Source organism: Leptopilina heterotoma, unplaced genomic scaffold (genome assembly GCF_015476425.1).
Source record: "Leptopilina heterotoma isolate Lh14 unplaced genomic scaffold, ASM1547642v1 Lhet_271, whole genome shotgun sequence".
In the NCBI taxonomy this organism is placed as follows: domain Eukaryota; kingdom Metazoa; phylum Arthropoda; class Insecta; order Hymenoptera; family Figitidae; genus Leptopilina; species Leptopilina heterotoma.
The window spans coordinates 63,411-195,962 of NW_025110980.1; the positions used below are offsets into that span (position 1 = coordinate 63,411).

At 32.6% G+C, this 132,552-nt stretch overlaps 5 protein-coding genes across 6 annotated transcripts in view; 3 read left to right on the top strand and 2 right to left on the bottom strand.

Moving 5' to 3' along the window:
- Window positions 1-36,297: 36,297 nt before the first annotated feature.
- LOC122503877 lies at window positions 36,298-86,245 on the bottom strand. Of its 2 annotated transcripts, XM_043614629.1 has the most exons (9): window positions 85,856-86,245; window positions 81,396-81,609; window positions 42,974-43,102; window positions 39,537-39,659; window positions 38,591-38,719; window positions 37,944-38,033; window positions 37,760-37,842; window positions 37,412-37,676; window positions 36,298-36,485 (listed from the first exon to the last, which is right to left on the bottom strand). In XM_043614629.1, the coding sequence occupies exons 3-7, from the start codon at window positions 43,095-43,097 to the stop codon at window positions 37,799-37,801; spliced, it is 510 nt and encodes a 169-aa protein (XP_043470564.1). In that variant the 5' UTR covers window positions 43,098-43,102; window positions 81,396-81,609; window positions 85,856-86,245; the 3' UTR covers window positions 36,298-36,485; window positions 37,412-37,676; window positions 37,760-37,798. The 2 variants fall into 2 exon arrangements, with proteins under 2 accessions (XP_043470564.1, XP_043470565.1); XM_043614630.1 differs by lacking the exon at window positions 85,856-86,245 and having other exon boundaries at window positions 81,396-81,663.
- Window positions 59,202-64,129, bottom strand: LOC122503869 (protein starmaker-like). Its single transcript, XM_043614617.1, has 6 exons — window positions 64,057-64,129; window positions 62,568-62,620; window positions 62,131-62,430; window positions 60,258-60,506; window positions 60,143-60,194; window positions 59,202-59,215 (listed from the first exon to the last, which is right to left on the bottom strand). Exons 1-6 carry the CDS (start codon window positions 64,127-64,129, stop codon window positions 59,202-59,204), a joined length of 741 nt encoding a protein of 246 aa, XP_043470552.1.
- LOC122503870 lies at window positions 84,645-85,328 on the top strand. The gene has a single exon (XM_043614619.1). It carries the CDS (start codon window positions 84,645-84,647, stop codon window positions 85,326-85,328), a length of 684 nt encoding a protein of 227 aa, XP_043470554.1.
- A 12,559-nt stretch (window positions 86,246-98,804) lies between the features above and the next one.
- Window positions 98,805-120,784, top strand: LOC122503876. Its single transcript, XM_043614628.1, has 2 exons — window positions 98,805-99,997; window positions 119,133-120,784. The coding sequence occupies exons 1-2, from the start codon at window positions 99,856-99,858 to the stop codon at window positions 119,915-119,917; spliced, it is 927 nt and encodes a 308-aa protein (XP_043470563.1). The 5' UTR covers window positions 98,805-99,855; the 3' UTR covers window positions 119,918-120,784.
- Window positions 120,785-131,658: 10,874 nt separating this feature from the next.
- Window positions 131,659-132,552, top strand: part of LOC122503871 (DNA polymerase-like) — a 1,782-nt gene continuing 888 nt past the window's right edge. The window contains exon 1 of the mRNA XM_043614620.1: window positions 131,659-132,552. This exon is cut by the window's right edge and continues 888 nt beyond it. Coding sequence (XP_043470555.1) covers window positions 131,659-132,552 — 894 coding nt within the window.

The following is a 132,552-nucleotide window of genomic DNA, read 5'->3' on the forward strand; positions in this document are numbered from 1 at the left end:
TTGATGAAGACAGTTTTGTATAAAAGGGGATATGATTTCTACTCAAATCAGAGAGTAACTATTTAGAAATCAACCTGAACACATCGTTCAGTACAAGAGATAGAGAGTAATTTTTTGGAAATCAACCAGTTTACATCGTGCGGTCAACGTTAACACATCACATAGTTTACAAGTGAATTCAAAGTACATCTTTGAAAGTGAACAGTATATCTTCAAGTATTCTTTTCAAAGTGCATTGTTCGAAAGTGAACAATATATCCCCAAGTGTTAAAATTCAAGTGAACTGTAAATCAACCTTTTATTATACACCAATTTGCAAAATATAAATTTTAAACAATTTCCAAAATTATTAAATTGAAAATAATCTCAACAATCAAAGATCTAATATTGAAACAACACATTCCAAATTTCGAACCATCGAAATTTGCTCAAGAGGCGACAACCGTCTGGAAGAAAGCAGATATTTTCAAAATACAATACACTATCTCATTAGTGTAAACAAGAGGATTAATACCCAACCATTAAGGACAACAAGCAGAAGGCCCCTTTTCGTCTAGTGCTCAACACCATTGAGATTAAACAGGAGATTATCATCACACCACCAGTAATCGTTATTCTTTAAGTAAGATTCATAATTTTGTACTCATTGTAATTTTGTCAACTCTTTTCTTTCTTGTTGGTTTTTAAATAAATTATTCTCTCACATTTAGTAGGCTCATTGACTTATCCTCATCCCAAATTAGATTCATTTATGAAACTAATTTAAAACGAGGAACGCTAGGTATATTTAAAAAGGTTTCTCGTTTTGACGTAACAAATGCTTATTTTCAATCGAAAGAGCATGAAAAAACCTTTTCAAAATGTACCTTGCCAAATTTTTATGTTTAATAGTTTAAGAGTAAAAAATTATCGAAATAAGCATTACACCGTAAGACACCTGGATCACTTGACATGGAATGCCTCATATATATATATAAAACATACATTTTTAATAATGTTTCTTTAATTAAATATGATACAGTAAATTTATTATGATAGCACTATATATAACGGTCCCATGATTCAAAAGGAAGTTTAAGCGAGATCGCTTCCAAGCTTGCGTGGCTATGCGGTATTTGTATTCGACTTGCGTCCTCGAGGTCTAGGGTTCGATCCCCCGTGCGTGCGATATTTTTCCGTCTTAGTTTTAAGTGTTTTGTGTATAATTCTTAATAATGTTACATAAAGTATAGGTTTAAATAATTATTAACAATAATAATAATAAATTAGGCATTAATTTAAATAAGATAGTCTGCCTAAATTAATGAAAGAAAATAAGAAAAATATTTTTTTAAAAACTTAGTTCAATAAAAGCAATTGTAATAATTATTTACATTTTTAATGACACTCATAAAATTTTATTTACTACAAAAATATTAATAATAATTATTAATATTGAAGTAAATACTCCCCATGCTTTAATAATCAAATAACGAGCTTTAATATAATAAAATGCAGTCAGTATTAGATTTCTACCTAGGTAGCGAAAAGATCGGGGGAAATCCCATGGCCCCGACCGGGTCCCGACATTAATTTTATGTTTAATTTTTTTCCTTTCTCTTTCCTCATTTCCTCTAATTTTCTTAATTTCATTTCTTATCTTATTTTCTTCTTTTTTTTTTATCTTCTTCAATTTTATCAACTTCATTGTTAAATTCGTCTCTGTCACATTTTGGTCCAGTTTTCTTAGTTTCCCTTATTTCATTTTTCTGATCTTTGCGACCCTTTACTTTATTTTTATTAGCTTCAGTATTGTCCTTTCTATGTCCCTTTTTCGTTCATTCTTTTTAGCATCTTTCTTTTCCATTGTTTCTTTTTCTTTGATTGTTTCCATTTCACTATTTCTATACTTTTGATGTTTTTCTTTTCTTCCTTACTTGTTCCTGCTTTACTAGTTTTTTGCAGTAAATCGTTAATTTTCTTAATTCCTTTTTTCTGACTTCCTTCCTCTTCTTTCCCTTTGTTCCTTCTTCTACAAGTCTCACCGGTTCTTTTTTCAATACATTCTTCTTTTTTTTCAATTCTCTTCGTTCCTCTTTTTTCATTATCTGAATCTTCGTTTTCTTTTTTCTGATCTATTCCAGTTTCATTTTCAGTTTCAGTTTCAGTTTCAGATTCAGTTTCAGTTAAAGTTTCCATGACCTCAGTTTTTTTCGTCTGTCTTCTTTCAATCTCTTCCTTATCTGTTTCATTTTTTTTATCAATAGCTCCATCATTCACTTCATTTCTCATATCTTTTTTTTCTACAATTCTCTTCAATTCTATTTCTTCATTATCTTCATTTTTGCTATCTTGCTTTCTTATTAATCCAGTTTCACTTTCTTTATTAACAGTTTCTTTCTTTTTCTTTCCCTGATATTCGTTTTCATTCTTCTTTTTCGTAAATTCTCTATCCTTTTTCTCACTTTTATTTCTATTATCAATTTTCTTATTTATTTTTCTTTTTGTAATTCCTTGATCTTCGTTAACTTCTGGCTTCCTTTTTGTCGTTTTCAAATCTTTGTCCTTATTTTTCTCAATCTCCTTAATTATTAAGTCGGCTTGTTGATCATCTTTTTCTCTATCTAAAAAAAAACGTTTAATAAACTAATGGCTTCTAAACAATTAAAAGAAAACTTTGTCTTTTTTTTTTTAAATTCTAAAAAATTATTAAACAATTTTGAAATAAGGGCTTTGATAAAATTTGCTTTAACATGAGTATGATTTTACATTGCTAGTAAAATATTTTAAAAAATTAACAAATTACGCATTAAAATTATTTTTAATTTTTAATAATTAATTGAATTACTTTAAAGAAGTCCCAGGAAGTGGAAGTTTTGTGGATATATACTTTTCCAAACTTTTGTTAGTTTGTATCCTCATTTTTTTTTATTTTTTCAGCAGCTTTATCGATATTTGATTTTTCTTTAATGATCTTATCTATTTTTCCTTTTTTTGATTTTTGAATTATTTCACCCTTGTTTTTTCTTCTTCTTTCTTTAATAATTTACGTCAATAGTATTTTATAATATTTAAAAATTATAATTATTGGTTTAAAAAAAAAATAAAAACATAAAATTCATAAATAAATAACATAAATAACATAAAATTCTATGTTGAAATTATGAATTTTATTATTATTGTTAATTATAATAATTATAATTTATTAATAATTAATATAAAAGTAAAAAAAGGTTGTTTTGAATATACTATAGCTTTCACTTGCAAGAGGCCTTTGAGGTTATACTTGCCCTGTGACCTGTCCTTGGGGATAAAGAGGGAGGGGCAATTTTGAGGTTATATTTGACGTGTGACATGTGAGTGAGAATAGAGGAGAGGGGAGATTTTGAGGTTATGATTGTCCTGTGACCTGTGAGTGGGAAGAAGGGGTGTAATGTAATAATATAAATGAGGGTTTAAGGTAATGTTTTGAGGGGGTTTGTGGTCATATTTGCCATGTGACCTATGAGTAGGCAGGGAGTTTTGAGGTTATGTTTGACCTGTGAGTGGGAAGGGGGTTTTGAGGTTATGTTTGCCCTTTGACCTTGAGTGGGAAGGGGGTTTTGAGGTTATGTTTGCCCTTTGACCTTGAGTGGGAAGGGGATTTTGAGGTTATGTTTGACCTATGAGTGGGAACGGGGTTTTGAGGTTATGTTTGTCCTTTGACCTTAAGTGGGAAGGGGGTTTTGAGGTTATGTTTGCCCTTTGACCTTGAGTGGGAAGGGGGTTTTGAGGTTATGTTTGCCCTTTGACCTATGAGTGGGAACGGGGTTTTGAGGTTATGTTTGCCCTTTGACCTTGAGTGGGAAGGGGTTTTTGAGGTTATGTTTGCCCTTTGACCTTTGAGGAGGGGGGATGGAATCTTGAAACAGCGGCGACAGCGGCGACAGCGATATATTTTTGTAATATAGGGAGATATATATATATATATATATTATAACCTGTTTCCTTTACTTTTAATTATTTTTGAATTATTATTTAATTATTTTTATAACGATTTGACATTTTAATCTGGTTTACTATTTTAAGTAAACCAAAAATCAAGAATACTTTGACAATGGGTCAGGAAAGAAGGTTATCTCCACTTTGAATTTAATGATTTAAATAAATTTTAAGAAAGAAAAGATTTATTTAAGCGCCAGGATATTTTGCACTAAAATATCCAAAAGATTTATTAACTTAATTTAATTTTGCCAGCTAGTTCAGAAAAATTATTAGGAGATTATAAATTAATTTCCCAATAAAACCGCGGAGAGGGGGGAGTAAGGAGACAACACAATAATTACACTGTCACAGAATTTAATTTTTATCAAAGTTAATTTTATTCAAGAAAATTTTACTTTAAGAGTGATATATTTTACGTTGGACAACTATTATATTCGGCGGAAGGCCGAATTGGTTAATGAATTACCGCATGACAAAGCGTCGACAAGCATCACTCACTATTTCGAAAGTTTTTATTTTTAATATTGCCAATCTGGCGAGAAAATGAAGATTTGACCTTACTGGGACTCACCGTCAATTCGACGCCGACCCCGCATGGCTCCTCGTCCAGACATGGCACTTGAATTTTAATTTTTAATATTTTTAATTTAAATTTTAATCGGCGTGATGCGCCTGATACTACTATCAAAACGAGAATGACGAACAATGGCCGTGTGTCTGGCTACGAGAGCGTCGCTACACATACGCTTCTTTATAGTTTTTGGTGAGTCCCCGGCGTACTATTATTTTACTTTACAATTTATTATTATCTGCCCGAGATAAGATATCCGCCGCCGGTATTGCAGAGCGCCCACTTATTGGTCGCTGTTGTTCACGCGTTGGCCCTTTAAATCAAGATGGCCGCAGTCCGTGTTTTGACAGGTCCAAAACAATTGATCTTCGTCTTCCTGGTGCTCTTGGATATTCGGGAATCACTTCCAAATATATACACCAAGAAGCACTTCCCTTGTTGATTATGACCAATTAATAATTCGCGATGGACCGGCGAATTATCGGTGAAAAATATTCTCGGGAACATGAAAAAAAACAACATACGAACGGCAGAAAATGTTCCAACTTTAAGTTTATTTATTATTTTTGATCTGACGAGTTGGCAAGTTTATTTTACACAAAAATCAATTATTTAAATAATTGATTTTTCGAGGTATAATCTTTTTTTGTTTATTTTTAATTTTTAAATTCAAAATTTTAATACTATTTTTTTTTGTTTTTAGGAAGGAAATAAGAAGATTCTCGTTTTGATAGAATTCCTATCGAAACATTTATTTTGCGAAATTTAAAAACTTAATATTGTACGAGGCAAAATGCCGCGTCACAACTCTCCCCTGCCAAGACTCGGCCCAAGGGGTCGAGTAGGTGAGCCCAGAAACCGAGTTCACCCCTCGCCAGATCAGCTTTCATTTACTATTTTTATTTACTAGGATTGACTTTATATAATTCACGTCAATCAAAGAGAATCAAGTAAAATTTATGATTATTTCAAAATTTTTCATAAGTAATTAATTATTTAATTATTTAATTTAATTGTGAGAAAAGAACTGAAAAATTTTAGTTAATGATTTTTGACTTTCAGAACTCATTAATTTTTAATTTAATTTATGATTTGATTAGATTAGTTTACTCTTGAAAGGTGAAAGGATAAGGTTCAAAGGTCAAGAACTGAAATTTATTCTTAATAGTTGGTTCAATCAATTAATTTACAGATTCTGAATTATTCCAAATCTTTAATTTATTTAAAATAAAATTTGATCTAGTTTTCTTAATTTATTTATTTACATTTGCGTAGAGGTCATGGACCTGATTAATTTAACTGTTTCATACAGCATCTACGCAGCATCCAACAGGATCAAAATCTCAATTTAATCTGGAGCAAAAATATGAACTACTTATCTCAATTCTATTGTATTAAGATAAATAACGGTCAAAACTGGTCTTTTTAAGATAAATAACGGTTTTTCAATTAAAGATTATTTAAAGATTTATTTACAAAATTATTTACAGTATCTTTTTATTAAATTTTAGATGGACCAATTTTTCAAGGTCAGATTTATCTTAATTTTTGTTCTACTTTTACAAAATTATGGAAATTAATTATTATTGAGAACTTTCAGAATCATTTTAACAATTTATTAATTTGGACCATAATTATTTTTTTTTCTCAAGGTCAAAACTTAACGAGAACTTTTTTTTTTTTTTTTTTTTTTTACTCCTTTTATTTTAACCAATTTGGCTAAATTATTATTATTTCTATTTTTAACTTTATAATAATCTCTCTGAACTCATTTTTGAAACTCTGACATCTCGACAATCCTAATCCATCCTAATACGAATAAGAACGATTGCGCAATTTTCTGCGCCGAGATGGTTCATTAATTATATCCGGATTTATTTCGATTTCTAGATTAACTTCGGAATTCGAATTTTCTACTTCAGGTTCAGGATCCGACCAAACTATCTCCGACAATTCTCGATCTAACCTCCGTTCATCTTCCGAATCAGATGATTCCAGATTTTCTTCGATCGCGTAATATGGCTGAAGATGGGAAGCATGATATCTTCCAACTAACCGACCTTCAGTCGAAGACAATTCATAAACATTCGGCGAGACTACTTTTACGACCATGAACGGACCATGAAACGATGGTGCTAATTTGCTAGCGAATCGATCCTGCCTACGAGACAATACATGTAGGGGTTTCTTAACCAAATCACCGATTTCGAAGTGTAAGTCTCTTCGCCCACGATTATAGTATTTTGCCTGCTTGACGAATGCTTGATCCTGATTTTGACAAATTTTCTCTCTTAAATGATTTAATCGAGTTATACGAGTTGTCCATTCAGCAATATCAGCGACTGGCAACTCGTTTTCCCCCTCCACAAGACGACGCCTAGACCTTAAGGGCATTGGCTCTCTGCCAAAATTGAGAAACGCCGGAGTTACACGATTGGTACTGTGCAACGCCGTGTTATAAGCGAAACGAAAATCGCCCACAAAAATATCCCAATTTCGGTGATTCTCGCCAATAAATGACCGAATCATTGTCTTGAGAACCCTATTGGTTCTCTCAACAGGGTTCGCCTGTGGATGGTATAAGGGATTTAATGAATGATGAATATGGTAGGCGGTACATAAGCTTTTTATCGCATTATTATGATATTCGGTACCACTATCCGAATGTAATACATGCGGTGTACCCCATCGATTTATTACCATTTCACGAAATGAATTTATGACTGTTGTGGCATTTGCAGTACGCAATGGTGCCACTTCAATCCACTTCGTGAATAGGTCTTGGAAGACAATCAAATATTCGAATCCTCTAGAACTCCTTGGAAACGGACCCATTATATCCGTGGCTACGACACTCCAAGGCTCTTGTATGATTCTTTGCCCCATTATACCACGAGGCTTTAATTGTTCTGTTTTGTTCATTTGACAGGTAATGCAAGTACGCACGAATTTTTCTACATCTTTAAACATCCCGGGCCAAAAATATCTTATAGAAAGTCGGTCATATGTCTTTTGACCACCTAAATGACCTGATTGAGGATTTTCATGTGCCTCACGCATTATTAGAAGTTGGTCTTCTTTAGGGACTACCAACTTCCACGCGCTGTGGTCATCCATGAGATCCTCAAGCAAGGGATTATTTCGATACCGATATAACCTATTATTTTCTACCTTCCACCCGTGATATTTATGTGGTTCATTTAATACCGATTCGCGACGCCTATTATACCAATCATCATCAATAGCTTCGATAGCCGCGATTTTATTTTCATCCGAATCCTCATACATTCGGGACAGCGCGTCCGGAATGTCATGCATCGATCCCTTTCTGTGTATGATTTCAAAATCATACTCCAACAGTTCAAGTGACCAGCGGGCTAATCGTCCGGTCGGATTTCTAAGATTTTTTAACCATCTTAGACTACTATGGTCGGTTATCACTGTGAAGTGATAACCTTCCAGATAAAACCGAAACTTTTTAATTGCCCAGATGACTGCCAAGCACTCTTTCTCAGTTGTGGAGTAATTGCGCTCCGCATCAGAAAGAATGCGACTGGCATAAGCGATAACACGCTCTTGGCCATCTTGTACTTGAGTAACTACCGCTCCTATTCCGAAGTTACTAGCATCTGTTTGGATGCAAAAGGGGATTTTAAAATCCGGATATCCCATTATAGGGGGAGAGGCTAAGATCTTTTTCAATTCATTAAATGCGCTTTCTTGTTCGTCGGTCCATTTAAAAGGTTGTTTCTTTTTAGTTAAACGCGTTAAAGGCTCACATATTCGCGCGTAATTTTTAATGAACCGCCTATACCAAGAGGTGATTCCTATGAACCGGCGAAGTTGACGCAAGGTTTTTGGCTGAGGAAAATCTAATATGGGGCGAACTTTTTCATCATCGACCGACAAGCCTTTATGATTTACTACAAAACCTAGGTATTTTGCCTCAGGTACACAAAAATTACATTTGTCCGGATTAAGAGTTAAACCTGATTTTGTCAATTTATTAATCACTCGTTCTAACCATACTAAATGTTCCTCATACGATTCTGTCGCGATTATCAGGTCATCCAAATATGCGAATACAAAGGGTTTCATGTCAGGAGTTATTATTTTATCGATAAGTCTTTGGAAGGTGGCTGGTGCTCCACAAAGGCCAAAAGGCATTCTCTTGTATTGCATAAGCCCCAATCCTGGCACAAAGAAAGCAGTTTTAGCCTTACTTTCTTCACTAAGCGGTATTTGATGGTAACCTAGTTTTAAATCTAATTTCGAAATATATTTAGCAGAGCTAAGTTTATCCAAAATCTCTGCCATAAAAGGTAACGCGTATGAATCTTTTACTGTCACATTGTTAACCTTCCTAAAATCAATGCAAAGACGGTAGGTACCATCCGGCTTACGAGCCATTACAACCGCGTTACACCAATCACTACTTGATGTTTCTAAAACGCCTATTTTAATAAGTTCTTTAACTAATTTAATAAACTCTTCGCATACTTTAGGAGACATACGATAATTTTTCTGACGAATTGGGGCACTATCACCGGTATTTATTACATGTTCTACTAACTTAGCAGGTGGAAGCTTATCTGGAACAGCAGGAAGAATTCTTTTTAATAGTGTGTCGAGATGCTTTCTCTCTCCACTGGTTAGTTCGACTAATCCTGCGCACGAATCCTCACTATTCGGTTCACTTTGACCAAAATCCACCCTAACAACCGGCTTTTCCGAAACCCACAATTTTTGATCATTAATGTCGATTATTATTCCGAATGTTCTTAAAAAATCCATACCTAATATACAATTTTCGGTTAATTTTGGAACTATTCGGACATTGATTTTATTGGTTATTCCCGCGAAGCTTATTGGTAATATACTTTCACCAATAATAGGCTCGATAGCACCGTTTGCTAATAAAACGCTACTTTGTTTATCATTATCGATTTTATAATTGTTCGAATTAACTATAGATTCACCTACCGAACCTAAATAAGTTCTAGCTGAACCCGTATCAACTAGTGCTTTAATTTCTGAATTCCCTATTCTAATATCTATGTAAGGTCTTGAATGGGTACTATCACCGCCTAATTTATTCAATTTATTTCCCTCCTGTCCGAACTGACAAGCTAGGTCGGGATTATTTATTTTATGCGGTTCAGTATCAGCCGATTCGAGTTTACAATTAATAGGATTTTCAGAGATTTGTTTCAATTTATTATTTATACTGTTTATTTCACTAGTCGGGTTTAACGATTTATTATCAGAATTGTTAACAGCTAGAGTTTTAAAATTCGGAGAAGGTTCTACTATCTTCTTTTTTCGAGCCTTTTTATTCGCGATTATTTTAGACTTATTCAGTTCATTTATCATTTTATTATTAAGGGCCTTTGAAACTATTTTAGGAGGATCATCGACCCTAATGTTGATCTCCTTCTTTAGTTTTCCTTACAATACGCCGATTCACAGTCATATTTCGTGGTTTCCTTTTCTCCGCATATGTGGCAGAATTTTTTCCACTTGAGTGGACATTTTCTCCACACATGATCGTCCTTGTCACAATTAAAGCAAGGAGGTTGAGACTTAGGCTCACGAAATTTTTTCTTTGTCTGTGAATCATTATTATTTGTCGAATTACTCGACTTCGATTTATTAGATGATGGCTTATCGCCATTTTCTTTTTTAACTCCCGAATTTTTTGAATTATTCGGGTTTTTCGCTTCTTTGATATTCGCGGGCTTTGAATTTATTTTATCGACTAAAGCATCGAAAACTTTAGTCATTTTTTCTACTAGAGCTACCGAATCTTTACTATCAGAAACCGAGGTTGATTTTAATTCAAATTTTCCCGAATAAGCAAATTCAGGGAAAAACGAATTTTCAGGTGATACCGGTGTTCTTTCGACTTTAAGCGAATCTAACATTCGCTCAACTTCGGAAGCTATCGCAGACAATTCCATCAGGGTCTTAAATTCGCGACTACTTATTGAACGCTTCATTTCGGGGCGAAGATTGAAATATATTCTATCTAATACTTCAATCAAGGAAACAGGCCGAGTGAATTTAGAATAGAGTCCTTGCATACAAATAATATAGTTTGTAGTGGACTCATCCGGACCTTGAACACGATTCGAGACTTGTTCTTCAAGTCTCCATTGATAATTTTTATCCCCGAAATTAGTTCTACACGCGTCTTTAAATTGATCCCACGAAGACCAATTATTTTTATTTAATCTAAACCATTGAAGCGCTATTCCGTCCAAGAGTAAAGGTGCAGCGCGAAGAACATCCTCACCAGGAAGTGATGAAATTTCCATAGCATCCTCTACTCGAGATAGGAAGTCCTCAACGCTTGAGGTTTTGTCACCGAAAAATTTTATACCCCATTTACGAACTATTGTATCTAAGGGTTTTCTATAATTTGACGACGGTTGATTCAACATATGTTTTTCCGAAAACATTTCATTATTCGAATAATTTTTCCGAATATTATTACTATTTTGATTAAGGCAACCATTCCTATTTTCGAACGGGTCTAAATTATCGTCAATTTCCAGGGAAGAATGACTCAGCACTGAGCCAGCCTTGGGCCGATCCTCAGCCAGTGCTGGGCCGACCTTATAATTGATTTGAGCGATATTAAACTCGGGAACTGCACTCAGCCGTCGTTTCGATGGTATTGGCCTAAAAAGACTTTCAACTGGTTTCGTATCATTTATTTCCGATAAGAAATCGAACTTATTGATTGTTTGATCGCGAGCTGGTTTAACAATATCCGGACGCCTAGGTGTTAACTCTATCGGGTTCGGGTTTACGAATTTTATTTTCGAAAATTTATCATTAACTTCCGATTCAGTTTAATTAACCTTCTCATTATTCGAGAAAACAGGATCCAAATTAAATTTCGAGCTCTGTACCGAGGTTGTTACTTTATAATCACGCGACAAGTTAATTAATTCAAATTGAGGCAAAAAGTATGGAGTAAATTCGGAAGGTTGTGTACCACAAGAAACTCTAGACCATGAAATTATATTTGGAAGCGAACTACCAACAGTTGTCATTGATAGAATAGTGCTAGAAGTAGTTGCGGTGGGGGTATCCGAATTTTGAGTACTATATACTGTTGTTGTGAACGGTATTTTTATCGCTTGTGAAACCGGAGTTTTTACTAATTCCCTCATTCTATCCAATGTGTCAATGCACGACTCATTATTAGATTCTAAATCAGAATCAATTGGTCCAATTTGAAGTTCATCGGAAGGTGACCATGGAACTGTTCTATCACCCATAGAGAATTGCATGAAACGCGAAGCACGATTTCTCAAAATTTCCAAATTCCCATAAGAATTCGCGTGAACCGAATTTAAATAACTTTTTAATTGGTCTTTAGACCAACTGTCAAAGATTGAGATCATTTTATTATCGAATTCCGCCATTTTTAAAAAAAATTAATTTTTATTCGGAGTTTCTGATAGGAACCGGATTAAGTCCGAAGGAGGAATAATCACAGGAATAATAATGTCAATTATAAAAAAAAATGAAATTATATTCAATTAATTTTATTATTATTTTTATTTTCAATTTATTAATGAGTCGCAAATCAGTTCAATTTCTACGCGATCAGGGAGAATATCCTCTCCTGATTTTATAGCACGCAAAATAATTATTATTTTATTTTATCATTACTCTAATAAAAAAAATTAGAAATAATTTTTATTAATACTTTTTTTTTTTTTATTGTAATCAAGAACTGATTACACAATTCAATTATTTTCACACAATTATTTTCAATTCAATAGAAGGCGGCGATGACTCAGCCAAATCCTTCTTTTATTATTTATTTATCCATAAAACTGACTTTTATTTAATAAAAATCAATTTTATTCTTACCCGAATTTATATTCGTAAATATGATTCTCGATAATTGAACAAACACAAAATAATGCGAGAAGTCGTGTTTCTTTTCAACCATGACCTTGACGCATGGGAATTGCTTTATTTTTACTGCTTTTATTTCAAGATAATTTCAGCATGTTTAAAAACGAATTCTCACTTTACTCTTTAATCAAATTTAAAATTCACTTTATTTTCGAAATTAATGCTTGTTTTATTTTATAATTATTGTGTTTTTCTCGGGCCTAAACGTTCGGGTGCCATTTATAACCTGTTTCCTTTACTTTTAATTATTTTTGAATTATTATTTAATTATTTTTATAACGATTTGACATTTTAATCTGGTTTACTATTTTAAGTAAACCAAAAATCAAGAATACTTTGACAATGGGTCAGGAAAGAAGGTTATCTCCACTTTGAATTTAATGATTTAAATAAATTTTAAGAAAGAAAAGATTTATTTAAGCGCCAGGATATTTTGCACTAAAATATCCAAAAGATTTATTAACTTAATTTAATTTTGCCAGCTAGTTCAGAAAAATTATTAGGAGATTATAAATTAATTTCCCAATAAAACCGCGGAGAGGGGGGAGTAAGGAGACAACACAATAATTACACTGTCACAGAATTTAATTTTTATCAAAGTTAATTTTATTCAAGAAAATTTTACTTTAAGAGTGATATATTTTACGTTGGACAACTATTATATTCGGCGGAAGGCCGAATTGGTTAATGAATTACCGCATGACAAAGCGGCGACAAGCATCACTCACTATTTCGAAAGTTTTTATTTTTAATATTGCCAATCTGGCGAGAAAATGAAGATTTGACCTTACTGGGACTCACCGTCAATTCGACGCCGACCCCGCATGGCTCCTCGTCCAGACATGGCACTTGAATTTTAATTTTTAATATTTTTAATTTAAATTTTAATCGGCGTGATGCGCCTGATACTACTATCAAAACGAGAATGACGAACAATGGCCGTGTGTCTGGCTACGAGAGCGTCGCTACACATACGCTTCTTTGTAGTTTTTGGTGAGTCCCCGGCGTACTATTATTTTACTTTACAATTTATTATTATCTGCCCGAGATAAGAAATCCGCCGCCGGTATTGCAGAGCGCCCACTTATTGGTCGCTGTTGTTCACGCGTTGGCCCTTTAAATCAAGATGGCCGCAGTCCGTGTTTTGACAGGTCCAAAACAATTGATCTTCGTCTTCCTGGTGCTCTTGGATATTCGGGAATCACTTTCAAATATATACACCAAGAAGCACTTCGCTTGTTGATTATGACCAATTAATAATTCGCGATGGACCGGCGAATTATCGGTGAAAAATATTCTCGGGAACATGAAAAAAAACAACATACGAACGGCAGAAAATGTTCCAACTTTAAGTTTATTTATTATTTTTGATCTGACGAGTTGGCAAGTTTATTTTACACAAAAATCAATTATTTAAATAATTGATTTTTCGAGGTATAATCTTTTTTTGTTTATTTTTAATTTTTAAATTCAAAATTTTAATACTATTTTTTTTTTGTTTTTAGGAAGGAAATAAGAAGATTCTCGTTTTGATAGAATTCCTATCGAAACATTTATTTTGCGAAATTTAAAAACTTAATATTGTACGAGGCAAAATGCCGCGTCACAATATATATATATATATATATATATATATATATATGGGACGTTCCACGTCAAACGGACCAAAGCTCTGCCCAAAATGTTTTCCAATGAAAGTCAACTTATTATAGATGAAAATACTCGTAAGCTCATACTGCTTCGAATGAAAAGTGGCAAAATCGAAAATTCAAAATGGCGTCATTACTGTGACTCTTTTTGTAAACTTTATTACAAATTATGGAAACAAATTTACATAGTAGTGTGCAAAAATAGTTATAATTTGGTGAATAATGACTAACTCTTACGTTTTTGGGGTCGCTGATCACGAATCCGATGTCAGATTTTCAAAATTCAAAATGGCGGATCCAATATGGCGGACAAATTTGTAAAATTTGCTTAGATTCACTTGAAACTGACTACTCGGGGGTTTTGAGGGTCGCTGATCATGAATCCGATGTCACATTTTCAAAATTCAAAATGGCGGATCCAATATGGCGGACAAATTTGAAAAAAATGCTCGGATTCGCTCGAAACTGATTACTCAGGGGTTTTAAGGGTCGCTGATCATGAATCCGATGTCACATTTTCAAAATTCAAAATGGCGGATCCAATATGGCGGACAAATTTGAAAAATTTGCTTGGTTTCACTGGAAACTGATTACTCAGGGGATTTAAGGGTCGCTGATCATGAATCCGATGTCAGATTTTCAAAATTCAAAATGGCAGATCCCATATGGTGGACAAATTTGAAAAACGGTTTGCATTTAAACTTAAATGTCGGAAAATCTATGGAAGAAGTGTTAATATTGTAACAAATTATGCTTTAGTAGTGAGAATCAGTTAAAGATTGAACAAAGTTACCTGGTTTTATTTTCAAACCATTTTTAAATCTACCATGTAGATTTCTTTCTGATATCGAAAAATGTGTGAGTATCGCGTTAAACTTAGGTCCAAAAATTGTTGTAGGTTTTCTTATTGACAGGAAAGTCGGAAAATCTATGAAAATTTTGGAAAAGTCGCACTAGGGGGCCCTGAAAAGGGCCGATTGATTTTGTTTATGTTTATTTAGCAAGAGAAGTTAAATGTGTTAATATCGGGTAAAACTTAGGTCCAGAAACTGTTGTAGGTTTTCTTATTGACACGAAAATCAGAAAAACTATTAATATTTTGTAAAAGTCGCAGTAGGGGGCCCTGAAAAGGGCCGATTGGTTTTTTTCAATGTTTATCTAACAAGAAAAGTGACTTATGTAAGGACAAATTTAATAATGCATAACAGCGAGTTTTCCGACATTTAAGTTTAAATGCAAACCGTTTTTCAAATTTGTCCACCATATGGGATCTGCCATTTTGAATTTTGAAAATCTGACATCGGATTCATGATCAGCGACCCTTAAAACCCCCGAGTAATCAGTTTCCAGTGAAACCAAGCAAATTTTTCAAATTTGTCCGCTATATTGGATCCGCCATTTTGAATTTTGAAAATCTGACATCGGATTCGTGATCAGCGACCCCAAAAACGTAAGAGTTAGTCATTATTCACCAAATTATAACTATTTTTGCACACTACTATGTAAATTTGTTTCCATAATTTGTAATAAAGTTTACAAAAAGAGTCACAGTAATGACGCCATTTTGAATTTTCGATTTTGCCACTTTTCATTCGAAGCAGTATGAGCTTACGAGTATTTTCATCTATAATAAGTTGACTTTCATTGGAAAACATTTTGGGCAGAGCTTTGGTCCGTTTGACGTGGAACGTCCCATATATATATATATATATATGGGACATTCCACGTCAAAACGGACAGAGCTCTAAACAAAAATTGCTTTGATGGATTTAAACGTTCTAGGGCTTAAAAGATTTCTACGTTCATGTACTTTAAGATGCCGATGGGCGTTTTTTGCAAAATTCCATTTCCGATGCCAATAGAACTATCAAAAGTCAAAAGGTCCAAAAATCTCAAAATACTTTTATGAATTAAAAGCAAAAAACGAGGTAAATTATTCTGTAACTCATTCTTTATCAGTTTTTAGGGTTCCCGAATATAAATCTAAAGTTTTTTTTTAAAAATCCAAAATGGCGAATTCAATATGGCGGACAAAATTCAAATTTGATCAGGTTCGATTAAAACTTGTTACTCGGGGGTTTTTAGGGTCGCTGATTACGAATCTGAAGTCACTTTTAAAAAATTTAAAATGGCGGATCCAATATGGCGGAAAATTTTTTAAATTTGATCCGATTCCCTTAAAACGTGTTACTCGGGGGCTTTTAGGGTCGCAGATTATGAATATGAAGTTACTTTGTGTTTGAGACTTCAAATTCATAATCAGATACGCTAAAAACCACCGAGTAACACTTTTTAATTAAATCTGATCAAATTAAAAAATTTGATCCGCCATTTTGAATTTCTACAAAGTAACTTCATATTCATAATCTGCGACCCCAAAAGCCCCCGAGTAACACGTTTTAAGGGAATCGGATCAAATTTGAAAATTTTTTCCGCCATATTGGATCCGCCATTTTGAATTTTTAAAAAGTGACTTCAGATTCGTAATCAGCGACCCTAAAAACCCCCGAATAACAAGTTTTAATCGAATCTGATCAAATTTGAATTTTGTCCGCCATATTGATTTCGCCATTTTGGATTTTGAAAAAAAAACTTTAGATTTATATTCGGGAACCCTAAAAACTAATAAAGAATGAGTTACAGAATAATTTACCTCGTTTTTTGCTTTTAATTCATAAAAGTATTTTGAGATTTTTGGACCTTTTGACTTTTGACAGTTCTATTGGCATCGGAAATGGAATTTTGCAAAAAACGCCCATCGGCATCTTAAAGTACATGAACGTAGAAATCTTTTAAGCCCTAGAACGTTTAAATCCATCAAAGCAATTTTTGTTTAGAGCTCTGTCCGTGTTGACGTGGAATGTCCCATATATATATATAGGGGAGAGTCTCCAGTTGAGAGACACCTCCAGTTGTGAGACAGTCAATTTTTTTTAACATGCAATATTAAAAAGCCGATTGGTTTATATAAAAACATTTCTTTTTATATGAGCCAACTTTTTCGTGTACGCCGAAGCGGATATATAAACTGTTTTTGTTAAATACCAACACTGTGTGTGATAATCGACTAAAAAGCGTTTTTTCAATAAATACAAAGTACTTTTTTTCCAAGTTAATTAATTGGAAAAGGTAAATATAATGCATTTTCTTTTAGTGTTTTCCTTATATTTTGTGATGCAATATTGCATTGTTCCAATCTACGGTTGAAAATAATTTAATTTTCCTTTTTCAAAATAGCGCCAATTTCTGGGTGTGAGACACAGCATACCACCAGTTGTGAGACGGTGTCAACACCCATCTGGGCAGCATAAAAAATACGACTTTGCAGGCATACTATTTAAATGTTGTTTTGATTTTTTTTCTAGTATTTTTGGGCATGTCAAGTGGAAAAAAGTCAATTGATTCAGAAGAAATCAATTTTAATGCTCTTGTTCAAGCTATTAAATTGTGTTTATTTGATCGTCATATTTTGGCGAATAAATATTATTATTCAGTATATAATAATATATATTATTAATATATTTAATTATTTCTACTAAACATAACGTTTTATGTCAAACTTATTAAATTTTAGCAATTTTTAATGAGTGTCTCACAACTGGAGACATTTTTTTTTTTTTGAAAAAAGCGATGTGCTCGGAAAATGTATCGTAAAATTTTTTGAGTTCATCGAAACACTATACTTTCTTTTAATAAAAGTTGCGTATTTCTGTTACCTTTCGAACGGTGTATTTTATTAACAATTTCGTTTACCCGTTTACAATTTACGGGTAAAAAATGAAACCCGTCTCACAACTGGAGACTCTCCCCTATATATATATATATCTCCCTATATTACAAAAATATATCGCTGTCGCCGCTGTCACCGCTGTCACCGCTGTTTCAAGATTCTGTAAGGGCGCCCTATCCCAAAGGGGCCGTCAAAACTTATGTCAAAAGTGACCTATTTTTTTACCTATAGGTCAAAAAGAGGATAAATAACGACCTCGCATTACGTCAAAATCTATGTCTAATTTGACCTATTTTTTGACCTGTAAGTCAAAAAGAGGATAAATAACGGCCTCACATTACGTTAATATATGTCAATCTTGAGGGCAGTTTTGACCTAGGCGTCAAAATTTGACAAAGAATTCCCGCTACCCTTAAAATTTAGGTCAATTTTAAGGGCAGTTTTGACCTTTTTAAAACTTGTGTAATAAATTTTTCGCGATAATATGAAAATTTCTTTGTCTAAAGGAATCATAATAGAAGCAAAATCAAGCATTGTTGGTTAGTCAAAGAGTATTATAAACGAAATAAAAATTATTTTCTAAAAAGTGCAAAAATCCCATGTTAATTAAATGGGAAAAGTATTGTTATTTAGGCAGGGTTAAACAGCATCGTAAAATTCTTTTTTAGTTTCTAGAATTGTTTTTAGGTCAAAAAGAAACGATTTTGACGATACCCAAATGAAAATAGCTAACTTGGGAAATAACGGACACCCTAATGTTGATAATAATGATTTCGGTGACGAAGAAAATTATGAAAATGTTGCTTACGATGACCCAATGCAAGGGAATATTAATATGGCCGAGGTTGATACCAACGACGAAAATGCTGCGGAGGAAGGATTATTTGATTTACGACAGTCTGTAGTAAGGATGGTGGGAAGGATGCAGGCAAAACCTTCAATGACAGGTATCATAACTGATATGTTAGATGAATGTGAAGAATTAGTATTGTCTTTGGTAAATCATTTGAAAGGCAAGGTCACCAATTTCTTCAAAGACAGAAACATGATTGATATGCCAGAAGTTGTTGAGTTGATTAAACATTTTAGTTTTGAAAGTCCATTTGAGGGTCTCAGGACGTTGAAAGATCAAATAAAATCACTTGAAGCATATTGTAAATACATCCAGGCAAAAGAAATTGAAAAATTATGACAGGTATCATAACTGATATGTTAGATGAATGTGAAGAATTAGTATTGTCTTTGGTAAATCATTTGAAAGGCAAGGTCACCAATTTCTTCAAAGACAGAAACATGATTGATATGCCAGAAGTTGTTGAGTTGATTAAACATTTTAGTTTTGAAAGTCCATTTGAGGGTCTCAGGACGTTGAAAGATCAAATAAAATCACTTGAAGCATATTGTAAATATATCCAGGCAAAAGAAATTCCTCTGAATAAACGATTCTATAGTCGCCTAGACAGAGAAACTGAAATGTTTTTACCAACATTAGTTGTAAATTCTTATCAGTATGTATCAATAATTGATGTTCTGACTGTAATTCTATCAAATAAAAATGTAAAAGAAGCAATATTAACTGAACAACCATCAGAAGATGGTATTCTTAATTCATCTTTTGACGGAAAATATTATAAATCACATGAGTTTTTCAGCGGTTTCCACGTGCCATTCGAATACAGTTATACAATGACAATATAGAGGTTACAAACCCAATTGGATCAAAGACAGGAGTTCACAAGCTAAGTGTATGGTACTACACGATACAAAATTTACCTACTCACATGTATTCAGCATGTTCAAATATTCATGTATTGTGTATTTGTTTTGCTGAAGACGTAAAAAGGTACGGCGTTCGAGAAGTATTAAAAGCTTTTTTTTATGAACTGGAAAAACTGGAGAGCGATGAAGGCGTAACTATCAAATTAGATAATGAAGATTTTGTTTTGCGAGCATCGATCGCTGCCTTTTGCGGAGACACTTTCGCACTACATGATGTATTCGGTTTACTTGGCCCTTCAGCAAACAAATTCTGGAGAATGTGTTAAATAAGTAGAAGACAGTTGCATGAAGGAAATATGCAAGCAGCGCAGCCAAGAACAAAGGAGGTCTTTGATACTCATCTTGCTGCCCTTACAGCACCTCGAGCTAATGTACAATTTCTCGAGACAGAAAATGGTGTCCGAAATGACTGTGCGCTGCACGTATCAAAATATTTTCACATAAGTGAAAATAAAATATTTGATCCCATGCACGATCTACTGTCAGGAGTAGGACTAATGATATTAAAACTAGTTATACATCAATTCGTATGTGAAGACGAATTTTTCGACTTGGAATATATCAATAGTCGAATATCGGCTTTTAATTATGGTCCTCTAGAGAAAAAAAATACACCCTCTGCAAATCTTACCATATCAGATATTCGAAATATTAATGATCATTCTTTAAAACAGAAAGCCATGCAAATGTGGTGCTTCCTTCAAGTATTTCCCTTTTTAGTAATCGAAAGGGTGCAACGAGGTAACAAATTCATGAATTTAATTTTAATTTTTCTCCGAATTCTTGAAATTGTTATGGCTCCAAAATTGACTGTTAGTATTTTGACATATTTAAGACATCTTATTAGAGAATTTTTCCATGTGTATAAAAAACTTTTTCCAAACATACATCCCATTAACAAATTTCATCACATGGGTCATTATCCAGAATGTATGGAACGGAATGGACCTATTCTTTACTACTGGTGCATGAGATACGAAGGAAAGCATGCAGAATTAAAGGAACGTGCTCATGTAGTTCATAATTTTCAAAACATTCCAAAAACTTTGATTCGCGTATCTCAGTGTGTACAAAGCGCTAAATGGGGCGCCGGCGATGTAGAAATACGCAATATTAGAAGTGAAGGTGGAAAATTAGTTTCTATTGATGAGATTCAAAGTCGATGTAAATTGCAAGAATTAGGTTTTGGAAATGACAAGGTTTTTATGACAAATGCGGTGAAGATCAACGGAATTCTCTTTAAAAAAAATTTTTTCGTTTGCTTGGATGTAAAAGGAGATCCAAATATTAACCTTCCGATATTTGGAAAAATTTCCGAAATAATTTTTGTGGACAAAAATACAGTCTACTTTTTAACATCAATTTATAATACTCTTCACTTCGATACGGATCTAAACGCATATGCAGTCCAAAATGACAAAAATGAAAATTCAACTTGTTTCGTTGAATCTCAAGATCTTGCTCATTATAAGACCATGAATACCTGGTCAGAACCTACTTCTGAATATCAATATATCAGCTTGCGCGATATTTTATTGTAGAAGATTTTATCATTCTATTTAGAAAAAAATTCAACGCCTAAAAGGATCAAATAACTTTAACAAATGCATACTTTTTTAACTAAAAGTTAGGGGAGGATGGGGCAAGGATAGTTAAGGGGCAAGGATAGTTAGTTGCTGTTATGCTTAGACGGCTTGCTCAAAAATCGCGTAATTCATAGTATATTCGCGTTTTAACACCAAAAGATGATTGTAAAAATTGCAAGTCAATCTGTCGCCATTTGCGAAGTTGGGAGATTATTTTTGAAAAAAGTCTGTTTTGCTAAAATGTCAACGTAATGTTTATCATATTGTTTTCTACATTAGAATTTCAGAATATTTTTTACGTAAAATGTTTTCCGGAGTGAAATTTCCTGCTAAACACGAATATCGTATTTATTTTCAAATTAATTCACGTCGTTCCTTAAAATTTAGAAAAAACTGAAATATGGACTCATGGGGCAAGGATAGTTAGAGATAATACGGCACGGTAAAAGCGTGTTAATACCATTGAAAATTTTAAAAAAGTGTTTAATTGTTCTTTTTAGGTTGATATACATAATGGTGCGTAATTATATACGGAAAACGAAGCTTATGACCAAGAAATTGGTGGTCGTCTGAAAAAAATTGTTTAAACTTCTGATTCTAGTTCAGATGAATTTTAATATAATAAAATTGCAATTCAGAAAATGTTCCATACATATTTTTAATACTTGGGATATCAATATTGAATAGTCTAAAACCAGTAAAATAAAAAAAAACAAAAATTTACTGATTTTCTATAACATTTTTGGCATTTGAATTCTTTTAACTATCCTTGCCCCGGTACTGGGGCAAGGATAGTTAAAAATTTTTGTTTACTTTTTCATTCATATCTCGTAGGGATTTGAGTCTACAGTAAAATAATGTACAGCAAAATTATAGCCAAATAACCAGGCTTTCCAAAAATACTTTTCATTTGCAGATACATAATCAAGTTTGGCCGCTAGATCCGAAAAGGTCTTACCTAACTATCCTTGCCCCATCCTCCCCTATAATTTATTTTTTTAAAACCATTTTATAGAACAAAAAATCAATGGAAGTTCTTTTCTGGACCTAACTCGAGATGAGTTAAGGGAAATGAATATAAAGATTGGCCCACAAAAAGTAATATTGAAATTAATAAAGGAAATTGGAACTGAGACTTTGGTAAGTGTATAATAAGTAAAAATAATTTTTGATGACAATTTTAAATGCTAGTAGTTAAAGTATAATAATTTTTTCAGGACTGTGTTGTTGAAAAAGATGGCCAATTAAGAATTGATGAGTCGAATGTAAATCAAACAATAAGATTAAACTGTTTAAGTACAAATCCTATTGTAAACGTCCAAAATATTGTCGATGATGAGCAACCTAGCACTTCAGTGATTGGTTTTTCAGTAAGTTACAAATTTTATAATCCTATACTTTTTTCATTATTTTTTTAAATTGTTATACACAAAAGTTTAATAAAAAGTTGTTTTTTTTACTTCTGAACAGAAACCTTTTATTTGCCTTATTTTTACAGAGATATCTAAGTATACGCGACACACTTTTACATAACAAGCAAGGATTACAAATTCTACAAGCGATAGATGAAAATAAGTTTGGAGAAGATGAGAGACAAGCATTAGTTCGAGTGCTAGTAGCAGAATTAATAACTCATCGTGATGATTTGTACGTACTTCTATAGTTGTATTTTAACATACCAAATTAATTGCAATAATATACAACAAAATATTTCTTTATGTTGTGCCGCAGTTACCCTCCAAATGAAGTGAAGTGGGCATTGGCGAAGGGTATCATTACTGAATTTCCTTCTTTGAAAGATACTAGCAGCAAATACGGATGTGTAAATTTTATTTCTATTATTATTATTATTTAATTTTAGAACTTTGCGAATGAGAAACTTTTCATGATTACAGGAACATTACTATGATATAAAAACAAGAACCGGCTTCATAGAAAATCGTCTACAAAATGCTCGTAGGATTTTAACCTCTTCCAAGAAGAAGTATAAATCCGAAACTTTTCCTAAAATTTTAATTTTATTTTTAAAGAAAAGAATAATTCTCGAAAACGTAAAAAAACGTAAAATTATGAGCAAAAATTTTGAATTAATTAATGACTTCTTCGATTAAGGATGGTATGTTTCTATATACTTAAAAAATCAATTTATTATACTGTTTGATTCTTAATATTAAACATTTCTTTTTCAGATAATCTAAGGGCATTAATAATTTTGCCAGAACTATTACCAGTTACCAATTATGTATTGGGTAAGCGGTCTAAAACAACAGTAGCTGCTGTTCCAGAAAAAAAAGAAATTCTGGAAAGCAATCATCAGAGTCCTTGACATGTGAATCAAGTTTGATTGCTGAAAAAATTATTAGCGATGCAAGTAAAAGTATTCCAAACTCTGATTTACTTCGAAATCTACCGGTATGTTCCTTTAAGTTTCCAAGAGAATATTATGAGAGTATCTATACAATCTGAAGAAGTTAGGGAGTTTTTGTCATAGACAGAAATTAGATAGTTCATTCCATAAAATTAAGAAGGTATATCAAAATAAATTTTAAATAATCTGGTTCCATATAATGGACAGAGGAAACACTAAAAGTATCTTTGTAAAATCCAGAAAATGTAGAACATTATAAATGTAGTGAACTATCTAAAAATAATTAAAATAATACTGATTAAATTTATATTTTAGGAAGGAACAGATGTTTCTTGTGAGATTGGAAAGATTCGAAAACAAACGAAAAGCAGTATTCAACCGTACTTAATTTGCGTTCAAGGACAAGGTCAAAATACATATTTTTCGCAAGGTGATGGCTACCTTGTCGACTTTGAGAAGAAGGTGAATCCAATGATTGCATTTGATCGCTTATTTAAAATACATTATGTATTTAACGTTGAATACGCGAAATCATTATCCTTTTTCTATAACTTCATTGAGTGTTACGTCTACAAAATGAAAAATTCCAAGCCTAAGAGTTCTGTCTCATCATTGAATGTTACTCTCATGCAATTTAATCCCAATGAAAACATTTCTCATAACTCTGATCAAGATGAGGTCGAATTGCAATCTCAGATAAATCAAAATGAATCTACGTAGAATTCTCTATTGTCGTAATATCGATTTAACAACATGTGTTTAGATATCTAAATTTAAAATTTATAATTATTTTTTATAAAACTTTTATATTTAAACTTACTTTAACCCCATCACATCTTTGTATTTAATTGTTAGTACATAGTGCGTATTTATTACAATTAGAGCTGTGATTTTGTGGTAAAAAATAATATAAGTTCAAAGTGTACCAAAGGTATTAATTATTTTAATAGAAATGTCTTGTTTAAATAAAATTACTTAAATTGAATAAAGTGTTTTTCATATAACTTATTTCATTTGTAAAAAACAATTCTATTACTGTTATATATAGATAGAAAGTCACTAATTCATTCAATAAAATGAGTTACTAATTTATTTAGTAGCCTGTTTATTACCAATTCAATTAGTTAACTTTGACTAATTCACAGTAAACGAATCCGTCCTATTTGAATTAGTCAAAATCTACTGTGAATTAGTCAATATCTACTAATTCAAATTTAGAGAGTAGGGGATGATTTTTACGGGTTGTTTTCATTAATATTAGTATTAAGTTAACCGACAGATTGGTTCGGTCGGATAGATGCCTGGCTCGGTGGGCGGACCAAGGGTACTTGGTTCGCGCCTATTAGCCTGGGATTTTTCCGGCACGGGAGATAATCTGAGCGGGAGATTTGACGTCGAAGTATAATGATGTGCACCGTTGATTATTGTCCGGTACGTACCATTAGAATTCGACTGTCAAAAAACCGGTTGTACTCGGAGAGGTTTTCTACAGTTTCCCTCTCCACTGGCGAGAAAACCCATTAGACGGGTGGTCCAGGCAAATGCGAGTACTTCTAATTTTCAAGTCGCTCTGTAGGCGCAAAAATTTAGTATTAAGAAATGTTTGTAAGGAATGTTCTATGGTTGTAAAAACACTTGTATAGCCAAGATTGTAGGCTTAAGACGGGTATATAAACAAATAAATAAATATTAGTATTTAGTTTAAACATAATATATATTGTGAGAAAATTCCATGACTTATAGAATCTGTAAAAAAATGTTATGTTTATGTTCATGAGAATAATTACAAAATTAATCAAATAATGTACAAGAGATGATTTTTGTTCATTGGTCATTATTTTTATGGGGCTGAATTTGATTAAAATATATTCTGATTAAATTACGAGCCTCATAAAAGTTATTTATTATTTTTTAACCAATTTAAAAAAAATTGGTACTCTTTTAAACCTATGTTTAGGGGGTGATTTTCAGGGGAGGTTTTTATTATTTTGAGGGTACAGTGTGAAAACTACATAAATAAAATGTTTTTCTCTTTTACAAGAAAGATTACAACGAATTTCTGAAAGATTACTTTATTTTTCTTTGTTATTCACTCAATTAACTATATTTTTAGGGTAGTTTGGGCGATTTTTTGGACATACTGCCCAACCCCTAAATGGAAATTAAATTCGCCATGCGGCATCAAAAACTTGACTTTCTTACGAAAATTTTGACTATACATACAACATGTTATCTTTAAAAATAAAGTGTGCAGGGGGGTGGCCGGATTCAGTAAGAATGCCCCATATGTATAACAAGTTAAATTACCTAGATTCTTATTTGTTTCGTTTTCTGCATATTTCACAACGTCAGGAATTTGATTTTTTTTAGATTAGACACTGCTGAAAAAATATATTAATTAAAATAAAATTAATACATACAATACGGAAACTACAGTACCGCAATGTTTTATGTTTACCTGATGAATTAACTTTAGTTTTCCTTTTAGTAACTTTTTTCGTATTTTTTGTCCTTATTTTTTTGGTTTTAATCAACGCTTTTATATTTCTACCTTCCCGTGATTCTAACGAGGTGTCTGTATCAGATGAGGTCAGATCGATTTCTGGTACATACGGAAGATATAGCAAATTAGATTGCTTTTGCGAGTCTTTAAACTTTGCAGTCAACAAAGCAGCTTTTTCTGATATTTCCAAGTCTGAGTCTGCGGTATATATGTAACTGTTATCATTTTTAATTGTTAATAATTTTTTCGTGCCTTCGTCGTAACTATCTAAAAACAAATTTTTTATATATACCTAATAATTACTCTTCTGAAATACAATAGAAAATAATACATTTTTACATTTACAAATAAAAGCACAAATACAATTAGTAATTTTTACAGGGCAAGATTATTAAACATATACAAATTAAGCTAATAATACGAATGTACCTAACATTTAATGTAAAAAAAGACAGAAAATCAAGGATGGCTTCGAAAGTTTAGTTTCGAAACGTGCAACAAAACTAAATGATCGGTATATTTGGTTTTGGTGCTGGATACAAAACTAAAAGGTCCGTGTATTTAGTTTCGGTGCCAGATTCGAAACTAAATGGTCGGTGTATTTAGTTTTGGTGCCAGATTCGAAACTAAATGGGCGGTAAATTTAGTTTTGGTGCCAGATTCGAAACTAAAAGGTCCGTGTATTTAGTTTCGGTGCTGGATACAAAACTAAATGGTCCGCGTATTTAGTTTTGGTGCCAGATTCGAAACTAAAAGGTCGGTGTATTTAGTATTGGTGCTTAATACAAAACTAAACAAAATATAAAAAACAATTTAGTTTCGTGTCTATAGAAGAAAATCTGATTTATTCTCAGTTGTGCAGTAATCTACCAATACACTTGGACATGCGCAGTACAGCAATTAAGTAGTTAATGCTACGCAGTAGTCTGCCATTACACTTGGACATGCGCAGTAGTGTAATTTAGTAGTTATTGCTGCGCAGTAGTCTACCATTACACTTGGACATGCGCAGTAGTGCAATTTAGTAGTTATTGTTAAGCAGTAATGTACCACAACTACTAAATTGCACTACTGCGCATGTCCAAGTGTAATGGTAGACTACTGCGCAGCAATAACTACTATATTGCACTACTGCGTAAGTCCGCCATATTCGATTTATTATTAAATTTTTTACAGTAAGTTGCAATCCAATAATAAGTTGTGCATTTATCATTTAATTGAACCAGGTAGTTATGTAAGTCGACACGATAACGAATCGATACTATTACTTCGAGTTGGTTCCGGTTTTTTAGTATAAAGTGTAGTTACACTTTATACTAAAAAACCGGGACCAATTTATTCATTTTCATAGTTTATTTCCATTTTCATAGTGGGGTAAGACTCCATCAGAAAAAAGCGATTTGCAAGTGGTCTTCCGATTTCTTTGAAAGATTAGGAAATAGAAGTCTTATATGAGTTAAATTTAACCCTAAGAGGATTTTGAAAAATTTTCAAAATGGCGGCCGCTACGCCATATTAAAAATGAGTGTTGCGTTTTTTTCAAAAATTAATATCTCTGAAACTGTTTGATCGATTTTAATAAAATTTACAGGAGATATAGTTAAACATACGTAGTTTAATTTTATATTATATTTGTCTTCATTTTTAGCTGCACTATAAGATAGCACTTTGCCAAAAATTCCATTTTTTTAAAATTTTTAAAATGGCGGATGTTTAAAGTGAGTCATAAAAATACACCAAAATATATCAAAGGTTCTAACACATAAATGTTATCAAAAATTCAAAAAAATATTTTACTCGGGGGTATTTTCGATCGTTTATCTTGAATCTGTTATCAGAAATTAATTTGTCGAAATTTTCGATCCAATATGGCGGGTTTAAAATTTTGGTTTTCTACATTTTTGAAGTAAATATTCTAAAACAACGTCAAGGGCGATTTTTGGAAGCGCTATTTACAAATTTAATGTTAAAATTTTTTTTTCAAATTACCTAATCTAATATGGCGGATTCAAAATTATGATTTTCTACATTTTTGAAGTAAATAGTCTAAATATTAATTTATAGATTAATAGTTACAAAAAATAATGATTGGGATATTTTAGAAACTCTTTTTTAGAAATTTAACTTTTTATACCTCTGCTCTTAAAATTGATTATTAAAGGAATATATAAAAAAAATTTGAATCCGCCATGCCATATTAGATCGGGTAATTTGAAAAATAAATTTTTAACATTAGATTCGTAAATAGCGCTTCCAAAAATCGCCCTTGACGTTGTTTTAGAATATTTACTTCAAAATTGTAGAAAATCAAAATTTGAAACCCGCCATATAGGATCGAAAATTTTGAAAAATTAATTTCTGATATCAGATTCATGATAAACGACGCAGTCCTCGAACTGAGTACATAAATTAAGGAAAAGTACGTAATTTTGAATTTGGTACCTAAAAGTACGTAATTTTGACAAAAGGTCCGTAAAGTACGTAATTTTGACCATTTCGACTAAAAATCAAAATATGTATACAGATTGTGAATAAATATTTAGTTATGCCTTCTCTATTTTTATTCACATTCACTTTCCGATCAATCCGCTGACGGTGATCATTTTCAGAAACAGTGATCGGTCGAAAACGAAAGTCATATTTTGTTAATAAAGGGTTCATACCACTATACATGCCTCAAAATTTAACTTTTTTGTAGAATTTTTTTACGATCCATGTAAATTTTATTGATCTAGGTCTTTTATATCTGTGACTGTCCACGAGAAAACAAGGCTTAGCTCCCAAACGTGAATTTCACAGGGCGAGCGATTGAAGTACTACGATTGAAGTTAACTACGCTTGACATAACCATCTTTAAAACGATATATTGTCGAAAGTAATTGATATTTTTAACTTCTGACTTTTGCATTTGAAAAAGCAACATAAAATCTGTCGATTACCATAAAAAACTCAAATTGATTTTTTCGACCTAAGCCGTGTTTTATCGTGGAGAGTCAACGATTGAGGTTAACTACGCTTAACATACCCATCTTTAAAACGATATATTGTCGAAAGTAATTGATATTTTTAACTTTTGACTTTTGCATTTGAAAAAGCAACATAAAATCTGTCGATTACCATAAAAAAATCAAAATTGATTTTTTGGACCTAAGCCTTGTTTTCTCGTGGACAGTCACATCTAGGTATTTTTAAAAAAAATTTTTTTCTTTTAACAAAGACACTCTCTAACTATATAGAAAACGTCGTTTTATTAAAAAAATTTTTGATTAATTATTTAAAATTTAACAATAAAATACACAACATGAAAAAATGTGAATTGAGTTACTGATAATATGAAAAATTTACTGATTCAACTAGTAACTATGTAAGTACATAGCCTTTGTACGCGTTCAAATGTCAATAATATATTTAAAGTGCTGAGATCTTTTTAAAATTTTACACAACATTTTTGAGATATTCTATACTTTCAAAATCCGTAAAAAAATTTAATTTTTTGAAGTTGACAAAATGGTATGAACCCTTAAAGAATTTCGAAAACTTCTTAATTTACAGTTCTTAAGTAAAATTTTATCATAAGAACATATAAAATATTATTTCAATTTTAAGATTTTCTAAACTAATAAAAATATGTTGATTGAAATTCATGTAATTATTTAAACTATATCATTCTATTTTGCGATTTAAAGTCGGCACTTTCAATAAGAAATTACAAATTTTGGTACGTAAATTGGTCACTAATTTTTCCTTTTTTGGTACGTAAAGTACGTAATTTTCAATGCCAAAGGCAGTTCGAGGCCTGTAAACGATCGAAAATACCCACAAATAAGAAATTTTTTTGAATTCTTGACAACATTTATTGTTAACCCTTTGAGGCGCACATTATTCATATGGACGGATTTTCTTTATAACTCATGTCTTAATATTTTTTAGGTCGCTGACTACGAATTTAAAGTTAGTTTTTAGAAATTCAAAATAGCGGATCCAATATGGCGGACATATTTTTTTAATTAATCGGATTTGCTTGAAAATGCTTACTCGGGGGTCTTTGGGGTCGCTGATTGCGAATCTAATGTTATTTTTAAAAAATTCAAAATGACGAATTTAACATGGCGGTCAATTTTGTTTTAAATTAATTGAATTAACTTAAAAATTGTTATTTGGGAATTTTCGATGTCACTGATTTAAAAATTTCTCCGCTAATTATTAACCCACAATCTAAATTTAAAATTAAACTAAACATTGGTAATCAAGGACTACAACAACCTTCGAGTAACAAGCTTCGGGACAATCTAATAAATTTTTACATTTGTCATCTGACATATTGGATCCGCCATTTTGAATATTTAAAAACTAACATCAGATTCGTCACCAGCGATCCCAAAAACTCCCGTGTGACAAGTTTTAGGTAAAACTAGCCAATTTAAAAAAATCTTCCGCTATATTGGATCCGCCATTTTGAATTTTTAAAAACTAACATCAGATTCATAATCAGCGATTCCAAAAACCCCCGAGTAAACATTTTCAAGCAAATCCGATTAATTAAAAAAAAAATTGCCGCCATATTGGATCCGCCATTTTGAATTTTTAAAAACTGATGTCATATTCGTAATCAGCGACCCCAAAAACCCCCGAGTAACAATTTTTAGTCGATTTTAAAATGTTTAAAAAATTCGTGATTTTTAACAATAGTTTATGAATTTTTTTAAACAATAGGAATTTTTTTAACATGATCTAGGTTACATATTTTTTAGCCCTATTCTTGCTGAAGAGAACGCACTAAATTCGACTCCAAAATATTAATTTTCGTCAAAGATATTGAGGTTTTTAAAGGTGGGACGTATACGTCCCACTGCCCCTCAAAGGGGTCAAATTGATTGAAATTTCAGTCATTTTTCACTGGATTGGCCAATTAAAAATAACTGAAATTTGCAATATGCATAACAGAAATTTTCAGTAATTTTTTAATTGCTCAATCAGGGAAAAATGACTGATATTTCAGTAATTTTCATCTGATTTTCATTGAAATTCCACTGATTCAGATTGCGAGAATAGAGTCACTGATTCTAAGTCAAATTTCACTGATTTTCAGTGGAATTTCACTGATTCAGATTTAGATAGAAAATTTTTTTTGTGTAATAATAAATTAATACTACCAAACAACATATATTATTATGAATCCCAAATTCAATGATCCCTCGATTTGAACCGTTTACTACTTACATTTTGTACCTCTGCAGCAATTTTGTTTCTTTCTGCAGCAATTTCTTTTTTTGGACAATTTTCAAGTAAACATTTGCTTTGATCCCCCCTCCTCCTACACGGAGAAAAATGGAAAAATGATTTATGCAGTCAGTGTAGTACCCCGCGTGGAAATGTTATAATGGGTAAAATCTAATGAACATTATATAATGTTCATTAGAAAATGAAAATTCATTAGAAAATGACATAAGGCTGGCGACACCTTAGGAAAAGGTTTCAAGAAGCAAGTGCCAACGTTGGCACAAGACTAGGACAAGAAAAGCGCCACCCTTGCTTATGAAAGTTTCCCAGGCCATGGGAAAGGCTTGTTATTTACCATGGCTGAAGATCTTTGAATTTTTTTTAAGTTTTATAAAATTGCCAACCGCGGGACAACCCTGGGATCAGTTTTTTCCATTTTTTTCAATTTTTTTAAAATTTCAAACTCCAGGACTACCCTGGGACAAGATTTAGCCGTCCTTAAGATGACTAAAACCGTGGCTGAAGAACTTTGCATTTTTTTTACATTTTCCATCCCCGGCACAACCCTGGGACAAGATTTGGCCGTTCTTAAGATGGCTAAAACCGCGGATGAAGAATTTTAAATTATTTTTCAACTTTTTTACATTTTCCAACCCTGGGAAAACCCTGGGACAATATTTTACCGTTCCTAAGGTCGCCAAAAACGGTGGCTGAAGAACTTTGACATATTTTTGCTTTTTTTAAACTTTGCCAACATTGTGACCTGGGACAAGATTTGGCCGTCCTTAAGAAAACTAAAACCGCGGCTGAAGAACTTAAAATTTTTTTTACATTTTCTATCCCCGGCACAACCCTTAGACAAGATTTGGCCGTTCTTAAGATGGCTAAAACCGCGGCTGAAGAGTTTTGAATTATTTTTCAATTTTTTTACATTTTCCAACCCTGGGAAAACCCTGGGACAAGATTTTACCGTTCCTAAGATCGCCAAAAACGGTGGCTGAAGAACTTTGAGATATTTTTGCTTTTTTTAAACTTTGCCAACATTGGGACAACGCTGGGACAAGATTAATCCGTCCTTAAGATGGCTAAAACCGCGGCTGAAGAGTTTTGAATTATTTGTCAATTTTTTTTACATTTTTCAACCCCGGCACAACCCTGGGACAAGATTTTGCTGTTCCTAATGTCGTCTGAAACGGTGGTTGAAGAATTTTGAATTTCTTTTTAATTTTTTACATTTTCCAACTCCGGAAAAATCCAGGGTGAAGCCTGGGATAAGATTTTGCTGTTCAGAAGGTCGCTAAATCCGCGGCTAAAGAACTTTGAATTTAAAATTTTTCTTTTTACTTTTTCCAACCCTGGGACAACCCTGGGACAAGATTTGTTCGTCCTTAAGATGACTAAAACCATGGCTGAAGTACTTTGAATTTTTAAAATTTTTTTTTACATTTTTCAAACCTGGGACAATCCTAAGACGAGATTTGGCCGCCCTTAAGATGGCTAAAACCGCGGATGAAGAATTTTGAATTATTTGTCAATTTTTTTTACATTTTTCAACCCCGGCACAACCCTGGGACAAGATTTTGCTGTTCCTAATGTCGTCTGAAACGGTGGTTGAAGAATTTTGAATTTCATTTCAATTTTTTACATTTTCCAACTCCAGAAAAATCCAGGGTGAAGCCTGGGATAAGATTTTGCTGTTCAGAAGGTCGCTAAATCTGCGGCTGAAGAACTAGGAATTTAAAAAATTTTTTTTTAATTTTCCAAACCCTGAAACAACCCTGGGACAAGATTTGTCCGTCCTTAAGATGACTAAAACCGCGGCTGAAGAACTTTAAATTTTTTTTACATTTTCCATCCCTGGGACGAGATTTGGCCGTCCTTAAGATGACTAAAACCGCGGCTGAAGAGTTTTGAATTATTTTTCAATTTTTTTACATTTTCCAACCCTGGGAAAACCCTGGGACAAGATTTTACCGTTCCTAAGATCGCCAAAAACGGTGGCTGAAGAACTTTGACATATTTTTGCTTTTTTCAAACTTTGCCAACATTGGGACAACGCTGGACAAGATTTGGCCGTCCTTAAGATGACTAAAACTGCGGCTGAAGTACTTTGAATTTTTTTTCATTTTTTTAAACATTTTCCAACCCTGGGACAACCCTGGGACAAGATTTTGCTGTTCCTAATGTCGTCTGAAACGGTGGTTGAAGAATTTTGAATTTCTTTTCAATTTTTTACATTTTCCAACTCCGGAAAAACCCAGGGTGAAGCCTGGGATAAGATTTTGCTGTTCAGAAGGTCGCTAAATCCGCGGCTGAAGAACTTTGAGTTTTTAAAATTTTTTTTCCAACCCTGGGACAACCCTGGGACATGATTTGGCCGTCCTTAAGATGACTAAAACCGCGGCTGAAGAACTTTGAATTTTTTTTACATTTTCCATCCCTGGGACAAGATTTAGCCGTCCTTAAGATGAATAAAACCGTGGCTGAAGAACTTTGCATTTTTTTTACATTTTCCATCCCCGGCACAACCCTGGGACAAGATTTGGCCGTTCTTAAGATGGCTAAAACAGCGGCTGAAGAGTTTTGTATTTTTTTTATTTTTTTAACATTTTCCAACCCTGGGAAAACCCTGGGACAAGATTTTACCGTTCCTAAGGTCGCCAAAACGATGGCTGAAGAACTTTGACATATTTTTGCTTTTTTTAAACTTTGCTAACATTGGGACAACGCTGGGACAATATTTGGCCGTCCTTAAGATGGCTAAAACCGCGGCTGAAGAGTTTTGAATTATTTGTCAATTTTTTTACATTTTTCAATCCCTGGATAACCCCGAAAAAACTCTTGGATAATACTTTGCCGTTCAGAAGGTGGCTAAAACCGCGACTGAAGAGCATTTAATTTTTAACATTTTTTTTACATTTTCCAACCTCGGGACAACCCTTGGATTCCTTGGGACACGATTTTGCCTCCCTTAAGATGGCTAAAACCGCGGCTAAAGAACTTTATTTTTTTTTAATTTTCTTCTCATTTTTCAATTTGCGAGAAAACCCTGGAAGAATATTTTGCAGTTGCTAAGGTCGCTACAAGCGGTTGCTGTAGAACTTTGATTTAAAATTTTTTTTTTTCATTTTCCGACCCCGGGACAACCCTGAGACAAGATTTGGACCTGCTTAAGATGGCTAAAACCGCGGCTGAAGAACTTTGAATTTTTTTACATTTTCCAACTCCGACACAACCCTGGGACAAGATATTGCCATTCCTATAGTCTCTAAAACTCTGGCTGAAGAACTTTCAAATTTAAAAAAAAAATTTAAATTTGGCAACCGCGGGATAACCCTGGGTTTAAATTTGCCGTTCTTAAGGGGGTGTCAAAGTCGATGCGATTTTCCCATTGAAGCTCAATGCAAAAATCCAATCGACTTTGACACCCCCTTAAGGTCACTAAAACTTGGATCTTTGAGTTTTTTAAATTTGTCAACCCGGGCATGACCCTTACAAAAATAACGGCTGCAATTTTTGGCAAAAAAGCAGTTTTGAATATGTAATAAATTAAATGATTTTAATTATTCTTTTTGCTTTTAAATTTCAATAAATAAAAAACGATTCTGTATTCTTTCATTTTATTTGATTATATTTAGATGTCAGTGTTAAGATCATTTTTTTGAAATAGATTATAAATCTTTAAAATATTAGTATTCAATTCATTATTTGGCAAACTTATATTTGAACAACCGATAATTTTATTATAGCATTTCTCTTTAGTTTGTAAGCAGATTTTATTTTTCCATTTAAAATGAAATACGTCTATAATAGATTTTGTGCGTAAGTAATTTTTAAACATTTTTATGTTATAAAGACAAAAATAAATGAAACAATAAATGAAAAAAAAAACTGAAAAAAAACTTTTATAAAAACTTTATAAAAATTAATTATTTAAACAAAATTAAAGCAATAAGAATTAGGATTAAAAACGTCAATTATGGCGCGATTTAGTCAATTTCGGCGCGCCAATTACGGCGGGGAAAATAACGTGTATTTAGAGGTTGTGTTGCGCGCCATAACTGGAGCACGCACATTCAATGAAAATGTGCCAATTATGGCGGGGCACAATTTTTGTACTTAAATAATTAAACCAATAATAGTTCAAATGTGTTTTTTTTTCGTACAATTATATCGAGTAAGGTCGAAAATAACTTTTTCTATCATTTTCAAATAACTATACTATTCTAAAATAGTAAATAATTCTATTTTTTACAAAGTCGCCATAATTGGAGCACCCGCCACAATTGACACACTTACCCTATAATAGAATTAAATTTTTATAATTTTTAAAAAATTGAATATTAAAATTAATTTGTGGTCATTATTACTCTTTTTTCTCCCACAAATTTTATGACTAATAATAATTTTTTTTATCAATTCTGCGTAAATTTGAGCAGTAAAGCATCTTTCATAGTCGTATTCTTCCTTTCATTCTTTGTCGCACTATGAGCTCTTTGTATTGGGGTGAGCAGACAGTTATTAAATGATTCTTGCACGGATATTACTAGTGGAATGAAAAATGACACCGAAAGAATTATTGAAATTTTGACTAAAGTTTAAAAAATAAAAAACAATTTGAGTTGAAAGAATGTTAAAATTTGTTTAAGGCAGCTACGTCCACACTTTGAAAGAAGTTTTCGATTTTTTGAATTTGTGCTGTCAATCAAGCATTGTCATTTTCAACGACACGGGAGCTGTAGCTTGTCTGATGCCTTAGTCCAGAGGCTGCTTAATCTTCTGCTTTTCGTTTTTTACGTTTTGATTCACTGTCACTGTTAGAAAATAAATTTCTTTTTAAGACATACAATCAATTTTATGGGTACTCTACTTTATTTTGTTCAATTTTCTCTCAATAAATTGTAATATTTGCAAAGTAAAAGATTTCTTTATATTTTCATTAAATTTTTTATTTAATAATTAAAAATAATATTTAAAATATTTCTTCTGATTTATTGTCATCCTTATTTGTGACTTCTTTTCCTTGTCCAGTTGTTTCCTTCAATTTGTCGCTGTTCTTAGTATTGGTGTCGGTTTTTTTAGGGTTTCTTAGTGTACAACATTGGTTATTTAAGACATCCACGTACTTTTCCCACGGATATACATAGCCTTTCGCCTTTGTCTTCTTTTGCACATATGCTATATAGAATTTTTTTAAAGTTAGTATGTATTTGAAGGTTCTACTTTTATCGATTCGAGACTTAATTAAAACAATTTTAATTGAATTTCTCTGAAGAATTCAATTATTTTTAAGTATATTCATAAAACCCAATTATTTTCTTAAATTTTAATAAAATATTCGAAACAATTCAACTATTTTTTATAAATACTCAAATTCTTTGCAGAAATTCAATTCTTTTCAAAAAAATCTTAATATAATTCCTCAAAAGAATCTTATTGTTTTTAAAAATTTACATAAAATTAAATTATTTCGTAAAATTGTAATTTGGTATGTTTTTTGGACATTTTATAATTTTTGTTGTAATTATTTGGACCCAAGGCCACAATCAAAAGCAGTAAAATTTTAATAAATTCTTCAAAATAATTAAATTATTTTTATAATTTACTAAATTCTTTGCAGGAATTAAATTATTTTTAATCTAATTTAAATAAAATGAAACGAAAGAATTGAATTATTTTCAAAATTTGCATAAAATTCAATTTCAACAAGAATTTTAACTTCTCTAAAAATAATTCTTTACAAAAATTCAATTATTTTCTAAATTCAAATCTCAAGAAATGTCACACGAGAAGAGACATTGTTACTTCATGGAGATTTTGTCATTGAATTTCTCGAAAGAATTTAATTATTTGAAAATATTTCTATAAAATTCTTTAAAAAAATTCAATTATTTTCTAAATTTTTCATAAATTCTTCAGAACAATTCGATTATTTTTATTAATATAGATTATATATTAATTTAACATTTATTATATCAGTAAACATATTTCTTTATCAAGAAAGCATAAATAAATTTAGTAAAAAGTCAAAGATAAGTCAAGAAAAATTTTTTGGCAACCCTTGTTAAACACCCTGGTTAATCATAACTTATAAATATACGCACCATACACAGCATTTCGAATTTCCGGCGGGATCGGGTTGCCTTCTTTTCCAAGGGCGGTCATGGTCTTTAGTTTTTCGGCTCCCACTAAAGTTAGCATTAAACGCCTAATCATTTCTTCCGGACGTTTTTTGAATCGCGTGAATTCTATTTCATACTTTGGGTCGATGAACAACTCGCTATTCACAACCACCGCTATTGATGATAAGGATGGTGTAGATTATGTTGCTTGTGAAATAGTATTTTCACTCGATGATACGTTAGCAAACTATATTTAAGGAGGGTTAAATGCAGTTTAATACTTAGATTGTTTAAAAACAAATATAAGTTTCTATTATAAAAATGACTAACTGGATTTTTTGTTGCATTTTCATGCAATTTTTGTTGTGCCTAAATTGCTAACTGGCCAAGGAATGCGACTATTTCTGGAGTTACTAAAAAAGAAATAACAATATCAGTTACGAAATATTATTCTACTTTGAAATATGAAATATATTGAAACAGTAGAATATATATATTGACATAATAATATAACCTTGTGGGAAAATCAAATTCATAAATTCTGGCACACTCGGTGAAGTCTTAGAGCTATCAGCATTTTGTTCTTCCAGAGGAAAACTTCCATCTATAAAAATTTATTTCGATTAATTATATAAAAACAGGGTGTCTAACGGTTAGGAAAGTCATAGAAAAATCAGGGAATGTCAGAGAATTTCATTCAAAGTTAGTGAAATTTCTATAAACTTATACAAAAATAAAAAATTTTTAAATCCAACAAATCTTAAAAGATTTATATTACCGTTTGTTTCTATTATTAGATATTAATTTATTCTTAAATATGTCAGTTACCATATTTTTGTCTTAAGAAAGCAGATATAAAATTAGTAACAAGTTAGGGAAAATATGAGAGGAAAAGTCAGGGAATTTTTTTCTCAATCCTTCTTAGATATTTTAAGAAATAAATTATGGAATACTTGTTACAAATAAATTTTTCATTTGTGATATGAAAAAGTTATTTAATAACTATAGAGTGTATGAATGTTCCGTGATAATTATAACATTAACGAAAAATTATGGGTAGGAAAAAATCTAAATTTTGTCCAAAAAAAAATAAATACAAATTATTTTGTGACAATCCTGATTTTAAAACGGGCTTCAATCTTTAAATATTTTACTTATTACCATTCAAAACAGTTCTTTTTGCAGCTCTCGGTACGGTGATGTCTTCAGTCATCTCATCAGCACTCTCACCAGCAGATTCAATTGGTACTGTTTTCCTCGCACTGCGATTTTTTTTCGGAGACATGTCACCTGAAAAATATTTCTTTAAGTACCTTTTAGCTGTGAGGGGATTAAAGAATTAGAGAAATTATTGTCTTTTTTAATAAATCATTGTTAGTAAAAATTGTTATCTATATACAAAATAATGAATTTCTACCTTTAATAATTGAAATAATTTGAATTTAACATCTAATAATATTTAAATTAATTTAAATTCAGGTGGATTAAATTTAATGTTTATTAATAATTTGGCTTACCATAGGTCAATGAATTTTAATCATCACGAGAATTTAATTATTTCCAAAAGTAATACAATTTTTCATATATATTTAAAAATTCTTGTCACATTCCAATTATCTTTATATAAAAAGCAAAATTCTTCTCAAAATTCAATTATTTTAAAAAATTTTAAAGAAATTCGCAGCAAAATTCCAAATATTTAAAAAAATTTTCTTAAAACTTAAATCAATTCAATTATTTTAAAAAAATTTTAAAATTTTACAATAATTTAATTATTTAAAGTAGAATTTGCATAAACTCTTTCGAAAAAATAATTTGTTTAAATTTTTTATAAATTTCTTTATAAAGTTATTCTTAAGAATTTTAACCATTTTAATTTTAACAAATAATAAAATTTGGAACAAAATTACAATTATTTTCAGTACAATTTTAATTGACTTCCTTAAGGGCATTTGAAACATTATGACGTCACAATTTGTGCAAAACATGTATTTTAAAGTTGTGACGTCATAGAGGCTCAAATGCCCTTAAAAGAATTCAATTATTAAAAACTTTTTTTATACAAATTTTTATAAGAATTTTAATAAACATTCAATTTATATTGTACCTTTCGCAACTTTTTTCTTCTTTGTACCAGATGACACCTTTAAATCTCCAATATCATCACTGTCATCAGAATCAATATCCATTTTTTCTTCACTCTGAACAGGAAGATTCTTCTTTCCAGGCACTATAAATTTAAAAATTTTCTTTGGTTTACAATTAAATTTTACAATTAAATTTTAAGAAATGTTGACTATTTGGTAGTTCTTTAATAAAACATGAAATAATTTTAAAAATTTAGATTAATATTTTTCAACAAAATTTCAGAAAATTTCAATTAAAAGTATGAAACATTCACATTTTCAATGCTTTTAAGTTAAAATCTTTACAAAATTCAATTATTAGTAACTCCTTAAAATTTGATTATGATCTAAAATTTTAACTAAAATTCATTTTTGAAAGAAAAAAATTCTACAAAAAAATATTAGAAAATTTTATACGGGAATTCAACTATTTAAATATAAAGATAAATAATTTACTAAATAATTGAATATTTTTTAAAATTGGATTATTATACATAATTTTATCAGAAATTTATGAAATAATCGAATTCTTCTAACGAATTTTAATAAAATTTTTAAGAATAATTACATACTTCGCGGAATTCGAGTAAAATAATAGATATACAAATTATTGAATTAAGAAAAATTTTTAAAAACAATTGAAATTTTGTAATAAATTTTATGAAAATTTTTTAAAACAATTCAATTTTATTAATTTTAAAAATAATTTAGTTCTTGTAATGAATATTGTTAGTCATGAAAATCAATGACTTCCTTTAAATGATTTTATTATTAGATCCCTTAAGGCGGTGTCAAAGTCGATGCAATTTTCCCTTTGAAGCTCAATGCAAATATCCAATCGACTTTGAAATCCCCTTAAAGGAAATTTAAAATTAATGAAAATAATTTAACTATACTACGAAGAATTTAATGCCAAATTAAATAAATTTTATTTAATTTATGCAAATTATATTTTTACTAAATGAATTCCTATAAAATTTTTATTAAATTATTAAATATTCGTGCAGAATTTTACACAGTGCAACACATAAAATGTGCACTAAGTTTTGACTTCAGTTTCTGAAAGTACTTATCGAAACTAGCAAAAACCTATTTTAGTTTTGCTAGATTAGCTCGGATTTGAATTTTATCGACATTTGAATTTTTTTGAATTTTCACATTTTTCAGTTTTCTGATACGGGCGGATGGGAACACTGGCTATTAAAAGTTTATTAAAAAAATTCGCAATGGTCACAATTTGAAAAGCAATAATCCCTCTTTAATTACAGAGAAAGAAAATAAAATTTGGTCAAAAATTGTTGGAGTTATGAATTTTTTTTTGACTTTTTCAAATTTTTCGGTTTTTTGATAAAGCGGGTGGAAACGCTGGCTATTAAAAGTTTATAAAAAAAATTCGCAATGGTCACCATTTGAAGAGCAGTAATTCCTCCCTAATTTCTGACATTGAAAAAAAAATTTGGTCAAAAATTGTTCGAGTTATGATTTTTTTTCGTATATTTTCAAATTTTTCTTGTTTTTGATTCGGGCGGGTGATAATGCTGGTTATTAAATTTTTTAATAATATATAATTGTAAAATTGGTTATTGAGCAATCCGGTCACATTTTGGAGAGCAATACTTTCTCTTTAATTTATGACAAAGAAAAAAAAATTTGGTAAAAAATTGTTCCAGTTATGAATTTTTTTTTGCTTTTTTTAAATTTTCGGTTTTCTCATAATGGAAGTGGGAATACTGACCATTAAATAAAAAAATTCGTAATGGGCACAATTCAAAGAGCAATAATCCCTATTTAACTTAACCCAAGAAAAAATATTTGATTCCAAATATTTAATTTCGAAAAGAGTAAAAAAAAATCAAAACCCGCGGTTCGACAGGACCGCGGGTACACAAATGTACATAAATAAATAAATAATACGAATAATTTTCTACCATTTTTTTCCTTTATCAGAAATTAAAGAAGGATTATTGCATTTTAAAATTTGACCGTTGTGAATTTTTTTAATAAATTTTTAATAGCCAGTATTCCCACTTCCGTTATTAGAAAACCGAGAAATATGAAAAAGTAAAAAAAACCATAATTGGAACAATTTTTGATCAAATTTTTTTTCTTTGACAGAAATTAAAGAATTATTGCTCTGCAAAATGTGACCATTGCGATTAAAAAAAAAATTTTAAACCAGCGTTCTTACCCGCCCGGATCAAAAATAAGAAAAATTTAAAAAAGTACGAAGAAAATTCATAACTCGAACAATTTTTGACTAAATTTTTTTTTCTTTATCACAATTTAAAGAGGGATTATTGCTTTTCAAATTATGATAATTGCGAATTTTGTGTAATAAATTTTTAATAGACAGCGTTCAGACCCGCTCGTATTAGAAAAACCGAAAAATTTTAAAAATTAGAAAAAAAAATTTATAACTTGAACAATTTTCGACCAAATTTCTTTTTCAATGTCAGAAATTAAAGAGGAATTATTGCCCTGCAAATGATGACCACTACGAATTTTTTTTAAAAATCTTTTAATAGCCAGCTTTCTCACCTGCCCGTTTCAGAAAACCGAAAAATGTAAAAAAGTAAAAAAAAAATTCGTAACTGAAACAATTTTTTACCAAATTTTATTTTCTTTCTCTGTAATTAAAGAGGGATTATTGCTTTTCAAATTGTGACCATTGCGAATTTTTTTAATAAACTTTTAATAGCCAGTGTTCCCATCCGCCCGTATCAGAAAACTGAAAAATGTGAAAATTCAAAAAAATTCAAATGTCGATAAAATTTAAATCCGAGCTAATCTAGCAAAACTGAAATAGGTTTTTGCTAGTTTTGATAAGTACTTTCAGAAACTGAAGTCAAAACTTAGTGCACATTCGATGACCTCAAAAATGTTGCACTGTGTTATCAAAATTTTTGTTTAAAAATTGATTTCTTTTGGAAAATTTTATTAAAATAGTAGAATATTAAAAATCATTGAAATAAGAAAATTTTTTAAAAGTATGTAATTGAAATTTTGATGTAAATTTTATTAAAATTTTAAAAATAATTAAATTTTGCAATAAATTCTATTAAATTTCCAGAAAATAATTGATTTTGACCAAGAATTTCGCTCTTCATTTATAAATATAATGAAAATGTTGAGGACAATTTTTTTAGACTTTTTGAAAATAATTGAATTTCAGTGAAGAAGTTTATGAGTTTTGGAAATACTTGAATTCTTGGTACGATTGATAATATCAATTATTTTATAAAATCAATTAAAGTAGGAGAAAATCATGATTTTATAAAAATTACCAAAAAATTATGGGCATGAAAAAAATTTAAATTTTGTCCGAAAAAGGTAAAAACAGAGAGAAGCAAAATGAAATTATTTTGTAACAATCCTGATTGTAAAACGGGCTTCAATCTTTAAATATTTTACTTATTACCATTCAAAACAGTTCTTTTTGCAGCTCTCGGTACGGTGATGTCTTGAGTCATCTCATCAGCACTCTCGGCAACAGGTTCAATTGTTACTGCTTTCCTTGCATTACGATTTTTCTTCGGAGACATGTTTCCTGAAAAATATTTGTTTAAATATTTTTCATAATTAAAATAAATTTAATTTAGCATCTGATAAAGATTTTAATTAATTTAAATTTAGGTCGATTAAATTTAAAGTTTAATAATAATCAGGCTTCTTCAAGAAATTCGTTTAAAATAATGGATATACAAATTATTAAATTAAGAAACATTTTTTAAATAATTAAATTTTTGCAATGAATTTTATTAAAAAAATTATGATGAAACAAAATGAATTTTTATCCCACATGCACAAAAACGGCGCTTTCTGATAGCATCCGACAGGGAGGAAAGTCATTCATTTCTTCGACCATATGAAAATGGCGGCCGTGTTCTCCCAAGGGCAAGAAAATTAGCTGTTCACATGCATTTTTCTTGCCCAAGGGAGAAATCGGCCGCCATTTTCATACAAATCGAACAAGTAAATGACTTTTACTCCCTGTCGTCTGCTATCTGAAATCGCCGCTTTTGTGCATTAGGAATAAAAAATATCGTAAGTAACACGAGAATAAAGGCAGCCAATTTCTTTACAATGATTTTTGTGACACTCGTTCCGGTCTCGGGGCGCCCTCGACCTCCACTCGTGTCACAAAAATCACCGTAAAGAAATGGCTGCCTTTCTCCTCTTGTTGCTTAATATACTATTTAGTACTTTTAAAAATAATTTAATTCTTGCGATTAAAATTGTTATTCGCATGAAAATAATTGACTTTCTCTAATTGATTTTATTATTAAATTCCTTAAAGGAAATTTAAAATTAATGAAAATAATTGAACTAGTGCAAAGAATTTAATGGCAAATTAAATAATTTTTTTTTAATGATATAAATTCTATTTTTACCAATTAAATTCCCGTGAAATTTTTATTTTTTAGGAAATTAATAAAGTTCGTGTAGAATTTTATCAAAACTTTTGTTTAATAATTGACTTTTTTTGGAAAATTTTATTATAATAGTTGAATATTGAAAATCATTAAAATAAGAAAATTTTTTTAAAGTAATTGAAATTTTGCTATGAATTTAATTAAAATTTTTAAAATAATAGAATTTTATTACTTTCAAAAATAATTAAATTCTTGTGATAAATACTATTATTTAAGAAAATAATTGAATTTTGCAATGAATTCTATTAAAATTCCTGAAATTAATTAAATGTTGTACAATATTTTCACTATTCATTTATAAAAATAATTTAAATGTTAACGGCAATTTTTTTTAGATTTTTTGAAAATAATTAAATTATGGGCAGAGTAGTAGAGCTAGGAGACTTCTGGACCACTTACCTACAGTCGGTAAGGTAGATTTCTTAATTTCGTACTTTCAAGTGGCTTAGAGGGGGTGTTCTACCTTACCGACCGAGTTTTTAGTACCGGCTGCCACCCCTAGATGGCGCCACTTAATTTTTGCTCAACTTAAAAGCCGTTAGTGGGGTATTTGAAATTTTTTTCGTACTTTCAAGTGGCTTAGAGAGAGTGTTCTACCTTACCGACCGAGTTTTTAGTACCGGCTGCCACCGCTAGATGGCGCCACTTAATTTTTGCTCAACTTAAAAGCCGTTGGTAGGGTATTTGAAATTTTTTTTCAAAGTTTAAAGTGGCTTAGAAGGGGTGTTCTACATTACCGACCTTGATGATAATACTGGTATAAAAATGTCGATAAATTATCGACTGTAGATAAGTTATCGACCGAGGGTAAGCATTACTATCAGTCGGTAATACAGATTTCTTCAACAAATTTTGGTCCGGTCGGTACGTCAGGGTTCTGCATTACCGACAGTTGGTCTTATTTGATTATGGTAACTTCAAGTTATTCCAGTAGTTGGCGTTTGCAATATTGTGGTAGGAGAGTTGCGCGCGACTATGGAGTAGTGGGGGTCTACCGGAGTGGGGTGGTAAGTATAGTGGGGACTGGTGTATAAGTTACGGAGCGCGAGCCAGAAGCATTAGTGGCTTCTTTTCAGGAGCAACAGCAACAGCAGTATACAGTTTAGAGTCGTTTTCAGTGTTTCCAGAGTGCTTTTCATAATTATTTTTTATTTTTTATCAATTTCAGGTTTTTAGGTGCTTTTTTTGTTTTTTTTTGGTGGTGGATTTTCTTTTACAGGGTTTTTTTATTTTTATTTTATTCTTTCAGCTTTAGGTTTTTTTTATTTTTGTTTTATTCCTTTTATTCTTTTAGCTTTAGGTTTTTTTTATTTTTATTTTAGTTTTATTCCTTTTTTTTATACTTAGGTTTTTAGGCTTAGGTTCAACATGTCGAAGATCAAATCAGTGAAAAAAAAATCGCGACATCGAATGAGTGTGGATGAGTACAACGAATTGTGTCGTGAGTCAGACAACCTCATCAACATCGCTGAACGTCAACTCATCACCACAATGGGAATGACAGGTGAGGATAAACTTATTAGTGCATTCGAATGGCAAAACAAGTGTCAACGTAACAAAAATATTTTGAAATTATTTTTAAGAAATTCTGATTCTTTGCCTTATCAGAAATCAAGATGTTTAAACCTAACTCAAAAGTTGGAATACTTGTTTTGCAATTTTAATGCTTTACTGAAACGTGGTGCAGGTGTACAAATGGAGAATGAAAGAATGAAGTGGGTTGATTTTGATAAGGCATTTGATGGTCGTTTACAGACTAGTGCTATTTTAAATATTGACTACATTGACGTTAACGAGTTTCTTGATGATGCCTTTGTTTTGTTTGAATTTAACATACGAAAAGCTTTAGATAAATATGGGCCGCTAAAAGTGTATACTGTGTTGGGCGCGAAATTTATAAAAGAGTCGATAAACGGAAAGGAAGAAATGTCTGATCTTAAGACATTTATCGCGAAAACGGGTGAAATATTTGTAACAACCCACTTAGATGAGTGGTACAATGGTAATGTTAAACAAATAACTTTGAAAAGTATGGAAGAATTCCAACAGAAAGAATCGAATTGGAGACTTCATTCTATTCAAAGGCTGGAGGTTAACATTAACAGTTATAATCCCATGCAAGCTGGTTCATATATCGATTTACCACCTTCCATTAAAAGAAAACACTCTTGCATTAATGTACAGAATGCTGATCAGCAATGCTTTAAATGGTCAATTTTTTCAGCTTTACATCCAGTTGAAAACCATGCAGACCGAGTTTCAAAATATACGCGTTATGAAGATGAGCTTAATTTTACTGGAATTCAGTTTCCTGTTGCTCTCAAAGATGTTTCAAAATTTGAGGCACAGAACAACATTTCAGTGAATGTGTATGGACTCATCAAGAGAGATGAAAAGTTTACGGTTGCTCCATTACATTTGTCATCGCAAAAGAAGGTTATTCATGTAAATCTTCTTCGAGTTAAAGACCACTACATTGATGAAAATCTTAAGAGTAAGGAGGAGGAGGAGGACGATCAAAAAATCATCTCTTTCAACTACCATTATGTGTACATTAAAAATTTATCCAGACTTGTTAGCACTCAATTGTCAGGTCATAGGGGTAAAAAGCACATCTGTGATCGTTGCCTGCATTATTTTAGAGATGAACTTAAGCTAACTTACCATGAAGAGATCTGTCAAAAGATGAACGTTACGAGTATTAAGCTTCCTGAACCAGGGAAAAATTTCGTTGAATTTAAAAATTATCAAAACAAGGAACGTGTGCCATTCATCATTTATGCAGACTGTGAAAGTATCCTGATTCCTGCGGAGGCACCACAACAACCTAGTAATACTGAGATTTTTCAAAATCACAAAACTCTCAGTATTGGCTATTATTTAAAGTGTGGTTTTGACAACTCCTTGTCCATATATAAAGCATCTCCAAGAGATGAAGAAAATCCGGCTAAATGGTTTTCAACTGAATTAAAAAATGTGGTTGACAATCTTGACAATTTATTTAAGAATCCTGTACCAATGGAAGTGTTAAGTCGACAGCAACTAGATGATTTTAGATATGCCAGTAAATGTCATATTTGTAGAAATAAAATCAAGCCTGGGGATGTAAAAGTACGAGACCACTGTCATCTAACAGGGAAGTATCAGGGACCCGCGCATCAAGATTGCAATATTAATTATCATGAATCGCAAATAATACCTGTTGTTTTTCATAACCTTAGCGGGTATGACGCGCATTTTATTATCGAAGCTATTGCTACAGAATTTGAGGGTGATGTTTGTTTGCTTCCTCTTAACAAAGAAAAGTATATCAGTTTCACGAAAAGTGTGAAAGGTAGTTGCATCAAGTTCCGCTTTATCGATTCTTTTAAATTCATGGCATCATCATTGGACAAGTTAGCATCCTACCTCGATGAATATAAAATTGTAAACACAGTTTTTTCCAATTACAGTGCTGATAAAATAAAATTGTTAACGCGAAAAGGAGTTTTTCCTTACGAGTATATTGACTCAAAGGAAAAACTTGATGAAATTAAGTTACCACCAAAAGAAAAATTTTATAGCACATTAAACGACTCAAATGTCTGATGAGGATTATGCACATGCGCAAAATGTGTGGACTGAGTTTGATTGTCAAAATTTGGGTGATTATGTGTACCTGTATATGCAAACCGATATTTTGTTACTCGCGGACATTTTTGAAAATTTTAGAAATCAATGTTTAATCTCGTACGGTCTCGATCCAGCCCATTACTACACGACACCGGGATTGACATGGGATGCCATGTTAAAGCATACGAATATAAGATTAGAGCTCCTCACTGACATCGATATGGTAATGTTTGTCGAACGCGGAATTAGAGGTGGAGTAAGTCAATGCACCAATCGGTATGCTAAAGCTAATAATCATTATATGAAGGAATATAATGAAAGTGAGGGGACATCTTATATCGTATACTTTGATGCAAATAACCTCTACGGTTGGGCAATGATCCAGTCACTTCCCTATGGTGGCTTCGAGTGGATTGAAAATTTTGACAATAGCTTTGATTTCAACGTCTCTGATGACGAGGCGATTGGCTATATTTTAGAAGTTGATTTGGATTACCCCGATGATTTGCATGATAAGCATAGTGATTTTCCGTTTTGCCCTGAACGCTCGAAGCCACCTGGATCTAAAGAGGAAAAGCTCCTAACTACCCTCCTACCAAAGAGAAAGCACGTTCTCCATTATCGCGCGTTAAACAAGCTTTGGCGAATGGTCTTGTATTAGTAAAAATTCACCGTGTATTGAAATTTAAACAATCCACGTGGTTAAAATCATATATTGATTTTAATACAACTCGAAGAACAAGTGCAAGCAATGAATTTGAAAAGAATTTATTTAAATTAATGAACAACGCGGTATTTGGTAAGACAATGGAGAACGTGCGAAAACATGTCGATATTAAACTCGTTACAAAGTGGGAGGGTAGATATGGAGCTGAAGCTTTAATCGCGAAACCTAACTTCCACAGCAGAACCATTTTTAATCCGAATTTGGTTGCCGTGGAACTTAGAAAAATGGAGGTACTACTAAACAAGCCACTTTATGTGGGTTTAACAGTCTTGGATGTTTCAAAAACGTTAATCTATGATTTCCATTATGATTACATGTTAAACAAATATGACGCGAAAAATTTAAAACTATTGTACACCGACACTGATAGCCTCATCTACGAAATCAGATGCTCCGACATTTATGCAGACATGAAAGCAGATATTAAAAAATTCGATACGTCAGATTATCCGGTTAATAACGTGTACGGTATTCCGCAAGCCAACAAAAAAGTTTTAGGATTGATGAAAGATGAGTGCAGTGGAAAAATCGTGACCGAATTTGTTGGCTTGCGGAGCAAGATGTACAGTGTGCGAGTTGAAAACAAAGATGTTATAAAAAAGGCTAAAGGTGTGAAAGCTGTAGTTGTTAAGAAGGACATAGACTTTGATGATTATGTGTATTGTTTACAAAATGTAAAAATTCAATCTAGAACGCAATATTGTATAAGATCAAACCTTCACAATGTTCAGACTTTAAAACAAATAAAAATTGCTCTGAGTCCTTTCGATGATAAAAGATTTTTGTTAGCCAACAGCACCGACACCCTAGCATGGGGGCATTGTAAAATTGCAGAAATTATGGAAGATGATGAAGCATTGTAAAAAAAAGAGAGAGGAAGGAATTGATTGTTTAAATAAAAGATGTTGATTTTATTTGATGTCTTCTTTATTTTAAATAAACCTTAATCTAGTCACATGAATATATTTTAACTTTTTAAACTTATCTTAACTTATTTTAACTTTTCTTAACATTACTTTAACTTATTTTAACTATACTTTAATGTTAATTTAACTTATTTTAACTTTACTTTATCTTATTTTAACTTTTTTCTTTAACTTATTTTAACCTTTTTAAACTTATTTTAACGTTACTTTAACTATACTTTAACTTATTTTAACTTTACTTTAACGTTACTTTAACTATATTACATATCAGATTTTTTTATCCAACTATTGTGCGAGCTATCAAATCCAAGCCATTTTACATAGACATCATTACCACGAGTTTTCAGGACTTTCTCAACAAGATAAACATCTGGATACTGGACTTTCAGCAGTTCTTCCTCATAGAAACCACCTTCGATGGGTTGATTTTGGTAATCTTTCAGCTTGTATGTAACTGGTTTTGTCGATTTGACTTGCTCCACAGTGAATATTTCCGTTGTCCAGTTGTCCAGTCTTTGCCTCTATCAGTGTGCAAATTTTTTGGAATTCTGCCTTGTTTTAGAATAGTTTTCATGGCTAGAGAAATGTCCTTTCCATTCTTACTCTTTACAGCTACAGCCCAGGCATATTTGGAAAATATGTCTATAACTGTGAGCATGTATTTGAAACCTTTATTAGAATAAGAATAAGGTATCATTTCAACCAAATCTGCTTGCCAGGTTTCATTGATGCCACGCATTTGAACTCTTCGACGAGGATAATTTTTTCTAGCCTGTCTATGCAACTCTTTAACAACAGTTAACTTTTCATTGTCCATTTTCAAGGTTTGTTAAACGTGAATCCAATTTAGCGATGAATTTAGCGTTTTGAAAAGGTAATTCAAGTTGCAAATCAGTTTCAATCTGCTTAAGTTTTTCGTTAATTCTTTCCTTGATAGATTGTATAAGAATATTCAAGTCATCAATAGCTGATCTTGAAGATGATGTAACTGCAAAGACAGTTTTTATTTCGTTTTTAACAATTTGTTTTACTTGTCTTAAATTTACTGCGTCGTGTTGCTCTTCAGCGTCTTGCACGTTGCAAAGTCTTTTGTTATCAATATCGTATTGTCCATTTGGAGTAATTTTAAAACCAATTCCAGAAGGTCCAGGTTGTCCACGACTTGCAGTAGGTCGTGACAAAAGATGTCCAAACACATCAATGCTCATTTTAATACTAAGCTTTATTTGCTTGAACTCTTCTAATATATAATGCGAGCTTCACGTAGTTCTTCAATAATTGACATAATTTCATTATTGTGGCTCGGATTTCCAGCTTGCTGCGATGCTACTAGCAAACGGAATCGGTCAACTAGTTCATTGGGATCATCCCAATAGATGTAGTCTGGGTTAAATTGTTTCTTTGAAATCATAAATTGAGGTAATTTCTTTCCAAGCTTCTTCTTCTTCCCTTTAAAAATACCTCTACCCTTTTTTGGTGTACTCTTAAAAAGTTTTGCAATTATGTCAATGTATTTAGAACTCCTGTTTATGTTGACAGGTTCACTGGAACTATAATTTTTTCGATGTGCATTTGTAGCTTCAAGAATTTCTTTATAATTTTCTAAATCATCTGGACTTATTAATTCTTGTTTAGCTCTTTGTTTAAATAAGAGTTCAATCAACCCAGTAGTTTTTAAATATTTTTTCTTTCCAGCAACTCGAATATGAGGACCTTCTAAATCAACTCGTGTATCTCCAATCATAAAAGTACCATTAGGCAGCTTACGTACTCCATAAACCATGTCTAAAAAAGTTTTTCTGTTTTTATTCAATAATGTAATAAATTTATTTGTCAAATTTTCATAATCAAGATCTTCATCTGATGCTTTTTCAAAATTAGTACTCTTATCAAATAGAGTGTTATTGAGTAGTGTTTTATCAAATTCCTCCTCCTCATCAACTGCAGTAGAGAAAGAAAAATCATTTTTCTCTTTTTTTACTTTTTCTTTCTTAACATTTTTGAAAGGTATGTCAGTTACTTTAACTAACTTTTCAAGAGGTGTTACTATAGGTTGAAGAGTTTCTTTTAAAACTGTTTCTGCAGCCTCTTTACCCATTTTGAGTAAACGATGTTTTCGCCTAATAGCATCACTTGCTTTTGCTATTTGACGAAGTGTTTCTTGCTCTTTTCTATACATGTTTTCTTAGTGACAATATAAACTACACTAATTAAAAATTCAATAAAGTTCTTATATTTATAGTGTAATGAAGCAATCAAAACCTCTTCTGTATCTTCCCTCATTAAAATAACGGTCATTATCAATAACAACAAATCCATATTTGTCCGATTTCCAACATTCTGAACATAAATCGCGGAATTGAGTATAACTCATATCTGTATTAACATGATCTTCATAAACATGTTTCAAATTCTTTTCATCTTGTCTGAATAGAACCAATAAATTTACATTATCTCGAACTAGATGTTTTGGAATACGAGCGTACGTTTGACACAAGTAGAAACTGTCAACGTTTACATGTCTACCCATACAAAATAAAGCTCTAACATTATCTTGTTTTTCGCAAGCAATGTTATCAAAAAAGAATATTGAATTTGGTTTAGCGTCTTTTGGAGATACTACTTCTTCATGTTCACTAAATGGAAAGTACTCAACACCATTCACGTTACCGATGACATTTTCCAAAAATTTATATTTCGGTTGCTGTAGAGATTTAGAGTAGAGATAAATATTTTCAAAACTCAGACCATTTGGATGTATTATTAGGGAAAGAAGAGCATTTGTTTTACCACAATTTGAGGGACCACAGAAAACAGCTCGAATGCTGTCTAAAAACAGACTACCATGACGTTTAATCTTTTTTTCGTTTGTTTCTATATCTATACTAGTTATTGGCAGCATGACAGGTTGTTTCGTGAACAGCATCTTGACAGTAACTACCATAAAATGTATAAATACCTAGCTTATATAGTCATTTTGTCAGTTTCACGTCAACCATTGTAGAGTGAAGTATGATTCTGCATAAAGAGGTGAAAAAAGAACGCTATCAAGGAAAAGGTTTAATCAATCGTATAATCAATAGTTTACCGTTCGAGTTACATTTGCCAGGTTACCAATTCTGTGGGCCTGGTACAAAGTTAGCAAAGCGTTTGTCTCGAGGTGATCAAGGAATTATTCCATTAGACGCTGCTTGTAAGCAACACGACATTGCATATTCGCAAAATCGAGAAAATATTCAAGCTAGAAACGAAGCAGATAAAATATTAGCTAAGAAAGCGTGGGAACGTGTTACAGCTAAAAATTCTAGCGTGAGTGAACGAGCAGCTGCTTTAGATATTTCCGGAACCATGAAAACTAAATCTAAATTAGGTATGGGGATGAAAAGAAGGAGAAAATAATCCATAAGAAAGAAAAAAAGAAAAACAATATGTAAGAAGAAAAGAATAGCACTAAGGAAAATTGTCGATGCTGCGCGAAAAAGTATGGTTCCCAGTAATAATGCTGAAGAAACAATTCGAGCAGCTATGATTGGTGCACGAAAAGCAATAAAAAATGTTGGTGCTAAATCTAAAATTTTATCACCTCGAATTCTTCCTGTACCTACTAAAGTAGGTGGAATTCTACCGCTTGTTCCAATTTTTGCTGGACTTAGTGCTTTAGGAGCTCTTGCTGGAGGAGCTTCAGGAATAGCAAGGGCTGTTAATAAGGCTAAAACAGCTAGTGAACAGCTTTCAGAAGCTCAGCGTCATAATAAAGCAATGGAAGCTATATCGCTTGGAAAAGGATTACACCTTAAACCTTATCGGCAAGGACTTGGTCTCCATCTTAAACCTTACACTCAAGGAAAAGGAATTGGAAAACGAAAGAAACGAGCACCGAGAAAGAAAAAACGAGCATCAAGGAAGAAGAGAATAACAAGAAGGGAAAAAACTTGTTCTGAAGCTACCTCATCGTCCATTAACTGATTTTGATTTGTTGAAGTATGCCAAAACTATAAAAATACCTTATTTTCGCGGTGTTTTTATGCGAAATGAACTACCTATTAGTGGTCCTCGTCAATATGAATCAGGAATAATTAATCTTGATAATAAAGAAGGTGCTGGAACACATTGGGTAGCATATAAAAAATTTAGAAATGAAACAATGTATTTTGATAGTTTTGGTAACCTTGCTCCTCCAACAGATCTTGTCATTTATCTAGGTGATGGTAGCTTAATAAAATATAATCATGAAAGATTTCAAAATTATAATACATTTGTGTGTGGGCACTTGTGTCTTAAATTTTTATGTAATCAACTAAATATTAAGAGTAGCTTTAACCTATGGGACGTTCCACGTCAACAGAAACAGAGCTGTGGCCAAAAATTGGCGCAATGAAAAAAAACGTTAAAAGGCTTAAAAAATTCTTACACTCGTGTACTTTCAATAACAGGTGGGCGTTTTTGAAAATCCAAAATGGCGGCTTAATTATAAGCGAACAAAGTCAACAAAATCATGAACCCACAAATAATATCATAAATAAAAATGACAAAATCCATGGAAAAAAATTGAACGAAATTTTTTTTAACGTTTTTGGGGTGGCTTAATACAAATCTTAACTCAGATTTTGATTAGAGTTAAAAGATTAAAAATAGCGGAAGCAAAATGGTAGACAAATTTTAAAACTCCTTAAAATCGCTCAAAATTTGTTACTCGGGGGTTTTCGGGGTCGCTGATTACGAATATGACATCCGATTTCAAAAATTCAAAATGGCGGATCCAACATGGCCGACATTTTTCTTCAAATTCATTGTATTCGCTCAAAACTTGTTACTCTGGGGTTTTCGGGGTCGCTGATTACAAATATGCCATCAGATTTAAAAAATTAAAAATGGCGGATCCAACATGGTCGACATTCTTTTCTTAACTTCATCGTATTCGCTCAAAACGTGTTACTCGGGGGTTTTCGGGGTCGCTGATTATAAATATGACCTTAGTTTTTAAAATTCAAAATGTCGGATCCAACATGGCCGACATTTTGTTGAAAAATTCATCGAATTCGTTTGAAACTTGTTACTCTGGGGTTTTCGGGGTCGCTGAATACAAAAATGACCTTAGTTTTAAAAAATTCAAAATGTCAGATCCAATTTAATCGGTATTCCAATTTAATATTTTTTATAAGAAATAAAAAGCTGTTTGTACTTTGGCCTTTCTAGTAGCTGAAGCAAATTCTAGTAGCGTTTGAGTATCGTAATATTTTAACCGTTTTATTTGGTTCAATTATAAATCCGTGACAGGATCAGAGATAAAAACCAATTGTGATATGGAGTAGTTTTTTTTGTTCTGGTTCTGTCAAAGAATTGTGTTCGTTCTTGACTTTCATGCCATGTTATGGCCTACACAATGATCAAAAGATCTGGCCCCGATTTGGGTCATGGTTAAATTTCTACACGGGCAAGGACTGAATCCCTTATAGCGAAACTCTGGTGTCCGTCCGCAGTTTTCCCTAACAACCGTTGCCATGGAAACCGTTACTATGGTACTGGTTGTTATGGTAATGGTTGCTATGGTAATGGTTGCTTTGTTTACAGTTGCTATGGCAATGATTGTCATAGCAACGCTTGTTATTGAAATCATTATGTGGAGCTCCTGATTGATTTTATGATTTTTTCTTTGTCTTTTAGACCACGAAACCCCAAAGAGGTAGGCGCAATGCGCCTGCTTCTCTCACTGATTTTTTATCAGGCTTCGTTACATCAATGTACAACCAATTGTAACATGCGATAGTGTTTTTGCTATGGTTCTGTCAAATATTTTTGTTTGTTAGATATGATATTTTTTTTTGATTGCCTTTAGCACGTATTTATAATTGAATTAAATAAAACGGTTAAAATATTACGATACTTAAACGCTACTAGAATTTGCTTCAGCTACTAGAAAGAACAAAACTTTAACTCTCTACAAATAGCTTTTTATTGCTTCTAAAAAAATATTAAATTCGAATGTCGGCCATGTTGGATCCGTCATTTTGAATTTTTAAGAACTAAGGTCATATTCGTAATCAGCGACTCCGAAAATCCCTGAGTAACAAGTTTCAAGCGAAATCGATGAATTTTTTAACAAAATGTCGGCCATGTTGGATCCGCCATTTTGAATTTTTTAACTCTGATGGCATATTCGTAATCAGCGACCCTGAAAACCCCCGAGTAACAAGTTTTGAGCGAATACGATGAATTTAAAGAAAAATGTCGGCCATGTTGGATACGCCATTTTGAATTTTCGAAATCCGATGTCATATTCGTAATCAGCGACCCCGAAAACCCCCGAGTAACAAGTTTTGAGCGATTTTAATGAGTTTTAAAAATTGTCCACCATTTTGGTTCCGCCATTTTGAATTTTCAGACTCTAATCAAAATCTGAGTTAAGAATTGTATTAAGCGACCCCAAAAACGTTTAAAAAAGTTTCGTTCAATTTTTTTTCTTGAATTTTGCAATTTCTATTAACGATATTATTTGTCGGTTTGTGATTTTGTTGACCTTCTTCGCTTGTAATTAGGCCGCCATTTTGGATTTTCAAAAACGCCCACCTGTTATTGAAAGTACACGAGTGTAAGAATTTTTTAAGCCCTTAAACGTTTTTTTTCATTGCGCCAATTTTTGGCCACAGCTCTGTTTCTGTTGACGTGGAACGTCCCCTATATAAAAGTGTGTAACTATTGTAAGCTTTCAGTATAAAATCTGATAGCAAGATGAGTGATTCATTTACTTTAACGTTAACGGGAAATTCTTCAGTTCTTGAAGCTGAATATTTCCCTCCAATAGAACAAAATTCTAATAAAATTTATGTACTTGGTCTTGTTGAATTGTTGACTTTTAATTCAATTCCTAATATCGATAGAGGAAATAATAAGGTTTACATTGGAAATCAAATAATTCATATTGCAACTGGAAGTTATGAAATTAAAGACATTGAATCTTATATACAAAATTTTGTAGAAATCGGAACTGTCATTAGTATAAAACCGAATAATAATACATTGCGCAGTGTAGTTAAATCAAATTTGCCAATTGATTTTAAACCTATTGACTCGATTGGTAAATTGTTGGGATTTACATCGCAGCATCTAGCACCTCATAGAGCATCTTTGTAATGGGAATTGTTTATAATCAAAGAGCTGTTGTTGGTGGAAACTATAAAAGTCAACCAACATGCAAGAGTCAAATCAGTCTAAAGTCATCTTACAAGGTGTTAACACCACAGAATCGTATCTTTTTTCAAGAACTAGGTCTGAAAGTTCAAGGAAAGAAAAAACGAAAACAAGACAATTAATCTACATATTTTGTGGGCGCTGTTGCAACAAAAATGGACGAACTTCTCAATATTCCAGCAGCAGTGAATTTTGATGAGTCTATAGCTCATTATGAAATTCATACTCATCAACCGTATGCTTCTTCATCTTTTAACAATAGTGATGAAATTCGAATCGCAGTACAACATCAAGACTTGTGCATTTTGCCTAGTAAAAGTTCATTACATATTTTTGGCAGATTAGCTAAAAATGATGGAAATACTCTTACGGAAAACGTGCATTTAAGTAATAATGCTGTATGTTTTTTGTTTGATGAAATTCGCTATGAACTAAATGGAATTGAAATAGATCGATGCAAAACGTTGGACATACTACAATTATGAAAAATTATGTCTCGCAAAACTCCTACACAGTTAAATTTTATTGAAAATGCTGGGTATTCAAGAATGGCAGCTGATGCAAGACTTGTATTGGAAAATGGCTATTTTAATGTCACTATACCACTCAGCATGATTTTTGGTTTTGCCGAAGATTATAAAAAAATCATTATGAACGCTAAACATGAACTTATTTTAACAAGAGCACGTTCTGACGTGAATGCCGTAATTCAAACAGGACAAGGAGGTGATGAAGAATTTAAAATTTTCATCAATAAACTTGAATGGATGGTTCCATACGTTCTACCTGCAGATAATAATAAAATAAAACTATTAAAATTTATTGAAAAAGATCCATTAATTTCAATAAGCTTCAGATCTTGGGAAATGTATGAATATCCTCTAATTCCTACAAGTTCAAAAGTTTTGTGGCAAATTAAAACATCAACGCAATTAGAGAAACCACGCTATGTTATTGTTGGATTTCAAGCAGCGAGAAAAGATAAACGTAAAAAAATATGCTTGTCATTTTGATCATTGTAATATTACAAACGTTAAACTCTTTTTAAATTCACAATGAGTTTCTAAAACAAGCATCAGTTGATGTACGTTTAGAATTTGAAGCAGGAATCAACATGCCGGCTGAAACCACTGCCTACTGCTTAATCATACCGCTATATAAGTGCTGCTGTAAAAGGAATTGATGAAGTTGATTCCACATTTACTACTTTACAATCATTCTATGAAAATTGTGAAACTTTTTTGTAAAACAAGAATTGAATAACTTAAAAATAAACATGAACAATTTGAAATAATACAACTGTCTCTCTCATTATTTTAAAAACCTTTTCCTTGAGTTTTTTTTTAAATTTTTACTATTTCTGAAAATAAAACTTAAAACTAATACCTGAAAATTAACATGAATAAGGAAGAAAATAATATTAAAACCAATTTATAGATAAATATATATTTTTATTATTACACAGGCACACAAAAAAATAAAAAAGTCAAAACCCAGAGGTTACACCCCCCTATCCCCATGTCTTTGGGGTCGCTAAAACTGAATATTACCATTAAAAATTTTTTTCATCGGCCATTTTCCCGCTACCACCCCCTTACACCTGCTCCCGGGGGTTGGAATTTCAGTTTTAAAAAAAGTGGAGTAGGGTGTCTATTCTTATGTTTTTTGGGTCGCTTAAACCAAAAAAGACTACCAAAAACAAATTCTTCCCTCCCTTGACCCCCTACAACTCCCTTAACAACCCTGGGGTGAGGGGTCGAAATTTGAATTTTCACGAAAAGTCGATTACGGTGTCTAAACCTACGTTTTTTGGGTCGCTGAAACCAAAAAAGACTACCAAAATCAAATCCTTTCCACCTCCGACTCCCTACAACCCCCTGCAATAATTTTTTTCAAATAAAACGAACCGATTTTTGGAAAATTGAAAATTAAATATTAATTATCAAAAATTATTGCAGGGGGTTGTAGGGGGTCGAGGGTGGAAAGGATTTGATTTTGGTAGTCTTTTTTAGTTTCAGCGACCCAAAAAACGTAGGTTTAGACACCGTAATCGACTTTTCGTGAAAATTCGAATTTCGACCCCCCACCTTTCGGGTGTTAAGGGAATTGTAAGGGATTAAGGGAGGAAAGAATTTGTTTTTGGTAGTCTTTTTTGGTTTTAGCGACCCAAAAAACATAGGAATAGACACCCTACTCCACTTCTTTTTAAACTGAAATTTCAACCCCCGGGAGCAGGTGTAAGGGGGTGGTAGCGGGAAAATGGCCGATGAGAAAAAATTTTCATGGTCATATTCGGTTTCAGCGACCCCAAAAACATGGAGATAGGGGGGTGTGACCTCTGGTTTTTGACTTTTTTATTTTTTTGTGTGCCTGTGTTATTAATGTGAAAATTTTATATTTTATAAACATCAATATTTAAAAAAAATCCATTATAATTTAATTAAATTTAAATTCCAAAGCGTTGTACGTTCCACCCAAGTACTTCATGTACAACTTGTTTGAACTAGCAGCTTCTCGCATCATCTCCAGGGTATTTGGCTCTTCATCAAACAATTTTACAAACCTTGCAGGTAAAAAAGTGATAAACTCATTATCCACTTCTGTCATAATCCTGGATCCAAATCGTGTCTGCACTTTTGTAAGTTTGTTGATCATGTAGCGACCCTTTGGAACCAATTCGGAAAGAGGCTTTGTTGGAAGGGTAGCTTCCATGCGTCCAACAGCATTAACTTTTTCTAAATCCATTTTTTTTCTTGTGGTTTACGTAGACAAATCTAAAACAAAAAAGACAGAGAAAATACACATTAAAAAAGATTATTTATAATATAATTTAATTCTAAAATAATATCTGGAAAATCACCTGAAAATAAGCTTGAAGAAATGCCGTAAAAGAGATGAAAAACAAAAAAAAAATGGCTAAGATATATTAAGAAAAAGCTGCAAAGAGTCTAAAAAGACACCTGAAAATAATCTTTAAAAAATAAACAAAACACAAAGAAAAAAAATTGGTCAAGATTTTTGAAAAAAAAGATGCAAAGAGTCTATAAAATATCCTGAAAATAATAAACTGAAGGAAACCTAGAATAATATCTGAAAAACCTGGAAATAAGTTTTAAAAAAAAAATACTGAAAAATATTAGAAAAAAAATTTTTTTTTTAAATGAAAATACAATCTGTAAGGAAACCTGTAAAAAATCCTAAAAGAAAGCCTGTAAAAATAAAACCTGAAAGGAAATTTGTAAAAAAAAACGAAAAAAAAAATGTTGAAGAATAAAATCCTAAAAAAGCCTGTAAAAATATAACCTGAAAGAAAATTTGTAAAAATAAAACAAAAAAAAATGTTGAAGAATAAAATCCTAAAAAAAAGCCTGTAAAAATATAAGCTGAAAGGAAATTTGTAAAAAAAAAATGAAGTAATAGACAAACTTGTACTTACTGCTGCTCAGGGATCTGGAAGAAATAATGACTGGTCGCTGTGAAACCGCTTTATATAACAACAGTCCCCCACTTTTCTATTTTTCCCCACTACTAATAAAATGTGCACGCAGTTGTCAACTCCCTAACATGCGCGCGCAATTTTTCTTATAGTATATTAAGAAGTCTCTCTGAATCAAGACACTCACCCACTATTATATAAAAACAATTTTTTATAAAAAGTTGTCTTTTATTATACCATGTAATTGATACATTTTATTTTTTACAGTCTCCTCCTTCTGATGATGATTCGAGGAGCGTATGCAATAACTCTAACGCCTAAAAAATAAAAAAAATTATTATTATTATTATTATTATTATTATTATTATAAAATCAATTACATGTGTAACGACAATGATTGGACTGACAATAAGATCATCATCATCATTTTCATCATCGTTGTCATCGATGGTTGAACCTTGACTATGATATTCATCATCATCTTCACTATCAAATTCATCATCATCTTCACTATCGAATTCATCGTCGCTATCAAAAATTAAAATTAAAATTCTCTCCGCTCCATCGTTGCTATCATCATCATCAAAATGTGTGTAGGAATTTGTCTTTTCAATTTTTTTTTCTGTTATCTGCAAAAATAAGAAGAACCTGTAAATTTAATATATTTACAAAAGGTTAATGTTAATAAAAAATATTAAATTAAATAATAAAATAAAGTGGTCTGCAAATAAAGAGTAAACTTTAAGTTTAAGAAAAAGAAAAAAAAAGCTGAGAACACACGAATTTGAAAAAAAGCTATTAATCACACTAAAAAAATAATTTTGGGAACAAGGGTTAAAGAACCTTATAAGAAAAGCGGAAATTGATTGAGAAAAACTAAAATAAAGTGGACTGAAAATAAAGAGGAAACTTTAAATTTAAAAAAAAGAAGAAAGAAAAGCTAAGAACACACGAATTTGAAAAAAAACTATAAATCACGTTAAAAAATAATTTTGGGAACAAGGTTTAAAGAACCTTATAAGAAAAGCGGAAATTGATTGAGAATAACTAAAATAAATAAAAATAATAATAAAGTGGACTGAAAATAAAGAGGAAACTTTAAATTTAAGAAAAAGAAGAAAGAAAAGCTGAGAACACACGAATTTGAAAAAAAGCTATAAATCACGTTAAAAAATAATTTTGGCAACAAGGTTTAAAGAACCTTATAAGAAAAGCGGAAATTGATTGAGAATAACTAAAATAAAGTGGACTGAAAGTAAAGAGACAACTTTAAATTTAAGAAAAAGAAGAAAGAAAAGCTGAGAACTATTCTTTTAAAAACTTGAAAGAAATTTCTAGAAATGTTGTAATCTGGAAAAGAAAAATTAAAAAATAGGAAAAGAAAAAAAAACTAAATAAAGAACCTGAATGAAATTTCTAAAAAATGTTGAAATCAGGTAATAAAGAAAATTAAAAAGATGAAATAAAAAAATCATTAAATTTTTTTTTTAAAAACGTAATCTGGAAATAAACAAAATTAAAAAAAGAGTAACTGAAATTTTTTTTTTAAATCCTGAAAGAAATTTCTAAAATCGCTGAAGTCTGGTAATAAAGAGAAATTATAAATAAGAAAATGAAAAAAAAATTTTTAAAAATGTTGAAATCTGGTAATAAAGAAAATTAAAAAGATGAAATAAAAAATTATTAAATTTTTTTTTAAAAACGTAATCTGGAAATAAACAAAATTAAAAAAGAGTAACTCAATTTTTTTTAAATCCTGAAAGAAATTTCTAAAATCGCTGTAATCTGGAAATAAAGAGAAATTAAAAAAAATAAAAAAATCCTAAAAACGTTGTAATCTGGAAATAAAAAAAAAATAAAAATGAAAAAAAATCCTTAAAATTTTTTTTAAAACGTAATCTGGAAATAAACAAAATTAAAAAAGAGTAACTGAATTTTTTTTTTAAATCCTGAAAGAAATTTCTAAAATTGCTGTAATCTGGAAATAAAGAAAAACAACAGAATTTTGCAGAGGAATCTATACTTACTTACTTACTTTAATGATTCCTTTAAGAAATAGTAGAAATGAGCTATACTTCTATGTGCACCGACTGCTATAATCCAGTTCCTACTCTCTCTCTTACCCCTTCCTAATTACAACATAAACAAATTTGACTGGTAGGATATGCACATTTAATAAAAAATATTGAAAATAAAATGAGATATTATTATTATTATTTAGGTAATAATATTATGTCAATATTTTTTTATCACCACACTGCGGACTCGGCGCTTTGTGAGTGATAGGGACCTCTTTCGGTTGTTGTTACGACGATGACACAAACATCTACATGTTGTTTTCTTTTTTGATGATTTGGATGAGGTTTGTGATGACTCAGACGAGAATGATGATGATTCAGATGATGATAGTGATTCGGATGAGTCGGATAATGATTCGGATGATAATTCGGATGAGTCTGATGATGATTCGGATGATACGATCATCTTACATGAGAATGATGGGTCATTCTCATTATTATATTCTTCTGAAACATCTTCCAGTATATCTGTCATCTATAGAAAAAAACATTTCGAAAAATAAATGTTATTTTTTCTTAATGCTCTTTAAATTAAATTAAATAAAATAATTTTTACTTTGATTTATCAAATATTTTTAATTTAAATTACTTGAAAATTATGATTTTACTTACCTCACTGTCACTTATATTTATGACAAGAACATCTTCATCAGCACTACTGCTGTCTAAAATGACAGTGGATGATTCCCTGTCATAAATGGTTATGGTGTATTCCACGTCAGTTCAACACAAAAAATTTTATTAGGTTTTGGGATTCGGTTGAAATTGGGTAGATTATAATTATCCTCTGGTGGTAATAAATAAAATCCCCAAGCGATTTTAAAAAATTTCAAAAATTGGCGGACATATTGGATTTTTAATTTTTTTGTACTTTTTTTTTGAAAAATATATATCTGTGCTTGTTCTTAACGGATTTTAGTTTATGACCTCTTAAATTGTTCGTATTAAAATATACTTTTATTTAAAAAATTAAAATTAAAAAAATTATTTAAATTTTTTGTTTAAAAAATTAATTTAATTTTTTGAAAAGCCATAGAAAAAATATGCTACCTTCAATTTTGATCATTTTTTTACCATTTGTAGACATAAATGTGTTGAACTTGTCCTGAAATTTTCATCGTGGGACAGCCAGTAGTTTTTGAGAAAAAAAATAAAACGTAAATCCTTGCATAGCGCTGTAGCGCTCAGTTTTAATGCCGCACGATTGTAAATGGAATTTTAATGAAAGTACGAGTTTTGATTAACCCTAGAACTAAAATATGATTTTTTTATAGACTAACGAAAAACTGGGGTGGTTTGGTACCCCAGATTTGAAACAATTGTAAAAGGTTACCTTTTTTGTAATTTTTTTAATTTGTCAACAATGTGGTTAATTTGAAAAAATTAAACGGATTTTCAAAGGTAAATAGAGACAATTTTATTTTGATTAAGGCAACTTTAAAATTCAAATATTATTTACAATATATACAAATGTTAAATGATTTTAAAATAGAATAAAAATCATTTATTACAAAGGAGGTTTCTATTTTTTACGGGGGAGTTTCCGAGGTCTTACAGTTTTTCTTTATTTACCTTTTAAAATCCGTTTAATTTTTTCAAATTAGCCACATTGTTGACAAATTAAAAAAATTACAAAAAATGTAACCTTTTACAATTGTTTCAAATCTGGGGTACCAAACCATCCCAGTTTTTCGTTAGTCTATAAAAAAATCATATTTTAGTTCTAGGGTTGTAAAGTGTGTATTCGTCGTGTTAGCAAGGAACGATATGTAAAGGTGTGTGAGTGATGAGAAATGGAAGGGCGACAATTCAAGAAACGAAAAGGAGTTTAGAATGATTAGGCAGTGTGGTCAGAGCACCCGTGCGAAAGGTCGTTGAGACGACGGACTCCCGAAAGAGGGGTGTCAGAATTATAGCTTTGCGGAGGCAATAGCAAATTTAGTGCCAGCCCGATAGGGCGGTTGGTGAACGACCCTTATCACCGGCATTTTTGTTTCCGCGCCGGCTGGGCGTCAGGCGATTTTGGCGACACCGAAATACAACATAATTTTGTTTTATACAATTTGACGACGTCCTGAAGAATTGGAATTCCATACATTACCCGGAGGAGAAACTGGGAAACCGGATTGATTCTTAGAGGACTGCAAAACTCGACTTGATAATTGAATTATCATTATACTACGAGGTAAACCCTCTATTTTATTATTTGTAAAAAATAGTCGCATCCAGCCGGATAGCTACTAACTTCGAACGATTGGTATTTATATATACAATTAAATTAATTTATCTGACCACATTTCTTTATTCGAAATTATCAAATCATTCAATCGAAAATTCATATATTATTTGTACTCTATTTTTCTTTATTTCACAACGATTGTCGAAGTGATCATCACGAAATCTTGTTTGTATTATATAAAATAATTTCCTTTTTTTTTATCGATCAAATTCCATGGTAGCATTTCTCAGCGTGTGTCCTTTCTGAGTGTGAATGAGATTGATTTAAACTAACGATAAATTTTACATATTGATTGTTATTATTAAATTGGCCAATTTTCAAATTCAAAGTTTTTTTTTGTAAATTTGTGCTAAATGCATAAAAGGAAATAATTTATGTAAATAAAATGCTCACGGTTTAATTGTTAAGGATTTTAATAAAGAAATACTAAAAAATAAACTAAACTGTTACAATTGGCGCCCAACTAGAGGCCTTCGAAAGTTGATCGTGATTAGAAGTTTGAATGAATTTAAAATAATTTGTGAATTTTCTAATATTAAATTTTATTTTCATGAAATGATGACTCGAGGGAATAAGAAAGACGACGAAACAATCGACCCACAGCAGTTGTTGACAAAGCAGCAGGCACAAATAAACGAGTTGAAGGACGAATTAAAGAGGATACATGATTGCCGGACAATTGCTGATAAAGAAAATGACACACTGCGGCTCGAAATTTGTCGACTGAAAACAGAGCTCGAGAAACAAATTAATAATAAGGTCATCCAAAAGAAAAATAAGGAGACGACAATGGATGGAGCTGGTATAAAAGAAGGTAGTATGAGTCACGTAGAGGGGAATATAACTCATTCTCCGGGTAAAAATCCGAGACATGAAAGAGATTCTTTTAAAGATAAAAATTTGAGTAATTTTGACGAAGGGACTACAAATAAAAACGTTAATAATTTATCCGGATATATAGAATTAGGTAACGATGACGACGTGTTCAATAATAGTCAAACGGGTAACGGAAATGAATTAATAAAGGGCATCTTAAACTATTTTCAATCATTACAAATCACCGTAACTTTACCAAAATTCGACGGAGGCAAGAAAAACCCAGTAGAATTTATTAAAGAAATTGAAAAATATTTTATTAAAAAGAATATTACCGAAGATGTAAAAATGTTAGTGATAGAGGACGCGGTAGTCGGAAGAGCCAAAATGTGGTACGATGCACGCGCATTTCCATTTATAAATTATAAACACTTTAAAGAAAAATTTTTAGAAGAGTTTTATTCTTTAGAAGCACGTATGACAGCTAAAACAGAATGGGAAAATAGAAGATGTCCATCGAAGGACCGATCTTTGCAAGCGTATTATATCGAGCAATTACACGGGGCAAAATATTGTTTGACGTCATTGAAAGAATACGAAATAAATTATTTAATCATAAGACAATTACCGCAAAGAGCGCGTGAAGTTCTCGTTACAGTAGATTATATGGATACAGCGAAAATATTAAAAGCATTAGCACGTTTAGACGGTACGCGCGAAGAAACAAAGGAGGGGACATCATCGGGAAATAACGAGCGAACGAACCCTTCAAATGCATATAATCAGAAAACAGGGTATAAATCGGGAAAACCGCCGAGTATACAAAATGAAAGTAACAACGAACAACGCGGTCCACCAAATAATCGGGTAAATTGGCAACGCAACGACGGAGAACAAAATCAAAATTGGAGACAAAGTTCGGTACCGGTCGCGCGCCCAAATCAAGGTCCAAATAGCGAAAATTATTCACAAAGAAATAAATTGTCAAATGATACGGAGAATAGATCGGAAAGAAACGCGACACTATCGAATGTGAGGGCCATTCAAAAAACTAACATGTCCGAATTCGAAGAAGAGTTATGTTGGGACATTGAACCGGAAAGTGAAGCCAAATTATCTGATCTCGAAATGAAAATCGTTAGTCCGAGAATCCGAGGAAACATAGGGGAACAAGAGGTTGCTATTCTTGTAGATTGCGGTAGCGAAGTAACGGCTATATCGGAAACATTTTTTGATCAAATTAAAGGAAACATAAAAATTGTGGAATTGCCTGTACAGAATTTGACAGTCAACGTGGCTGTGGGTAATAAGGCCACCGTAATTAAGCGACAAGTTCAATTAGACTTAAAAATCGGAGAGGAAATATACGAGTCACCTTTTTTGGTAGTTCCGGGGTTGGCGACTAATGTACTGGTAGGCGTTGACTGGTTGGCGCGCTTCAAATGTGTTATCGATGTGGGTAGACAAAAAATTAGTCTCAGGGATGTTGAATTAGCAGAGGCACTAACTACATTCCGTATGGCACGCGAAATAAGAGCAGCTTGTAGAATAATTCACTCAAGTGGATTTTTATGGTATGAGACAGAGGAAGCGAAGTGTAGAATCGGGAACGGAATCACAAAAATCGAAGAAAAAAAAGATTTAAAAGAAACGGAGATAATGGTACAGGGGGATGAAAAGAGCGTGCGACAAATGAGTGTAGAGAGTCTATGCTTCGAAGAACAGGTCGAAAAATATTTAGAGGAAATTGAATCGCTAAAGGAAGTAGAAAAGGAAAAAGTCCGAGAATTATTATTTAAATATAGAGAAGTTTTTTCTGATCAACCCGGGTGCACAAATGTATATGAACACAAAATTGTTATAAAAAATAAAAAGACAATTGTACGTAAGTCCTATCCGATCGCGTTGAGTAAAAAACCGTTAGTAAAAGATCAAATGCAAGATATGTTAGAAAAAAATATTATCGAGTTTTCAGATAGCGATCATTGTAATCCTCTACATGCAGTACCCCAGAAAAACGGGAAGGTACGGTTATGTTTGGACGCACGCTTCATAAATGCATGCATTCTTTCCGATAACGAGTCACCACCTCGAATTGACGATCTGCTCCAAAAATTCGAGGGGGCAAAATTCTTCTCAAGCACCGATTTAGTTCGCGGATACTGGCAAATTCCCCTGGAAAGAAATTCACGAAAATATACGGCGTTCCTTCATGAAGGACACCTCTATCAATTTACCCGGGTACCGTTCGGGTTAAAAACGGCAGGAAGCGGGTTCATTCGGGCGCTTCACTTAGCATTGGGTCACGAATTAGAGGAGTTTGTATCTTGTTATATAGATGACCTGGTTGTAGCGTCGAGAACATTCGACGAGCACTTGGATCATCTGAGTCGGTTATTCGAAAAATTGATTATCGCGGGGTTCACACTTAGCTTGGAAAAGTCAAATTTTTTTAAAAGAGAAGTTTCATTCTTGGGATTTAAAATTTCGGCGGAAGGGGTAAAGGGAGAAGAAAAAAAATTCGCGGAAATTGAGGAATTTCCATGTCCCAAAGATAAAAAACAATTACAGGCTTTTCTGGGGATGTGCGGATACTACCGTCGTTTCAGTATCAGACATTCGGATTTTGTGGGTCCATTTCGGGATTTACTGAGCGATAAGGGTAAATGGGAATGGACGGAAGGTCATACGCAGGCCTTTCGTGCGATGAAAGACAATTTCATAAGAGCAGTGACTTTGAGTCATTATCAAGCGGGAAAGGTGTTTAACTTGCAAACCGATGCAAGTGACGTAGGTTTGAGCGGAATTTTGTACCAAGTCGATGATGAGGGCGAAATTCGAATCATAGCGCTGACGAGTAGGGTTCTAACCTCGTGCGAATCGAGATATACCACATCCGAGAAAGAATTACTGGCGATAATATATTCGGTAATGAAATTTCGAAAATATTTATTGGGGTGGAAGTTCAATATAATAACGGACCATCAAGCGTTGACCTTTTTGCTATCGACACCTTATCGAAATGCCAGACTTATGCGATGGATTTTATACCTGCAGGAATACGATTTTGATATATCACACTGTAAGGGTGTTGATAATATCGTCGCAGACTTTTTCAGTCGGAATTTCGGCCAGGAAATGATTGTAGAAAACAATAACAATTATTTGTTATGTAAAATTATTAATCAGAGCCTTGGCGAAATGACGATGAAAAGTGCGAATATAAATGCGTTAAACGCGGATATTAAATTCAATAAAGAACTTATATCTGAGTTACGTAATTTGGGGATATTTCAGCAGGCCGATAAGGAAATTAAATTGTTGATGCAAAGGGTGTCAAATAAAATTGAAATTAAGGAAGAATCCGGAATTTTATATATTCGAAATAAACACGATAATAAATGGAGATTGATTGTTCCGATTTGTTTAAAGGAAGTAATTCTAAAAGCGGTCCATGAACAATTTGGCCATGCCGGCGCGTATAAAATGTGGAAATATATTGAACAAAAATTCTTCTGGAAATATTTGCGGAGAGACGTGAAAATCTACTCGAGAAGTTGTGACTTATGTCAAAGAACAAAATGTAGTAATCAAAAAGCGGAAGGCGCGTATCAAAATGTAATTTCGAATCAACCTAACGAATTAGTAGCTGTCGATTTTTATGGTCCGCTGCCGACGTCAGTAGCAGGAGTAAAATATATTTTTGTAGTCCTCGACGTGTTTTCGAAGCTCGTAACCTTGTACCCGATAAAAAGAGCGAATACGGCCGTTTGTTTAAAAAAATTAAAAGATAACTATTTTCGAGAAATAGGAAAACCCGCGAGAGTGTTATCAGACCACGGGACCCAATTTACCTCACCCTGGTGGAAATCCGAATTGGAAGGGGAGGGAGTCGAAGCAATATTTTCATCAATCCGGCATCCACAATCGAATCCAGTGGAACGTACGATGCGTGAGCTCGGGAGGTTTTTTAGAACCTATTGTGCCGATAGACACACCGGATGGGCTAAATATGTAGGTCTGATACAAAATTGTTTAAATTTGGTATGTCATCAGAGTACGGAATTGGTACCATACGAATTGCACTATGGGCGAGTTCCTAAAGATCGATTAACGGAATTATTCCCGAAATTGAAATCAAATTTACCAACACGGGATATTCAATTGCAAGTAGCGCGTGATAAATTGGAAAAAACGTGGTCAAAGCGAAAAGAAAAGCAGAAGTCAGTGAGTAAGGTGAAATTCGAGATCGGTGATCAGGTGTTGTTACGTGTGCCTCATTTATCCGACGCATCACAAAGAGTCATTAATAAATTTTTTCATTTATTTGAGGGTCCTTACGTCATTAGAAATATTTTAAATTCGAATGCGTTTGTTTTGGGTGAACCGGAGAATGAGGATATCATAAAGGGAACTTATAACCGCATCCATTGTCGTAAATATTGGACGAGACCTATAACAAAGTAAAAAAAAAAAATTGATTAAGAGGGCGATGGGGTGTTAAATTATCTCGAAATCCTCTTTGATTCGTCTAAAAAAAAAAAAAAAAAAAAAAATAAAAAACTAGCTGGTGTCTGGTAGAATTGTTGTGAGTCGAATTGTGTATATAAATAAAAGTAAATTATTGTTTTACCGACGATACAACTTAAATAAAAATTTTTTTATATCATATGTGATCTAAAAAAGGGGGATTGTAAAGTGTGTATTCGTCGTGTTAGCAAGGAACGATATGTAAAGGTGTGTGAGTGATGAGAAATGGAAGGGCGACAATTCAAGAAACGAAAAGGAGTTTAGAATGATTAGGCAGTGTGGTCAGAGCACCCGTGCGAAAGGTCGTTGAGACGACGGACTCCCGAAAGAGGGGTGTCAGAATTATAGCTTTGCGGAGGCAATAGCAAATTTAGTGCCAGCCCGATAGGGCGGTTGGTGAACGACCCTTATCACCGGCATTTTTGTTTCCGCGCCGGCTGGGCGTCAGGCGATTTTGGCGACACCGAAATACAACATAATTTTGTTTTATACAATTTGACGACGTCCTGAAGAATTGGAATTCCATACATTACCCGGAGGAGAAACTGGGAAACCGGATTGATTCTTAGAGGACTGCAAAACTCGACTTGATAATTGAATTATCATTATACTACGAGGTAAACCCTCTATTTTATTATTTGTAAAAAATAGTCGCATCCAGCCGGATAGCTACTAACTTCGAACGATTGGTATTTATATATACAATTAAATTAATTTATCTGACCACATTTCTTTATTCGAAATTATCAAATCATTCAATCGAAAATTCATATATTATTTGTACTCTATTTTTCTTTATTTCACAACGATTGTCGAAGTGATCATCACGAAATCTTGTTTGTATTATATAAAATAATTTCCTTTTTTTTTATCGATCAAATTCCATGGTAGCATTTCTCAGCGTGTGTCCTTTCTGAGTGTGAATGAGATTGATTTAAACTAACGATAAATTTTACATATTGATTGTTATTATTAAATTGGCCAATTTTCAAATTCAAAGTTTTTTTTTGTAAATTTGTGCTAAATGCATAAAAGGAAATAATTTATGTAAATAAAATGCTCACGGTTTAATTGTTAAGGATTTTAATAAAGAAATACTAAAAAATAAACTAAACTGTTACAGGGTTAATCAAAACTCGTACTTTTATTAAAATTCCATTTACAATCGTGCGGCATTAAAACTGAGCGCTACAGCGCTATGCGAGGATTTACGTTTTATTTTTTTTCTCAAAAACTACTGGCGGTCCCACGATGAAAATTTTAGGACAAGTTCAACACATTTATGGCTACAAATGGTAAAAAAATGATCAAAATTGAAGGTAGCATATTTTTTCTATGGATTTCAAAAAATTAAATTAATTTTTTAAACAAAAAAATTAAATAATTTTTTTAATTTTAATTTTTTAAATAAATTTATATTTCAATACGAACAATTTTAGAGGTCCTAAACTAAAATCCGTTAAGAACAAGCAGAGATATATATTTTTCAAAAAAAAGTACAAAAAAATTAAAAATCCAATATGTCCGACAATTTTTGAAATTTTTTAAAATCGCTTGGGGATTTTATTTATTACCACCAGAGGATATAATCTACCCAATTTCAACCGAATCCCAAAACCTAATAAAATTTTTTGTGTTGAACTGACGTGGAATACACCTTATACAGTTATTTTTGCTGTCCGGTACAAAATTATTTTCTTCTATTTTCTGTATACCAATTTATGAACAAAATAAATATAAGGAATTTTATATATTAAAAATTCAGGACGATTAATTCTATCACTACAATTTAAACTGTTAGAAGGCTGAGACAAGAATGAGTCCCACTCGCTTGTGAGCCACCTCATTCAGCAATCCCTACCATCACTGCATCCCCACCATTGTGATATATGTACCACGCTTGACAGACCTTAACTGAAACAAATTAAATTTTAATGAATCAACATCTACTGATGTTGATAATAAGAAAAAATATTAATAAGAAAAAAAAGGTAATACAAATAAAAAACACAAACAAGAAAAGTTACAAATTAAAAAATAAACATTATTATTATTATGCAAATGAAAAAATTGTTTAAAGACCGTGGTATGAAAAATAAGAAATTTTAGTACAAATCAAAATAAGAAGTTCGAGTGAAAAAAATCGTAGTACAAATGAAAAAAGAAATACAAACACAAAAGAAAAAGTTTCGATGAAAAAAGTAGTACAAACAAAATAAAAACTTTCAGTACAAAAAAAAACATAGTGTAAACAAACTGAAAAGTTTTAGTACAAAAGCGTAATACAAATAAAGCAAAAAAAATACAAATTTTCAATACAAAAACCGTAGCATAAATAAATGAGAAGAAAAAGTTTCAGTACGAAAACGTAACACAAAATAACACAAAAACGTAGCAAAAAAAAAGAAAAATTTCAAACCAAAGAGCGTAAAAATTAGTAAATAATATCACATTTTTGTGTCATCTACAATCTAAAATCATCACATCTTTTTCATCACATATTTTAAAACTAATTTAAATACTTTTTTCTTATAAAACTAATTTAAATACTTTTTTCTTCTTCTAAAACTAATTTAAATATTTTTTTCTTCTTCTTTTAAAACGATAAATAATTCACTAATATAACTTCTTTTTTAATTCAACGGTTCTTTTTAGTTTTCTTCTCTGTTGAGAAGATCGTTATGTAATGTGGAGCACTGTTCTTCTATCAAAATTTCATCGTAAATCTCCTCATATGATTTCAATGGACTTTTTACGAACGTCGGTTTATAAGGAACATCGATATTGAGAAAGTCTAAATCAATATTATCTATGATATTGTCAACAAAATGTTGGTCCTGAATGTCAAGTGATTCGTTTAAAATTTCGTTGAGAATTTCGTTATCGATATCGAGGTTTCCCTTGGAAATTATGTCACTAACTTCACTGTCTATGCTCAGGCTTTCCTTCGAAATTATGTTACTAACTTCACTGTCGATGCTCGGGCTTTCCTTCGAAATTATGTCACTAACTTCACTGTCGATGCTCCGGCTGTCCTTCGAAATTATGTCACTAAATTCACTGTCGATGCTCCGGCTTACCTTCGAAATTATGTCACTAAATTCACTGTCGATGCTCCGGCTTCCCTTCGAAATTATGTCACCAACTTCATTGTCGATGCCGCTCAAATTTGATTCCTTTGTTTTGATTGGAACTTCAACAAAACGTAGTGTGTCCCACCTGGTAAATCTGATTCGTGTTTTTTTTGTTTCAGAGGTATTCAACGTTATTTTTACAACATCCAATTTTCTCTTTTTATCATTCTGTATTTCCTCTTTTTCACCGTCTAAATCAGTTGTAACCTAAAAATTAAAAGGAAAAAATGTTATGATTTTAAATAAGTGTATTAAAATAAAGAAAACTATTATTATTATTAACAATATTAATACTAATACTAACTTGTGGAACAACCTTCTTTTCTCCATTAGTTGAAACTTGCATTTTTTTAAAATCCAGCGGAATTTTAATTGCCCCTTGTATTCGAGGATCTTGTTGAATAAATGTTTGCCGACATAAGTTGCAAACTGCAAAACACGTTTTTCTTGGCAGTTCTGGATGAAACGGATCCTATGAAAGAAAAAGATATATAGTAAATAAAGAAATATACCAAGTAAATAAAGAAATATTATCTCTATATTCTTCTTCTTCTTCTTAAATGACTTTTGGCTTCGCCGACTGTCAGAACATAATTATCTCTATATTACTCACCATTTTTAATAATCTGTCAACTGGTGTTTGAAAAGCAACGTGTATGATATTGTAGATCGACATGCCACATGCGTTTCACAGATGTTAGGAACAGCACCTCACGACAAACTGTAGAACTAAATTCGTTGCGCGCGAGTCACTGAGTCTCATAGTAAAGGTGCAGACACACCACGATGGCTGCATGCCTACCGGCTCAACTGTAGCAAGTAGTTAATTGTGAATTAATATTTTAAATAAAATAATAATAATAATATATAAGAATTAATTATTATCAGTAATATATATTTACATCATATATAAAGTCGGGAAACGATTTCAACTAAATGAATTAAAAGTTAATAATAGTAAATCTAAATATCGATATTTACATGTTCGAGATATGACGTCAGCAGTAATACACTAATTTTGGGGAGATTTAAATATTATTTCTTATAAGAATAATATTAATAGTATAATTATTGTTATTATAATATATTACTATTTCTATTATTTATTTACTTACCTCTAGTGGACAAAATATATCAGTAATTTGAGATAGAAATTTCAAAATAACACACACACCAAGAGACTTTGAACTAGACAATAGAAATTTTAATTCCAAAGCTGCGCCATCTATTAGTGGCTGCCTAAAAAATTGTCGGTAATTTAGGCGCGAAATTTTAAAATTACCCAAACCAAGCGACTTGAAGTTTTGAAAAAAAAATTCAAATACCCCATCAAGGGAGTTTGAATTCGACGGAGGCGCCATCTAGCAGTGGCAGCCGGTAATATAAATCAGTCCGTAATGTAGAACACCCCTTCTAACGCACTTTAAACTTTGAAAAAATTTAAATACCCCACCAACGGGTTTTAAGTTGAACAAAAAAATAAGTGGTGCCATCTAGCAGACTAAAACTCGGTCGGTAAGGTAGAACACCCCTTCTAAGCCACTTTAAACTTTGAAAATAAATTTCAAATACCCCACCAACGGCTTTTAAGTTGAGCATGTGGGATTTCAAAATTATTTAAAAGGCTAAAAATGTCCAATTTAATCAACAGGGAATCCTCACAATATCGCGTGTTACTTAGGGTAATGTGGTCTCATTAAAAAGAATATTTAAACGTTTTAATAATAAATTTATTCAAATTGAATGTAACGCAAAATACAATGCGTGTTTCACTTTAGTGGTTCCAGACACAACTAATATAATAAGCGCGGTCAATCATACAGTACGCGTATCGTTGTCTCTCTTCTCGCTAGAGAGAGAAAAACTTTAAGGCGCATCCAGTAAGCGCGTCGAATCTCTCCTTGCATGTGCGAGAGAAAATATAATAAGTTGCAGAAACCAACTTTATCATGCTCGATCCCCACAGTACTCCCCCCTAAGTGAAACGGTTATTAAAAAATAATAATTACTTAATACAGTGTAATTCGAAGGAGTGTTTAAATTAATGTAAAAAAAGTGTACTGTGGTCGAGACTAAAATTAAAGTTGTCAAAATTTAAAAGTGTAAAAAAAATAAAATTGAAAGTTGTGAAAACTTATAGTGTGAACGACGCATTGTTAACAAAAAAAAAATATACAAGTAATTATACGGTGATCAGTCGTCTAATACCTGAGTAAGTTTTTATCTTATTACTAAATGATACTGTGCACAGTCTATAATAAAAAAAATAACAAATATAAATGTTTTCTCATAAAAAAGTAATAACAATAAAAGTAATGTCTTTAAATAAATATCGCTAATTTTTCTAAAGAAATAACGCAGTCATATCGTTCTCATAATACATTAAATCACGACTACGTGACTTTTACTGTCTAAAAGAGACCTTTTTTCTACTTACATAGGTACGCATCACAGGTCTCACATTCAAATTCAGATCACTTTGCGAAGTCGAAGGAGCAGAATTCGTCTGTCCTTTTGCATTGTAATCTGAGTGTGCATTGCTCGCCCGAATATTAGTTACAAAATCCGTGTCTTTCGCAAAAAATGCTGGCTTTAAATTTTCGATAGATATCTGTTTATTATTCCCGTTTACGTCCACTTCGAATATTCTATCTGAAGTGTGTTTAATAACTTTATGGGGTCCAGAATATGGACATTCCAGCGATTTTTTAATTGTACCAATTCTAAGAAAGACATGCGAGCAATTATATAAATCTTTATGAAAAAAAACTTTTCTCTTATGCTTGTGCTCTACGGGCACAGGTTTAACCATCCTCATGTGTTCTCTGAATTCTTCAATGAAGATTTGTTGATTCGCAGAGAAATCTTCTGGTAACACGAATTCTCCCGGAATTCTGAGGGTGGTTCCGTACAGGTACTCGGCCGGCGACGCCCCCGAATCCAATACGTTATTTCGCAAACCCAAAAGAACCGTAGAGAGAGAATGAACCCATTTAACATTGCTATGACACATAATAGCTGCCTTAAACGTACGGTGCCAACGTTCGATTAAACCGTTAGCTGCCGGATGATAAGGGGTAGTTCAAATGCGGTTACAACCGGTTAACTTAAGAAGGGCAGAAAATAATCGTGATTCAAACTGAGAACCCTGATCCGTTGATAAAGTTTCTGGCGACCCGAAGCGAGAAATCCAGTTGTCGAAAAACGCGCGGCAAATTGTCGCAGCTTCGATGTCTTTTAACGGAATGGCCTCTGGCCATCGGGAGAATCTATCGATAAGGGTTAAGCTGTATCTAAACCCGTCGCATACTGGAAGTGGACCTACGATGTCCATATGGACGTGCCGGAACCTACTATCAGGTGCTATGAAATGAGAAGGTAGGACAGTGGTGTGTCTCGATACTTTTGCGCGTTGGCAACATAAACACGACCCGCACCATTCTTTTATATCTTTATTCATCGACGGCCAGACGAATTTTTTTCTGATCAATCTATCCGTTATTTTACCACCGGGGTGTGAGGAATTGTGCATTATTTCGAATATTTGTTTCCGGTGAGAACTTGGAATATACGGTCGTACGTTGTCTCCCGATATGTCGCAAATCAACGAGACGTTGTTCCAATCTAAACGTTTTAATTTTAACGACGAATTATTATCTTCCGTAATGCGTTTTAACTCCTCATCATCCCTTTGTGCTTGCGAAAGCTCTGTCATTTCAATCTCTGATGATAAAGTAATCGCATCGGCACGCGATAACGCGTCAGCGACAACGTTAACGTCGCCGGGAAGATACTCTATCTCAGAGGTGAATTGTGACAAAAATGAGAGTTGACGTTGTTGTCTCGGTGAAGCCTTTTCGCTACTCTTTTGAAACGCGTAAATCAACGGTTTGTGATCCGTACAAATCTTGAACTCGTGACCTTCCAGAAAATATCTAAAATATTTAACCGATTCGTAAATCGCGGTAAGTTCGCGGTCGTACGTGCTGTACTTTGCCTGGGCGGAATTGAATTTTCTACTGAAAAAGGCTAGTGGTTGCCATGATTTATTTAAAAATTGCTCTAGAGCTGCTCCCATCCCTAGATCCGAAGCGTCTGTAACTAGGCGTGTAGGTGCGCTAGGGGATGGATAAGCCAGCAGTGTTGCCACCGACAAAGCCTTTTTTATTGCGTTGAAAGCCTGCTCAGCTGCTGGGTTCCAGTTAACCTCGCGTTTATCATTCTTACGCACGTTATGTAACAATGCGTTAAGAGGTTGCTCGATTTGTGCGGCATGAGGTACGTTGCGACGGTAGAAATTAACCATTCCCAGGAAACGTCGAAGGTCATGGATAGTACGTGGCTTAACGTATTCGGTTATGGCGCGAATTTTTTCTGGTGGGGGTCTTAAACCGTTTTTGTCAAGAAGATGACCCAAAAATTCAATTTGATTTTGTCCGAATACGCATTTCTTAAGGTTCAATTTAAGGGAAAATTCTTTTAGACGTTGTAAAACAATGTCAAGATGCATCTCATGTTCCTGAATGTCTTTGGAAGTTATGAGAATATCATCTAGGTAAACGAACACGAAATCTAAATCACCGAGAGCGCTGAACATGTACCTCTGGAATGTTTGCCCCGCATTTCTCAACCCGAAAGGCATGAATAGGAATTCAAACAAACCAAAGGGTGTTGTTACAGCGGTTTTAGGAACATCGTCGGGAAAAATGGGTATCTGGTGATACGCCGCGTGCAAGTCTAATTTAGTAAATATTTTTTTACCGTTTAAATTAATTGAAAAATCGTGTAAAAATGGTATTGGAAACTTGTCCGGAACTGTATTAATATTTAAGAGTCGATAATCTCCGCAAACTCTCCACTGACCGTCGCTTTTTAGGACCATGTGGATAGGAGAAGCGTAATTTGCACTCGAAGGTCGACACTTCCCTTCCTTTGTTAAGGTTTTAAAATAATTTTTTGCTACCGTAAGCTTATGGGGAGGAAGTCGACGCTGTCGTTGGGACACTGGTAGTCCTTTTGTCACTATGTGATGAAATACACCGTGCGTGGTGTTCAACCCTTGTTGAGTTAAGTTAATTATTTCCGGATATTTATGTATTATATTATAAAAAGGAATTGACTTGTCGATTGAGCTAACATCCGTAATAGTAGCTTTTTTAAGATAACATGCGGTGTTATCTCCTGACTTTACGTCAATCAGTTTCCGATTTTTCAAATCTACCGATAGACCAAAAAATGTTAAAAAATCAGCTCCGATAATGGGGTATGGTACCGAGGCAATGCAAAAATCCCAAGATAAATGTCGACTAATCCCAAAATCTACTGTCATTTTCTTACACCCGAATGTATTTATCTGCGAATTATTCGCAGCATAAATGACATAATCGGATGGTTTAACAGCATTTTGAGATTTTATCGGAATTATTGACACATCAGAACCGGTGTCTATTAAAAATATTAACCCCGAATTACGGTCTCGAATATGTAGACGTTTTGAAACTGAGAATTGATCTATCGAATTTACTTGGCGCGGCCCTGTTAGTTTCCCGAGGATGTACCTGCTTGCCATGCGCAAGGTGGAACACATTTTATTGCTTTATCCCCGAATTTACCATGGTAAAAACATAATTGAGAATTGTTTCCGCTATTCCCTTGGACATTGTTATTTTGATTTCTAAAATTTTTGTTCCTATTAAAATTGTTATTATTATTATTGTTGTTACGTTTTCTATTTGACGAGTTACCTCTGTTCCGATTTCGATAATTATTGGAGTTATTTGAGCGCTGGTCTGTACGAAATCTACTTTGAGCGGAAATGGCGTCGATTTTCACGGTTAATGCTTCAATCATTTTTACCAACGCGTCGTGAGAGTTTTCAGATGACATGGCTGAAACTTGAGGTGAACCGATCTGACCGGATGCCTCCATGAAGCGGTCTGCTAATTTGGCGAGTTTATCAATCTCTTTGACCTCACTCAGTGCTAACGCTGAACGGCAATTGGTGGGTAATTGATCCAAAAACACGGTTTTAATAATATCATCTCCGCATTTTCCACGACTGAGCATTTTAATTCGATTTAATATTAGAGACGGTTTACCCTCTCCTGACAATTCACCCTTTAATAGTTGTCTCAAACGCGATTCCGATGATACCGCGTAACTAGCAATTAATTTCTGCTTAATTTGGTAATAAATATCTTCCGGAGGGGTTTCGTTAGTAATAATATCGCTAATCGTCATAACCGTATCGAAATCTAAAGCTGCCAGCACCGCGCCAGCTTTATTCTTTTCCGTGGTAACTCCCGCGTAAGCAAAAAGAAGTTCGATTTCGGCGAACCATACTCCAGGTTCTTTGTGATAAAAACCGGGTAACTTAAGAATTTGAAGAAAACCGTTGTTTCTCCTGCGGTTGGCGAGCGGCGCGTCTTCCTGTACGGAACCATCATCAGTCATATAATCGTCGCTTCCGACGCCTGTCATCGTTGTGATTTCAAAAAGAACCCGCAGAGCAAAACACAAAACAACAAAATCTGGAGAGAAAAAGTTCGAAAAATAAATACATAAATGGACTCTAATTAAATTGTTATGAAATGTTGTCAATAAACAAACTGTTAAGTCTAAGACTGTTCTCCAAAAAAACTAACTTATTATTGTTTAAAATAAAATTATTTAACGCGTATGAGCAATGCACAAACAAATTAAACAAACTGACAGCACAATAATAACGATAATGTCAACAGAATTAAAAAACAAAAACTGTTTCCAAACGGACGCTGTTGTAAAAAAAATAAAATAAAAGTTCCTGGCATAATAAGTGACGCAAGGGGCAACAATAATTTTATTTTATTTTTCATGGAAAAGTAAAAAAAAATTTAAAAAAAAGAAAAGAAAGAGACATGAATGTAAAAATTTGACAATCTATAACAATTATAAACTCGAAGAAACAATGATATGTCAAAGGTTTCAATTAAAAAAAAAATCAAATATAAAAAGTTTGATAATAAATAAATAAAATTTAAAAATAAAAAAAAAATGTATGGAAAATTTTTTAAAGTTTTTCAATGTCGCTTTCATGAACAATCACACTGTCCACACCGAGCTGGCCGAGAACCACTGTCACTTTACTTACATACATCAAAGTGGGCCCGACATACAAGAAACGATAGTTGACCTCGTGTGCTGCGTGATGTTGTCCCCTAGGTAATTTTGTTTGGCGTTTTTTTAGACAATTCCCAACCTCGTGACAGGACTGGACTCAAGCATTGGCGCCTTCTCTCCTCCAAAAAGATGTCCGTCAATCAGGCGGGAAGTATGAAAGAAAATATTCTAAATTTAAAAGAGCGGAAAACTGTTACTGCCACAGGTAGTGAACGTTACGCACCTGTTGCATGGGCTAGAGTGTTCTGCCCATGCGCCGTTTTCCAAAGCCTTATAATTTCAAATTTAACCGCCAATTTTTCTCACCAGGCTCGAATCAGCTGATGTCGGAATGGTTGTTTTCTTCGTAGATGCTGTACCAGGACGTCCGTGACCTCGATGAAGTCTGGTAAACAGTCCAATGTTGGCTGGAACCGGGCTGTGAATTGACCACTTCATAAGTAAAAAAAACTCAGTTTAATAAAAACATTTTTTATATAAAAAAAATGTAAAAAAAAAAATTTTTTTTAGGGAATGAATTTTAAATTGGAAAAAAAAATTTTGTGTTTCAGGAGAACTGTTGCTGCTAGTAGAATATGAATCCGTCTCCTCCGGTGTGAAGGCGTGGCGTCCTTTGGAAAAAAACGTGCTCCGAAAATAAGTTTCGTAAATCGTCCAAAATGACTTTATTCGACGAACTTTTTTTACTCAATTGTTCGGAGCATTCTTATATACACCATTCACCATCACTATACACCAGTTCAGTATTTGATTGCCACAATTTTAGTGGATGCTTTATTTCAAAAGTAGCGTCTTTTACCCGATCTCGTCGGGGTCACCAATGTGGGATTTCAAAATTATTTAAAAGGCTAAAAATGTCCAATTTAATCAAAAGGGAATCCTCACAATATCGCGTGTTACTTAGGGTAATGTGGTCTCATTAAAAAGAATATTTAAACGTTTTAATAATAAATTTATTCAAATTGAATGTAACGCAAAATACAATGCGTGTTTCACTTTAGTGGTTCCAGACACAACTAACATAATAAGCGCGGTCAATCATACAGTACGCGTATCGTTGTCTCTCTTCTCGCTAGAGAGAGAAAAACTTTAAGGCGCATCCAGTAAGCGCGTCGAATCTCTCCTTGCATGTGCGAGAGAAAATATAATAAGTTGCAGAAACCAACTTTATCATGCTCGATCCCTACAAGCAAAAATTAAGTGGCGCCATCTAGCGGTGGCAGCCGGTACTAAAAACTCGGTCGGTAAGGTAGAACACCCCCTCTAAGCCACTTTAAACTTTGAAAAATAAATTTTCAAATACCCCACCAACGGCTTTTAAGTTGAGCAAAAATTAAGTGGCGCCATCTAGCGGTGGCAGCCGGTACTAAAAACTCGGTCGGTGAGGTAGAACACTCCCTCTAAGCCACTTGAAAGTACGAAATTAAGAAATCTACCTTACCGACTGTAGGTAAGTGGTCCAGAAGTCTCCTAGCTCTACTACTGGGCAGGAAAAAAATTTAAATTATTTATCCGAAAAAAGATAAATACAGGAAGAAGCAAAATCAAATTCCCTGCTATTACCTTTTTTTTTGAACTGCTTCCTGCATTCGCAGTGGTGAGATTTTTTAACCCCATAACCTCCTTATTTATCAGCGACTGAACATTTTCTTTGTTCTTGTTCATAACAATTTTTGCCGAAGTATTATTTTCTTTCTTTGGAACGCTTTTTGATGGATTAATCGGTATTATTTTCCTTCTTCATCAACATCCATTTCATCCAGAAATGTCCTGCTTTCTATGTTTACATAAAAATAAGGAACATACATTAAAATTATAATAAAAATAAATAAAATATCAATAAGATATAAAAATAAATATAAATAAATAAATTCATAAAAAAATTATTTAACCTTTCAAATTAAATATGAATATAAATAATTAAAAAAATTCATTCAAAAATTTAGAATAAAAAATCTAAAATATTTATAATAATAATAATAATAATAATAATAATAATAATAATAATAATAATAATAGGGTAAACTCTGTGAAGAGATACCAGGATGCACTCCCTCTGCGGAAACTTCCTGCTATCTTGGAGAGACAAATCGACCTCCACGTCCGAACATACATGTTCACGTGCCCTTGGATATCATAGACGTCGCATCAATGCTCCGGCAATGCTATAACGTCTATGTAACTAACGGAAGCGGTTCAGGGTCCATCCTGGCCAGATGGTAGTACCCTGTTAAGGCCCGATTGTCCCTCGACACGGGACAAAGAATAAAAAAACTGAAATGGACAAAAATTTAGATATTATACTCCAAGCGGGTACCTCAAATGAGGGTAATCCCGTCACCGATTCTGATCGGGTTGAAGCCCCGGTAGTCGGTGCAGACGGCTCCAAGGATTTTGGAGGGAGCCAAAGCAAAAATTCTGAGGATGTGGGACTTAGCAGATTCGAAGAAAATGTCTTAGAACAGGTCGATCTGATCCCAAAAATACTTGACAGCATGTGGCGTGCTTGCAGGAAACAAAGAAACATTAGCAAGGATGTTCAGGATGGAATGGTGGAATTGGGGAAGGTGCACGAGGTGCTTCGCAGTAACCTGCGTTTTATACCTAGGCCCTTCATTAGCCCAAGCAAACCAAAGTCGAATCCTGAAATTCCTAGATCGATGTCGCACACCACATCTGGCGAGAGCAAGCCCATCGACCCAAGGAAGCGCCCTAGAGAGTATGAAGGTCCGGAGACTGACTCTTCTGTGACCACTCCCAAGGGTAAGAAGGTTAAGAGCAAGGAGACCCAGGCAAACCCTACTGCTATGGAGACGGAGGCGAGTAAGGCTGCTTCGGCCAGGGTTGCTTCTTATTTGGAGGCGACTAGAGTTCTTGCAAAGTCGGAGAGGAAGAACTCTTCACACTTAGCGAATTGCACAAAGCATGCAAAAGATTGAAAACAGGCAAGGCGCCTGGAATCGATGGGATAAGTAACGAGATCCTAAAGTTGGTAATCGACACTTCACCCCAGATTCTGCTTCGATGCTTCAATCTTTGCCTTCAGAGAGGAGAGTTCTTCCGCGACTGGAAGCGACAAAGGTTAGTCCTCCTGAGGAAAGGTCAAAAACCTCTAAATAAAGTCTCATCATACAGGCCTATATGTCTGCTAGATACGATGGGTAAACTTCTAGAGGATATGGTTCTGCAGAGAATGCAAAGCCACTTGACCGGAGAGAATAGTCTATCGGATCACCAATTTGGTTTCCGTAAAGGCAAGTCCACAGTTGATGCCATCCAGGAAGTTGTGGACAAAGCCAAAGCAGGAAAAAACAAATTGGGACCTGGGAAAAAGAAGAGCTTCTGCGCGTTGGTAGCAATTGACATACGCAACGCGTTTAATTCCGCAAGATGGAAAGATCTCATCGAGTCGATGGAAAAGAAAAACATGCCGCCCTACTTGTTGCGGATAATGGATAATTATCTTAGCGACAGGTGGGTTATATATGAGGGAGACACCTGCACTCTCAGGGAAGAGATGCAGCGTGGGGCTCCTCAAGGCTCAAGGGTGGGTCCATTTGTATGGAATGTATCTTACGATGATTTTCTGCGAATGGATCTGCCCGAAGGTGCGATGATCGTCGGCTTTGCGGACAACGCGTTGTTCGTGTGTACTGCCGAGAGTGAGAAGGCTCTTGGGACATTGTTGAACAAATGTCTGCGATTAGCAAAAAGCTGGCTGGATACCAGAGGTCTTGAAATGGCCCTGGAAAAGACCGAGGCACTGCTGGTCACAGACAGACGTGGTTATGAGCTCCCACGAATCGTGATAGACGGATTCGAGGTCAAGTGGAGTAAACAAATTAAATACCTTGGTGTAGAGTTAGATGGTTTGTTAAACTTCCACCACCACATGGCTACGGCGTCAAATAAGGCGATCGAGTGTGCGGCTAATCTTTCACGGTTAATGCCAAATTTTGGCGGACCCCGCGAACAAAAAAGAAGACTGGTGGCGAGTGTCGCCTATGCTAAAATGCTCTACGCAGCACCAGTATGGGCCCCATCCCTGAGGAGCAAAAGATGTGTTACCATCTGTGAAAAGATACTGTCGGCGCAGAGATCGATAACAACGCGTATCATCTCTGCATATAAGACGGTATCTACGAGTGATGTGCAGGTCCTTGCAAGTGTCCCGCCAGCAGAACTTTTGGCGAGGGAAAGGGAAGAAATCTTTCTCTTTTCTAAAGAAAGAAGTTCCTTAGATGAGGAAATAAGACCAAGCAAGGACCTGATCCGCAAAGAAGCGAGGCACAGGCTCATAGAAAGATGGCAAGAAAGATGGGATGGTGAGGAAAAAGGTCGATGGACTTATCGCCTTATCCCGGCACTCGCCACCTGGATAAATAGGAAACACGGTCAGGTTTCCTATTATTTGACTCAGGCGCTCACAGGTCACGGGTGTTTCAACTCGTACCTGTGTCGCTTTAAATTACGCGAGAACGAGTTGTGTGCATATTGCCAGTTCCCTGAGGACAACGCGGAGCTCACCCTCTTCTCATGCAGAAAATGGGACTTGGAGAGGCGGGCTATGTTCGAAGGTGTAAATAGTCAAGTTACACCGGAGAACATGGTATCGCTGATGACCCAGTCAGAAAAGAATTTTCGGCAAGTCGAGAACTTCATAATCTCGGTTATGTCGAGGAAGGATCTCGACGGCCGCCAGAAAGCGTAATTTAAACAGCATAACCGTGGAGTGCGGAATCCAAGTTATCTGTAGGCAGATTTCCCAAAAGTCCCTAAGCAAAAAAAAAAATAATAATAATAATAATAATAATGGCGAAGGTTCGAAGGGAGGCTGACCTGGAGGCCAGCCAGACAAGGGTTGTGGGAGCTTTACCTACTAAAAAGGGAGACCTTCTCATTAAAATTGGAGGGTCTTCAAACAAGAAGCTGTTCACCGAGGAGGTGACAAAGATAATCGGCGATTTGGGTAAGGTGCAGATGGCGGATCGGCGAACTACGCTGGAAATCCGCGACATGGATGCCCTTACTGAGAAGGAAGATGTTGAGGATGCCCTGGAGAAAGTTTCCACAGTTCCAGCTGGAAGCAGAAAGGTGACGGTCCTTGGGCCAAATAAGCGAGGAGTGAAACTCGCTGTTGTGGTCATCAGCCAGGAAGATGCTGATAAGCTGGAGAAGGTGGGTCACGTAAAGATTGGATTCGTGTCCTGCAGGATCAGAAGTAGAGTGATGGTCAAAAGGTGCCATAGGTGTCTTGACTATGGTCATATAGGTCGAGACTGCAATGCAGTAGATAGGTCGGCTGCGTGCTTTAAGTGCGGAGAAGCCGGCCATAAGGCAGCAGACTGTAAGAAGAGCCCATGCTGCTTCTTATTCAAGGCGAAGTTCGGCGAAAAGGAGAACATCCAACATGTAGCTGGATCAGGGAGTTGCAAGGTCTTTAGAACTGCCCTCGAGGAAGTAAAGAAGACTTTGTCAAGGACAAGGAGAAAATAAGGCCAGAACAAGAGCGGCACGGGAGAGTTGCGCCAGCGACTACATGGAACCATTCATCTACGAAGTCTGAAGCCACTAGGTAGTTCCGTAGGTGGATAGAAGGTTCGAAACCCAGGGAAAACAAGAAGAGGTTTTAGTCGGTAGGGTGACTGCCGTTAAAAGCAGGTATGTGAGGTTTCTTTTTTTTTCCTTGCATTTTGTACGAGTCCGACATACCCCAGGTAAGTGGGATCTTCCTAGGGATGCGTAAATGCATTTCCTCTTCTCCCTCGTGAATAAAAAAAAAATTAAAAAAAAAAAAATAATAATAATAATAATAATAGTTTTTTTTTGCGTGGGAAGTGGAAAATCTGCTATAACCTTGGAGGCCTACTTCCAAGTCAGATACCTGGAGCCCGTACTCCTAGGTTATGTGGGGATGACCGCTCTTGTTCTAGCCGACCCACTAAAAACCACTCCCTTTCGAGACATATCTCCCCTGGCGGAACTGCCGTCAAGCTTAACATCGCCAGTGAAGGTCTCCTTACCTACTTCCAGATCCAAAATCCTTAACTAAGCGCTAGCGAAAAAGGGAGGAGGTCCAGTTAAGTTCTCCTCCGTCCTCCGCGAGTGCCCAGCCGAGCTGTAGGAATTCTCCGATGGTGTTGTAACATCCTTCTGTCCTTCTCCTTTGTCTGCATGACTTTGATGACAAAGGACTCTATCTCGCGCCATGAGTCTGCGCTCTGTAACATAATTTGAACCATGTTGTCGACCGTGACTTCAGTGCCTACGGCCGAAAACATGGTTTCTCTGAGTTCACGCCAGTGCCCGCAGTGCCCATCCTGGCCAGATGGTAGTACCTTGTTAAGGCCCGATTATCCCTCGACACAGGACAAAGAAATAAAAAAAAATGAATGAAATGGACAAAATTTTAAATGAAATACTCCAAGTGGGTACCTCGAAAGAGGGTAATCCCACCACCGATTCTGATCGGGTGCAAGCCCCGATAGTCGGTGCAGATGGCTCCAAGGATTTTGGAGGGAGCCAAATAGATAGCCAGCTGACATGCTACGAATCAAATGTCGCAAATCAGTTCCTGGCTATTCCCGGGATTTTTAAGAGCGTGCACCAGGCATTCAAGCGCCAAAAGAACGTCAGTCGCGACATCCAGGATGGCGTGGCGGTTTTGGAGAGTGCGTTCTTAACAATTTGTAGGAATCTGCGTTTTATCCCTGAATCGTTCAGGGATCAGGAGCCACTGACTTCAACTGTGGGAACTCCAAGGCAAAAGAGGAGTGCTGCTGCAACTCTTGATAGTGCAGCAGCTACAGATTCTAATAAGACAAAGAACGTAAATAAGAGCCCCAGAGAAGGTATTAGCCCGGATAAGAGTCCCCAACAAGTGACTCGGAGCGAAAAGAGGATTAAGCGAAAGGATGCTCCACCGCTTAATTCTGAGTCGCTAGTTGGAGAAAAAAAGGCGTCTTCAAGTAGTCTTAGCCAGACGTATGCTAAGACCGTCTTAAAAGAAGGAGCAGACAATAAGGACGGCTTTAAGGTTGTTGGAAAAAAAAGGGAACGGGCTCCAAGAAATAAGCCCCCAGGCGAGAAAACAGAGCTCTCAAAACGCCCTTTGAAGCTTAAAACCACGGAAGCGGTAAAGATCACGGCAAGAGACCCAAAATCTTATGAAGGTATCTTGCCGCTGATAAAACCAAAGGTTAAACCAGAAGACACTGGTACCGTGATTCATAAAATCAGGAGAACCTTTAAACAGGAGGTTCTTGTGATAGTGAAAAAGGGTGAAGATACCTTGAAGTTTGCGGAAGCACTGTCCTCGGCTCTGCATGGCGCCTTGCTATGCGAGGTCACTGCTCTCGTAAATAAAAGGTCTCTTGAGATCAAGGAGCTGGATGAAACCACGACGGAGGATGAGGTGATTTCAGTTCTGAGAGATAAGCTGGGCAAACCTGATCTGAAGATAGAGTGCCACCTTTTGACGCGCTTTAGAAGTACTAAGGTGGCTCTAATCCGCTTAGCAGAAGCAGAAAGTGACATTCTGCTTAAACTTGGCCGAATCAGAATCGGCTGGATAAATGCTCAAATTCGCGAGCATGTTGAAGTAGCTAGGTGCCAAAAGTGCCTAGGTTACGGACACAGAACCCTATTCTGCAAAGGCCCCGACAGAAGTAAAAACTGTCGGAGATGCGGCAGAGAGGGACACCTCGCGAAGAGCTGTAACGTTAAGCCGAAGTGCCTTACATGCTTGGACCTGGGAAAGATAGAAACAAATCATGAGTCCGGAAAGAGAGCCTGCCCAGTTTACTGGGAAGAACTGCAAAAGATTAAAAGGGCAAATCCTTAAAATTTTAGCAGATCAACCTGCATACAAGTAAGGATGCACAGTTGCTCCAAATGCAAACGGCAAGGGAAAATGAGGTCGATATCCTGTTCTGCAGTGAGCAGTATCAAGGGAGCGACCTCGCCCCTTGGTATCAGGATAAGGCGAAGAGAGCCTCCTCGTGGAATATGAAGAGACTCGACAAGGAAAAGTTCGGCCGGTCCCTAAGAGAAGCCCTTTTGATTGAGGACTTGGGCTGGGTGAAGAGGCCGAGCAGTCTGGATGGGAAGGTGCGAGCGGTGAGAAACATGATAGTCACCGCTTGCAATGCGTCAATGCCACGCAAAGGCGCCATTCCCGTAAGAAAATCCTTGCACTGGTGGTCAGAGGAGCTAGTCTCCTTGAGGAAGGAATGCCTCAAAGCAAGAAGGACATATACCCGATCTAAGGGAGATCACTTGCTGAAAGAGGCTTTCAAGGAGGCGAAAAAGAACCTCAAGAAAGAGATCCGCAAGTTGCGACGCCGTAGCTGGAAGGACCTAATCGAGGAAGTCGATAAGGACCCATGGGGTCTGGCTTTTAAAATCGTTACTAAGAAATTAGCGACGAGGCAAAAGACCCCCGGCCTGGACAATCCCTATTGGGTCAGAAAGATAATAAATTCTTTGTTTCCTCCTGCGGAACCATACCTTAGAAGAGGAAGAACTCTTCACACTTAGTGAACTGCAAAAAGCAGGCAAAAGATTGAAAACAGGCAAGGCGCCTGGAATCGATGGGATAAGTAACGAGATACTAAAGTTGGTAATCGACACTTCACCCCAGATTCTGCTTCGATGCTTAAATCTTTGCCTTGAGAGAGGAGAGTTCTTCCGCGACTGGAAGCGACAGAGGTTAGTCCTCCTAAGGAAAGGTGAAAAACCTCTAGATAAGGTTTCATCGTACAGGCCTATATGCCTGTTGGATACGATGGGTAAACTTCTAGAGGATATGGTTCTGCAGAGAATGCAAAGCCACTTGACCGGAGAGAATAGTCTATCCGATCACCAATTTGGTTTCCGTAAAGGCAAGTCCACAGTTGATGCCATCCAGGCAGTTGTGGACCTAGCCAAAGCAGGAAAAAACAAGTTGGGACCTGGAAAAAAAAGAGCTTCTGCGCGTTGGTAGCAATTGACATACGCAACGCGTTTAATTCCGCAAGATGGAAAGATCTCATCGGGTCGATGAAGAAGAAAAACATGCCGCCCTACTTGTTGCGGATAATGGATAATTATCTTAGCGACAGGTAGGTTATATATGAGGGAGACACCTGCACTCTCAGGCAAGAGATGCAGCGTGGGGCTCATCAAGGCTCGAGGGTGGGTCCATTTGTATGGAATGTATCTTATGATGATTTTCTGCAAATGGATCTGCCCGAAGGTGCGGTGATCATCGGCTTTGCGGACGACGCGTTGTTCGTGTGCACTGCCGAAAGTAAGGAGGCTCTTGGGACATTGGTGAAGGAATGTCTGCGACTTGCAAAAAGCTGGCTGGATACCAGAGGTCTTGCAATGGCCCTGGAAAAGACCGAGGCACTGCAAGTCACAGACAGACGAATCGTGATAGACGGATTCGAGGTCAAATGGAGTCAACAAATTAAATATCTTGGTGTGGAGTTGGATGGAAGGTTAAACTTCCACCACCACATGTCTACGGCGTCAAATAAGGCGATCGAGTGTGCGGCTAATCTTTCACGGCTAATGCCAAATGTTGGCGGACCCCGTGAACAAAAACGGAGACTGGTGGCGAGTGTCGCCCACGCTAAAATGCTCTATGCAGCACCAGCGTGGGCATCATCCCTGAGGAATAAAAGATGTGTGACCATCTGTAAAAAGATACTATCGGCGCAGAGATCGATAACAACGCGTATCATCTCTGCATATAAGACGGTATCTACGAGTGCTGTGCAGGTCCTTGCAAGTGTCCCGCCAGCAGATCTTTTAGCGAGGGAAAGGGAAGAAATGTTTCTCTTTTCTAAAGAAAGCAGTTCCTTAGATGAGGAAATAAGACCAAGCAAGGGCCTGATCCGCAAAGAAGCGAGGCACAGGCTCATAGAAAGATGGCAGGAAAGATGGGATGGTGAGGAAAAAGGTCGATGGACTTATCGCCTTATCCCGGCACTCGCCACCTGGATAAATGGGAAACACGGTCAGGTTTCCTATTATCTGACTCAGGCGCTCACAGGTCACGGGTGTTTTAACTCGTACCTGTGTCGCTTTAAATTACGCGAGGACGAGGTGTGTGCATATTGCCAGTTCCCTGAGGACAACGCGGAGCACACCCTCTTCTCATGCAAGAAATGGGACTTGGAGAGGCGGGCCATGTTTAAAGGTGTAAACAGTCAAGTTACACCGGAGAACATGGTATCGCTGATGACCCAGTCAGAAGACAATTGGCGGCAAGTCGAGAACTTCATAATCTCGGTTATGTCGAGGAAGGATCTCGACGGCCGCCAAAAAGCGTAATTTAAACAGCTTTTAATTTTGTACGTTTGTTTTTTATTAATTTATTTTCTGATTTATTTGTCCTTATACATTTTTTAATTGTTTGTGTTTTTTATTCATCTTTGTACAGTTTTATGTTTTCAATATTTTATACGCGTTTATTTTTTCTTTTTTTATATATCCGTTTGTAATTTTATCCTTTGACTTTTTAAACTTCTTAAAAAAATTTTTTTTTTATTATTGTCGTGCTGTAAATTCCGCTTAGACTATGAAATAGTTTTAATCATCTTTTTAACTACGGACGCAGGAAAACCGCAGTGAGAAGAAGAAGGTCGCATTAGCGACAGAGTTGGAGCGCCACCCTCGAAGGCTTAAGTCTTACGACAGTTCCGAGGGAGGGTAAAGGGCTCCAGAAGAAGGGTTACGGGTTTTAGTGGGTCGGGCTGGTAGTAGGTCGCCAGTGTATTAAATTTAATTTTTTATAGATTTATTTTTCTTTTTTTTATTTCCCTTTGTTTTATCATACCAACCCCACATAACCTTGGAGCGCGGAATCCAAGGTATCTGTAGGCAGATTTCCCAAAATTCCCTAAGCAAAAAAAAAAAAAAATTATAATAATAATAATAATAATATTAATAAAGATTATTTATTTTAAAAAATATATTTACCGCTTTTCGCGACAATTACAATGTCATACGATACTCCTTTAACCGTCAAACTCGATTCGCCTCCATCAGGAATATTTTTAAATTTTGCAGGTTCCCCTATTGTTGAGCAAGACTTCTCTTCTTTCCAGAAGACCAGACAATACATTTTTTTGTTGACATTTTTTAAAAATATTTTTGTATCACTGATGTCTAATTTCCTTTGAAAGCGTTTTAAGAATGACATATGACAATAAATAGTGTGAAGGTGGTGAATTAAAATAATAGCATTGAAAGAAATGACAATAATAAACTAATAATAATTTTTAAATATTTCGAATTAATTTTTTGAAAAATAAATTTATTTTTTAGAAATTTTGAAAAAATATACATATTTCTTAAATTCTTTCAAACGAATATAAATTGGAAAGTTTTTATTAAAATAAGTTTTAAAAAAATCATAATAATTTGTTTTTGAAATTCAATTTTTTTTAGTTTTTGTTCAAATTGAAGTACGAACTTTCATATCACATTTGTCAAAGTTGTAATAGAAAAAAATTGCAAAATTACACTTTATTATTGTATGTTTAAATTCGAAAATCTTTTAAATATGTATTTATTTATAAAATTAATATTGCAGAAAGAATATAATTTATTTTATTATTTTATTCAAAATAAAACATTAACAAATAGAAAGTGAATATGAATCGATTTAAAAATTATTCGTATTCGACACAATGGAGAATTTTAAAAGAGCTTCGAGGGTTTAAAGAAAACAATTCGTCTAATTCTGTAAGTTGAATTAATTTATTTTAATAAGCATTTTTTTCCTATGTGTTTTAAACAATTTTAGTTTTTAATTTGTCTTTTTGCTAAAGTTCAGTTTTACTCAAACACTATAACTATCCCCCTTTTCAAACTCTAAAAATACATTTAATATTTCTCCGATTTTACATTATTTTTTATTTTTACTCGTGGTTTTGCTTTTACTGTCGACGAGTGCGGTCACGTTTCTCACTGCTCGTCGTTTATTGTGTAATTTTGTTATTTGTCTATTCAACTGGTGACAGTTTTTTGGTGTATGGACTGTGTTAACTTTGGAGTCTGTCATTTTATTGGATTGGACTGTTTCTTTTTTCCATTTACTATTATTTATTTATGCTCTTCTGAACAACTATCAACCGGCGGTTGTATGCACTTTTGAGTGACTGCACATGCATTGTCTCTCGTGATTTCATTTGGAAAAGGAACTGATTATAGGATTGTCAAAACAGTGCAGTGTTCTACTTATTCTTTTTTTGTGATTTTATTTTCATGATAATTTTATTTTTGAAGTGTCTTTGATTCTTGAATTGTGCTTATTTGTTTGTTGTTGTGATTGTCTCCATAATGTCTCCTAAGGAAGAAGAGAGATGGTCTAAGTTATTTACAGACATTAAAGACATTACTGTGTCTCTCTCTGATGTAAAGAGAGAAATACAAACATCAAATATTAAGTTGGACTCTATTGCAAATCAAGTGACTAATCATGAAGAGAGACTTTCTTCGATAGAAAAATTTGCCTCTCGCTCTCACAATATACAACGTTCTAAAAACATTGTACTATTTAAGCTAGAGGATTCAGACACTATCAATGCCAATTTAATTAATACAATATCTATGATATTCGTAGACCTCGGTATCAATATACCCGACTTAGCCATCGTCGATGTTTTCCGCCTTGGAAAAATTAAAGGGAATAGACCGGTTCTGATTGAATTCATTGGGGAAAGGTGGGTGAGATTGGTTTTCTCCAGAGTCAAGGAATTCAGGACAAAAAATTTGGCTATAGCGAATGACCGTTCTTTTAAGGAAAGACAACATCGTCGAAAGTTATTCCAGAAGATAAGTGAATTAAATGAATCAGGTATAAAAGCAAAAAAAATCAGGTATAAAATTTCATTGTAATAAACAATGAAATAAAAATTCTATCTGAACCTACTATCGATTCAAATGACTTGTCTTCGCCAAATTTATCTAAGAAACGTAACGCAGGGAGTCTAGACGATTCTCCCTCTCTCTCCACTCTTCCAAACGGAGGCTCATCTTTAAATGGAAAAAAATCTAAAAGGGGAAGACGTTTTACAAAGGACATCAACAATGGTTCTTTTGTCCTTTAGACAATTTTTTAAATAATAGAACGCCTACTTCTTCTCGTGCGAGGGTGTCCGAATCTCGTTTAAATTTTGGCTCTTCTGTCAAATCGAATTCGGGTAATCAGGAATAGCAAATAATTGTTAGTCAGACAAGTTCTCAGTCTTTAGATGTTTGCTCTACTTTTTCTCCAACTGACAGTAATTTTATCTTCAAGAGAGTTTTATTTTGGAACGTTCACGGTTTGCGCAATTTATCGGACATCTGGGACTCAATTAACCTTTAGGATATTCTGTGTATTAGTAAATCATGGAATGAATCTGATCGAGTTTCCAATTTGATCCCAGGAGTTTTTGATTATGTTCAATCTACAGCAACAAGGGTTCACGCACAGGGCAGAGCCAAGGGAGGTCTCCTCATCATATTCAACCCTAGATTTTATAAAATGGCGGTAATTTTTAAGTTTATTAATCGAATTTTTGTTAAAATTAGTTTTCTTACCGGAGATTTTACTTTTACTTTGGGTCTGATTTATATTTCACCGGATACTGACTTGGAAAATTTTTACGACGATTTTAACTGTAATATAAATTATCTTTATAGTTCTTTTCCTGATATCCCCATTGTTATTGGGGGTGACTTTAACGGGAGAGTCGCAGATTTGAACCAGTTGGATCCAAACTTTTTTCAATGTTCACACGTTGTCCCGGTGACTCTCCTGCCAGTTTTACATTCTTGGGTCCAACTGGTTCGAGCGTGATAGATTTGGTGTGGTGATCTTCTGGGACTTTCCATTTTATTGAGGATTTGCATGTTCTCCAGTTAGCTACCTCTTCAGATCATTTGCCGGTTGCTTTAAGCCTCTCTTTCTCTTCCTCTAAGGGTAAATCTTCAGATTCTGATAAATTATTTTTTGATATTGATATTGATACTTGGCAGAGTTTTTTGCTAAATTCTTATCTTCAGGTTACCCCTGTTTCGAATGCTACTTTTTTAAGGCACTCTGTGCAAGTACTTGATGATTATGTGACCTTCGATGAACTCATAAAGTGCCTGGCAAATTGTAAGGTCGGAATGGCCCCTGGTCCAGATGGTCTTAACTATGATTTTTTTCAAAATTTACCTCAAAACTGGTTATTATTTATGATTCACCTTTTTAATAAAATTTTGGATTTAGAGAAAGTTTCCAATGAATGGGGCTATTCATTTACTTTTATGCTTTTTAAAAAGGGAGATCCGTTGATCCCCGATAATTATAGACCGATATCATTGATAGATTGTATTGCAAAAATTTTTTCATTAATTATTTATAATCGATTATATTTATGGGCTGAATCATTGAACTTTGTCCCGAAGTCCCAGGGGGGTTTCAGGAGGGGCAGAGGTTGCTTGGATAACTTGTTTAATTTTCTGTCCCTTATGCAGATCCACCTGAGTAATCCGGGATCGGTTCTTTATGCAGCATTTATTGATTTTAAAGGGGCCTTTCCGTCCCTTCCTCATGAGTGCTTGTGGAAAAAATTATACTCCCTGGGACTGAGTTCTAAACTAATAAATATTTTGATGGATTTTTATTCGAAAGCCTTTACCCGTATCAAAACAAATGAAGGTATTACTAATCGCGTGAAAATTACTCGTGGTGTACTTCAGGGTGATGTACTGAGTCCACTTCTCTTTTTGTTATACATATTTGATATGGAAAACTTGTTTATTGAGCGTGAATGTAGAGGAATCTCGATCGACTCTAAGACTGAGTTGCTTATGTTGGGGTATGCTGACGATTATGTGCTTCTCGCGGATTCGCCATTGGAACTGAATAAAAAGTTAAAATCATTACACGAGTACTGCGCATGCAACGGTTTGACTGTTAACACTGACAAAACTAAAGTAGTGATATTTTCTAGATCTGGAAACTCGAAAGCGAAAAAACTTAGAACTTTTAAATTTGGTAATGGGTGCATTGAGGTGGTCAAAAAATATGTTTATCTTGGGGTCACTTGCCATAATTCATGCTCCTTCAATCCCGCTGCTAGGGAAGCAGTCAGTTCCGCGAACACTGCGGTGGGCTCAGTCTTGAGAACGATACACTCAGTCAAGATGGATTCATGGGAATCATGTACCAGCCTATTTCAGAGTCTTGCGACCAGCATTTTATTTTATGCATGTCAAATCTGGGGTATGGGGTTTCTTGATTACGTTGAGAAGGTTCAACTTGGCTTTTTCAAAAAACTGCTGAATCTCCCGTTATGTACCCCTAATTACGCCGTTAGACTGGAAACTGGCTCACTACCACTTGCCTGCGCAATCTTAAAAAACATTATTTCCTGGTTTAAAAAAATTTCTTCAATGGATAATTCTCGTTACCCCAGGAAGTGTTTGTTGAGTTTTCTAAGGCTAGCTAACAGGAATCCGAATAATAAATTCAACTGGATAGTTCAATTAAAAAATAATTTTTTGGAACCTTGTGGCCTTTTGAACTTTCTGAATGAATCAAATTCGAATTTGATGAGTCTTGACTGGGATTTTGTTCTTAAGTCATATACTGCACACGTGCAGGGTCGTGATCTGGCTTGTCTTAAGCTGTCTAGAAGTCTTGAGATCTAACCACATCTACTTCTTCAACCTGGTCCTCAAAAATACTTATTATTGAATATGCCTATTTTTTACAAAAAAAATTTTTGCTCAAATAAGGTTATTTAATAGTCACGCATCTAGATTAATTTATAATAAAAAAAATTCATTTTTCGCCCTGATGCACCTTGCGCCATTTGCAATTTGGACAGCGATAATTTACACCATATTATGTCTTCTTGTCCGGTATGTAATCACTATTTTGTGTTCTCCTTTAACGAGGAAGCGTCCGATCAAAATTTGACTGACAGATGGTTAAACATTCTTGCGTCTGATAAACGCGGTTTAATTAAGCAATTTATATATAATTTTTTAAAGGTTTTGGAATTACGAATTTGTTGATTCACTCTTGTTTTTCGATCTATTTTGTGTTTCGTATACCATGCGAAAACTCCCTTGTATGCACGTAAAGTGTAAAAATGCAATTGTAATAAATAAATTAAATTTATTTTTACTCGTACTTTTATTTTTCGGGTTAACTAAATTTACTCATTTGCTAATATTTAAATTAATATTGCTATTTTTAAAACACAGTTTTTGAATTTAATTTTACGGTTCTCTTGATATTTATTGAAGAAATTTATTGTATATTAGTAATAAACATAGATGACCAGCATTAATTCGCGTTTTATAAAAATTAACAATAAGGGGAACTCTAGTAACAAGTTCATGCAAAAGAAATCCATCCGTTTTACATGTTAACAAAAAAAACTAACGTTTTTGGTGAAAAATAGATATTCCGTTTACATTTACCCCAATTGACCCTATTACTATTATTATTATAAATAAACTTAATAATTAAATTTAAATTAATTTCTTTATTTTTTAGGAGATTCTTATTATTCTATTATTCGATATATTTCAAGATAATATTATTATTCATGAAAGTAATTAAATATTTAAAAAAAAATTATAAATCTTTTTTTAAATAATTGAATTTCTGTGAAAATTTTACATTTTATCAAAATAATTGAATCCCTGAAAAGAATTCTTTTAAAATTATATTAAAAATAATTGAATTTCTGCGAAGAATTTTCACATAGAATTTTTCTACTGCTTTCTTCTAAAGAAATTACATACTAAACTATGTATATATTTAGATATTTTTCTTTAAAATGTTGTTCTCGATTCAACCTTTTTTATTAAGAGCTGATGGTTTTAAATTTATAGGTAGGGGAGCGTGGGGGAATTGGAGTCCCTTAAGGAAAATTATTAAAAAAACCAACTTATATTTATAATAATACATTATTTTCGTCATTTCCTACTTATTTCGTTATTTATCTTTAATTATGTTTAATTAGAAACTTAAAAAGAGAAAGTAAATTGGAAAAAAAAAATTTTCAAAAAAAATACATTTTTTGCAATTACCCAATTTGTGGGGTAATGGGAGCTTTCACTTGAAATTTAAAAAATTTCTATATTTTAGGAATATTCTTTGTTTTCTAATAGAAAAAAGTGTTAATACTTACAATGAAGCAAAACTTTAGACTTAGAATAAATTTTTTCCTAAATTATAATTGAATAAAAAATTTTTGAAAAAAATTAAATTTTTCATTTTTCCCACCAAAAATTATTTTTTAATTAAAAGTTTTTTCATAAGGTGATACCTTTTACAATTTTGAAAGAAATAACGAAAGACGCAACATAGTAACGAAAATTCTTTGGTCTGACACTAATTCTCCCATTACCCCACAGAATTCTTACAGGCCAAAATTTGAATAAAAAAATTAAAACATAAACAAATTTTATTATTATTTTAATTTTTATACAAGTATACATATCTACATATGTTCACCTATAATATAATGAAAAAACAGAACTAAATAATACGATTTTAACTACTTATGGTGATGTTTAGAAATATTTGGCATTTTACAACGAAAACGCAAAAAATACATTTTTCCTTGTCTTTACTAAAAATTTGTCAAGAATGTAATCGTTTGTTTTGGAATGATATAAACAAAGGTTGTAGGAGATTTTCTAGACATTGCAGCGAATTTGAAGGCTTTTAAGTACGTGAAATTTAAAAGCTCCCATTACCCCACGCTCCCCTACATTTTGGATTTTCAAAAAATACTGAATTAAATTGAATTTTTAATTTTAGCTGAACATTTTCCTGAAACACAACTTATTTTGATATTTTAGTTTTTATGAAACACAAATATAAATTCAGATATTTAGAAAAAAATTTATTTAAAACAAACAAAGTTTTGTTAAATCAACCAAATGAATATCTTTTCCTTTACAATTAACAAAACAAATGTTAATTTTTTTTAATAGGACTTAAAATTTGCTCCATACGATCAAACTCTGTCTAAACCCAAATTTAAAATAGGGGTTTTGAATGGTTTAAAAATTACATATCATCTTGAGAGGATTAACCCTCCGTCCGACACATGGTTCGATACCCTTCGGACCGACACCTGTGCTTGGCTGGACCCATGCAGTTTTATTGTAAATAAATGTTACATTTAAACTCATTTCTATAATAAATTGATATTTTTATTATTTATTTATTATAATATGTATATTATTTATAATATACATGGGGAAATCTCACGAAATGAAGATTTTTTAATTCAAAAAAATTTTATTTTCTAATTAGTAGCACACTTTTTTAACATAAATTATTATTTTTCGACAAATACCTAGAAATATATCATTTTAATGCGCTTAATCAATATTTCTTAATTGCTACTATATTTATCCTATATTTTTCATATTTATGGTTATGAGTGCAGGTAAAACGTACTTATTGTCAAGAATTCATAATATTTAACAACCCTTCAAAATACATTTTCTTTTATCTACCTGAATTACATTTATCAAAAATCCACACACGATTTAGTTCAAATATATTTTTTTCCTACAATAGCACTATAACGGACTAACAGTTTTTTGTAAAAAATTATTCAATATCAACCCCAAGTATTATTTTTAGGGCTGAGCATTTTTCACCCACATATATTTACGCTAAGCCAGGATATTACGCAAAGATGTATACATTTTTTTAAATTTGATTTCTTGTGATCGTCAAAAACCATTTTTAACAACGAGTTAAACACTGGTAGCGTGTTTTCCTTAAAATTTTTGTATTTTTGAATACCTAAAAATGTAAATATTCTATGGACGAATGTTAAATAAAGATCGGTTAATATAAATTGGATTTTATACGACTTACGTCACAAGTTTCTCAATTTCTAAAATTTTAATGAAGAAATCAGTTGCATAAATCTTTAATTTTGACTAACGAGAATTTTTTTATATTTCATACTCGTGAAATAGTATTAACAAATGTTTAGAAATGCGGATTAACAATATGGAAGTTTTTTGTTGTATTGATATCTCAGTACCCAATTTGCCTCATTTCGTGAGATTTACCCGTAATATGTGTACATTTTAAATGGATAATTACAATAAAAAAAATTAAAAAGTAATAAACGGGACCTAAAATGATCAAAATATATTAAATCTCATACGCTTCCATATACAAAATATGTAGGGGTCTGACTAGGCACAGGTGTCGGTTAGAGGAAATATTTTTAAAACATTTAGAAAATCGTATTAAAACACTTTTCTGTTTTTTTCGCTTTTAAAAGCGTTAGCTAATAACATTTTATGAAGGTATTTGGAAGCCCAAGTCGCTAGTTACAATAGATTTAATTAACGTTTAAAAAAAAGGGTCTGGCTGGACCCAGGTGTCGGACGTAGGGTTAAATATTTCGGGTTCATAATTCATATTGCGGTCGAAAGAAGAAGGGTCAATGAGATGCGCTCTTTTCCGTTTTGACAATAAATTTGTGAGGAAATTATTTTATTAACTATTGAAAGTGGAGTAATTTGAGTTTTCTTAGTTCAGCCGCAGCTACTAGCTCGAATTGGCGCCACCTTTTTGACTACTGACGCATGTCATGGTAATTAGTTAAAGTTCCTGCACTGGAATCTGCACAGGAACCTTGTTCCAAGTTACTGCACAGGATACGCTCGCGATCCTATAAAAATTGCATTCTTGGCGGAATTGATAGACACTATCCAATTAAAAAAAGTATTGATTGGAGCTGTTAGGAATTGGGAGTAATCATGAGCTAATACAGATTTGTGTAAAAACCGTATTGTTGAAAAATGTGTGTTGAGAAACACATAGTAAAAAGAAGTCTTATTTTAAGACAGGAAGGCAGTCTTAAATTAAGACGCAACATTTTTAAGGCTATCAATGCTAAATTTTTTTAGGGTAACCTCAATCATTTAATTATAGAAAAACAACGTAGATGACGACCAAAGAATTAATAATGATGAATTACGTGATGATATTCCAATGGAAATTGATTTCAATATGGAGTTTCGTGATGATAATATGCTTATCAGTTCTGCTGGCATTCGGAATAACAACATCAATGATAATAATTCTTACAATTCAAATACTGATGAAGATGATGACATTCATATGTCAGATAATGGTAATTATTCTCTTTTAATATATACACTGAAAGATAAAAACTCAATCGTAAAAAACTTTTTTTGAAGAAAATAGAAATATTATTATTGCATCAGTATTAAGATGTCAGCAGTTAATTCGTTCATATTAGTAGTAGAGTATAAACTACAATGAAATGTAGGCATGTTCACGGTGTGAAATGTAGACAAACCAAACATAAAAATCGCAATTTTAAAGTAGCTCCCATTTCCATAAACATCACAGAAAAAACTTGGACTCATTTTTGTTGCAACTCAAAATGAGTCCATGTTAAATGACATAGAACGTGGCGTCATCTGCCCTACTCATTTTTGTTGCAGCTCATAATGAGTCACTTTTCCGACTCATTTTAAGTTCAATTTTTTTCTGTGATTAAAGACGCCCTCACAGCTCTGCATGCATGCCAATGCATGCACAGTTGTCATGGTAACACATGAGAGTAAGTAAGTCAGAAAATTCAAATTTCATGTTTTTTTCTCTTACTCTCATGCTGGCAGTAGAGCTGTGCGAGCGCCTTAAGTTTTGTACGCTGTCTTCACGAAAACTAAATTCGAAATTAAAGTAAATTATTTGTCTTTTTATAGCATGCAGTTCTAATTAGCATTTTCTTGCATTGGCGCGGTTGAATAAGAATTTTTTTTTGGAAATTTTTAAAAAAATTTATATTCCATTTTATTTTAAGTTAGGATTATATTGCACTGGACTTTGAAAAAGAATATTATCAAACAAGAGGTGTCGACTTTTTTCTAATGTTTTTAGTTATGTAAGATATAGTTACAAAACTATAGGAAGTCCTCTTTAATGAGGGATTGTAGTAGAGATTTGTCCAATTTTTTATAAGGTTTCTATAGGTTTTATTAAGCTTTTTCTCCAATAGGTTTCCAAAAATCTGCGAATGACTGCGTTGCGCTGTTTTTAGCATATGTTGCCATAGCAACCGACGCATTCGCAGATTTACGCAAACTTTTAGGAACCTATTGGAGAAAGGGCTTTAAATTTCTTTTAAATGTTTTTGTGTGTGCGGTTACCTATTCTATATTTCTACAAGAAATTTATTTATAGATCATTTGAGCATTTTGTACACACTTAAAACATTTTTATACACATTAGAATTCCTAACACTCGCCACAGAAATGACGGTATTTTTTCTGAACAGGAGAAAAAGATGAATTTAATTCCTTTGAAATAATTATTAATTTCACAGAAACTTTAATGTAATAAAACAATTTTAATTATATAATTGACAAGACGCCAGAAATAATAATAATTTTAATTATTAATATGATATTCATTTGTTAATATTTACATAAAATATTAATTTATTAATAAAAATGAACTTACAATATAGTAATTGTAATATATTTTTTCTAATTATTTAATTTTCCGTCCTTATTGTTAATTATTTTTTATATTATTTAAAATAATTAACAATAAAATTGTTAATAGAGATTTGTTTGAAAAAAATATTAGAAACCTCTTAAATTATCTTAAAAGACAATTTCTCTAATTTTGTAATACTTTTTTCATTTCACATTAGAAACATTGTTCAACCTAAAAGAATATTTTTAATTATTTTACACTCATAGGAATCTTGTAGAAAACATAAGGAACCTTCTGAATTATTATTTTCTCAAACTTTTAAGAACACATTAGAACTTTGTACGTTCCTCATTGGAACGAAAGCCTATTAAAAAATAGTAGAACCTAGTTCATCTTACATTGTGTTCAGTTGAAGATTTTTAAGTGTTTTCTAATGTTTCCTACGAGGCTTTTTTACCAAGGTTTTACAGAAATGGAGCTGCCAAAAATTATGATTTTAGTGTTTATTATGTTTACATTTCATGTATGTCATGCCTTTAAGATTGTCATGGCATCACTATTCCAGTACTGTACTACTATCACAGAAAAACATAAGTGATAGTTATTAGTGACAGAACGTTCAACGTCCTTCCGATAGGTTAAAAAAGACTCAGGTGAGACCGCCCTAAATCTTTAAATTAAGCTAACATGACTTCAGATAAACAAAAAGTAATATATGTAGCCGACCACATGAAAATGGCCCATTTTGTCGGTTCTAGTTTTCGAGTTAATCGCAACTATAGTAATTTTGGAGAAAAACCTTAATTTTTTTTTATTTTTTATTATCAATCTACATGTTTTGACAAGTCAAATAATGCGGTTTTCAATAATTTACCGTTAATTTAAGTGTTTGATTTCATTAGTTCTTTATAAAAAATAAGAGGGTCCATTTTGTCGGTCCTTTGTAAATTCCGTATTTTCGAAATGGAGGGGGGAAAAATTTAAAACCTCTTGATTTTTCATCTTTATGGTGCCCTGGATTGGAAACAATTATTATCTGAATAACTTTCTAGAAGAACCAGAGATATCACAATTAATTGGTACACAATCTTTAATTCTGTTTTTCTCGAAGTGAGGTTTTTGGCATTCTAAACTTTGAATTTCGCCCATATCGAATTCGCCCATATCGATAAGTCCAATAGTGCCATAATGAGCCCTTTTCATGTGTACGTTGACACATATCGTTGGAAAGGTGATGAAACAAGCTTTCAGCGAATGTAAATGTCGAGCGTGTAAGATCAAACCGAAGGGCAGAGTAGCTTAAAGAAGATGAATTTTTTAAAAACTCACATGATTATTTTAGTCACAGAACGAGAAAACCCGGTTCTGCCGGCAGGACGCTTTTCGCTTTGTTTAAAAGACTACCTAACCCAAGTTAATGAATTTAAAGACTAGATATTTATATCATTTGAAAGCTTGTTTCTTTACCTTTCCGCAACGATATATTTAGTTTCGTATTTACCTGCTTCCATATTAATTTTATAGAGCAATTTCGAAGGGACTCGCGCCTGAGTCTTTTTCAACTGGCCAGAATTATGCTGAACATATTGTGATTAGGCTTCTATTAATGTATAAACAATTTTTGTTAAGCTGAGAGTAGCATATAATAACATTACACATGTGCGAAAACCAACGCGATCCAACACTGGCCCAGAATTGGCAAAGTTGGCGCGGAGTCTTGTGGTGTCAACCACGTTTGGATGTTGGTACCTGAATCGAAATTTAGACCCTCTTTTGAGCCTGCTAAATAGTAAATCGAACCTCCTTTAAACCTGCTTACTTCTCAAAATCCTCCTTTCACTCTTATTCACTATCTTTTTAACCTCTTTGCAACCTCCGTCAAATTTCTATCAAAAATTTGAAACCCTCTTTTAAATCTCTGTTAACTTTTAAGAACTCTTTTCATTCTTCTAAACTCTTTTAAGAAAATTTTTCTAATGTGACGCGTTCTGCGTTTGCGTACATTTAAAAGAAGAGAGAAAATTGTACCTTCATATACAGCCCTGGTTAAAAAACCGGACAGATTTTGGACTAATCCGAAATTTGTCCGAAACAATGTGGTTTATGATCAGGTTTTTGTCACCCGCAATTAATCCGGAGAAATCCGAATTCTATAGGATCTGTGAACAACTAGCGAAACCGGAGTTGGTCCGATGAAGTCCGAAATTAATCAGTTAATTTTAACTAGTGAATCCAACATCAGTCCGAAACAGTCAAAAGTTAGTCCGGACAATTTAGTGAATGTTAATAAAAAAAATAATTATACAAAATTACATATTAATTATTATTACTTTATGCTACATTCATCATATTTTTCGATTTACCTATCGCAATTTTATTTACATTAACTTAAAATTTCTAACGCTTGGGGATTCGAACCTACACCTATCTAACATTATATCGCACCGAAATTGAATACACTAACCACTATACCACGCTCGCATGGAAGTTCAAATTCATAATAGAACTTATAAAGTGCAACGAAAAGAAATGACAAGAAACTAACACATCAGTGTTAATTTTAATATTGACACAAGATAACTGATAATACCTACTAGTAAATTTGTAAAAACAAACTGACTACAGAATTAAATATTTTATTTACCGTAAGTAAATACCCTGAATAAAAAGTTTTTTATAATTATGGAATCCGTAATTAGTCCGGTTTAGTCTGCAGTTAGTTAGATCATATGCAACTAGTAAACGCAGAATAATCTGGTTGGTTTAATAATCCGGATAAGCTGTGAATCCGCAGCTATTCCGAAACAGTCTGCTTATGGACAGGTTTTTGTCGCTCGGAATTTGTCCGGATAAATTCAAACTCAATGCGGTTTGTGTTGTAACGTTGATTTAGAATAATCACGTTATAAGAAACCACATTGGATCCGCCGAAACTTATCTGATTAATTTCTGATAAATTATTAAAAAGTAAATAAGGTAGCTAGAATCGAACTCAACATTTTATTCCATTATTGGGTCTTTGAATTGTATAGAATCGATATAATATTCAAAGGTTGAGTTGTAAAAGAATCAAATTGTTTATTTACAAAGGAAATTCCACACGTTCTGGTTGATTATAAAATACTAATTTAGGTATTGTTATTTAATCATCAACCGACCGAAAAGGCGTCAACAATTTATAATAATCGGCATGAATCTACTGTCAACCGGCAATCACCTGTCACAGACGTTGGGACTATTGTCATGCTGCAGGGGCGAACCCATATTGCGCATGACCTATATACGGGACCGATGCAGGAAGCCGAGTAACCTTTTTTCGACAGTTCGTGCCTGGCCGCCGATAGACTTTAAAGGTGACACCGCGGTTCAACCGAAAGTTCAGTAAAAATTAGAATATGGATTACCAGGCTTTGTTGGCCAGAATCAAAGGTTAGTGTCCAGTTTCCATCTTCCTCGTTGTTCTGGAGATAGTACCGGTGTACGGTGTGACCGAGGAATAACGTTGAGACGAGCGACCGCATGGCAAGCCGATAGAACGCCGCCATTTTCGGTCGACCGACGAGTATCACCGGCGTGTGGAAGTTCTCATTCTCTCGCAAGTTTTATCTTGTTGAAAATAAAAGTGATTGATTTAATTGTTAATTGAATTTCTCGAGTCAAATTTATTTTATTTAAGTGTCAATTCATTGTGTCTGTCTCTCTCTTCTGTGTGCGGTACTCACGCCTGAGTTTTGTAAAATATAAAGTCAACTTCGTAAAGATGAAATAGTGAGCTCGGTTTGAGCTAGTCCGGGAAAGTTCCTATTTTGTTTCTGCTATCGTGATCCGGGTAGTTCACCTACCTGGCGCCGGGGAAGTTCCCTAAAACGGATCATCGATGGTGTATTATAAATTCGGAGTGTGGAATTTATAATTTGGTAACCGGAAAACCGGTAGTTGCCATTTTTGTAACGATTAACGGGTAAAACCCGTAAGCAAAGGTAAATATCGTTACAGTGTATAACCAGTGAATACGGAATAAGTCCGATCTAGTCCGAAGTTAGTCTGATAATACGCAACTTGCAAATGTAAAATTATTAAATTCGGAATTAATCTGGTTTTGGTCAGGTTTTTGTCATACAAAATTAAAATTATAGTTTGAATTTATCGGCATTTAATACAAATTGTTTTTAATATACCAATTCAATATTATAAAAAAATCATTCCAGATTAAATCATTGAATTGGATTGAATATGGATTGTTTTGAACTGTCTGTGGATTGTATATATTTACAAATTCTTATAATAATAAGATTTATTTTCGGACTGTGGTTTTTTGATCGGATATTATTCGGATTGACGCCGAAACATACTTGTTTCGGATTAAATCTTTTAACTGGATTAAATTTGGATTATTGCGGACTGATTTCGTATTCTTTACATTTCGTATTATTTCGTATTTGTTTCGGATTATACCTTTTAGTTGGATTAAATGCGGATTGTTGCAGACAATTTTCGGATTCTTAGCATACAGATTTAGGATTGTTTCGTACTTCTTTCGGAATAGGATTTTGCCACACTTAGTTTCAAATTGTTGCGGACTAATACCGGACTTCTTGCTTACAGAGTTCGAATTGCTCCTGACATTTTGCAGATTAAGTTTTTTTAACTAGATTAAACTCGGATTGTTGCGAACTGATTCCGTATTCTTTACATATTGATATCGGATAATTCCGTACTTATTTTAGAAGAACTCTTCACCGGTCATAAATTCGGATTGTTGCGGACTAATTACGGACTGAATTCGTAGACATTCAGGATTACTCCGGAGTGTTTTCGGATTCAGATTTTCGTTCGGATTGATATCAGACTATCGCGGATCATTTTCGGACCTTTTTCGTACAATTTTCGGATTAATCCGTACTAATCTGTCCGTATTTAATCCGGAATTAGTCCGAAATTTTTACCAGGAAGTCTGTCGCAGTACCTGTATCGACCAGTATAGTATTATATATTTCAGTAATTGATACACTACAATTTTTTAAAAAATGTATAAAAAAGAAATGATTTATATTTAAAACATTAATACTCAAAATAATTTTATTCCACTTCTTAAATATTTTTATTTTCATGTTTAGTTATAAAAATATCAACAGTTTTACATTTTCATTTACCTATATATATCAAGTGAAGAAGTTTTTAAGAGATATTGATATTATATTGATTATTTAGTAGAAATATTTAAAATGAAGTTTTTTAAATTTTGAAAAAGTGCGTGCTTTAAAGCGCATGTGCTATAGAATAGGAAGCAAAACTAGAGGATTTACAAGGCCTAAAAGAGGTTAAAATTTGACCCTCTTTTGAACCTCAATCCATGCAGATTTGTATTTTTCCGCAAATTTAAAGGTTCGAAAGAGGGTCCTCACTTGCATGATAACTAAACTCCTAAAGTCTGAAAAGTATAAGGTTAAAGAGGTTTAAAAGAGGGTCTAAATTTCGACTCGGGCAGCCAGATCTCGGCATACATTAATGGCCTAATATTGGCTGCAATTACTCCCCCAATGTTGGAAAAATTAAAAAAATACTGGGACAAGCAACATCCCATTATTGGCAATTATAATTTGCTATCAATGATAAAAAAATTTAGCCATTAATGTGCCGTTATTGGGCCTAGCTACGTCCCATTACTGGCAATTATAACTTGACATCAAAGATACAAAATTTTTGCCATTAACTTTTCATCCGTCGCATGGTGAGAAGTTTCCTCATCCAGTTTCTTTTTTATTTATAACTCTTAAAATACAAAAAATTCCATATTCTGAGTAGTAAAGAGTGGGGCAAAATGGGGTACCTTTTTGTAATTGGCTGTTTACAGAAGAACCAAACGAATAAATCGATTCAACTAACCACCAGAATTCTTCTTTGTACTCTTAGGTTTGAGAAAATTATGATAATAGCGATGAAAAATTTTTTTAAAGAAGTATCAAATTAAAAATATCGATTTTTTGCGGGAAGTTTTTAAAAATACATAATATAATGCTTTTAAGTAGTTCAATGAAACGGCGTAGCCCCCGGTATGGCCCAACACATAGGTACCCCATTTTGCCCCACACTGCATATTACAACAAAATGTAATGTTTCCAAGTAGCTGTAAACAATTTAACAACATATCCTATTGGAAATTAATCTAGAATAAGTGCTGAAAAAGATCCTACAAAAATCCTACGTGCGAAATTAAATAGATTATCCCAAAAAGTTTTATAAGCCCTTTAATTTCGATAAACATTGGTATTTTTTGCTTAAAACTTTAAAATTGTATAACTTCAAAAAAAATTGTTTTTTCATAGTGTCCTCATAATTGATAACATTTTCTTATCAATATGAATGATATATATCCAGGATAAAAAAAATTAAAAGTAGGGGAGACTGGGGTAAACCCGCTCACTATCGATTTGACGCTATGAACTCAACTTAAGATAGAGATATTGGTACTGTGAATAGTACTGTACTGTGAATCAGAGACAGACAAACAAGTGTTTTTAGAGGTGTCAGAAGAAAACGTGCTTTTCATTTTTATGTTTTCTGATAATTATTTTTGAGTCTTAGTTCATTGACTAAATTTTTCTGATGTTGTTGGATGTCCTTTTTCAAAGTACATATATTTCTTATTTCAAATAGATTTAGTTAAATTTATTCTGAAATGTAGGGAATACATTCGGGGTAAAGACGCTCACTTAGTTTTAAATTTAAAATTTAGAATAAAATAATTTCACGTATTATATTTTAACAATAATAAAATTTATAACTTGATAAAACAAAAATTGTTGGGTAAGTCCGGAGGAGATGGCCATAGTTTTTTTAAAGTACTGTAAAATTGATAAAAAAGCGTTTTTTGTCTAAACTTTTATTGATAATTAAACATTGAACACTTAACTTTAAAATAACGAAACATAAAATAAAATATTTTCATAGCAACAATCTTACAATTTACATTTTCGAAAAAGTCCATTTGGCCATCTCTCCCGGAATGTCCGGGTGAGATGGCCACGTGTGTGCAGGAGAGATGGCCACTAACTATAATTTTTGGCTTCTATCTTAAATTTAATTTTTAATCGTTCACATTTTTCCTCTTTTTCTGGTCGCATTTTGAAAATTTTTCATGGGATTCAGAGCAGTTTTTATGTAGCCACAAGTGTCAAATTCTGCATTGAATTCAATCTTCAATCAATGTCGTTTGGTTCTAACTTTTGGCACAACCTACAAATAAATCTCTATCTCTGGTGTCAATGAGATCAATTATTTTGTTCTCAGACATTTTTAATTTGTTTTTCTTTAATATTTCTTAAGTATCTAACATTAACATAAAAAATGTCAAAGAAAAGTCATTAACGTCCATCTTACCAAAAAATTCATGATAAAAGTAAACATCAAAATATTAAATAAATAAAATAATTTTTCCTTTTATTTTTCGTTTATATCGAAGCGTGGGTTATGCACTACTCAATAAAACTTAAAATTAAAAATTATGTTAACAATATAGCAACAAGAAATCTGAAATTTTCAAATTATTTTAGACCCATGAAAAAAAATAAACAAGGATTACACTTACAGTTTCATTATTTTTTATCAAATTATTGTTTAGATTTACTATTAATCACAAAAGTTTGAAGAACAACCCATAAAAAATGATATTTCTTTACAAAATCTTACCCTAACCCTATCCACATTTCACTTTCTCTTAATAAAATACTAGAACCAAAAGGGCGCGCGTTGCGCGCCCACTCCTAGTCCTTTGACACACAAAATAAAACCTTAATGTAACCTTACATTAAATCTTAATTTAATAAAAACGTATATGTTTATATTTTAATAATTATTTTTCTGTTAATAAAATTGTTTAAAAAATTTTTAATTTTTTTAATCTAATTTTGACGAATTGAATTTTCTATAAAAAATTACACGTTAATGCCTATAAAAAATTCTCATTCTGGAGAAAATCACCTTTAAAATAAGCCTAAAATCATTAAAAAGCATTCAGTATTTTAGAAGTCATTAAAATTTTTGTAAAACATTGAAAATTATCATTTTTTAGAAATGTCTAAATAAAATATTGATTAAATGACTTGAAAAATTATGTACAAACTCCAAGGATTAATTTAAAAAGAGAAAAATCAGTAACCTTCTATATTACAGAAATTGTGTAGATTTTTCTGACAAAATACAGGCGAAATTTTTTTTAAATTAATACTTGGAGTTTTGCACATCAATACAGGGTAATTTAATTTTCCCAAAATATTGAGAACATTCTTGAATTTGCAATTGTTTTAAAGAATTGTTAATAACAATTTTAAAATTTCATTTTTTAACAATCCCTTTATTTTATCATTAAAGTATAGACATATAAGCTTTAATTAAAAAAAATTACTTAATTATTACTTCCTCATAGAGAAAGTATTGTAATACCAAAATTTTTCGAGTTCGATTTTTTGATATATCTTTATGTTATTTGACCTCAGGAGTTGCGGACATAAAGTGAGCGTACTTTGTGATAGATTAATAAAGTTTAACTAAATTTTTTTTGGATTTTTAATTTTCCAAAAACACGTTTTTTGACCATAACTTTAAAAAAATGTTAGGACACCTATAAATGTTTTTCTATAATTTTATACAGTTTTTTTAAACGCATCTTTTGAGTTCTAATTGAACATTTTTCGTCCATATTACCGGAGATATTAAACTTTTAAAAATCATAAATTTTGGAAAAAAATATTTTTTTGAAAATTTTGTTAAAAAATGTAGAAGTAATCTTAAAATTATCGTTACTAACTTGTAGAGCATTATAAAACGATTCGATTGACTTATTTTTGAACCTAATTAGATAATAAATTTCGAAATTATTGGTATTTTAAAAACCAAAAATTGTGGAAAATGACATTTTCTCAACTTTTTTGTTTGAAAATTTTTGTTTAACTATTAAACTATTATAACTATCTTGTTGAGTATTTAAAAATACATTGATTGACCTAAGATTCAATCACTTTTACCATATTTATAAAAAGTTATTCATATATTTTCCTATTATTATTAGGGGAGACTGGGGCGAAAAGTTAAATTTTGCATAAATGATTTTTTTTTGGCAATATAAGCCGCTTAGATGCAAATATTTGTATATCAATATTGTAGGGCAACTTGTCCTCTACAACTTTCAATAAAAAAGTTCCTGATATTTTCGCAAAAAATACATGTTTTGTCCTTTCTTGAAAATTTTATTTTTTTTAACTTTTCGCCCCATGCTGGGGCGAAAAGTTAAATTCTATTTTTAGCCTACTAAAACTATTTTCTGATAGGTGATAAATAGTAGATAAGTTAAAGTATACGTAAACAAGTAATTTAGTAAATAAAAGATCTTTGTTTATTTGACAAAAGCTTTAGAATAGTTGTAAAGTTAAAAAATTGAAATTTCAAAAAAAAAAAATTTTTTGGTTTATTTCACGTTAACCGGCTTATTTGTTGACAGAGTACTTGCCAAATGTCAAATAAATAATGTTTAAACAAATAAACCCAAAAAAACGAAAAATAAAAAAAAATTTTAACAACATGTAAAAATACATTTAACTTTTCGCCCCACCCATTATTTAACTTTTCGCCCCAGGGTGCGTTTTTGGCTTTAACAACAAATATAAAAAATCTGACTAAAGATATTTAGAAAATACATGTAGGTATCTCTTCAGGGGACCCAAATAATGAAGTAAAAAAATCGCGGTGAGAAAAAATGCAAAAAATATACTTAAAAGTTGATATTTTCTTTTTCGAAAAAATTTTCAAAAGTAGGTTGAAAAAAAACTTTTAATATTGACACCACAAAAATAAACAGAATTGCACACAACTTCGGACATTTATTTAGGGTGATAACACCCTTCTATAATTAAAATTGCAATGCTCTAACTATTTTCGTTCGAAAGATAATGAATTTTAACGGTTTTGGTAGTTTAACTTTTCGCCCCAGTCTTCCCTATTATCTCTATGAAGAAGCAAAGTGTTCATGAAATGAGCACACCAAAATTATAAAAAATATACAACTTGGCAGCGGTTTCTTTATTTGTTTCAAAGTAATAATAACATGAAAATAAAATGATCTAAAACTTTAACACCAAATTACTTTAACAATACAATTTTTTTTTTTGAAAAAGTTTCCCTTATTGGGGAAAATTTTTTTTTCCTTATTGGGTCAAAACCCATTATATTAAAACATCAAAGATATTTTTGTTGGGATTAAATTATTCTCTAATTAATGATTTATTACCATTTATTAAATCAATTTTAATTAATTGTACACTATCTGCAAAAATTATGTAAATGCTACATTTTAGTGCTATAAATAATTTTTTCATTTTGCAAAATGTATTAATTAACATTTTTCCCGTCTAAGACACTAAAACTCAATATAAGTATTCAAAAATTAAACTTAAAAGTAAAATTTAATTAACTTTCCAAAATCATTAAAAAATTTCTTGACTTTGTCTTGTTTAATAAAATTAATATAATTTTGGAAATACTTTACATGTTTTAATGTTCTTTAGATAAAGCTGAAATAAGCATTCAGTTTATTTTAATACAATTAATGTTAATAGTATTAGTTTATGCTAATAGTATTTAACATTAAAATCTACAAGTAAATATGTAAATAAAAAAGCCAAACATGACAGAATTTTATGTATTATCCTAACTTCAATGCTTGGCCATTTCTAGTTAAAAAAGTATCAAGCTAAAACAAAAATTGTCTGTTTCAAAACATTTACAATATAAAATGTTTTTTGCCGTTTTTCGCGAATTTTTTTTTTTAAAGTAAGAATTTTTTTGAATGAAATAAAACATTTCTACTATGTTGTTCATATATTTAACTGTAACTTATATTTTTTATAAGCGTTTATATCAAAAATCTTCCAAATTAGGAGCTATTGCATATAGAGCTGCTCCGCCGGAGTTCATGACTGCCGTGCAGTCCTGAGCCCACAAATTTTGTCCGAAAGCAAAAAATCAAGTTTATTCATATTTTATAAATATTTTATTATTAAGTGAACTAACTTTTAAGTGAAAATATTAAAAATTGACACTACTTTAAAAAAAATTCGATTTTTTGCCTACTTTTTTGCAACTTTTTTATTTTAAAAAAGGTACTAAAATTTTTTTTTCTTTTCAAGTTTAGTTCACTTAATAATAAATTTAATAACGAACAATTTCCAATTTTTCATTTTAAAATCGGTCAATAACTTTTTGAGCTACACTGCACGGCAATTTTAAAAATCCTGTTTTGAGAAAAACGCATTTAAAAAAATAGTATCAAAAATTAATATTTAGGGGAGAGTCTCCAGTTGTGAGACACCTCCAGTTGTGAGACAGTCAATTTTTTTTAACATGCAATATTAAAAAGCCGATTGGTTTATATAAAAACATTTCTTTTTATATGAGCCAACTTTTTCGTGTACGCCGAAGCGGATATATAAATGAATCTGAAGTTACTAACGTTGATTCAACGAAAAACTTAAAAAAAAATTTTCTCAGGATATAAATTTTTCTGGTATATTTTTAACCCAAGTAAACTCTCCAAAACCTAAAATAAAAAAAACGTGGGAAAAAAAGTGATTTTTTTTTTTTTTTGGCAAATTTTTTCCAAAAATCACGAAATTTCAATTAAATTTATAATTCCTTGCCTCGGTAGTCATTTTTTTCTTTTGATAATTGTTTATTCTAATGTCGAGTGCCATATAAAAAAATTCCAAGTAGTTCCAAGTCGGGGAAAGCAGTGATTTTGGTTTTTTTGTCACGGATTTTTGGAAAATCCGAGCATTTCAAGTAATTTAATAATTCCTTGCCTCGGTAGTTACTTTTTTCTTTTGATAATTGTTTATTTTATTATTACACGTTATTTAAAAAAATTTTTAAGTAATTCCAAGTCGGGGAAAGCAGTGATTTTGAATTTTTTTGTGTCACGAATTATCCAAAAATCTCAAAATTGCAAATTAATCAATGATTCCTCGCTTCGATAGTCATTTTTTTCTTTTGATAATTGTTTATTTTGCCATTAGACGTTATTTTAAAAAAATTTCAAGTGATTCCAAGTCGGGGAAAGTAGTGATTTTTATTTTTTTTGTCGAATTTTTTCCAAAAATCACGAAATTTTAAGTAAATTAATAATTCCTCGCCTCGGTAGTCATTTTTTTCTTTTGATAATTGTTTATTCTAATGTCGTGTGCCATTTAAAAAAAATTCCAAGTAGTTCCAAGTCGGGGAAAGCAGTGATTTTAATTTTTTTAATGAAATTTCGGAATTTTTGGAAAATTCGTGACACAAAAAAATTCAAAATCACTGCTTTCCCCGACTTGGGATTACTTAAATTTTTTTTAAATAACGTGTAATAATAAAATAAACAATTATCAAAAGAAAAAAGTAACTACCGAGGCAAGGAATTATTAAATTACTTGAAATGCTCGGATTTTCCAAAAATCCGTGACAAAAAAAACCAAAATTACTGTTTTCCCCGATTTGGAAACGTATAAAATTTTTTTTAAATAGCGTCTAATATTAAAATAAACAATTATCAAAAAAAAAAATGACTACCGGGTCGAGGAACTATGAATTTATTTAAAATTTCGTGATTTTTGGAAAAAATTCAAAAAAATAGAATAAAAATCACTGCTTTTCCCAGGTTTTTTTATTATAGGGTTTGGAGGGTTTACTTGGGTTAAAAATATACAAGGAAAATTTGTATCCTGAGAAAATTTTTTTTTAAGTTTTTCTTTGAACCAACGTTGGTAACTTCAGTTTCATATATATATAAACTGTTTTTGTTAAATACCAACACTGTGTGTGATAATCGACTAAAAAGCGTTTTTTCAATAAATGCAAAGTACTTTTTTTCCAAGTTAATTAATTGGAAAAGGTAAATGTAATGCATTTTCTTTTAGTGTTTTCCTTATATTTTGTGATGCAATATTGCATTGTTCCAATCTACGGTTGAAAATAATTTAATTTTCCTTTTTCAGAATAGCGCCAATTTCTGGGTGTGAGACACAGCATATCACCAGTTGTGAGACGGTGTCAACACCCATCTGGGCAGCATAAAAAATACGACTTTGCAGGCATACTATTTAAATGTTGTTTTTATTTTTTTTTTCTAGTATTTTTGGGCATGTCAAGTGGAAAAAAGTCAATTGATTCAGAAGAAATCAATTTTAATGCTCTTGTTGAAGCTATTAAATTGTGTTTATTTGATAGTCATATTTTGGCAAATAAATATTATTATTATAATGATTCTAAAACTGGCACCTTATTATTATGGCACCTGTTTATTACCTTCAAGACTCTAATTTTGAACTAAAATAAAAAATATTCTTTTTTTGTTTAAGACAACATAAACTTTTTTATAATAAAAAACTGGGTACTGGTTTAAGATTTATTAAAAAAATATTAAACCATGTAAAGTATTTCTGAAATTATATTAATTTTTTAATAAAACAAGGCAAACTAAAGGACGAGATCAAGCATTTTTAAAATGATTCTAGAAAGTTATTTAAATTTCTTTACAAGTTTAATTCTTGAAAAAGTAGATAATGTTAGTGACTTAGACGGGAAAGTTGTTAATTTATTACTTGCATTTCTTAATTACAAAAAAGAAAAATCATTTTATATCACTAAAAAGTAGTATTTTACACAATTTTTAAAAACTTACCTCCTTATCCTTATTTTTAATCACAAAAATTTTTTTCGTCTTTTAATTTTAAAAAAAAAATGTGTTCTTCACATTGCACTTTTATTTTTCTGTATTATATAATGCGAAAATCTGTTAATAAACTATAACTACACTGTAAAAATAGAGAGTTAAATTTTAACTCCCCAGGGGATTCTATAAAAGTCGCACCCATTGGGGAGTTAATGCCAGGGGAGTTAAATAAAGAGAGTTAAAACTTCACACCCAAATGCTAACTCCCCAATGAAAAAATAACTCGCGCGGGTGTTGAATGAAGGGAGTTAGAAATTAACTCTCTTTTGGAGTTTATTTTTAACTCGAAAAATTTCACTCCAAACTCCCGAGTCCGTTAACTCCCTAAATGTTTTACAGTGTATATATGTATACTCAAGTATAAAATAGACTACCAACTCCCCCCCCTCTCTCTCTCTCTGGTCACTTAATAGACTGCCTACTGGTTGAAAGAAACCCTTCAAACAATAGACCAGGTACTCGAGCAGACCTTTCGTTTCTCTTTAAATTTTATATATATATCTTTCAAATATCTTTCTGTCTTCTTCTTTCTAAATAAATAACATAAATCGGTCCCTGTTTATAACGCAGAAAATCTAACGCTATTGCTTTCTTCCTCTTTCCAAATAGAAATAACATAAATCGGTCTCTATTTATAACGCAGAAAATCTAACGCTATTGCTTTCTTTCTCTTTCGAGGATAAGCAACATTAGACTGTCTCTCTTTACCTAATTTGCATATCTACTCGTTTCATATTAAGGATAACATTATTTGAATCCATAGTTGTAATTCATGAAACAAATATTTATTATTTATTAAACCAATATTTATTGTTTATAGAACTCAAAGTTTATCAATAATAAATCGTGATTATGGCGGGAATAAGACGAATTTTAATATTTAAAAAATAAAACTGTTTTGTCTTGAAAAAATGAAGTGAGCGGATTTACCCTGGAAAATTGTGATTTTTATGTGAATTATAAATTTTCTCTAAGTAAAATTAGAAAAGATAAATCAAAAACTCTTTTTTATTTTTTTAGTAGAAATCATAAGCTTTCAAATGATATAAATTAACTTGGATTTAAAAAATAATTTCCTATATTTTTACCGATCTGACAAAAAGTGAGCGGGTTTTTAGTCGTCTCATCTACCCTTCATGGAAAAAGAGAGGTACCCTATTTTGCCCCACTCTCCCCTACCATTCACAGCACTCTTCTTCTTGATATATTAAAACAATTTTTGTATTGTTTAAAATTTTTTTTAATGAATTTAAAAGCAGAAAATCTCGAGAATTTTTGACGCAAAGTGAGGAAACTTCTCACCGTGCGACTAACTGATTTTACTGCCAATAGATTGTTTAGAAATTCTAATGAACATTCCAAAAAAATTTGGCATTTGATATCAATTTTGGACTAATTTATAAAGATGAGAAGATTGCTCACCTGCGACGGATAGAGGGTTAAAGTACCATTAATGTGTCATTACTTGGCCTTCTTTTTTCGAAATTCCCTTGGATGTTCTACCACTAAGGGTTAAAATAAGAACAACAAATACAATCGTATCGAATATAAATTGTTCAAATAACTTCACATAAACGTTAACATCGATTAATGGAGTAAAAACAATTCTGTCACAGTAACAATATCATGTTTTACTGTGATTCTAAAGAAAATATTGTCAAACCAATACTGGACTAGCATTTAAAAAAATGAATCACTAAATTAAGTTAATTACAATCTTGTACCAGTTATTAATTTTTAGTTAGGTAGTAAATTTTGTGTGCTTTTTAAAATATTTAGAAAGAAAATTTGAATTTTTTTAACAAAGCAAAGTTTTTTTATTGTAAAGAAATTAATATTTATGATTAATATTCCTTAAATAAAAATTTCTGTCACATGTCGGTATTCACAAAGGGCAGATAATTGTACCAGCAGTTAGCTCGCCCGTATTTGTTCCTATTGTTGTCTTTCAGGGAAGGTTCTCGTTGTAATTAGGTTCAAAATTGCCTAAATTTTAATAATTTTTTTCAATACAAAATAAGGAATTCTATAAAAAAATTTTGGTAGGTTTTATATGTAACTCAAAGAACTTAATTTATTAAATTTTTTCATTAAAAAATATTTCAAAATGTCCGCTTCAGCTCCCTCTGACGTTTTCCGTTTTCTTAAAAAACTTTTTATAACAAAATAAGGCAATTGTTAAAATTATTATTATTGCATGCTCTTTTTATGTTTTAACGTTAACAAATAATATTTATGACAATGTAGAGGACGGCCAAATAAAGAAACATTAAATACATTAACAATATAAATATATTTTGAGAAATGCAATATAAGTCAACTTTGTTGTCGTTTGCACACCCGATTCGCAATTGCCCCCTTGATTGATCAAGACTAGCCTGTCCCAATTAATAAAGTGGAAACAGACATGCGCGTATATTATTAATTTAAAAATCGCATTAAAATTTTTATATTGTTTATTTTTTACGACTAGTCATCTCTTTCATGCACTACAGGATTATTTTTTTTATTTAATGAAAATGTTCTTTTGAACCTGATGTACTCTTTCCGGTAAAGTTTTTCATGTATTCGGTATTTTTCTGTCACATTGATTAATAATATAATAATGGTTAGCTTGGAGTGCATTTAGGCTGCTCTACCAGATATAGTGTTTCTAGAGAATTACATTTTTTATCAAAATATCCTTTCTTCTGAGTATTCTTAATAAAATAAGAATAATAATTTTAAAAAATTTTCATTTTTCCATAAATTTTGACGAAAACCTCCCCTTAATAAAATATCTGTATTACACAAGTACTACACTTTAAGATTAGCATGCAAAACTAGACAACCATTACTGCAGCAGTACTGGTACAATTCTTACACACTAGAGGAAATCTGTTCCCATTTTAGGGAACATGATGATTGAAATTTAAAGTTCGGCGGAAGTGGCGTTCCTTGTGAGGAAACGCAGAAATAATATTAATGTTAAATTTAAACAGTGTAACGTATGTTTTCTATAAAATTTACAAATTTAATATGAAATTTAATTATTTTAGATATTAAACTATAAGAATAACAATTATTTCACGGATTTTTTTAAGTACTTTTAGTTCTCACCGCAACAAGTTATGTCTCATTATTATCACTTTATAATTGTATAACACTCGCTTATAGCTGATTCTACTCGTGTAATTTACATCACTTACCTTCGGCTCGTGCTGAAAATGTCACACTTTTTTGATCACACAGTTTACACAATTATATCATAAATAACTATTGTGTTGTTTTTCAATATGTGTTATTCATAACACTTTTTGTAACAGAATATTTTGATGCTGATGATGACACATTTTCTGCGGCTGAAAGTAGCATAGATATTAATTGTAATGACGACGACGACGACGACGACGACGACGACGATGACTGAACCCTGAACCAAATTATTGTAGAAAAACCTTGTACCAATTTAAAAAGTACTTTGAGAAACTACAAAGTCCTCTAACACGACACTTTTACTGCTCCTCTTGTTTACAAAATCACCAAACAGAAATGTCAAAATGTCCAAATTGTTTGACGGAATCTAAAAGTACTTATTTCTTAACAATTTCTGTCATTGATCAAATTAAAGCTTTTTACAAGCGACACGGTTTCCAAAAAAAATTGCAGCATCGATTTAACAGAGTTAAATTGAACAATGAAAATATTGAAGATATCTATGACGGAAGAATATATAAAGAATTATCGGCAGATAAACAATTTTTATCTGATCCAAATAACATTTCGTTTTCTTGGTATACCGATGGTGTTAAGGTATTCAAGTCGTCTAAATTTTCCTTTTGGCCATTTTATTTGGTAATAAATGAACTTCCATATGATCTAAGATTTAGGAAAGAAAATCTGATTCTAGCAGGAATGTGGTTTGGAAAAAATAAACCTTCACCTAACCAATTTCTGTTACCTATATACCCAGATATTTCACAACTTATGACTGGCATTGACGTAAATACACCTGATGTAGAAGATGGAACGATTACTATAAAGGGTATGATTATTGCAGGAACATGTGATCTCCCAGCAAAAGCATTGTTCATGCATATGAAACAATACAATGGAGAAAATGGTTGTCAGAAATGCAAAATAAAAGGCAAAAGAGAAGGTGGTGTTCAGACTTACCCACATCAAGTAAATCTTGAGCTTAGAACTGAAGAAGAGACAATACGACAAGCAAGAAGAGCGACTTCTAAAAACCCAGTTTGTGGAGTTAAAGGCCCAACTATTTTGACTAACTTAGTTTACAAATGGATTAGAACGACAACAATAGATCCAATGCATTGCGTGTTTCTTGGTGTGTTCAAATCACTTTTAATGCTCTGGTTTTATCCTTCTCACGCAGGCGAGCGTTTCTCAATTTACGACAAAGTTGACGACGTTGATAAGCTTATCAAAAAAATTAAAGTTCCACAATTTGTTCAAAGACGACTTCGTTCTATAAAGGAGCATTTGAAGTACTGGAAAGCATCGGAGCTTAAAGTTTTCTTTTTTCATGTCTCTCTTGTCGTTTTGGAAGGTATTTTAATGCCAGCATATTTTGAGCATTTCAAATTATTAGTTGCTGCTATTTATCTCCTTAGTCAACGAAGCATATCAGAAGATATGTTAAACAATGCAGATCGAATGATAATTGAATTCAGTGCTAGATTTGCATTTCTTTATCATGCTCGCAACATGACGAACAACTTACATTCAATGCGACATTTTGTTCAAGATGTTCGTGACATTGGCCCTTTATATGTGTATTCTTGTTTCACATATGAAGATATTAATGGAAAATTGAAAAATTAAGTACATGGAAGTAAAGGGGCACAACTTCAAATATATTTTGGTGCGTCTTTGTATGTGAACACATACACACTAAACCAAGACGAACTTGCTGAAGGGTCTAAAGTGCATGCTTTTTGTAAAAAGTACATTTGTTGCTCTAAAAAATTGAAGCTACAACTTATACAAGATAATATATATGTTGTTGGAGGATTTTCAAGAACACGAATTCCAAATGATGTTCACCAAATATTTTTGGATCATAGAGTTCAGGGTGCAAAGTACACAGTCTTCAAAAAGTTAATGAAGAACAACATGATATATACGTCTGAAATATACACTCAAGCCAAAGTTACTAACTCCAAATGTGCTCAATACGCTACGAATAATGGCATAAGATTTGGAATTATTCGACTGTTTTTAAAGGTATCAATTTGTGAATGTCGAAATTGTTGTGATTGTCCATCAACTTATTATGCCGTCATCAGAAGATATTGAAAAGAACTCGCTTTCCCTACAACACTTCTTTCGGAAATAAGTTTAAATTTCATTCATCGAGTCGATGAAATTCCAAATCAAATGGACATTGTAAGTGTAGAGAATTTACAAAACGTGTGCTTCTTTGTAAATGTTATGAAAGGAAACACGATATCAACTTTTGTTTCACAACCAGTAAATGTTATTAAAAACGAATAAAAAGAGAAAATGTTTATATGCACTTATAATAATTATCGCCATAATTTTGGCTGATCAAAATATATTCATCTTTGGTGAAAAGGCAGATATATACTCGCCACGATTTTGGTTGAGTGAGCCTTTAAGGTTTTGTCTGAGATAATTTTGCAATATAGATAAATAAATTAGACACACTTTTGTCTGAATCAATGCTGAATAAATATATTCACCACAATTCTGAATTGAAAATTTTGCTTAAAATTAATTACAACTAATATTGATAATATTCGACACGATTTTGTCTATGTAAGTTAAAAAATTCTCAAAAATATTGTTAGTAATCGACACGATTTTGTCTGGGTCAGGTAAAAAATTCCAATCATAATTATCATTTATTAAAAACTACTGTGTAAATAACAAGAAAGCTATATATGAATAAAAATAAGTTTGGTAAAAAATGAATAAAACAATTAACAATATTATTATTATTACATCACATCATTTTCAAAGACGTATATTAGTATTACGAAAAATGAAAAAGTAAGTACTTTTAATTAAATAAACTGTTCAACAAACCCACATAGAATGAAAACTTTCCTAAAAGTTCAAAGTACCTTGACTGCAATGTTCGGAATCTTCAGTTACGAGACACTTTAAAGTTGAAATAATAATTCTTTTAATTTCGACCGTTTTTCAATGTTTGAGCCGAAAGTTAACTGAAGTTGGAAAAATTTTAAACTTTCATGCAATCTTCAAAAAAAGTTTACGTCAAACATTGAATAACACCGGACATTTAAAGAATTACCTCAACTTTATAGATCCTCGTAACTGAAGATTCCGAATATTGTAGTCAAGCTAATTTCAACTTTCAGGAAATATTCGGTGCTGTGTTCGAAGTAATTATTTACACACTTAGTGCATAATTTTTATGAATAAGGTAAATGATATAATACAAGTAGCCCTCTTAAAAAGGGCAAAATTTAATTCAGGAAATTTATTTTATTAGTAAAAAAATTGAACACCTTATTATCTACGAGGAGGATAATGTGAAAAACTGTTTAACAATACCGGTAGCTCAATATGTGCAAAAAGTATACAGAAGATCAGTCACAAACTTCATTTCAACCTTCATCTATCTAATTGATATATCACAATTTCGTTATGTATAAAAATGATAATTAATTAAATGTATTAATTCAAATTGTAAATGTTCTTAAATAAATTAAATTACTTGTTCACAAATTAGCAATATATAATTATTGTTTTACATCCATTTAAAATATGTATTTATTATACTCCAAGAAAAAAGATGTTACAGGTAGAAAAAAGGATCATGTAATGCGGTTTTCAGAATCTAAAGAAAGGTAACAAATTATAATGTAGTGCATAAGAATTAGAAAAAAATTAAAAGTTCTTCAGCCACGGCTTTAGAGACTTTAGGAATGGAAAAATCTTGTCCTAGGGTTGTCCCAGGGTTGGAAAATGTAAAAAAATTGAAAAGAAATTCAAAGTTCTTCAGCTGCGGTTTTTGGAGACTTTAGGAATGGAAAAATCTTATTCCAGGGTTGTCCCGGAGTTGTCAAATGTAAAAAAAATTGAAAAGAAATTTAAAGTTCGTCAACCACGGTTTTAGAGACTTTAGGAATGGCAAAATCTTGTTCCAGGGTTGTCCCGGAGTTAGCAAATGTAAAAAAAATTGAAAAGAAATTAAAAGTTCGTCAACCACGGTTTTAGAGACTTTAGGAATGGCAAAATCTTGTCCCAGGGTTGTGCCGGGGTTGGAAAATGAAAAAAATTGCAAAAAAATTCAAAGTTCGTCAGCCGCGGTTTTAGCGAACTAAGAAACTGCAAAATCTTGTCCCAGGGTTGTCCCAGGATTGGAAAGTGAAAAAAATTAAACAGAAATTCAAAGTTCTTCAACCACCATTTTTGGCGACCTTAGGAACTGCAAAATCTTGTCCCAGGGTCGTTCCGGGGTTGGAATATGTAAAAAAATTGAAAAGAAATTTAAAGTTCTTCAGCTACGGTTTTAGAGACTTTTGGAATGGCAAAATCTTGTCCTAGGGTTGCCTCGTGGTTGTCAAATGTAAAAAAAATTCAAAGTTCTTAAGCCACGGTTTTAGAGACTTTAGGAATAGCAAAATTTTGTCCTAGGGTTGTCCTGGGGTTGACAAATGTAAAAAAAATTGAAAAAAATTCAAAGTTCTTTAGCCACGGTTTTAGCCATCTTAAGGACAGCCACATCTTGTCCTAGGGTTGTCCTGGGGTTGACAAATGTAAAAAAATTGAAAAAAAATTCAAAGTTCTTTAGCTACGGTTTTAGAGACTTTGGGAATGGCAAAATTTTGTCCCAAGGTTGTCCAGGGGTTGACAAATGTAGAACAATTGAAAAAATATGTCAACGTTCTTATGAGCCACGGTTTTAGCAATCTTAGGAACTGCAAAATCTTGTCCCAGGGTTACCCCAGAGTTGGCAAATATAAAAAAAATTGAAAATAAATTAAAAGTTCTGCAGACACCGTTTTTTGGTGACTTTAGTAATAGCGAAATCTGATCCCAGGGTTGTCCCAGGGTTTTAAACAGAAAAAAAATTGAAGAAAATTTCAAAGTTCTTCAGACACGTTTTAGCAAACTTAGAAACTGCAAAATCTTGTCTCAGAGTTGTGCCGGGGTTGGAAAATGTAAAAAAATTGAAAAGAAATTTATAGTTCTTCAGCAACGGTTTAAAAGACTTTAGGAATGGCAAAATCTTGTCCCAAGGTTGTCCAGGGGTCGACAAATGTAGAACAATTGAAAAAATATGTCAACGTTCTTTAGACACGTTTTAGCCAACTTAGGAACTGCAAAATCTGATCCCAGGGTTGTCCCAGGGTTTTAAACAGAAAAAAAATTGAAGAAAATTTCAAAGTTCTTCCGCCGCGGTTTTAGCTATCTTAAGGACAGCCAAATCTTGTCCCAGGGTTGTCCAAGGGCTGACAAATGTAAAAAAATTGAAAAAAAATTCAAAGTTCTTCAGCCGCGGTTTTAGCGACGTTCTGAACTGCAAAATCTTATCCCAGAGTTTTCCCTGGGTTATCCCAGGGTTGGAAAATGTAAAAAAAATTGAAAAAAAATTCAAAGTTTTTCAGCAACCGCTTTTGGCGACCTTCTGAACGGCAAAATCTTATCCCAGGGTTGTCCTGGAGTTTGAAATTTTTAAAAAATTAAAAAAAATGAAAAAATCTGATCCTGGGGTTGTCCCATGGTTGGCAATTTTATAAAATTTAAAGAAAATTCAAATTTCTTTAGCCACGGTAAATGTAAGCCTTTACCATGGCCTGGGAAACTTTCATAAGCAAGGGTGGCGCTTTTCTTGTCCCAGTCTTGTGCCAACGTTGGCACTTGCTTCTTGAAACCTTTTCCTAGGGTGTCGCCAGCCTTATGTCATTTTTACGCGGGTTGGGTAAAGTATTAAACAAAAGTGAAAACGATTTTACCCACAGTTTTCAACAATTGTCAAAATATGAGCAACTATTGCTCATGTCCCTTTCCCCTGGTCCAAGCTAAAGATTTCTTCAAACCTAAGATTGGCAAAAACTTCTCAACTATTGGGAAATTATTAATATTAAAATTTTTTCTAATTTTTAACCATTGAAAATATCTGGAGAACCATTGGAAAAATGTTTATATTAAAAATTGTAGAATTTATAATTCATATACATATATAATTTTTTCTCATTGCCATGAACTTTTTATGTTGAAGTTTTTAGAGCAATGCTAAAATCTCTCTAACAAACTGAAAAACATAAAATTAAAATGTTTTTGAACATTAGTTTAAAAGTCATCAATCAAGCATTGAACAAATTTTATATCTTGAAATTGTTTAATTTTTCACAATTGCTAAAATCGAGCCAATCTTAAAAAAAACATAGAATTTTGAAAATTTTAACAATCAATTAAATTTCATTAACTAAACAAAGAAAAAATATACATTACGACTTAAAATAAGATTCAAAATATTTATTATTGTTAAATTCTTATCAAATAGTGAAGGATATTTTTAATCCTTAAATTTGCGAGATTTAAATAATATTCTAATAATATTTCAAATTAATTTAAAAATTATAATATTTGCCTTTAAATTGTAATGTTTATAAATTAATCTTCATTGCGCATATTAAATAAATTATATAATTAATGTTAAATTTTTTAAACTTATTTTTTAACGTGGTTTATCTTTTTTTAAATTAATTTTTTTTGTTTTTTTCTTTCCATTTGCTCGTCAGAATCTTCTCCATTTGTTGAACTGTCTGCTTCCGGGGTTTCAGTTTTTCTTGAACGTTTATTTCGTTTCTTTCTTTCCATTTGGTCGTCAAAATCTTCTTCATTTGTTGAACTGTCTGCTTCCGGGTTTTTAGTTTTTCTTGAACGTTTATTATTAGTTTTTGATTTAAGTAGTATAGCTAGGCCGGTTCTGGATAAAATCGGTAATGTAGATTCCTACTTACCGACCGCGAGGGTAAGTTACCGACCGTTGGTGGGGTATATGTGGGTAATTTACCGGCCGTTGGTGGGGTACCTGATTTGCATATATTTAAATTAGTTAACCCTTTTAATTGACGTTAGTGGGGTATCTAATTTGCATATATTTAAATTAGTTAACCCTTTTAATTGACGTTAGTGGGGTATCTAATTTGCATATATTTAAATTAGTTAACCTTTTTAATTGACGTTAGTGGAGTACTTGATTTGCATATATTCAAATTAGTTAACCCTTTTCATTTGCATATATTTAAATATGTGGTAAAGTTACTGAGCGTTGGTAGGGTACCTGATTTGCATATATTTAAATTAGTTAACCCTTTTAATTTGCATATATTTAAATATATGGAACAGTTACAGAGCGTTGGTGGGGTACCTGATTTGCATATGTAAATTAGTTAACCCTTTTAATTTGCATACGTTTTCTATTGTTTATTATTTAACTTTCATTGCTAACCCTTTTAGTTTATGCAAATTCCACCCACTCTCCACCCTTTTGGATATAGAATATGCAAATACCACCCACCCTCTTCTATTGCTCTTAGTTAACCACCCCCCTCCCTTTCACCCACTTTTTTTCTTTATATATATATATTTCCAATATTACCACCCACCACCACCCACTTAGTATAAACCAGAAATTTCAAAAATCGTATAGAGAAGCGCGAGGGATTAAGCGTTCGCGAGATACCGCGCAGGCGTTGTGGGTAGTGGGAGTGGGTGGTGGTGGGTGGTGGAAAGGCCCAGTGCGCAGCAAAAGTGCGCGTACGGTTACCGCGTTGAGTGAGTGAAAGTTTCATGCGTCAGACCTGTCTACCTGACTCTTGCAGCATGCTTCACTGGTACTACAGCACCATGGGGACAAATGTATTGTCCAAAAATATGTAAGCAAGTCTCAACTCGTCTTTTTCTAAGATAACAATAGTATTTTTTGAATATCTTAAAGCATGTTTCAACCTGCATCTTGAATAGAATAAAGACATTGTCTAAAAAACCTTCAGACAGGTTTTAACATGCCTGTAAAATTTTGCAGCTACCTGTGAACCCTATCATAAAAATAGATATTTCAACCTGCATCTTGAATAGAATAAAGACATTGTCTAAGAAACCTTCAGACAGATTTTAACATGCCTGTAAATTTTGCAGCTACCTGTGAACCCTATCATAAAAATAGTTGAAACTTTCTATTTTTTTTTACAAAATTTAAATATGTATGAGGAGTTCGAAAAAGAAATAGAAAATTTTTAAACTCTCTTTTCCTCTTCAAGCTGTGTGCGGAACAAACATTTTGCAGCTACCTGTGAACCCTATCATAAAAATAGATATTTCAACCTGCATCTTGAATAGAATAAAGACATGTCTAAGAAACCTTCAGACAGATTTTAACATACCTATAAATTTTGCAGCTACCTGTGAACCCTATCATAAAAATAGTTGAAACTTTCTAATTTTTTTTTACAAAGTTTAAATATATAGGGGAGGGTTCGAAAAAGAAATAGAAAATTTTTAAACTCTCTTTTCCTCTTCAAACTGTGTGCGGAACAAACATTTTGTAGCTACCTGTGAGCCCTATCATAAAAATAGTTGAAACTTTCTAATTTTTTTACAATCTTTAAATATGTTAGGGAAAGTAAATTTTTGGAAATTCTTCCGGATATACTTTAAGTCTACGTATCATTGTGAAAGCTGTGCTCTTCATGAAAAAACTGTTCTTTTCAATTTTGCAGCTACCTGTGAACCCTATCATAAAAAAATTTGAAACTTTCAAATTTTTTTTTACAGACTTTAAATATGTTGGTGGGTGGGTGGTTGGGGTATGGGTAAATTTTTGGAAATTTTTCCGGATATACTTTGAGTCTACCTATCATTGTGAAAACTGTTCTCTTCGTGAAAACTGTTCTTTTCGTTAAAAGTGTTCTCGTAGTGAAAATAGTAGTTCCAGTGTAAAATATATTGAAGAATATTATTAAAAACTAATTAATATTATTAAAACTGTTCTCTTCGTGAAAAATATTCTTTTCATTAAAAGTGTTCTCGTAGTGAAAATAGTAGTTCTAGTGTAAAATATATTGAAGAATATTATTTTCATAATAAAAAGATAGTGAAGACTATTATTTTTATAATAAAAAAATAAGAATCCTTTGATACTATAAAATGGTATGTATTTTTATTTAATATTTTGAAATCAAATTTAAAAAGTTAATATTTGTTTTATTTTAATAATACAAATATTGTTTATTTACAGAAAATTATATTCAAACCTGGAGGTGTTGTAGTTTTTAAAATGTTTGAGGATCCTAGGAAAAATACCCTTGAAAGAATATGCAGTTTAAAAACAATTGATCCGGAGGTTTGGAAAAAAAATAAAGAAGATCCCAGGAAAAATAGCTTGAAAAGAATATCCGAATTAAAACCAATTGACCCCAGGAAAAATAACTTGAAACGAATATCCGAATTAAAAACAATTCACCTGGAGGTTTGAAGAAGAAACACTAAAGATGATCCGGAAGCTTGGAAAATGACACATAGAGTTAAAAGAAGTAGGTGGGATATACCACGTAAGGTTAAAAAAAGTAGATGGGATTAAAAAAAGAAATTTTTTGTAAAAATAAATATGTAAATATAAAAAAAGTAGGTGTGATTAAAAAAAGAAGTTTTTTTGTAAAAAATAGAAATGTAAATATAACTAAATTTATATTTTCAATTTTTAATTTAAAAAAATTCAAATATAAAACTTTTATAACTATCTGTTTTCTTATGTTTTATAAATAAAATGTATGTATGTAAAGCATGTTTTAATAAATAAAGAATGAAAATTAAAAAATATATAAAACGTGTTTGAATAAATAAATAAATAACAAAAATAATTGAAAAAAAGTAAAAAGGGTTGAAAAAATGTTGCAAAGGTTGAAAAAGGGTTAAAATATGTTAAAAAGGGTTCAAAAGTGTTAAAAAATATGTTAAAAAGGTTAAAAAAAAAGGGTTAAAATATGTTAAAAAAGGGTTTAAAATATGTTAAGGGGTTACGTACACTTAGGATTTTCAAAAAATCGATTTTTTTTAAATGCATTTTCTAAAAGTATACCATTTCAAAAGTATTCTCTGAAAATTTGAGACAAATCAGACTATTATTTATGGAGATATAGAATTATGAATGCAGCCGACTCAGCCGTTACTGTGGCCAGGCGGCAGTATTCAAAACTTTGAACTCGTTTTTCTTAAAACCATGTTTTGGTAGTCGGTGATCACTGTAACTTGAGAACGGCTTTACCGATCGGTTTTAAATTTTTACCACTTATTTGTTATATAGTTGGCCGGTACTTGAACAAAGGATTTTTTTTTACAATAATTTTTTTTTGTAAAGCCGAAAATGTGAGTAAAATTTTGGTCAAAAAACAATTTTTGACTTTCAACATCCGCCATTTTGCGAAAAATCAAAATTTTTTAAATCCCTTCGTTCAAGTACCGCATTATATCATTACCTAACGATTTCTTCTTCACGATTTGATTTTAGATGATCTAGTCAAGAGATAGCGTGATCACCGCGAACCATTTTCATTTAAGGAGCTCACGCAAATATTCTATCATTCGCATATTTCTTTATATTTATGGACTATAATTTCAGAAAATTTTCTTGAAATATATATATTTTATGTGGAATAAGATTTGTTAATAATTATTTTAATGTGTGTCCACAAAAAATTCCTAAAAAACAGCTTTTTTAAAGCTCTAACTGTACGTAACCCCTTAAAAAGGGTTAAAATATGTTAAAAAAGGGTTAAACCCAAAAAAATTTCGGAGTGTACATTACTCAATCGTGAAAAAATTATCTTCTATAGATATATTACCTTCCGCCGGTATAGTTATTAACTGTAAGTAAATTATCTTTCAAAGGTATAACTATAGATATTACCATTAGAGTTCTACTTTATCTTCTGAATACTTTATTATATCTTCAATATTTTATGTAGAGGACGCTAGTATAACAGTAGATGAAATATTAGTGGGAGAAGCGACAGTGGTGGAAATATAACTTGTGGTAGGGAGGAAGGTACCTCGGGTAGTCCCAGAACAGAGGACCGTCACTCTGTTTCAGGATCTAGCTTCAATAACATCTCCAGATCCAACACCACCTCCAGCACCAGAATTACAGAATTACAGCTCATAGTAAACCAGCAGTAGAGTATTACCGGTCATTCAACCACTGCAGTAATAGCATTCAACAGACCTAGAGTGATAGCTTATACGAGTAGAGGTTTAACCAGGCATTGGAAAAGGATTCTGTATATTTTAATTACAGATTGCTGTGTGTGTTTGAGAAACAAAGGAAAAGGAGTTCATTTTGATGTAGGTTTCAATAATTACTTTTATAATATTAAATATAATCAGCAACCATTTTATACATAAAATTTTCTTTACAGATTCAATATTCGAAACAGATTCAGTGGAAGACGTTTGTCTAAGGGTTTCATCAACTCACTTTTTTATGTAAGTATTTTAAACTATATATGTATTATATTATCAATTATTTTAAATTATTAACACGGAATTTATTATTATTATGTTTCAGATTAGAAGGTTTCTTTACAATAATTTGCAGATCAACTCCTTCAAGGTTCTCTTTCCTTCTCGCATTAACGTCACGGAAGAAGTAGACTTAGCGGTGGACAACATTTTTTTGCTTCTTTGTTTCAGCTTCTGCTTCTTTGTTTCAGTATATAATTTTTTTTATTATGTTATCATGGCTCAACGAAAATCTAACAATCATATAGTAGTCAAGCCATACGCAAGAGTAGTCGAAAGAGTAGACGAAAGAGTAGAGGGAAGAGTATTATTATCTCAAGATAGCGTTGATGAAATTTGTGAGGTCTCACAAACTTTCATTGACGTTATCCAGGTTGAATTGAGATCTATTGTATCTAAAGAAGTTAATGCTCGTTTGAAAATAGCTTCTGAGTGGCATAAAAAGTGTAAGGCACACTTAGCTATATTATCAAAGTTCGCTAAACGCTACATAATTCAGGGTTCTCATAATAATAAAAGAATTAATAGTTTGCTAAAACAACTTAAATTTTATGAATGCCAGTTAGATAATATTATAGAAATTGCACAAACTAACAAACATGGAGCTGGAATAGATAACTCAAATGAAAAAATTAAATGGGTAGTTACTAACAGAGCTTTTAACAATAGACTTCAAGATGGAAGTATTATTAATATTTCACATTTAGATGTCAATGAGTTCTTAGATGATGCTTATTCAGTTTTTAAAGATCAGGTAGAACGAGTCCATTAAAAGTATACACAGTTTTTGTTGCTATGTATAAACAAGTTCTACCTGATAATACTACAGTTTTTGATACAAAAACCTTCATTGCTAGTACGAAAGAAATTTTTCCTACAACTCCTTTAGATGTTTTGAATAATGAAAATTTTAAACAAGTAACGCTTCGCCTTTGTGAAGATTTTGAAGAAAAAGATTTAAATTGGCGACTTGATTCAATTCAAAGATTAGATGTAAATTTTAATAGATACAATCCCATGAAGACTGGCTCTTTTATAGATTTATCTCAGTTTATTTAACAAGAAAAAGCTTGCATTAATGTTCGGAACAATGATAACGAATGCTTCAAGTGGTCGATACTTTCTGATATTTCAAAATTTGAAAAACAAAACCCTATTTCTATTAATGTATATGGTGTTGAAATTCCTAAAGGAAACAAACGTTCAAAGAATGATGATGAATTTAATGTAGTTCCACTACATATAACTTCAATCAAAAAAGAAAAGCATGTTAAGTTTTTATTAATTCAAGACAATTACAATAATCATGAGGTGGACAAAGCAAAAACTAAATATCATTATGTTTGGATTAGAAATTTATCACGACTTGTTAGCTCTCAGTTATCACAAAAGGAACATAAGAAGTATATTTGCGATCGCTGTTTGCATTATTTTCATAGTCAAGATAAACTTTCTACACATACATTAACTTGTTCCCTTTTAAATAAAATGAAAATTATTTTACCACAACCAGAAAAAATAAACTCGAATTTAAAAACATTTCAAATAAGGAGCGTGCTCCATTTATCATATATGCAGACTGCGAAAGCTTATTACTTCCTAAAACACATTCTTCATCTATGGGAGGTAATACAGAAATTATTCAAAACCATAAACTTTTAAGCATTGGATATTATCTCAAATGTAGTGAACAAAGATGTAACAATACAAAATCTATATACAAAGCATCTCCCATTGATGAAGAAAATGCAGCGAAATAGTTTTCTCATGAATTGAAACAAGTTACTGAGAGACTTGAGCCTATATTTAAAACTATCATTCCGATGGAAGTTTTAAGTGATAAGCAAAAGTATTTTTTTCAAATAATTAATTAATCACAAAACACCTCCCAGAAAATAGTATAAAATTTAAATTCATTAACTCATTTCGTTTCATGGCATCATCTTTGGATAAATTGGCTTCATATCTGTCAAAATATACAATAGTACATTTCGAATTTGAGTCTTATGATGACGTCTTATGATGTCTTATGATGATCACTTATGATGTCTTATGATGTTAATAAGACTCAGTTATTAACACGCAAAGGAATTTTTCCATATGAGTATTTAGACAGTAGATCGAAATTAAACGAGACACAACTACCGCCAAAAGAGAAATTTTACAGTACCCTAAATGATTCTCATGTAAGTGATGAAGATTATCGTCATGCACAAACGGTTTGGTCTGCTTTTAATTGTCAATATCTCTACGAGTATGTATATTTGTACATGAAAACTGATATTTTACTACTCGCAGATGTTTTTGAGAATTTCAGAGACCAATGTCTTATAGCATATGAATTAGATCCAGCTTATTATTATACAACACCTGGACTTAGTTGGGATGCCATATTAAAATATACAAATGAAAAGTTGGAACTTCTTACAGATATTGATATGGTTATGTTTGTTGAAAGTGGCATTAGAGGGGGGATTAGCCAATGTTCAAACAGATATGCTCATGCCAATAATCTGTACATGAAAAATTATAATAAAAATGAAGATTCATCTTACATCGTATATTTGGATGCTAATAACCTTTATGGTTGGGCTATGATTCAAGCACTTCCCTATGGTGGTTTTGAGTGGGTAAATGATGTAGATAGATCTTTTAACTATAATATCGGTAATGATTCAAATTTTGGTTATATATTAGAAGTTGATTTAGAATATCCGCATGATCTACATGAAAGTCATAGTGACTTACCATTTTGTCCAGAACACTCAAAGCCACCTGGATCGAAACAAGAGAAATTGCTTACTTCCCTCCTACCAAAACAAAAGTATATTCTCCATTATCGTGCACTTCAACAAGCAATAGAGAGTGGTCTTAAACTTACTCAAATTCATCGAGTTTTAAAATTTAAACAATCTCCATGGTTGAAGGAGTATATCGAT

What these genes read in the sequence shown, in the direction of transcription:
- LOC122503877 (XM_043614629.1), bottom strand. Translation starts at nt 43,097, where the DNA reads ATGTCTCCGAAGAAAAATCGTAATGCAAGGAAAGCAGTAACAATTGAA. An exon ending in AAAAAGAACTGTTTTGAATG is followed by an intron (nt 39,660 to 42,973) that starts GTAATAAGTAAA and finishes TTAAATTTATAG; the next exon opens with TGCCTGGAAAGAAGAATCTT. An exon ending in GAAGAAAAAAGTTGCGAAAG is followed by an intron (nt 38,720 to 39,536) that starts GTACAATATAAA and finishes AATATTTTTCAG; the next exon opens with GTGACATGTCTCCGAAAAAA.
- LOC122503870 (XM_043614619.1), top strand. Translation starts at nt 84,645, where the DNA reads ATGGCGAAGGTTCGAAGGGAGGCTGACCTGGAGGCCAGCCAGACAAGG.
- LOC122503876 (XM_043614628.1), top strand. Translation starts at nt 99,856, where the DNA reads ATGGAAATTGATTTCAATATGGAGTTTCGTGATGATAATATGCTTATC. An exon ending in CATTCATATGTCAGATAATG is followed by an intron (nt 99,998 to 119,132) that starts GTAATTATTCTC and finishes TGATTATTGCAG; the next exon opens with GAACATGTGATCTCCCAGCA.
- LOC122503869 (XM_043614617.1), bottom strand. Translation starts at nt 64,129, where the DNA reads ATGATAATTCAATTATCAAGTCGAGTTTTGCAGTCCTCTAAGAATCAA. An exon ending in AGCGCCGAGTCCGCAGTGTG is followed by an intron (nt 60,507 to 62,130) that starts GTGATAAAAAAA and finishes TTATTTTTGCAG; the next exon opens with ATAACAGAAAAAAAAATTGA. An exon ending in CAATCATTGTCGTTACACAT is followed by an intron (nt 60,195 to 60,257) that starts GTAATTGATTTT and finishes TTTATTTTTTAG; the next exon opens with GCGTTAGAGTTATTGCATAC.